Source organism: Erpetoichthys calabaricus, chromosome 11 (genome assembly GCF_900747795.2).
Source record: "Erpetoichthys calabaricus chromosome 11, fErpCal1.3, whole genome shotgun sequence".
NCBI classification, from domain to species: domain Eukaryota; kingdom Metazoa; phylum Chordata; class Cladistia; order Polypteriformes; family Polypteridae; genus Erpetoichthys; species Erpetoichthys calabaricus.
Window position 1 is genome coordinate 22,722,532 of NC_041404.2, and position 144,179 is coordinate 22,866,710.

A 144,179-nucleotide genomic window follows, 5' to 3' on the forward strand; every position below is an offset into this window, starting at 1 on the left:
TTCAAATCACTTGTACTATAATAAATGGGAAGAAAAAACTAAACAATTATGACCTCGCTGTGTCACAGCTCCCTGAGTCTACCAGTAGATAAACATTTAACTCGCAGTCGACTGCCGTTTCAGAGGTTATTACTGTTATTCAGTCACAATTTTAGGATCAGCAAGACAGGACTCAAAACTACATGAGACCCCACTCCTTCACAATTTGCACTTAAACTGTCTATAAAAGTATTCCCGTATTATTTTCATACAATTCTGAATCAGAGTGGAACTAATTTGGATTTTTGATACTATAGAAAGAAAATGATCTTTAATGTCAGATTGAAAACAGATCTCTGCAAAGCAGTCTAAAGTATTTTTAAATATAAAACACAGAATAACTGGTCACATAAGCATAATAAGATACATCTAAATTACCACTGGTGCAGCCAATTGGCTTTAGAAATCCAATAATTAGTTAATTTAAGATCACCTGTCCGTAGTCAAGTGGTTTCATTTGATTGCAGCATAAATTCATCTGCTTCTCCAAGGTTCAACTTGTAGGGAATCAGCAGGGTGTCTAACCTACATAATGAAGACAAAAAAGAAACACTCTGAGGGACTCTGTGATAAGGTGGTTGAAAAGCACATGTCAAGGAATGGAGACAAATGATGCAAAGGACACCACAAAAAGGTTTGGGGTAGCCACCCCGTGTACTTGGAGATTTGGTAGTGCAAAGAGAAAAAAACCCAACAATATCTCTTTACAGAGCCGAGTCCGCAGCTGAACTGATTTGAAAACACACAAAATGGTGTTTTTAAAGCCGGTTAGAGGAAGTGATGTAATTGGGACCAAAACCAAAAGTTATGTCGACAGCCCCGATGCCAGAAGTGACACCATTGGGTCCAGGCTGAATTTCCCATAGCTGGTATGCAGATGAAAGAGAGAAAGAATAAATGTACTCTGCCACCCCCTGGTCCGGCATGGTATTACCATCTTTTGAGCCCTTTAGCTCCCTCCCATGTGCACGTGTGTGACTATATATTGTAATAAAAGGCGCTATATAGGCGCATGACCCGACACAGATGGACATGGAGGCACATTTAAAATAAAAGACTTTTCTTTATTTTCTCTTCAATCGTGGGGCACGTCTTCCCCATGTCCCACAGCCCAACACAGTCCCAAAGCACAACAAAGACCCACAACACAGTTCTCTCTTCTTCTACCACCACTCCTCCTCAAGCTTAGTCCTCCTCCTCCCGACTCTAGCTTTTGAGTGGTGGTGGCTGGCCCCTTTTATAGCCCACCCAGAAGTGTTCCAGGTGTTTCACCACCTGGTCCCAATTGTACTTCCGGGTGGGGCTGAAGACTCGTCCAGCTGGGCTGTTGAATCCAGACAGCACCCCCCTAGCGGCCACCCCAGCTCCTAACCAGGCTGTGGAGGACTCCATCTCCCATGGAGCCCTGTGGGAGGTTGGGGAGTCACCGTCGGCCAGGGAGGCTGCCACCAAGTGTCCCGGGGGAGGTATTGAGTTGCCCCTGGTTGCTCCCCCGGAACATATGCAGCAGGGGTGTCCCGGCCGGGCATGGGACCCAGCCGCCCGTCACAATATATATATATATATATATATATATATATATATATATATATATATATATATATATATATATATATATATATATATATATATATATATATATATATATATAGGGCGGCACGGTGGCGCAGTGGGTAGCGCTGCTGCCTCGCAGTTGGGACATCTGGGGACCTGGGTTCGGTTCCCGGGTCCTCCCTGTGTGGAGTTTGCTTGTTCTCCCTGTGTCTGCGTGGGTTTCCTCTGGGTGCTCCGGTTTCCTCCCACAGTCCGAAGACATGCAGGTTAGGTGGATTGGCGATTCTAAATTGTTCCTAGTGTGTGCTTGGTGTGTGGGTGTGTTTGTGTGTGTCTTGCGTTGGGTTGGCACCCTGCCCAGGATTGGTTCCCTGCCTTGTGCCCTGTGTTGGCTGGGATTGGCTCCAGCAGACCCCCGTGACCCTGTGTTCGGATTCAGCGGGTTGGAAAATGGATGGATGGATGGATATATATATATATATATATATATATATATATATATACACATACTATACTATACTTTACTATACATATATAGAAAAGTGGAACAAGTGGTCAGTAGTGCAGTGATGGCTAGGCACTGTCTTTCTTGTTTGGATGCTAATAACAAAAAGGGCAGATTTTTCATGATGCCACAGTAGAAACTGTTAACAAAGACAGTTATGATGGGGGGCCTTTTGGAGGCACAGGACCTCCATAGTGTTTTACTAGTATGTATTCCTGATATGTAGGCTGGTAGTAACCTATCTTAATAGTCCTTTAAAAAAAAAGTACTAAATAAAGAGCTAAAGTTCTTGTGATATACTCTTGCTGACCTTTACAAAGAACAGCAAAGTCTACAATACCTACTGTATGCCGGTACTTGAAGCAAGGAAGTATTTAGTTTGCTACATTCATACAGTAAGGATGAAGTGTTTCATTTATTTTTTTTAAATGTAGTCAACAGTCAAAGCTTGCAGGGTAAGGAAAAACTCCAGATAGGGCCCCAGTTTATTGTGAAGCACACTCGTACATAATTGTAGAACTTACCTATCATGCATATCTCTAGACTTTAGGAAGAAATCAGTCCCGAAAATATGTAGATATTTGGAGAACGTACTAAAATTTCAATGGAACTGTATGCTTTGAAAAAAAAAAAAGTTTCCCACGAACACCACCAGCTCAGCTTCAGTCACCTCAAAACAAGGCGTGGATTCATCCTCCTCTGTGAATGACATGACTGAAAGAAACAGACGGCTCCTCTTTCAAGACTGCCACATTTCACATGTTTTATCCTTTATGTACTGACACACCCTAAAATGGGTAAATATGCTGATCTTCCGCTTACCTTTATTTTGTTTTCTTTTATAAGATTAACCACAGACAGTCATTTTTTTACTTGTCTAAAGCACATTTAATCAGAAGACTGGAAAAACCTGCTAATTTGTACTGATTTGTATGATTAACATGAAAATGAAGTAATTGCAAACAATAGTGGAGAAGTTTGATAAACTGAAGCAAAAGCAATGGCAAAAAATACAAATTACCTACCTAGAACCACATTCTTATCTTCACTAACAAAGATGTCTTATCAGTAAATTGTTACATAGTAGGTAAATAAGAAAGACCGCTTTATTTCACTTAATATTTAAAAGAAACTGCGGGAGACGGATTTCAAGGTCCAAGGGTGAACTATGTGACAATTGAAGCCACTTTGTAGTGACAGCCCATCTTCTACTAATATCATTTTCTTTGTTTCATATTTTCAGTGTTAGAGAGCTAACACTAAAACGGTAAAAAATGAAAAGGATATCTTCAAGGAAATGAAATCAATTGAAATGTAACCAGAGATGTTCCCAGTATTAGATGACAGATGACCTGGCATTATTTTACCACAGAATAACAAAGATAGAAAATGATTCCTCAAATTACACTTCAACTACTCATTCCTTGTTCTAGGTATATTTATGTTACTAATGCATTTTGTGTGAAGCCATATAAAAAAATTCTCAAAATATAGTAGTAGCATGGAGTAGCAAATGATTGATAATTATATAACAGAACAGTCAAATAATTGATAATTTATGACTAACATAATGCTATACTGCTTAACACCATCTTTATTTATTTTAATTGCAAATGACAAATGTCATAAATGTGACTGGTAGATGTGTACATGCTGGTAATCAGTTCCAGATGGAACGCCAGTCCGTTTGTAGGGAACATTCATATAAAAACATGCACATATATGTACATGCACACACTCACTCATAACAGGTTAACTCTCCCAATAACCCTAACATTCACATCTTTAAGAAGTGGCAAAACCAGACTACTACTTAGTGAAAACCCACAAAAAACAGAACAGCAGGCAAATACACATCACACAGTCAGTAGTGACTGGACTAGAGACTGAACCCAGGGCACTGCAGCTATGAAGTGAAGCTACTTAACCTTTCACCCCTCACTTCTACACTTCTCTGTCCTGCAGGGGTTCACAGAACTTTCTAAGTAAATCACACAAGTAAAGTAGGTAGGTAAACTAAGTTAAATACAAAGTGCCAGTGTTTAAAAAAGCAGGAATAAATCACCAATTCTAAGACCTACAGCCACAGTGCTTCCCTTGACCTGAGTTTGAGAAACACTTGACTATTTATTGGTGCTCACACCAGAGACTAACACATAACACCACATTTCAAATCCACTTAATTTAATTTAAGGTCATTCAGAGTCAGACTCTATTCTAACAATATCAGGTGCATGACAGGAAGAAATCCTGAAATGGGTGCCAGTCCTTCACAAGAACTACTCCTGAATACACTCTCACTCACACAGGGCCAGTTCAGAATTGCCAATTAGTTTAGCATGAATATCTTTGGGATGTAGAATTAATACTGAAATACACTTAGAAAATCCCACACATATGTATAAAGGACACATATAGAGACTGGGGCGGCATGGTGGCGCAGTGGGTAGCGCTGCTGCCTCACAGTTGGGAGACCTGGGGACCTGGGTTCTATTCCCAGGTCCTCCCTGCATGGAGTTTGCATGTTCTCCCCGTGTCTGCGTGGGTTTCCTCTGGGGTGCTCTGGTTTCCTCCCACATTCCAAAGACATGCAGGTTAGGTGGACTGGCGATTCTAAATTGGCCCTAGTGTGTGCTTGGTGTGTGGGTGTGTTTGTGTGTGTCCTGCGGTGGGTTGGCACCCTGCCCGGGATTGGTTCCTGCCTTGTGCCCTGGGATTGGCTCCAGCAGACCCCCGTGACCCTGTGTTTGGATTCAGCGGGTTGGAAAATGGATGGATATATAGACTGGGATTCAAACCCTGTATAGACACCTTGACTGCTCAATGCAAAGAACCATCATTTGCAAAGAAAAAATGTGACAAATGCATCTTATGAGGTCACATAACACAATGCAGCTTTAAATATTGTATCAGATAACATGATGGCAATTATATTTACATTTTCTTCTCCAGTCCACAATAAACCATGGACTGTTAGTCTAATGTTGAAATAAAAATGCAGAAGCATCAGCTCATTCAAATGAATTCTAAAGTGCAAGTGTAGCCACTACACCTATAATGTCAATCAGATCAGGCTCACTCAAGGGCATCATTCTTGACAAAATAATTTCAAGGCTTGCATTGCATTTGTATTCCAAAAAATGAAGCCCTCAACCATCACTATAACCTAATACAGAAAAATTAAATTAAATTAAATTAAATACTACCCACAATGAAGTTTTTGACTGCCACACAGAGGGAACTAACTGAGATATGATTGCAGGGATCTCAAACTGAAACTTGGGATCTGGGGAAGCCACAATGTCCTCATTTTGGTTGTTAATGACATTTGTTATTTGTTTACATTATTTATTCCCACTATCATTTGCTACAATAATGAGGGCAGATCACCAGCATGTTTAATGGACTCAATTGAGATCAGTATTCTCAACAATGCTCATTTTTGAAATGCACCATCTGTTGGAATGAAAAATAAAATGCATTTTATTACTGTATGTATTGCAAAATACATTCCAACAGATGATGTATTGCAAATGTTAATGCTCGTCTAAACTCGAAGTTTAACTCTTTGAGGGCTGAGTATTTTTTCCAGTTTTCTGAAAAGCACACAAAGCAATAATTTCATACATAGATCAATACAAAACATTTTTTGCTGCATGCCGTGACTGCTATCAGCACCCATTCAGCGACTTTAGCAGCAGCAGCTGCATGGGGGCAGCTCAATGACCAGCAGGAATACGCAATGCAGTAGCAGTCACAGTGTGACACAATCTGGTTTGTGCCTCTTGTCATCGGTAAGAGGCAGTCCTCCCAGGTGAGGTGAGTAGGTGCATTAGCTACATGGACATGTTCAGCACCACAATCAGCTGCCACTGGCCCCTCACTTTCGTTTTCGATCTCCAGATCACTTACATCAAAATCTGACAGCTCAGAGTCTGACTTGGCGATATTACATGCAAAACGTTGTCCACAGAGTATTTTGCTTTGCGCATTCGCTTTGGTCTTTCGCCAGATGTCGATGCCATTTGAAGGGTTGTTTGCTCTTCGCTACTCATGCATGAGCAGGAAATCTCGGTCAAATCAACAAAGCTAACTTTAAAGAGAGTCAAAATAAAACATAATGGTGAGTTTTGTCACAGTTTACAGCTGATTATAGTCCTCTACCCCTGAATTTTGACAAAAGTCGACATCCGCCCTGAAAGAGTTAAACCAAGTAATTTCTGCAAACTCACCAACATTTAAGTTTCAAAATTATGTTTGCACACTTTTAGTTCTACACTGTACTGAAAAAAAAACCTTAAGAGATGGCCAGCAGCCACTATGGTTCCTCATGGGCTGCCTGAGTTACCAGGTGTTATATACTGTAAATGCTTGCTCCTCAGTTACCACTCAATAGCTTTTACTCTTAAAACCACACAGAAATAAATGCAAAAATGGTAAAAAATGTAGAAAGATTATAGTTACGCTAACAGACAAGGATAGGATTTAAGCCTGCAATGTATTGATTGTCCACCTCCTTGTCTTCAAGGCCCCGCCAACTGCTGCACTTCATGTAACTGTAATAAAGTATTTGGTCTGGTGTTCTACAAGCTATGTATGAATGACAAATGTTTTTCATTCAGGGAGGTAAAGTGAATCCACACTGTAAATTGCTGAAGTCTGTTTCTTGTTATATGTGTGGGTCCAGCTGTTAAAATAAACCTTCTGAATACAACAAATACTATATACACACACATTGACACACACACAAACATGTACAGTCTAAAAAATGCATATAGTAATCTATCTATCTATCTATCTATCTATCTATCTATCTATCTATCTGTCTGTTGTGTGCTACACACAATTTATCTCATTAGGATTCAACGATCTCTATCTAGAGGGTTCAGGGGGAAGATTCATAGAATTAATATACTAAGGGATATTTCCATAGCAATCCCCAGACCCACTTCTGAGGTTGAGAATATTTTTTGAATGTGCTCTGGCAGCCCCTGGTATTCCTATACTCTTGAGATCCTGATATTTCTGGTGTTTTCCTAGTCATATGGTTATCAAAGTACACAGCACATTCCCACCATTATTTCCAGAGCACCATTAACACAAGGTCATCCTCCTCTTTACCACACACAACTCTTAAAAGAGGTAACTCTTTACTATTGGTATCCATTATTAGCAGCTATTAACAGTCTACATATTATTAAACATATTGTAATTTTTTAAATGATATAAAACAGAAAAAATAACATATTTTAAGGTTTTTATTTTTTAATAATTATTGTCCATTACTTTTAATAGTTTAGAATGGATAAATAAAGTGTGACCCCTTAATCTATCTATTGTAACTGCCACAGGGGTTTGATGGGCATCCCAACCAGAGGAAGAGATGGTTCCTTACCTGGATGGGAGGATCTGAACACACAAATGGACATCCCAACCAGGAGAGAGGAAGGAACCAGACCCGGAAGTGATGGCCAGAGAAGATGGACGGACAGCTCACCAGAAGAAGATGTCGTTGGGGACTCTTTATTCCCCCAGGACGCTAGATGGCAGTGACCCTAAATATCGGTGCCCAGTATGAAACCTATAGGGCATGCTGGGAAGTGTAGTCTGGCGACACAGCCCTGCTGGGGTCCCTGGGTGCCACAAGGGGGCATTCCCTACAATAGAACTTCCATATGACCAGGAAGTAATTCCATTGGACAGTTGCCCTGGCACCGGAAGTACTCCCGGGTCTTCAATTAAAGGGACAGCACTCCCTTGTCCAGGCGACTCGGAGCTGGGAGGAAGGAAGGCAACACTCAACTGGAGGAGGGCAGTGTGGTGGTAATTATTGTGCAGAGAGGAATTGTGATTTGAAGAGAGAGAGATCATTTTGGCTTTTGCTACTTGTGGAGCATTTGGTGAATAAACCATCCTTTATTTGAACCTGGGACTCTGTGTGTGTATGTGTTGTGGGTTTGTGGCTCGCTGACGCCCTGGTTTCCATCACACTATCTATCTATCTTTGACTTTATAAACCAGTTCATGTATCCTTTCTTACTAGTGGCAGTGTTATCCTTGCCCCAGAGCCAAGACACTGCTTTGTTACAAAACCCCCGATAGCTGGAGATGGTGAATGTGTTGCTTTACCAAGAAACTGGACCCAGTCAACTACCCTACAAAATATGAGGGCAAAGACACATGCCTAACAGGGACACTTATTCCCAAATAACTTTAACACAAAGTAAATTCATGTTCATGAGTTCAAGCCTAAAAGGTACCTGAATGTATATATGTGTAGCTTGTAGTGATTTTTCTTTCTTTTATGGCTTGATGGTCTTCATATTACAATATAACATACTTTGAAGTTACAGTGTAAATTAATTCTAGTGCCAGTTTTGATAGTATTCCATAGTTGTGAAATTAAATGATGGCGACCAATATTTCAGTATTGTCTTTTCTGAAAGCCTAAAAGGTGTCATTTTGCTTGGCTTTTCTCTACATTCATAATGGCTAACACGGTACAACACCCTAGTACTACTGAAAGCCTCCATAGCTTTTTTGAATTTTCTTCCAGGGTCATTTATTAATCTCAGTTGAAAGTTTTAATTAATCCTAAAAACTCATCTTTCCTCTCATTCATTCTAAAATGTATAACATTTTTTTTAAAACAACTTAATCCAGTTCACTGTTGAAACTGGGGCTGAAGCCTATCCTGGCCGGAATCAGCTGTAGACAGGCCGCCTCTAAACTGCACAGCTCACTCATGCACAGAGACAATGGGACAATTTAAAATCAAAAGTTCATCTAACCTGAACATCTTTGGGATGTGGGAGGGAAAACTAGAGTACCTGTGCAGACAAGCAAGAGATTACGTAAACTCCAAAACAAATAAGATCTTTTTAAAACTATTGTTCTTTTTATATTTTACAGTCCTTCTTGTGTTCATCCATTGTGGCTCTAGTTTGGGCCACGTGCTAAACAAAAAATAAAATTCACAGTTTTTGTTAATCAATATGTGCTGATCAGTGGTTGTCAAGGGAACACCTCTTCAAAATAGAAGTTAGAAGAATTCCTGGTTCAATGTTTCTCTTTTAAAAGTTTTTTTCATGGCCAGTGGGAAAGTCAATTTCTCAAAGACAGGCTATTGGATACACCTCAACAGAAAGGTGTAATGAAGCCCCATGCCATGACTGACTGCTAATCTTTACTGATGGTTGAGCATTGCTGTTACTGAAAGGACTCACATTCTCCCAGTGACCTCTGGTTTTGTACGCTAGAGCCTCACTAAACCAAACAATCAGCATACACACTAGATGCTTGTGATGGTTTAGAGCGGAGTGTTTTAAGATGGTAGGGGGTCACTGTCTGGTTTCTCTTGGGTCATGGGAAAGCCGTTTCAAAATAGGTATAGTCACACGTTAAAAATGCTACTAAGCTGCTGCTTAAATCTTATCTGTAATTAACTGAGTGACTTTGTTTTGAAGCTCCAGTGACCAGCTTTGCATTGCTGGAGTTGAAAAGACATGCTAACATTCAAGTGAAAATTACTTAAAAGGAACTAGTTATGCTATTGGCATACAAATACAAAAAGTAGAGACAGATGAAGATGTTGACTTAGAGATTAATTAGAGCTTTTCTGACAAAACAAGGCTAAATAAATAATCTTCCAATACAGGTTGGTCTATTTCCTAATCATATAATATCAGGTTGCATGTGGTTTGCTTCACCTGTATGAACAATGGGAGATTCTCAGACTGATAAGACCCTTGACTGAAATGTGATTTTTTTCTTGTGACATCATTTGTAAACCATTACCAAACACAGGCAGCACACAAATGTCCCTTAATGCTAGGTGTTAGATGGAACAACACCTAAGGAGTGTCAGCTATGCAGACAAACAATCACCTTGCCTTGCCCTTTTAAGGTACTTTGCAAACACTCTATATCATTACAAAAATCCATAGCAATGTCATGCTTGTGTTATTACTGTTTTATTCATTTTTATTCTACTGAAGGTGGCTTTAGGAAATGGTAGAATGACGCTGAATTTTTCTTATTTGTGTTGCTCTATTAAGTTTAATAATGAGAAGGTTCAATATTAATGGAAATTAATAATGAGAATCATTTTAATTAATCAGTGATCATTTCAAATATGCTGGTGATTTCTCTAATTAAATTAAGGTGTATGTTAAGGTTTCAGTATTAGTGTGTTGGACACTCAGCCACTAGACTTGTTGGTCCAGGTCATTAGAAGGGCTATACAGAACAGTACAGTACAGAGAAGAGTATTTCCGTATTGCAATGTCCTTGACAGTCTGTCTGGGATGTGGTCTCAAAAAATTCAGTCTGGCAGTAGTAAGCCATCACTGGTCCTCCAGTCAAGCAGGTAGAAGTTTCAGACTCACACAAGGTTGCCAGGGAGATGTAGTTTCAGCAGGGAACTGTGCTGGAAAGGAAATAGGTGACACTACAATGAGATGATGTCAGGGCGTTTGTGAGCTTACAGCTGACCCAGAAGTGCTTCTTGGATGTGGATATGGTACTGGTCCAGCTTTAAGTGGAACTCCAAAACTTCACCTAGAATGGAAAGGATAGAAGATCTCACTTGGCAGAATAGAGGAGGAAAAGAAGGTGTCAAGATGAGATTGGGGGTACAGTTAGGGTTGCCACCCATCCTTTAAAGTACGGAATCGTCCCGTATTTGAGAATGAAATTGCGCGTCCCGTTTTGAATCAATACGTATGCGTCCCTTATTTTTTTTGTATTAAAAGTGGTAACCCTAGGTACAGTATATACTGTAAGTGCTACTAAGGGCACCACTGTGTATAGTACAGGCCAGAGGGCCACAGTGTTTATTAGTTTTCCTTTGTGTTAGCAGTTTCTCTTAATCTCTCCATTATACAGTCCCTTGTAAACCTTATTTACTCCAATAGCTATTCTTTTTGTTAGAGCCTGAATTGACAGGATCTGTTGTGGGCACAGGTCTGTTCAGGTCTGCTGAAGGTCACAAGAGTAACTACGGATATGCCAGACATGCCCTAGTGCCTTATTGAAGAACACAACAGTAGGCACCACCTGTTTCTGGGGAATGATCTGGAAATATTTATAGTGTTTTAAAAATGTAGAAATAATATTCATATAATTCTGCTGACGGGTCCCTACTGGATTATTCAATGGCCTCATGGGTGGGCAGCAGTTTTCTGAACTGCCAGAATCATGCCACTTAGCATCTCAGACTGCTATTGTGAGGTCCTGTCCATGTCCACTCTGCTTTGCACTGGTGAAGGCTTCTGTTGTTGTTGGACATAATGTACTCACCAAAGTTGTGCTGTCACTCATCACTTGATTTGAATCTCCAGTCTCTAACATCTCTGTTCTACTTCACTCTCTCATGTTTTGACTTTTTATTTGGTTTTCCACTTTTTGTCTATTCTCATTTATTTACAGACCTCTTGCTCCTGATTTGTCTGTTACACATTTGAGATTGCCTTTATGTATCTGGTAGTATGTGTCCGGTAGCAGTTTCCGCTGTTCGTGGTATCCAGTTACAGTATATGTCTTGGTGCTTGCAAAGTAATCAAATGCCCAGCTTAAGGTAAAACACAAGTGTGTTAAAAGATGAAAACCCCATTAACTATCCCCTGAGATGATACAAATTAAATTCCCACAAGTCACAAAGTATATGAATGTTTTCTGTACACTTCATTAACATGCTATATTTCTGCTAAAGGAAATGTCAAGGAATCCTCATTGATTTCTCCAACTGTAAATGCTCAGACTCAGATTTACTTGCCTTCCAGTACAAGACTTGTGAGTCTCCTTCCAAACACGCAGAAGTGGAAGCAAGAAATGAACCATAAAAATCAAACACTTCAGATTACCAGAGCTAAACATTCACTGTCATGGCTGCTAAATAATTGAGAATGATTTTGTACTACATCACAACAAATAGTCTGGGCTTTCTTAGAAAGGCTTTGCAATTAAAAGACCATGTTTATTATAATTTCCCTGTGCCCAGTATTACCAGGGGGAGCTATAGCCTTAGTAAACTTGCATATTTAACGATTCAAAAATGAACAAATGTTTTCAATCAGTTGAGGTTAGGACTTCCTTATGCCAATGTCCCAAGTCATTTCCATTCCTGTCAGTGTGAGGCAAGAAGCCAGTTGGCTCAAGATTACAAACACTGAACACAGGAGGATGGGGCAGACATTGCCTCAGATGAATGCTTTGTGTGCTACTGAAAATAAACATATCATTTTAAGATATTTAAACTCCCAAGCTTTTTTTGGTTGTAGAGAGGTTGCTGGAAGGATGTTTCCTCCATTTCAGTTTATATTTGTATGGCACTCTTCACCGAGTGCAGGCCCAGATCATTGGGACAAGTTCTCAGGTAAAATGCAAGTATAAATTTTACAAAGTTCTCAATACAGAATTAGTACACATAAAGACACAGATTTGTTAAAACAGACAGAAAACAAAGTAGAAACTGATTAAGATAAATGAAAGCCAATTATTTCTGTTCAATAGTTAACTGCTTAACTGCAGCTAGTTGACAACAGAAAAGAGAAAAACAGTCAGGTACATCTCAGCAGAAAAGACTGATTTTTGGTTTTGGTCAGGAAGACATGGCCACTACAGAAGACAAAGGTTACAATAAAATCTCTACAGAGGGCAAAGCTCTCGAAAGTGTAGACAAAATTGAGCAAATCAAGACAGTGGGAAACTCCTGAAATGGCCTAATTATCAAGGACATGTTATAAAAAAAATATAAGATGTGGAACAAAGGCCAGTTGATTGGGTTCTTCAACTATGCTGTGACAAGCCAACTCCTGGTGGCCAAAAAAAACATGTTCAGGCACTTCTAGTGGCAATGGAGCTAACTTCCTGTTTTTCATGCTTTCTTTTTATTACATTACATGCCAAGTATGCATTTTTTATTAATTTATTTATTCATTCTTTCCTTGTATTGTATTTTTGTCAAATGTCAGAGGAGACATGCAGGTACAAATTTCACTGTACTATGTTCAAATGACAATAAACTTGACTTGACATGCTGCATATTCCACTGAACCACACCAATTTCTATCAACCTTATGGTTTTAGGAATTCAAAAATTGCAGTAAAACTTTCCTTCAAGTGACACTGTAATTGCATATGAAAAGCAGATAAAAACTTGAAATTTAGCTTCAGTAAGAAGTCATTTCATTAAAGACACTTCATTCCTATGACATACGACTCACTTCAGTTTAGTCTGCCCTAGTATGACAAACCAGCAACAGAAAATAAATGGATAGATGTAATTTATCGACTGATTGCACATTTTATTAGGGAGCACAAAGTGCAGATGAATCCTGAATGCGATGCTTGTGTATCTCATACCAATTTAACAATAACTTGTACTAATTTGAATTTACATAACAACAAACCAGGTAGCACAGTGGTTAATGTTACTCCATTAAAACTCCAGAAGCCTTGATTTAAATTATTAACTGGTCACACTATCTGTGAGTAGTTTTGGTTTTCTTAAATTCACACTGTATAATTTGAATATGCTAATCAATATTATAATATATTTAAAAGCTTTGAGGTTAATCCAGCAAAATACATTTATACATACGGAGAAAATTCTAATGTTAAGAGGGGCTTAAAATCAGGCACAATCTTAGCATTTATAATTTTTTGAATTTTTATAAAGCACTACTGATGAAGAATGGATATCTCCATTTCCAGAACATGACTAACAAAAAGCAACTGTGTTTTACAATAATACTTTCAGAAGCAATATTTTTTTAACTTTCTGCTGTTTTTCCACCATGCACTTTACTGCAATTTACCAACACACATCCCAGATCCCTATCAAGCTTAAAATCATTGTCTGTTCATGTGCACCTTGGAAATAGTTGTTAAAATCCCCTAAGAAGTTTGCTTGTCTAACGTATGTCTCAGCCCCCTTCCTTGTGAGAGTCTGTGCATGCCACCACTAGTTGATTACTTAGTCCAGGTAGGGTGAGTCATAGGCAAGATATGGCAGTAGTTACTTAGTGATGTAGGCTCTCTAGCCTCCCACACTTTATCTGTACAAGGAGACACAATAACATAAACTGTAAATTTGGTTTGGCTCCTTAGCCACAGTTTAAAACTCACTGATAAGAAGCATGAAGTAACTTTATATTGAAACTGAAATGAACGTTATATTGAAACTGCCTGTTTGAATCTAAACCAGTAACCTGATATTCACAGGAAATAGAAGAAAATTACCATTTTTCAAAGATGAATGGCATGTGGTAGTAATGTCTGAAGTGCACTTTTTAATATGCATGGCAACAGCCTACACTGTACTTACTGTACACTGATTATTTTTTGGAAAAGCAGCCTCCTGTTTTTCTCCTTCCAGCAATTCTTAAAAGTGGCCATCTGAAAAACATTATTCCTGACTTTATTATCTATTTACCAAATCTTTACAAACATAATATGTTTGTTATTTAGTACAGAAATTTTTTATTAGTTGACTGAGCATTTAAGTATTGCCTAATGGCCATTATCATTTTTCTGCATAGTGATATTACTGATTCATGTTTTAAATTTAAATTTCTGGGAAAGGTTGTTGAGACAGTTATTAAAAAATTACTTGTGATAGCTCTCTTATTATTGAAAGTTTGATACTACTGTAATGAATAAAAAACAAAGCAGTGATAGGAAGGTTAATACTAGTGAAGAAAAAAAACAACAATAGTCCTAGGCTGAATGGCCGTTTGAGAGCAAGATCGGTGTAAGTTAAACGTAGAGTTTGCCTTTTTCTGATGTACTAGTTATCAGTCGTTTATTTTCTTAAACTGCTCATTCCCATGCCGGTTTGTGCACCCCACTACACTGTGTCAGGTCTGAAAGAGTGACACAATGAATTTGTGTAGTGTGTCCTGCTTGGTTGCTAGATAGTGTTGTGAAAAAAAAACATTCTTCTAGATAGATAGATAGATAGATAGATAGATAGATAGATAGATAGATAGATAGATAGATAGATAGATAGATAGATAGATAGATAGATAGATAGATAGATAGATAGATAGATACTTTATTAATCCCAAGGGGAAATTCACAATTCTATTTTCAAAGATGTCAGTCACTTAGTCAGAGGAGAATGTAGAATGATTCTTTATTTGCACGTAGATATGCACAAATGTCTCGGTCCATGAAGTGAGCAATCAATAATACAATTTATTTGTCTTTATGCTTTTCTGCTACCATTACCTCATCTAATAATCACATAATTTGACCTATAATATGCCAAATTCTGTCATCTTAACCAATCAACTATAGCCACCAGTATTTTCAGACTCCTGCAGACTCTCCGATATACCTGAATGCCGCCTCACTGAAAGGGGAATCCTGCGCACTTTACTAATGACTTTTTGCTGCTTCCTGGGAGTGGTCTTTGGGCTTTCCCATCAGTTCATCCTCTCTTTTCAGAGTGGCACTCATTACTCATTTACCTCATTTTAACTTTGGGAAATCAAGCTGGTGGTCTTAAGAGGAGGGAGACTTCTCATGCTCAAGTTTTTAAGCCATGTTTAGTTAACACTTTAGTTACCTTCAGTACTTTTCCCTATGTTTACATTAATTCATTATCACAACTTCAAATAAGTATATACCTCTAATGATTTGTAAAGATTATATATTAAATAAAAATTTCAGAGTAGTTTTCATGTGTCTGTACTGACCACCATCAGTACAGGCATATACAGGAAATTTTTTTTTAATCATCACTGATGTGCCTCAGCCTCCTACTTTCAGCACTACATGCATACACGTATTCCTATATATGTAGTCACAATTTACTATATACTATAGTCAATTAATCAATATTTTTGAACAGGGAAATTACATCCTTTACCTCAACATAACATAGCGAATTAGAAATTAGACTTTTAATACAATAAAAGGGATTCAAACATAATCATTCAACACCTTGTCACAAAACATACTCAATGAAGTACAGTACCACTGCACAGTGAAATGACTGGTCATCGATAAAAGAGGGTGGGTTAAGATAGGATGGCATTAAAAAGGGGGTACAGTCAAGAAAGGCTCTAAGAAGAGCAGACAGACATGAGCTGTTAGAGACAATGCAGGTCAACAGAGGAAGGGTAACACCTGAGGGTGATATGCCGTGTAGCTGCACTGGATGCTGTGGTAGGGTTGCATGCAGGAGCACCAAGAAAGAAGAGAAAGTAAAGGACAACCCAAGTGGAAACAAACAAGAGGTATTAGAGGACAGAAAACATGTCAGACACCCAGGATGACTGGCCCCATTACAAAAGAGAGTAAAGCCACGAAGGGCTGGGAAAAGGTTAAAAGCAGATACAGAGCAGAACACGGCTCCACGGAGGGAAAGCAGAAACCTGGTTTGGTAGTGGAAGGCTGTCTGGAAGCAGTGATGGCTCAGGGGTACAGGGACACCAGGGGCAACTGGAGGAAGGGACAGCCTGGTGTTCTTTATGAAGATGTAGAGCTGGTCCCAGAATTAATTTCAAGGATTACTTGGAAGTGACCTCAGGATGAGATTTAAAGCTGCCTTGAGCCCATCATCTTACTGATTCTAATGCTGTTAGTTATTGGGTGGAAAAGATAGGACAGATTATAAAGAGAGTACTTTGTCCAAAATGAATGAGTGAGTGACTTTTAATAATTCACATGTATAATTACATGTTCTTTTTTATATTTTCAAATATTATATACTATAATATGAAGCATTAGAATGTATTAGACTGTACACCCATTTCTTTCACATGTTAACATTTATCATACATATATTAAAGTGAATCCAGCGCTGTTCTTTCTGCTAAATAGCAAAGCACTTACTTGAGGACGCCAATTCAAATTAAGGGGAAGTGTATTTAAGAATGTAGCCAAGAAGAATTTCTTCATGCAGAGAATTGTGGCAATCTGAAACTTACTGCCACATAGTGAAGTAGAAGCTGAAAACTCTTAAAACCTTTAAAAAGTATTTGAGATTTTGGAAACAACTTATCTATTTACTAACAAACAAACTTGATGGACTGAATGGTTTATTCTCATTTGTCAAACTGCTTATGCTCTGTGTGGCCATACATGTGGCATTTATTTATTTAGTCTTTGTTGAAGGTAACTTACAGCATTTGAGATATAATTGGTTAAATTTCTTTTCTTTTTCCTATTTGAACATGGGCAGATAAAGTGGTTACATGGATTCAGTAGCAGGATTTGAATCCACAACCTCAGGATTTGAAGTCCAAAGTCTTAATCACTACATTATACTGCCTGCCACTAGTACTATACACAATGTGATATGCACATCAAACAATGACAACAAAATAAAGGAAACAGAACACCTTCCTTGGACAAAAAGTACAAAACTCAAACTGTAAAACTTTCTATAAAAATCTATCAGCAATGCTACTGCACTGAAAACTATAATTTATAAAAACACAATTTAAATATTTTCTTAGCTGTAGGTTCTGATCCAACCACTTTCTCTTTGAGAGGTGTATTTGTGTGTCAAACTGATCTTTTTCAAGGTGTTAGCCTGGCATATATGCCAGGGTGTGAGCTTCACAGTCACAAAATATCTGACTGGTCAGATCATATTCCATTTTGAATAGAACCGATATGATTGGCAATTAAATTAATTGCACCGTTATACAACTAGAATGACGCTCTGTGTGTAACCATGTGCACAATGCATTTCTATACCAGCATATTTGCATTGGTTATGGCAAAAAAAATAAATACATACAGGACCACAATGTTTTGTTAAGAATAAGATAAGTTGAGACACCTAAATTGTGGCTGATATGTGGCACTGTTACACAGACCCAATATCACACTCAAATGGGCCAATTTGAAATAGCTTTTTAATACATTATTTTTTCTGTTTATTTAGTGCCTTCTTGATGGCGTGCAAGTGGGTTGACACTTCATCTGAAGTGCTATTAGGGCTGTAATGAATGTACACAAAATTAGCAAATTAATATGGATAAAAGCGGGGAGTATTTTTTGAAATAAAGTAGATAGCTGTATAAAGAAAAGACAAATAATTGGCCATAAAATTAATTTAAAGATTTTTCTTTGATTTTAATCACCATTAGGAAAATAATTAGGGAATGCAGTACAGTTCAGATACAATCCTTATGAATTTTGAATGATTTTAAAAAACATAATCAATTGGTGTGAGATCATTTACCATCAATCAGTAGACCATTGCTTTCTGTGCCTCTTATTGTGAAGATTTACATGCTAGTAACTGTCGTACACTTAGAAACACAAAGAACATATTTTCTTACTGACCTAGACTGCAGCTATTCAGTACTTGAAAGAATTAGTGTGAACATGATTTGGCTTCAATCACCGTTCAAGGTAAGCAGTCCATGTTACAGAAACAATTAGCAATTTAGTAGAAAAAGTATTACAGAGAAGATCACAGAGTCTGCAGCAAGTTGATATAAGCAACTATTATTCGATATAAAATTAATTTAGGAGGTTAAATAATGAGTCATTTATATATCCAAAAAATCATACAAACCACTAACAAAACCATCTATTAATTACATGGCCTCATATATTAAGGGTCACACAAGGTCATAGAACTAAGAAAAACACCATAGATGATCAGTAAAAGGTTCATAAAAGAAATGAGATGGTAAAACAAAGGACCTTCAGTTCTTGCATATCGCTGGCTTTGCATGTTCTTTCTGCTTAGTAAGCTTTTATTAGTAGCTCTTCACAAAAAATACTTAAAACAGTTCATTCATGAAAGAGAGAATGTTTTATGTGCAGTGTAACTAAGGGGGCCCTATAAGTATTGCTTTTTCCAACACTTTCTCTAAACATGAGCATGGCAGTGCTTAGTGTGGCTGCATCAAAGGTTCAGACACTGGTTCAATTTCTGCCTTTTTTGGAATCTGTATATTTTTCCTTTGTCCACATAAATTGTCCCTGGGTACTCTGGCAACTGTGAATTGGCCACTACTTGTGAGTAAGAGAGGGTATGTGTGTAAATGTGCCCTGTGATGGACTAGTGTTAGCTCCAGGGTTTGGTCTTTCTCATGCATGATGCTCATACGATGGGCCTTACTTTCAGAAAAACTGGTAATGGAAAAAGTGGACTCAGGGAAATAGATAGATGTATGAACATATCTAAATACTAACACATTTGTTCAAAAGCAAATGGTACAGACTGTGGCCAGATCCAGAATACAGACTCAAGTGGCAGCACTGGTAAACATCACAGGTGAGAAAGACACTGCTGGTCAGTATACAGATTAAAGCAGCTAATGAAGATAAGCATGTCTATGATATATATAATACTAGCCATGTGCGCCCAACGTGTTAAAGTTGTCTGTGAAGGGCTCCCTGTTTAAACGCAGCAGCCAGTCGTGAACTGGGCCCTTCGTCGCACAGCATTATGATTTTTTATAAGGGAAACACAATTACAAAACAAAACCCTTGGACATTGATTCGATAGGAACGGCCTACTAACGGCCTAGTAACTATGTGGTGGTGGAGGAGCATTTCTGCTTCTCTCCGTTCACAGTCTGTCTCGTTTTCATGACGCTGTCGTTTCCTCTCGCGATCTCTTCTCAACCTTTCTCCAATCTCGCAGGTTGCTTTGTGGCAATCCAAAGAGTAAGGAAGAACCAATGCTTCTTTCTTGAACTCCAAACACCAACTGATGGAAAATCACAGAAGTGTGTCCGACTTATATACTCTGACTGCCGACTCCAAGAAGTGGGTGAACATTCGATTTGGATGAAGTGCTGCCAACGACAGTCGATAGAAACACAAAAACCACAGTCTCGACAACGAAGCAGGTGTTGACGCCAGATCTAAACACAAAGAGTGCTATCGACAGTGTTTGTAAACAAAAGTAACAACCAAGGTGTTATGTATTCAGCCAGTACAAACAGCACGTAGTCTCCTTTAGTTCAATCCTCTTTAATCACCACACTCCAAACTCATCCAATGATCCTCCCCCTCACTTCCTCTCCCCCTCCATCACTACTGCCCTCTACTGAACACAGCAGGAACACCACACAAGGTAGTGAATTCGCGGACAAACAAAGATCAAGATCCAAATGAAGATTATATATAAAGATAATAAAAGTAAGAAGAAAACTTTCCCTGTGGTATACAGTTAGGTCCATAAATGTTTGGACAGAGACAATTTTTTTCTAATTTTGGTTCTGTACATTACCACAATGAATTTTAAATGAAACAACTCAGATGCATTTGAAGTGCAGACTTTCAGCTTTAATTCAGTGGGGTGAACAAAACGATTGCATAAAAATGTGAAGCAACTAAAGCATTTTTTTAACACAATCCCTTCATTTCAGGGGCTCAAAAGTAATTGGACAAATGAAATAACTGGAAATAAAATGTTCATTTCTAATACTTGGTTGAAAACCCTTTGCTGGCAATGACAGCCTGAAGTCTTGAACTCATGGACATCACCAGATGCTGGGTTTCCTCCTTTTTAATGCTCTGCCAGGCCTTTACTGCAGCGGCTTTCAGTTGCTGTTTGTTTGTGGGCCTTTATGTCCAAAGTTTAGTCTTCAACAAGTGAAATGCATGCTCAGTTGGGTTAAGATCAGGTGACTGACTTGGCCATTCAAGAATTTTCCACTTCTTTGCTTTAATAAACTGCTGGTTTGCTTTGGCTGTATGTTTTGGGTCATTGTCCATCTGTATCATGAAACGCCGCCCAATCAATTTGACTGCATTTAGCTGGATTTGAGCAGACAGTATGTCTCTGAACACCTCAGAATTCATTCGGCTGCTTCTGTCCTGTGTCACATCATCAATAAACACTAGTGTCCCAGTGCCACTGGCAGCCATGCACGCCCAAGCCATCACACTGCCTCCACCGTGTTTACAGATGATGTGGTATGCTTTGGATAATGAGCTGTTCCTCGCCTTCTCCATACTTTTTTCTTGCCATCATTCTGGTAGAGGTTGATCTTGGTTTCATCTGTCCAAAGAATGTTTTTCCAGAACTGTGCTGGCTTTTTTAGATGTTCTTTAGCAAAGTCCAATCTAGCCTTTCTATTCTTGAGGCTTATGAGTGGCTTGCACCTTGCAGTGCACCCTCTGTATTTACTTTCATGCAGTCTTCTCTGTATGGTAGACTTGGATATCGATATGCCTACCCCCTGGAGAGTGTTGTTCACTTGGTTGGCTGTTGTGAAGGGGTTTCTCTTCACCATGGAAATGATTCTGCGATCATCCACCACTGTTGTCTTCTGTGGACGTCCAGGTCTTTTTGCGTTGCTGAGTTCACCAGTGTGCTTGCTTTCTTTCTCAGGATGTACCAAACTGTAGATTTTGCCACTCATAATATTGTAGTAATTTCTCGGATGGGTTTTTTCTGTTTTTGCAGCTTAAGGATGGCTTCTTTCACCTGCATGGAGAGCTCCTTTGACCACATGTTGTCTGTTCACAGCAAAATCTTCCACATGCAAGCACCACACCTCAAATCAACTCCAGGCCTTTTATCTGCTTAATTGATAATGACATAAAGACAGACTTGCCCACACCTGCCCATGAAATAGCCTTTGAGTCAATTGTCCAATTACTTTTGAGCGCCTGAAATGAAGGGATTGTGTTAAAAAAATGCTTTAGTTGTCTCACATTTTTATGCAATCGTTTTGTTCACCCCACTGAATTAAAGCTGAAAGTCTGCACTTCAACTGCATCTGAGTTGTTTCATTTAAAATTCATTGTGGTAATGTACAGAACCAAAATTAGAAAAAAGTCGTCTCTGTCCAAATATTTATGGACCTAACTGTATGAGAATTACAAAGTGAAGAAATTGACAATGACTCACAAATTATGTAATATGTTTGCTTTTATGAAATAAAATCTAGACTCAGGTAGTATAGCTTCAGGAAGTTGCATTCAGACTTCAGCCTGGCTCTTGCCTTTGTAGAATTTGTACATTCTTCCTGTGTCTGCATCGTTTTTTTCCTTAAGTTCTCTTCCTGTGATTTTTCTCCTACATCCCAAAGATGTACATACTAGGTTAACTGTTGACTCTAACATGGGCCAGTGTGAGTTAGGCTGCCCCATTTAGGATTGGTTCTTGCCTTGAACTGGATGTTGTCAGGATACCTGCCTCAGTGTAACTAACCTGGAAAAAGCAGCAACAAAATATGAACGTATTGGTACACTGATCACCATTTCCAATCAAGAGTACTAAGTGAGAATTAATCCTAGGTGGAATGCCTGTGTACCACAGGATAATATTACTTTATCTTGTATTAATTTAACACTATATAATAACTAAACAAGTAGTATGGTGGTTGCTATTGCTTCAAAACTCCAGACTACTGGATTCAAAACCCAATCTGGTCATTACTTGTGAGAAGTTTGCATGTTGATCCAATGTGTGAACGTCCTCCTGGGTTACCCTGCGGTGGCTAATACAAATTGTAGGTGGTTATCCTAATCTTCCAGCTACAATAGCCTAATTGAGATTATTTCCAATATCAAATGATAATCAAGACGATATTTTGTTTACTGCTTTTTATGACAAGTTTAAACTCTAGAGCAGGATGATACAGCAGGATGAGATGATCTTTCTCTCTCTTTGTTTTCAAGATAATGATTATCTGTCAGTTGTTGTGGGTTACAATACCCTTATTATATATAAGCTCTTAACTACCTTTAAGCCTTTGATTTGCTGATGGGCTGATATACAGAGCACAGAAATGTGTGCTAATGTCATTGTGTTTGTTTTTGGATTAAATGACTGCTCCTGTCTGAATGACTTTACCTGTGACTATAAAGTTTTTTACTCATAAAATGTTGTTTAGATTGCTAACATGAAGCAATGCAGTACTTTGTACAGTCCCTCTTCCCTTATACTGCAAAAAGAGTCACGTAAGGAAGAGCTAATCAGGCAACTTCAGGTGGACACTTAGAAGTTTCTGAAAGTGCTATCATCAATAGATAAAAAGATATAATGTGCCTCACTAGTAAACCAGGGGAACTGGATAACAGGGCTTGTAAAGTTCAAATGAAAGTGGGAGGCATAAAATAGTAGACATGAATACCTCAAGAGAAAGAAGAAGGGTACAATTCACACTAAAACAGTTACTTCTAATTCTTTTAAAAAGTAATGAATATTAAATTATATACACAGTCCTCTGAATATTTCAATGCCTGGGACCCACTATATATATATATATATAAGAGATGCCAGGCTCTTCAGCACATTTGAGATCAAATTCACTTACCTGCAAGGACAGATCACTGGCCTGTATTCCACTTGAGAAATAAAAGAATTCATCCACATGTTAAAAGTTAAGCTGTCTGGTCAGTAAGGTACCAAAAAACAGAATGGATCACTGGCAGAACTGACACGTAATCTTCTTGGAAATTCTGCCTGTGCCTCATAATCTTTCTGATAAAATTGAGAAGATCAGAAGTTTAAATATACTGTATCATTCAAATCTTGACACATAAAATTAAAGGGCACATTATTTTGGTACATTGGGATGGCTTTTAGAACAGATGATACTGCACTGTGAAAATAAATGTGTGTAAACTGAAGGAGCACTGATGTGCTAAGATGTATGTGCAAATCATTTGAATATAGGGAATCAAAGAATTGAGTTTATGAGAAGTAATAATTAATAATCCGCATGAGGCAGTAATATTAGCGAATTAAAAATAAATAAATAAAATAAACAATGTTAGTGTCCATATTATAGCTCACCTATATAATTCAGGATCAAGAAAAGCCAATACCTATCATGGCACAACCAGGCAAAAGGCAGGAAGAAACACCTGGCCGGTCACACTAACACACACTATGCTCATTCAGAGTGGCCAGTTAACTTAACTTGCAAATCCTCAGGATGTCATAGGAAAACCCACACATACATAAGGAGAATGTACAAACTCCACACAAGTAGTGCTAGGCTGAGATGTGTTTAATTTTGGCACACATCAACTATGAGGTTACAGCACTAGCTACTTTGCCACTATGATGACATCATTAAATATAATAAGATACAAACTGCTAACCAGCCACAAAGAAAACACCACAGAAAAGTAATAATATAAAACTTGACTGTGTTAATGCTAAAAAAAAATTCTTTAATGATTACATGTATCTGCACATAAATATGGCATAATAGGAGTATCAAAAACTTGACTGATTCCTCAGAATGGGGATAACTATGACATAAATGGGCAAGTTTTATTTAGAAAAGACAGGCAAGTACTAAGAGGTGTAGGATCTATAAACTGAACAAAATAGAGAATTTAAGTTTACATCTACCTCTAAAGAGAGATGAGCAACATTTTAATAGGGATATCTGCATCAAAACAGAAAGCCACAAGGATAGAGGTGAAACATTAGGGATGTGTTATTGTACCCCATACACAGAGAACGTTGCTAACAAACAGCTTTATAGTAAAATAACAACACATTGGCAGGGAGGTCACTGTTATGGCTGAAATGTATTGCCAAAATATACTGTGGGGAACAGCCCGGACACAGACAGGTAGACACGATGGTTTCACCACACACACGTTTATTATACATTATTTACAGCTATCAGTGAGCACAAACCCAGTGCCACAGCACCAATCACCCCTTAAGTCCTTGGCCACACAACACAATGCCTTCAGTCTCTGGTCCGCCTCCACTCCTCTCCTCTGAGCTCCGTCCTCGTTCCACCCGACTCTTGCCATTGACTGGAGGGAGGCGGGCCCTTTTATACACCCCGGATGGGCTCCAGGTGCTTCCCGACACTCTTCCGTCGACACTCCCCTGTGTGGCGGAAGTGCCGGCTGCGCAACCGGAAGGACTCCGGGTGTCCCTGCTCCTCTTCCCCCCAGCACTTCCGGATGTGGCGGAAGTGCTGAGGTCCAGGGCTCCCAAGGCATTGGGGTGCCCCCTGGCGGTGGCCACGGGCCCCCACAGGGTAGAGCTTCCATACTCTGGCCCCCAAAGCAACCAGGGCGGTCGCCCCCTCGTGTTCTGGAGGAGGCACAAGCCCTCCTCCGGTCCTCCTGGGCATCCCGGCCGGGCATGAACCCCAGCCAGGTGCCACAATACAAAGAAAATATATGTACACTGATTATTCAAAGAATAATCTACAATATGAATAAGAATTCATAAAAACAACAAATGTTTTATAGGTATCTAAAAGTGATAACTAAAGGAGAAAATCTTTCTTAATTTGTTGCAATATTCAATAATTCAGAATACAGAGATTACTGAAACATTAAGATCAAGTAATCTTTATATATAAATGAGCATCTCAGTATTTTTTAGACCAAATTAGCCAAAAGCCAAAGCTATTAAATTTAATATTAAAAAGGCAAAATTTGAACCAATTCAGCAGAGCCTAAAAAAAAATTGGGGATAAACTTGTCTAATTGAAATAATGATCGAGTTTAAAAAGATTACTTTATAAAATGCAGATTGCAAACATTAGAAATCACATCATAATAATACATTTCTGAACTAAGTGAAAAAGGAGATTAAGAAAAACAAAACACAGAAGAAAAGCTCAATGAAAAACAATAATAGAGCTTACCTTAGGGCTTGAACACCAGATCAAAAACTAAATTGGAAATGAAAAATTCCAAAAGGTTGCTAGAAAAGAATATTGTTAATAATGCAAAAAAGACCCATAGATTCTTTCAGTATTTTGGCAATAAAGTAGCAGTTAAGGAGATGGTGAAGAGCACCAATAACAGAAAATGGGGAAGAAAATACAGCACTAAGGATAAAGCAAAAAAGTAATGTTACAATATCAAACCTACATAATCCAAATCTAAAAGAAACCCCACTCACACAAAGAGAGAACATGTTGATTACATGCAGACAACAACCAGGTGTGGGTTCTGAACCAAGGTTTTCTAAGTCCATGCAACAGCAGATGTAACCACAACATCACCCATAGCAAAACATTTACCTAAACGTTTTTTTTTAAATGCCAACAGTTAGTGAGAATTTTAGTCAATCTTAATTATTAAGAGACTAACAGAGAATGATGTTCTACTAACATAAGGTAGATGAAAACGATTAAATTGCCAAACTTTGTCCTAGAAGATTTATAGTGATTATGTATACAGCATATTCCATTAGAATGTATTTTTTAGGAATCTTTGAAAAACTGCTAAATTTTCTTAAATTACATTAAAAGGTTATAAAGCTGATCCTTTATAACTTGTAGTTACAGACAAGCTCAATTTACCTGTATCAAATGTAAATTAATAGAGGTGAATGTAAAAGAAAGCAAAGTGGTCATCCACTATATTAAAGTATACAAAATTAAGAGTGATGAGCATGCATTATTCATTAAGAGTCGGGTATGGTAAAACAATTAAACTTCAGCCTTGAATTAAATGTTGGGATGCTTCGGCTTCTTTAACATGGTGTGGCAGCTAAATCGCTACACAAAATTGCACAAATTAAGAGTCTGGAGGTAAGCAAAGACATGTGAGTCTTGGTAGACTCCTAACAATCCACAAGACACACATACATAGCATTAAATTATTTTCCGCATGCTGACTTTGGTTTCAATGTTTTCTTTAAGAGGGTGAAGACAGGTCTGTATCTTTATATATATATATATATATATTCACGGCATTCGAAGTCTGTGTCACAATCTGTTAGTGTGGGTGGTTACCTACCAGGTAACGCTTTGTGGTTGGCCAGCAATCTGCTAACATCCGCCACGGTGCCCTCAGTTTGTGAAGAGCAGATCATAGAATGGTTGCAATAGTTTACTGTCAAATAAATGCAAAGAGTACACGACACGTGTTTCGCCCTCATTCTGGGCTCATCAGGTGTACACACTCCACTGCACTCCCTCTCGGGAATCGAACCTCGGACGTCAGCGTCAGAGGCGATGCCCCTAACGTTGCGCCACGGCGTGTGGTTCGTTTATTTGACAGCATGTAGATCGGGGTAATTACATTCACGGCATTCGAAGTCTGTGTCACAATCTGTTAGTGTGGGTGGTTACCTACCAGGTAACGCTTATATATATATATATATATATATATATATATATATATATATATATATAAATTTACATACAATTGAAAGACAGTCTAAAACCAAACCTTCACTGAAAACTTAACTAATCTTTTCACATAGCTCATGACTGATCTGAAATTTGAGAACCTAGTTTGGCAGTCCTGAGTCTTGAGTCAGAAAGCAAAAGAGCAGGAAAAAACCTCAATGAATCACACCTTGTACTATTGTACAGAGCAATTTTCTGTAATTTGGTGAGGAGTAGTTGAAATCAATATTTGCAGCTGTCATAATACAGAAGATCCCATAAAATATTCTGACTAATATCAGTCTAGTCACACTGATATGATCAGTCTGTCTAAACCAGTTGTCCACAAAATTGATGTCTACTTAAGCTTCTGTTTTATTAACCTTATTTTTTTACTCAGAAGCTAATTCCTTATTTTAACATATACTTTTCCTTGTTGCTTAACGTGTATTTATATTCTGTTTAGAGAGTTTATAAACTGTTTGAGGAATCCTAAAAATTATTTCCTGACAATGTACTTATAGAATATTATTTCATAGAAAATGGTGGAAAAGAAATGTTTATTCAAGCACTTAGCAGTTATCACCAAGGCTCTGAGACTGATCAATTGACATCTCATGAAATGATCAAACACCTCTATGAAAATATCAATTGATTAGGGCTTGCTAAGGTAATATAACTGCATTTATTATTTAGCCATTTTTTAGAATTAAAAAACATCAGTTTAACATGAGCTATGAATAACCAGCATTCTGAAAAAAAAAAAAGTAAATGATGAATGAGATTGCGGTGGGTTGGCACCCTGCCCGGGATTGGTTCCTGCCTTGTGCCCTGTGTTGGCTGGGATTGGCTCCAGCAGACCCCCGTGACCCTGTGTTCGGATTCAGCGGGTTGGAAAATGGATGGATGGATGAATGAGAAACAGATCTTTCATTCAGTAAGTGCCATCATCGTCCATCACTAACCCCCCACATCCCAACCCTAGGAATTTAGTTTCCAAAAAACTGAAACCAGATTTAATTAATCAAGCTGACTTGCTTGGATCTAGAGCAACACAAAGATTCATCCATGCTAATTATAAACATTATCACTTGTGATAATTTAATGACCTTGTAAGACTGATAAACTTAAATTAATGGCAGGATTTTAGATCTGCTTCTCTTTAGTGAGTGAGTAAGTAATAATATTGTCAGAAAAGTATTAAGGAATAAAGCTGCTTGGCAGCCTTTTCTGGCTGTTACCTTCTTTACTGCGATTAGCTGTGGTGGTCACCAGCTGTGGCACAATCTGTTTGGAGCGCACATCAGATGAACGGAACATTTTTACAAACTAACTGGCACTTACAAATCTGCTAAATATGCTTCTGAGCAGAACAAAGGAATGAAATATTTTCTTAGATCATGGACCCATGCCGTTAATATATGTAGAATTTGGATACAATGACTTTAAGCATACTTGCCACAAAAAAGCGACAAAGACTGATATTGTTGAACTTAAAATTGAGAAAGTTTACTGTACAGTGCAATTAGAAACACATGTTAATGTTTTTGATTACTCTGCTTGTACATCTCATTTCTATTTGATATTTCAAGCAAGCAGGAAGCCAAAACCAACATCACAAACAATTATGTCAGACAAAAGATCAAGAAGATGGAAATTAATACACAACTGTGGATGTGGCAATTTGAAGGCAATTAAGGCTTCCATGAAAATTCAATCCATCCACTTTCCAAACCTACGTGATGGAGAATGTGCAAACCTCAAACAGTCATTGACCTGTTGCAGGATTTAAATCCAGGTACCTGCAATAATAAAGCAATAGCACTAACCCACCACTGGGTAATGTAATGCTTACATGACATAGTCTAGCGTAATTCTTAACTGCTAAAGCAAGACTAATCAAAAGGCTGAAAGCTTCTAGTGAATATGATTGTTACAGCAAACACTATCTGTATAACTTGTAACAAATACAGTTTTTGATCAGCGGCACTAAATAAAACAAGAATGTCTGAAACAAATTTAAGGTCCCACAATTCACACTGCATGTCAGGGCAAACACCAAGCCATGAAGTCCAAGGAACTCTCTGTAGACCTCTGTGATTGAATTGTGGTGAGGCAGTGTAAGGGTATAAAACCATTTCTAAAGCTTTGAGTGTTCCCAGGAGAAGAGTGGCCTTGATAATTATGAACTGCAAGAGCTTTAAAACCAAAAGGATTCTTCTTGGATTTGGATATATGGCCAAACTGAGTAACTGGGCAAGAAGGAACTTGACCGGGAGTTGACCAAGAACCCAATGGTCACTCTAACAGAACTTCAGAATTCCTCTGTTGAGATGGAAGAACCTGTCAGAAGAACGAGCATCTGAGCATCTCTCCATCCACCAGGCATTTATAGTTGAGTGACTAGACAGAATCCGCATTTGAGTAAAAGGCACATGACAGCCCACTTGGAGTTTGCCATATGGTATTTAAAGGACTCTGAGAGCATAAGGAAAAGGATCCTCTGGTCTGATGAGAGAAAAATTGAACTCTTGGTGCAGAACTCCAAGCATTATGTCTGGCGAAGAGCAGGCTCTGCTCATCCCCTGCTCTGATGATGTCTGCCTACAGTGAAGCATAGTGGTGGCAGCATCATGCTATGGGGGCATTTCTCTGGTCACAATTGAGGAAAGGATGAAAGCAGACAAATACAGAGTGGTGCTTGAAGAAAACCTGCTGTAGAGTGCACACCACCTCAGACTAGCGTGATGGTTCACCTTTCAGCACAACAATGGCCTGTAGTATACAGCCATGACAACGCTGGAGTGGCTTCCGGGAAAGTATATCTATCCTTGAGTGGCCCAGCCAAAGCCCAGACTTAAACCCTATAGAACGGGGGTTCTCAAACTCGGTCCTGGGGAACCACTATGGCTGCAGGTTTTTGTTTCAGCCAGCTTCTGTTTTTAATTGGATTTCTGGACCAATTAAGTGAACTGTTATTTCCCTGATTCTGTGTTTTGGGAACAATATAGAAATTAGAAAACTAAGCTTGGTAAGAAAACATTTTATTAAAATGTACTAAGCAGTTATACGGGAATAATGTATTTTTTTTTCTTTTTACCAATATTTTCATCTTGATTTTCATTCTACTTTTCAAGGTGTTCTAATTGTTTAATTAATCAATTTTTTACTAATTAGTGGGTCTGGCACTAAGTTAGTTGCAACCTTTCATGATTCAATGTTGTCTGCCTGGGTGTCGGCACTGCTTGTTTTTAATTGTCATTATTAAGATACAATGAAGGGAGGAAACTGCACAGAGAAAGGGCAAAATATAATGAAATCAACTAAATCTATAGCAAAAATAGAAATATTTCTAAATGTCTATAAAAAAAAATCTTGGGAGGGAGACGAGACGTGATCTTCTTGGAAGACAATCTGACATCCCGCGAGACAAGGCAGTGAGACACCATTTAAAAGAAGTTCACGGACATCTAACCTAGAAGTTGTTGGAATGCTTTTGGCAGAGACACTTGTTCTTAAAACAATGAGAAGCAACAAGCAGAACACGCAGCTTGCCAGCAGCAGCAAGCCAGCAGATGATCCGAGCACATCTCCTTAGCGTGCGTTCAGCCCTCCCCCCACCTTCACAATGTGAGTGGCAGAGACACAAGGTGGCAAAAGGACAGCTGCTGTACAGGCTTTTAAATGATCGACGCACAGCGTGACAAGCAGAACGCAACGCTTGCCAGCAGCAGCAAGCCAGCAAATGATCCAACTGCTTCTCCTTAGCGTGCGTTCAGCCAAAGCCCCCTTCACAACGTGAGCGGCAGAGACACGAAGTAGCAAAAGGACAGCTGCTGTACTAGCTTTTAAATGATAGACACGCAGTGCGACAAACATAACAGGCAGCTCGCCAGCAGCAGCAAGACAACATGATCCAATGGCATCTCTTTAGTGTGCGTTCAGCCCCCCCCCATTCACAACACGAGCAGTGTTATACATCCAGCGAGAAAGAGATTTAACCACGCCCGGGGCCGGAAATAAAGGATAAGTATTGTTTTTACAAAAGTTTTAAAGTAAAATTGAAAATAATGCATATGTAACAATTTCCATGAAAATAACAATCTCTTTAAATTGTATATCCGGTAAACCAAACCCGTGGTGTTGGGCATGCGAAGCGAGCAGGGGGCAGAGCCCCCTAGTATTATAAATGTAAAAGTCTGCTGCTATGTTTTTCTGAATATAGAATAAGATAAGAGAAAAAAAAACAGCTAATTAAATTAAATCAGTGTTATTCGTTGTTGTCAATGATTATGAATCTGGTAGGAACAAAAACCTGAAGCCACAGTGGGCCCCCAAGACCAACTTTGAGAACCTCTGCTATAGAACATCTACAGAGAGACCTGAAGATAGGAGTTTTGCAGACACTTCCTATTCAATCTTAAGGAGCTTAAGAGGATCTGCTCTAACTGCTTAAAAGAAAAAAAATAGGAAAAAAAAACAGAACCTCTTCTGAGGTTTTGTGCATTTGAACTGTCAAAATCAATCTTTTACTTTATCCTGTTTGAGATCAACAGCAGCATTTTACACCTTCAATCCACATAACACTAAGGTTCGCATTGAATTTGGTAGTAAATTACAGATTCCACACAAAAGCAGAATCCGTCTTTTTTGCATATGCTAGAGAAATTTGGCTTTACAAGTCAATATGACATCATGTCTTTGGATTGTGAAATGAATTGACATCCTTATTAGAAACTCACACAAACCCGAGAACATGATTTTCTCACAGCATTCATCCCAAACTGGATGTACGTCAGGGACCGGAATCTAAAAAGAAGGTCTGTAAAAAATAAATAGATTATTGTTGCTATCTGATCCAAACACAGTCAAAGAACAGGATTTTACTTAATATTTTCCAGCACACTAGAAAATTAACACATTAAAACAAAGGAATTACACATATGTGTTAGGTTAATTGGCAGCTTTAAACTGGCCTGTATAAGAAAGGGTGCATGAACAAGAAAATGTGCCTTGGTGATAAAGCTGCATTCCAGAACTGGATTAACCAAGTTTAATAAAGTACGGGGACAGTAAATTAAAAATATTAATTAAAATGAGCCATCCACAACCCTGTAATGCAAAAGATGAGTTCAGAAAATAAATGGAAGGATGAATGGCTAATTTGATTAATGCTTATCAGTATACAAAAAAAAAAAGATGTAGGCTTTACTGTTATTAACAACAAATATATCCTCTTCTGTTTTGTTCAGCAAAATACAATATAAGCTTTTAAAAGAATATTTACTGAAAAAACAGAAAGTGTTAAAAACCAAAGAAATCAGATTATTGCCACAATTGTCTATGCAGTATATGTATTGTGCTGCTGTCAATAAAACAAGGGCAAATGTTAAAAAGACAGAAAAAACAGATGTAAATAATCTATATCACTAAAGTCAAAATAATTATTTGAGACTACAGTGCAAATCTTCTCTAAAGTTTTAGTTTAAGATTTACAACACAAAGTCATAATACGTTTGTACTGACGTGCAAAAGCTAGGGGTTATAAGCAAATGACTCCATATTATTTGTAAATTTCCTACTCATTTAGCCCAGGGAAAAAACACATATTTAAACAATTAACATCTATCTTTGACATTTTATAAAAGCCACTTCAGGTAACATAAAAAAAATCACTACAATTAGGCAATTTACATCTGACATCTGGAAGTGCAAACAGGAAATCAACTAACTGTAGGTTGTGATGATAGATAATTGTACATTACTGAAAAGGTTTCTCAATGTAGAAAAAGCACAGATCACTGATTAAATAAAATTAGAATGTAGAAAAATAACTCCCCTTACAGCCAATATTTGCAGCCTTGCCAGAAAGGAAACCAATTAACTTTAATCTATGACTAAAGAAGTACAACACTATAGCATAGTAGTCACCACAGGTAACTCAAATATCCAGCATGTTGGGTTTAGCTCACCACAAAAATGAATTGGTGAAAGTGGGTATGAAAAATGTACGATACTAAGGAAAGTTTGTTTTTATGTGGTTAAATTAGAATTAGAATTGGTTGCATCATCAATGCACCTGCAAATTGAAAACTAGGTAAAAGTTACTTCTATGCTAAAAAAAACTAAAAGAAACTTTTAGACATAACGTTTTTAACATCCATCCATTTCAAGGCTTTATCCTTTAGAGCACTGTCTGAAACACTAATATCAATCATTAAAGCAGGGAATTGAGAAAAGAGGTAGAATAGGAACACATTTCATTAAAATTAAGCACAGAGATGCCCACAATCAACAGTACACAATACAGTACATAAAATCTTGCATTATTAAACTTGTTTCACCATCTTAAATAAAGTTATTTGAGTGTGCAAAAAAATAGATACTGAGGAGTAGCTCTTAGATTTGGTCTGGAGGATCACATTATTCTTCCTACAATTTGTTCTTTCAAATATTTCCTGCCTTTAACTGGATACTTAATTGTACATGTTGAAATTTCTCAAATTATATGTTTATTCTGTCATTCCCATAATTACCAATGATGATTCTTTACTTTTTAAAGATTAAAACAAGTGTATGATTTTGTATAATTAGCCACATGTTCTTTTTCCTTATGATTCTGATTACATATTTATTTAAGATGATACTTACTATTATTCTGTTATGCCCCGAAAACCTATTGACTGCTGTAATCCTTCTGCCAAAGTAAACCATCTTGATGTGAATCCATCTGATTCTACCTGGACCCTTTAACTGTTGTATCTGTAGGCCCAAGAGATTTAATTCCCACTCTAGAGGATCCCAACATTACAAAGCAACTGATACTGTTTAACATTCATTGTTACTTACAACTTTGTTTGATTCATTCTATGTTAGTTATAATTGTTTAAATAAAGTAAAAGAAAAAGCTAAGACATTGTGGCACAGTTATAAGTATAGCTGCCTTATACTGTAGTCCCAGAGTCCTGGGTATGAATCCTAGTCCGGACTTGTGCTGACTTTGCATCTTCTCCTTGTGTAGGTTTTTCTTTCAGTACTTGGGTTTACCTCCCGTATTCCATGTCCATGACTTTGTACTCCAGTATATGAGAACCCCATTAAGAGTTAGTTCCTGCCTTGCAATGGATGTTGCAGGTTCAGGCACCAGCTAATGAGACTCTGAACTCCATTGGGTGAGTTGGATAATGAATTGTTATTAAAGTAACTTGCACAGTAAAAAGTTCACAAAAAGAATAGATAAAATAAGACAAAATCCCGATAACGTATATGTTTATATAACAGTAAATGATTCACAGCCATACTTTCAGAAGCATCACCTTCCTGCTGTTATGTCCATGGGAAGTGCCTTGTAAAATAACAGTAACTGAAACTAGCCAGGGCTATAAATTGCGTTCACTCTTCCAGTGTACAGTGGTGTGCCATGCCACCCTCCGTGATGCTCTCTTACCTTTTGCAACGCTCTACATATCCAATGCCCTTCGGGTCTCCACCAGAATTACTAAACTTTCTCGGGCTTGTAAACTAACATGAATCCTCTGGGGTTTATAGAATGCAAAACGTAGTGTACCTGTGTCACATTTTGCTGTGAATTACCCATCCAACAACAACATTTATTTATATAGCACATTTTCATACAAAAAATGTAGCTCAAAGTGCTTTACATAATGAAGAAAATAAAAATAAAAGACAAGCTAAGAATTAAAATAAGACAACATTAATTAACATAGAATAAGAGTAAGGTCCGATGGCCAGGGATGACAGAAAAAAAAAAAAAAAAAACTCCAGACGGCTGGAGAAAAAAATAAAATCTGCAGGAGTTCTAGACCATGAGACCGCTCAGTCCCCTCTGGGCATTCTACCTCACATAAATGAAACAAACCTCTTTGTATTTAGGATTCTCACAGAAGGACTTGATGATGATGGTCATGCAGACTTCTGGCTTTTAATCCATCAATGTTGGAACATCATGATGCTTTGAGTAGATGGTGGTGGCGCAGGCCGCCACCACAAAGAAACCGGAAAAAGAAACAGAAGAGAGAGCAGGGGTTAGTACGGATTTTAGAGCCACCATGAATAGTTATTATAATTAATTGAATATACAGAGTATCAGGATTAAATTAAAGTGAAGTTATGAGAAGGCCATGTTAAAATAATGTGTTTTCAGCAGTTTTTTAAAGTGCTCCACTGTATTAGCCTGGCGAATTCCTATTGGCAGGCTATTCCAGATTTTAGGTGCATAACAGCAGAAGGCCGCCTCACCACTTCTTTTAACTTTTGCTCTTGGAATTCTAAGGAGACACTCATTTGAGGATCTAAGGTTACGATTTGGAATATAGGGTGTCAGACATTCCGATATATAAGATGGAGCGAGATTATTTAAGGCTTTATAAACCATAAGCAGAATTTTAAAGTCAATTCTGAATGACACAAGTAACCAGTGTAGTGACATCAAAACTGGAGAAATGTGCTCGGATTTTCTTTTCCTAGTTAGGATTCTAGCAGCTGCATTCTGCGCTAGTTGCAAACGATTTATGTCTTTTTTGGGTAGACCTGAGAGGAGTGCATTACAGTAATCTAGTCGACTGAAAACAAAAGCGTGAACTAATTTCTCAGCATCTTTCAATGATATAAGAGGTCTAACTTTTGCTATGTTTCTTAAGTGAAAAAATGCTGTCCTAGTGGTCTGATGAATATGCGATTTAAAATTGAGGTTACAGTCAACAGTTACCCCTAAGTTTTTTACCTCTGTCTTGACTTTTAATCCTAATGCATTTATTTCTGATAACCTCATTGTATCCATTATTGCCAATCACTAAAATTTCAGTTTTCTCTTTATTTAGCTTGAGAAATTTACTATTCATCCATTCAAAAATACAAGTAAGACATTGTGTTAGTGAATCAAGAGAATCTGGGTCCTCAGGTTCTACTGATAAATTTGGCTGTGTGTCATCAGCATAACTGTGGTAGCTCACGTTATGCCCCGAGATAATCAGACCTAATGGAAGCATGTAGATTGAGAAGAGCAGCGGACCCAGGATAGAGCCTTGTGGAACACCATATAGGATATCATGTGTCTTTGAGTTGTAATTACCACAACTAACAAAGAATTTTGTCCCTGCCAGGTAGCATTCAAACCAATTTAAGACACTGCCAGGGAGGCACACCCATTGACTAAGGCGATTTCTAAGAATATTGTGATCAATGGTGTCAAATGCGACACTCAGATCTAGGAGGATGAGAATAGATAAATGGCCTCTGTCTGCATTTACCCGCAAGTCATTTAGTACTTTAACGAGTGCAGTTTCTGTGCTGTGATTTGTTCTAAAACCTGACTGAAATTTATCAAGAATAGCATGTTTATTGAGGTGCTCATTTAACTGCATAATGACTGCCTTCTCTAGAATTTTACTTAAGAAGGGCAGGTTAGAGATGGGTCTAAAATTTTCAAAAGCAGAGGGGTCAAGATTATTTTTCTTGAGTAGGGGTTTAACTACCGCAGTCTTAAGACAGTCTGGGAAGACCCCCGTATCTAATGACGAATTTACTATGTCAAGAATATTATCAATTAGCACGCCCGATACTTCTTTGAAAAAACTTGTTGGTATTGGGTCAAGGACGCAGGTGGAGGGTTTCAGTTGAGAAATTATTCTATGTAAATCAGGTAAATCTATCCTGGTGAAAGAATTTAATTTGTTTATAATGGAATACTGGGGCTTAGGAGGATCCGCAGTGTTGGGGAGATATACTATGTTATTTCTAATATCATTAATTTTTTGATTGAAAAATACAGCAATAGCCTCACAGGTTTTACTGGAAGTATTTTGGGGGCATTCCCTTGCGTTACCTGGGTTTAGCAGATGATCAATCGTAGAAAATAAGACTCTGGGATTACTAGCAATGTTATTTATAATCTTAGGGAAATAACCGCCTCTCAAGACGGACTGTGTTATTGTATTCTGTTATTTTAACCTTCAATATTTCATAGTGGATAGTTTTCCTCCATTTACGCTCAGCTCTACGGCATGTTCTCTTTAACTCAGACACTCTTTGGGTCTTCCATGGTATAACAATGCTAGAAGATTTTTTAATCTTCCAGCCCCACTAATCTTCATAGTAATATGATACCTACTACAGTTCAGTTTGCACCCATGACCACCTATGTTGTTGATACTGTAATATCGCTTGAGATTCACATATTGTGCTCATCCACAATTGATCATTGGGCATTGATCAATGTACATGACGATTTGCATGAATGTAGCTTGCTTTAACATTACCTCACGTAAATGGGTGTGGAAATGTATGAATCTGCATGTTACCTCACGCATTGTAATGGTACTCAAAGTGTGGCGTAAAATTTGAGAAGTAGTTGGTTGTGACACACCCAAATCATTACTTTTGCAAAGCTACATTTTTCATTTGATGCGCTATCAACACTTTTATTTAAGCAAACAGTGCACAGGTTCTTCACGTAGATGGATCAATCACATAATATTATTCCATTGCTATCAGATCAATATCTTTTCACAAGTTCTTTGCTGTCTACTATTTCCAAAAATGCCACCTTTCCCCAGAATGTGTGTGAAGATTTCTGCCTGAATGCCATTTTCTGGCAGTTCCTAGCGAGATTGGACAGTTCACAAGTGAAAGTTATATTTCATTAAAAAAACAGTGACACTAAATTGGTTGCTGTTTCACAACAGTTGGATCTCAGTTAGATTTGTACTCTAGTTAACAAAGACTTTCATTTACAGCTTAAAGACATGAATAAGAACGAGAATAAATTAAGACTAGGGCGGCATGGTGGCGCAGTGGTAGCGCTGCTGCCTCGCAGTTAGGAGACCCAGGTTCGCTTCCCGGGTCCTCCCTGCGTGGAGTTTGCATGTTGTCTGTGTGGGTTTCCTCCCACAGTCCAAAGACATGCAGGTTAGGTGGATTGGCAATTCTAAATTGGCCCTAGTGTGTGCTGGGTGTTTGTGTGTGTCCTGCGGTGGGTTGGCACCCTGCCCGGGATTGGTTCCTGCCTTGTGCCCTGTGTTGGCTGGGATTGGCTCCAGCAGACCCCCGTGACCCTGTGTTCGGATTCAGCGGGTTGGAAAATGGATGGATAGATGAATTATGAATTAAGACTTCCAATGTAATAGTAACATAAAACTTAAATGTAAAAGTAACATAAACTTAAAATTTAGACTTGAAACTGCCTGTTAGGTTGAAGGACATCTCTAAACTTACTTTGAGCCTGTTTGTATATTCTGTAATGCCTGCATTCAAGGATGTTTCCTGCATTCCCCCAATTGTAGAATTAAACTATGTGGCTCTCCAAAACCCTGTACCTGGTAAAGTGGGTACAAAAAATGGTTAAATTTTAAACAAAAAAACCCTAAAACTGAAAACTAGCTAAATAAAACAAAACCTACTTTGGAAATTTGTAAAAAATACACTGGTCATAAGAACTGATCCATCCATCCATCATCCAACCCGCTATATCCTAACTACAGGGTCACGGGGGTCTGCTGGAGCCAATCCCATCCAATACAGGGCGCAAGGCAGGAAACAAACCCAGGGCAGGGTGCCAGCCCACCGCAGGGTGCACGCACACACACACACCCACACATACTAGAGCCAATTTGGAATCTCCAATCCACCTAACCTGCATGTCTTTGGACTGTGGGAGGAAACCGGTGTACCCGGAGAAAACCCACACAGACACAGGGAGAACATGCAAACTCCACGCAGGGAGGACCCGGGAAGCGGACCCGGGAAGCGAACCCGGGTCTCCTAACTATGAGGCAGCAGCGCTACCCACTTTTTTACATGGTATTTATGAAATTACATGGTATTATACAAAAATGCAAGGATTATTATGATCACTGTTTACAGTTGCAGTAGTTAGGGCTGTGGCGTCACAGCTCCAAGGTCATATGTTCTCTATGTTTTTTTTTCCCTTCAAGTAGTCTATTTTCCAGATCTCATCCCAAAGACATTAGTGTAAATTGAATGGATGGATTAGAAATGGATTTAGCATGAGTAAATGCAGATATGTCCTCTGATGAGGTGACATTCCATCTAGGGTTAGCTCCTGCTTTGCGTCCAATGTTGCCAGATTCTGCTCTGCATGATTTTAAAATGTAATTACACTGTTTCAATGAATTCACAAGTTCACATTGAAAAAATTGTTTTGATTATTTAATGTGATTTTTATTTACTCTGGGTGCTGAATCCAAAAACAAAAACAATTTTTATCCATCATATAACATTTTTTCACAAAACACATTTTTAGCTGTCAGTTATAAGTTTTTTTTTTTATTGTTTTTGCACTATAACTAATTAAATATCCATATTTTAAAAATAATTTGTTTGGATTTAATATTTTGTAAGATTAAAATCTATGTTTAAAGCAAAACAGTTACTTTATTTGACAATAAGAATCATATATGGGGAAAATTCTGTGTTTGTTACTGTGTCAGCAGTCAGAGCATACAAACTTCCCATGTTTCCTCTGTGAGTGGGACAGCAGAGCTAAAAGTGTACATTGGGTTCAAAAGTAATGGCCAGAAAAAAGGTACAACATGGTGCCAAAAGCATCATCAGACCTAGCTGGGTGGATCCAAATAAAGTTCTGCAACCAACACTTCATTTTAAGCTTGGTTTAATGAAGCAGTTTATTAAAGCCATATCAAAAGAGAGAGCCTGTTTCATGTATTTGTACCAAATGTTTCCAGATTGTCTGAGTCTAAATTGAAAGAGAGCATTTTTGCCAGACCTGATATTAGAAAACTGGTTTCTGATTAAATATTTAATGGTGCAACCTGGATCAAGAAGCTTGAGTATCATTCAGGTTTTTAGGTAACAATAATGATTTAAATTATAAACAAAATGTTAAAATGTATTAGTCAAGTTTCATCAAATTTGACTGCAACATGAGCCTCAAAATTCACTGTTTCAATTTGCAGTTGAATTTTTCCTTGAAAGTCTTGAAACAGTGAGTGAGATGCAGGGTAGCAAGAACATGAAACGAAGGTACCAGGGATGTTTGGATGTAAATATGATGGCAGACTACTGCTGGATGATTCATTGGGACACACCAGAAAAAGTGTGCACACATGAAGGGCCACCAGATAAAGTTTTGGATCAAAAAAGAAACGACACAATCTACATAGGTTATATGCAAGTCAATGAATATGTATTGATTTTTTTACATATGTTTAAAAATAAGACTGACTAAATATTTTCATGTTAGATTGATTCAGAACAATACTGTATACTTAAATTTTGATTTTTTAATTTTAATTAAATTTATTTTCAATTATGTACTTAAATGTGACATATTCTAATGATATTAGAAATGGAAATAAAAATAACGCTTCACAACTAAAATATTTTTATGTGTTTAATTTTGTAGATCTATGATTGGATATACATAACGTAACATTTTAAAGTCCGTTTATCGAATTTAAGGTCACTGGCTCAGTCAACATACACAAGGCAATAATCAGCCCTGGGTGGGGTACCATTCGCTCAATCTTTTTCACGCACACACCCACACGGCAAAAATTAACCTAACCCTTGCGTCTTTTGTTGTAAAGTAGGGCAGGTGAAATGCCAGAAGAATAACACAAGCACACGAGGAGAACATGCAAACTCAATGTACAGTAGGCTGCGAATGGTCCACGATTGATTTACAACTATTAAACGAGTTATATTATTATATTACATTAACACAAACTATTTAAAAAGTCGTCCACATCGCTTTTTGAACGACAAAGACGCGAAAGAATGTAAGACGACAAAACACGACTATAGTGGAAAGCTTTAGTCTTTTGTAAAGAATACTACAAGGTAGAAATACAGCACTGCCCTTTCTTAGCGTTTTTACTAGAGTACAAAAGTCTTAGCTGTTCATAAACCCATTTTTTCTTTACGTGTCGTTGTTTGTGAGACAGCTCTCCCAGGAATTTGTAATCGTGGAATCGGAGACGCCCAACACTTGCCTTAAAAGAGCGAGGACTCATTGGGAAGACAAACTGATTAATTCTTTTGACAGGAGAGCCCCAGCCGATGCAATGCATTCTGGGATACAGGTCCAAGCGCGATGTGTTCTCGGTCGACTCTGGAGCAGAGCTGTTGACGCCAGTGTATGAGTAGTGCCCACCCACTATCGTGGGACGGGGCGGGGCTTCTTACGTGAGGTTTCGTGTTGCACTTGATAGTGCCTTGCTGCTTGGGCTGAGAGCTACTGTTGCTTAGCAGCTTGGTCAGGAAGCAGCGGGAGACGTCGCCGTACTCGATAGAAACTTTTGCAAGCTACAATATGCCACAGAGCGTTCTTTTAAATGGACCTTCACCTTGGGGGTTCAGACTCGTAGGAGGAAAGGATTTTAGTACGCCTCTAACAATTTCAAGGGTGGGTAGTTTTTTAATTAATTATACTTTTTAATTTTGAAACGATACATTAATGGTACCTACATAACTATGAAGGATGTCACTGATAAATTCTGTATATGTAATAACTGTAATTATTGGAATTGATTTTAAAGGTGAATAAACCATTGATAATTAAGAATACATCACAATAACTGACTTCCTTTGTAATTTGTCTGTATATTTTACCCAGTCAGATACAGGCATATGAAACAACTCATTGTAGGTTTTCATCTTTTAGAATTACTGTAAAATTAAAAAACGATTTTTGGCATAAATGCGCATTTTTCGCTACACTTGTTTTGGCTTTCTCGAACAATTACCATTATAAAGTTTGTTTTTTTTAGCTGGATGGTGCTGGTGGAGTTGATCGGTAAAGATGTGCTGTGCTTTTTGCAGTATAGCCCTGCAAAGATTACAGCTTTCATGGTCTAATTGTTGGTTGTTTGGCTAGAAATGCAATTTTAGGATTTCCTTTCAAGTAACTGGCCATCGGTTTTACAACGTGGAACATTCTGTGACTGCTAATGGATCCTTTTGTGTATTGGAAATTCATTTCTGGGATAATGTTACAAAAAAAATTACAGTAGTAAAAGAACAACGTCAGAAGAAATCTACAGACACTTTCACTGTGTGGAAAATTGTAATTTAATAACTTTTTAAGTGAACATAAAAATGCAGAGTTATGACACATCGCTCTTGTGGTTGTATTTCTAAAAAAAGCATTTTTAGGTTCCACTGTAAAGATGAAAGCCATAACATTGTTAATATTTCCAAGTTATGGAAGATTATGCATTGAAGGCTTTATTTGATTTTAAATTATATTTTAGCATAGAATTTTGTAAATGTTTCTCTTTATTAGACGAGTGTATTCTTATTGCTGTTGTAGACTAACAAAGGATAAAAGGAAATATCTATTTTTCAGATAACTTTTTTTAATACTATACATAAAACTTTATATATAATAAAATGTAAAAGAGTGGTTTACTTATCATAAATAAATTAACTTTTAATCTAGAATTTGACAGAGCCTTGGAGGATCAGCAATAATAATCAGAGTTATTAACAAGTACATGTTCATAAATCAGGATTAAATAGTATATTTGAAAATCAAAATCATATCATGTATATGCAACAAACTGCTGACATGTAAAGGTGTATGGAGATCACCTGTCAATAATAGTACAGGTATATGTACATTTTAAAATTCATGATTATAATCAAAGCAATGTCATCTAAGGGACTTGTCTTACTTGATTTCACATTCATTTCATTTCAAAGTTTATTAAATGTCTCACTTAAATTAATAACAGCAGTATTACACAGACAGCAGACAGTGAATACCGCAATGTGCATTAAATACAACTCGAGATGATATATGTAAGAACTGTCTATCAACTATGCTTATACATTGTCATTTTGAGAGGCCTTTGAGTAGTCATATATCCTGAGGATAAAAACTGTCTCTAAATGAATTGTGCAAGTGTGAGTCCAATTCACTTTGCCACAACTGATGCGGGAGAAAAGTGACTGTGCAGAATGGCTAATGTCTTTAAAAAACAGTCCTTTCATTTCTAAAACACCATGTGATGTATGCATTCTAAACAGAAAGGTTCTGTGTACCAGTATTATTGCGAGACAACGTCATTATTCTCTGTAGTGTTTTGCAATGCAGAAAATACCATACCAGGCAGCTAGTAAAGATGGACTTCATTTTTCACCTGTAGAAAGTGGCATGAATGGATGAAGACATTTTGGCTTTCTGTAAACATCTGAGAAAGTAAAGGCTTTTGTAGACTTTCTTGATGCCAGAACTCTGTTGTGTGTACTTTATGTAATGAGGGATGGTGAACTGCTGACCTTCTCCACAGCATCCCAGTCTGTGGAGATGGAGTGTGATCTGCCTACTTCTTTCTGAATTCTATGACCAACAACTTACTTTTGATAATGTTAAGGGAGATATTTCTGTCCTGGCATTACTGTGTCAGAAGGCAAAGCTCTTGCATGTAAGCTGTCTCATCATTGTTAGTAATCAGGCCTATGGTGGTATTATCATCAACAAATTAATGGTGGAGTTAAAGCTCTGTCTGGCTACATAGTCATGGGTGAATAGGCAGTACAGCTGGTGGCGCAGACATTACCCTTTGGGATGTCAGAGTTGAGGATCATGAGGGATTATTTTTTTGTATATTTCATTATGTGTCTTTTTTCATTGTCATTTTTTGTTTTAATAATATGCTACCCTAAACTGGATTAATCTGGTTTGATGATGGGTAGGGGAATGGATATATTTAATTCTGTAAGTTATGAATTTGCTTTTATACAAGTAACTATTAAGTTTTGTAATTCTTTCAGAACTTTTGCATTACATAATTTACTGCTTCAATCAATTTCCTGAATTATCACAGCCTGCTACAAAGCTGAGGGGTGTTGAAATGACAACAACACTTAATTTAAAGCTGTGTCATTGTGTTTACAAAGGATAAAACTACTGCCTCACAGGTTCATTTCTCAAATGGGACATTTTCTGTGCAGGATAAATGTTTTGTGCATGTTTGGATGGGTTTCATATTATAAAAGAGTATGCTATCCAATCAGTTGGGTACTCTAAACTGCTGTCTTTTAGGGTTTTTGTTATTGCCATATATACAGGACTGTTTAATCATTTGCATATACAGTACCTCTTAAAAGGCAAAATCTGTTAGGTTCTACTTTTGTTTTAGATGGTATTGTAATTTAGGTAAATTTATATTTTTAAATCACTACTGCTGATGCTTAAATTACTACTAATAAGAATATTTTCACTTGTCCTGTGATCTTGTTAAAGATGGTGTGTGTGTGTATATGTATGTATAATATATATATATATATAAGAAATGACATTTCTATTCATGTACCAGCTGTATATTTATTGCAGACGGCTTATGCAATTATGTGTATTTTAAATATTTCCACTTTATTCCATGTGCATCATTGTACAGATATGCAGTATTTTACAGAAAGCAAATTAGTGTACCTGTGTAAATCATAATCAAGTAGAACAGAAGTGAAAAAGCATAGAGGGAAAGAAGAAAATAGATGTTCATAGTGTGCTTGTACAGGGTGTAAGCACACATTGTGCAAGTCTGTGAGTGACTTTTATGTTTATATCTGCAATATTCCAGCTTCTCAGTGTTTATGGAATCCAACCATTCCTAAACTAAATATTTACCCATAAGTACTGTACTGTCACTACAGAGTAAAGGAACTTTAATAAAAGGATTTTCTGAAGAAATTCTCAATCAAAATTACATAAACTGTTTTTTCTGAAAAGTAATTTAAGTAAAGAGCAAACACGTTTTTTCAACAGAATTCATTGAAGAGCCATGCTACTTCAAGATATACATGTATGATATTTCTTTAACCACAACTCCCAACCTGGTAACTAATTAAAGAATGAAAAAACATTATTTTATATTGGAGGATTCTCAATTCAATTTATGCCTGATCCCAGAGAGCTACAGGAGAATTAAATGTTCAAAGTGTCTATTGTTAATATGGCCCTATCTGTACTCTCATAAATTGTTACTTAGATTGGATTAGATTAGATAAACTTTATTAATACTCTGGGAAAATACAAAAAATACTCGGAAAATCTGTACATCTGTAAAACCGTAAAGGTAAATGTTTTTGCATCATATCCTATAACGGAATACAGATTCAGGTACTTAAAAAATTAAATTATATTTTAAATTTGGCATTACTGTTAAGTTAATAAAAACACGTATGCAAAAATGTGAAAGAACATTGTAAGCAACTTTGAAAGTCAACGATTTTTACTGATGTAATCAAATTCTTTGTCGGAGCTAAAGCCTAAACTAACAATGTAAGACACAAATCAGAAAACATCCCTGAATGCTTATGCACATACACCTAAAGTCCATTTAATTTATGTCTTTGGGATGTGGGCAGAAAACAAGAGTACCTGTAGAAAGAGAAAAAAAAAAACAAGTGGACAAGGGCTGAGCATACAAACTCCAGATAAAGATTTGTGAAGTTATATGTCAAACTCAGTCTTTTGCAGCTGTGTATATTATTTTCTAACAAAAATCCCACATTGTTCGGTTAATTTGTTTTCTCATTTTTTGCCTGGGCCTAGAGATAAAAAGAAAAATGATATATTTCTGTCACATATTATTTTGAGGCATTGATAGCCAAAATGGATTCCACATAAATAAACATTTACATTAATAGATTTGTTGGATGTGTATACTGTATTTTATTTTCATTTTCTCTTTGAGCCTGGTCAGTTTTTATGATTTTGGCAAATGTGATTTGCTTCATAAATATTATTAATTTGCCTTGCAACAAAATATTTTGTGGGAAGTGCTTAATTATTGCTTTAGCATGCAAATTAACTTTGATATATACATTTTCTTTTTAAAATGTCCTCAAATTTGTTTTTGACACATTAATATGATATTGCTTGTCAATAATTGTTTATTACTATTTTAACTATCAAAATAAGTACATTTAATTAAATACAATCAGAAAAAAGTGACAATGGCTTTAGGTAATGCCATGTCGTTCAGAAAAAAGCCATTTAGTCATATAATCAGTTTATTTACTTGTACATATATTTTTCTGGACTTTTTAAATCCGCTTTTTTAAAGCAAGTAAGACATTTGTTTTCTTTAGATTTCTCCTGCAGTGGTTCTTTTTACAGATTTATAATATGAAAGGTAGTAGAGTGTTGTACCATGTTAGCCATAGATTGCTTCAGGAGAAAGTAGGGTGAAATGACATCTTTTACTGGCTAACTAAATAATTACAAATGCAAGCTTTCGAAGCAGCTAATAAGGCTGATGAAGGCCTCGAAAGCTTGCATTTGTAATCTATTTAGTTAGCCAGTAAAAGGTGTCATTTCACCCTACTTTCTCCTGTAATATGAAAGGTGGCACTGCTAAAAAATTTAGCAATTTTATAGTTAAAATCATATAAAATGTAAAATAGCATTCCCAAAAAAAGGTAAGTACTACCACAAGGCACAGTTCCAATTTAAAAATGATATTTTTCTCTGGGTAGCCACATTACTTTTTTACCTTTTATGATTTTCACTTTTTGCTTTAAATATTTTAATAATAACTAGGTAGTCATAAATCATTTTTGCAAGTTTGTGTCTGGGAGTAAATGGAAGACTGTTTTACAAAGGTTTTCTTTATATTCATATCCATACCCTCAACATTTGCTCCTCTCTAATACTAGACATTTGTGTAAATGGCTTAAATAACAATTGAACAGGTCAAAAGACAAATCTTCAAACTTTGGGCCTCTAACATGACAGCTTTTAACTTTTCTGAATCATAAACGGTCATTCACCTTTACATATTTAGAGCTATTTACAAATAATTATTTAAGTCTAGACTATTTTAAACTTGTTTTAAAGATTTGTATGTTTGGTTAATTTGTGATTCTAAATCGAGACAGTATTTAGTAAGTATAGATGTTTGTTAATGTACCTAATTATTGATTCCTAATCTTACTTGCCATGTACTGTACTTAACACTGCCACCTGAAACTCTCTACAACTTTTCAGTGATTACTATGTTATTTTTAATTATAATTATTATTTAACAAATGCCTTTACCAAATATGATTTTCAAAATGTAGTGCACTTAGAATAAAAATGAGTGGTTACAACATTGATATAAGGATAACTATACTGATGAATTACTACTGTTTTATTACATGGTCTGACTATAAGTAATTACCACCTTTTGGGGTGATTTTTTTCTGTATTACTTACTGCTAAAACATGTTTAAATATACTAACACAAATGTATATATTAGGTCTTAATAATGTCTAAATTATTGTAGTTGCTTTCAATTTGTATTATTTTCAGCGGGCTTTCCCTAGTGAATTGTTTTACTATTTAAATCACATCTTTTTTAATTCAGTAATTATGTCTTGGCTGCAAGCATTACATGGTTTGAAAGACACAGATAATCAAAATCTCAGTAGGTGGCCAATTAGATCCTTGTTTAAGGTTCATTGTTTACATATAAACATAATTTGCTAGCACATGTAATTTGCTAAGTCATTAGATTTTTTTGAATGATAATTCCCAGTGGGTTCTATTATGCACTTTTTCATGTAGCTAGAAAATACAAAAAGGCCAGTGAGCACAGGTTTCTATATTTTAAGCCTGACATTTTACTGCATGCTAATCAAAGCAGATTTAAACTAAGATATGGATCACTGAATTGATGTATATAGGTTAACTGCTATTGTTAAAGTAATTGTTAAAAGTGTATATGAAAAGAGTTTGTATGCTTTAAGTGTTAGTTTAACAAAGACGATTTTGCTCTGTCTTTTGCACTAAGGTGTATGTCCAATGTTCATCTTCATTTAAAAAGTAATTTAATATTGGTAATTTGCTGGTATTTCATGAATTTTTGAGGTAGAAAGTGTGATAGTTTTGCTCTGTTATTGCTGATGTTCCTGTAACTTTGTTTCTCTTGGCTAGCTCTTTCTACTAAAGATAAATAACTATAATCTCAGCAGTCTTGTTTGAGACCCCATTGATAATTTAGCTGGATATTTAAGTAACTTATCACTTGCCACCATTGTTTTTTTAGGTGGGTAGACTTAATCTTTCACCATGGAATTTAATTATTTTGGGAAGCATTGTGCCACTGGCTCATTGCTTTGTTTCACATCTCACCTGTGTTCTTCTTGGTTGTGTAATGTCTCATTGTCTTTTACCCTGATAATTTAATGTTATTTCTGTATTTGTTGATCATGTAGTATTATTTACTTGATTACTACTATGTCTTTCATTGGTAAAAGTTAAACAGAGCCAGAGATGGCTATCATTGTCTAACCCCCTAAAGAAGTCCTTATTCTTGATTATAGATCATAATATTTTGATCTTTCTAGTGTATTGTTATTATCATTCTTTCATTGTTTTGACATCATGCAATGTGGTCCATAATCTCTTATATCCAGAGTTTTGCTTAGTATGCTGCTATGCATTGCAAGGGGATATGTGCACATATAATGTGTGTTGTCATGGTTGTTCATTCAGGAAAGAGCAGCATGCTAAGTTATTTGTCTGAAATTTTCTTTGATAAATTAACACCTTTTTCCTTAAAAAGATAAAACTGGTTTATCTGGCAATTTCTTTTTAAAAATGTTAATATTTTTTTTTGTTTTGACACTCATATGTACAACTTCAAGCCCATCATATTCTTTGTTTTGATATTTGAATTATAAGGACTTTTGTGTTCTAACCCATGCCTGCCTTTCCAATGCATCCTGTTTTGCCCACTAATCCAGTTTCCTAAAAACTGGTTAATACAGTTAACCTTTCTAATCTAACCTTTTCAGAAAGGTTAAAACAGTTATGACACTTATTCTGTCAAAGGTTATTTGAGACTCAAGTGGCTGGTAACATTGTGGGTGACATGGATAAAGAAATCCAGAGTAAGGTAAACTATGGAAACTGTATAGCAGAATTTACTTGGAAATTAAAGGCACATACTGTTGTAGAGTTTTTTTATTCATACATATATATATATATATATATATATATATATATATATATATATATATATATATAAACATTATATATTACATATATATATATTATACTAGAAACTATTGAAACTGAAATGTAGAGATGTCTGGTAATTGAAAGGAACTACTCTGGGAATTTCTCTCCTAAGAGGATTTGTTTTGCTGAAGTGCTCACATTGCTTGTGTATTAGCGGCAGGAGGAAAAGTAAAAGTGATACCATTTTGCTAATGTTAGCTGCTAAGGGACTTTGTCTTTCTTCTGAGGTTTCGTTTTTCTGACGTGCTGGCCCGCTTGTGTTATTAGCGGCTAAGCAAGTTTTCTGTTCCTTGGAGGTAGAGCCCTTACCTTGACTCCACCTCTCACTTCCGGGCCAGACAGACTGACACACTTCCACGCATAGACGTTTATATATAAGATAATAAATAAATATATATATAGTGACAGTTTAAGGGTCCCCGTGACCCCTTGAACCCTCAGACCAGACGTCAGACACCAGATAAAAGTCCAAAATGAATATTTATTATTATAAATAAGTGCACAAAGCACCCTACTCTCCACAATACTCAAACAATAAACAAATCACTAATCAATTACCAATCCTCCACTCCCAGACGCATTGCCACCCTTCCACCCAGCTCAGCTCAATGTCTGGGATTTCCCACAATCCTTTTATAGTCCTTGACCCAGAAGTGGTTCTGCCCCTCAGTCCATGTGACTTTCTATCACTTCCGGGTCAGGTAAAAACTTCTCCTTTTCTTCAGCCCGGAAGTATATCATTTCTTCCGTTCCCGTGACTTGGAAATACTTCCGGGCTATACGGAAAGCATAAATCCCTGGGCCTCCCGGGCTATACGGAAAGCATAAATCCCTGGGCCTCCCTGCAGTGACTCCTGGCGGCCCCCATGGTATCCAGCAGGGCTGTACATTAAAACTCCAAGGTCCATGAGGCCCTGCTGGAATTCGGGGCACCTCCATGTTGCAGGGAGGGCTCCATCTGGCAGCCTGGGGGTACTGGCCGGACTGTATGCCCGGCAATCCCTCACAATATATATATATATATATATATATATATATATATATACTGCTCAAAAAAATTAAGGAACACTTTTTAATCAGAGTATAGCATCAAGTCAATGAAACTTCTTGGATATTGATCTGGTCAGTAAAGTAACAGAGGGGATTGTTATTCGGTTTCAGCTGCTTTGGTGTTAATGAAATTAACAACCGGTGCGGTAGGGGGGCAACAATGAGACGACCTCCAAAGCAGGAATGGTTTAATAGGTGGTGGCCACCTATATTTTTCCCTCCTCATCTTTTCTGACTATTTTTTTCACTAATTTCGCATTTGGCTATGGTCAGAGTCACTACTGGTAGCATGAGGCAATACCTGGATCCTACAGAGGTTGCACATGTGCCATCCTGGAGAAGTTGTGGACTACATCAATACATGCCATTGCCAGAAGGTTTGCTGTGTCTCCCAGCACAGTCTCAAGGGCATGGAGGAGATTCCAAGAGATAGGCAGTTACTCTAGAAGAGCTGGACAGGGCCGTAGAAGGTCCTTAACCCATCAGCAGGACAGGTATCTTCTCCTTTGGGCAAGGAGGAGCAGGATGAGCACTGCCAGAGCCCTACAAAATTACCTCCAGCAGGCCACTGGTGTGAATGTCTCTGACCAGACAATCAGAAACAGACTTCATGAGGGTGGCCTGAGGGCCCAACGTCCTCTAGTGGGCCTTGTGCTCACAGCCCGGCACCGTGGAGCTCAATTGGCATTTGCCATAGAATATCAGAATTGGCAGCTCCTCCACTGGTGCCCTGTGCTATTCACAGATGAGAGCAGGTTCACCCTGAGCACATGTGTCAAACGTGAAAGGGTCTGGAAAAACTATGGAGAACGTTAGGCTGCTTGTAACATCGTTCAGTATGACCGGTTTGGTGGTGGATCAGTGATGGTCTGGGGAGGCATATCCATGGAGGGGCGCACAGACCTCTACAGCCTAGACAACAGCACATTGACTACCATTAGGATTTCAGGATGAAATCCTTGCACTCATTGTCAGACCCTATGCTAGTGCAGTGGGTTCTGGGTTCCTCCTGGTGCACGACAATGCCCAGCCTCATGTGGCAAGAGTATGTAGGCAGTTCTTGGAGGGTGAAGGAATTGATGCCATTGGCTGGCCCCCACACTCACCTGACCTGAATCCAATGGAACACATCTGGGACATTATGTTTCGGTCCACCCGACACCGCCAGGTTGCATCTCAGACTGTCCAGGAGCTCAGTGATGCCCTGGTCCAGATCTGGGAGGAGATCCCCCAGGACACCATCCGTCATCTCATTAGGAGCATGCCCCAATGTTGTGAGGCGTGCATATAAGCACGTGGGGGCCATACAAACTACTGAGTATGATTTGGAGATGCTGCAATGAAATTTCAGCAAAATGGACTGGCCTGCTGCACCATTTTTTCATTTTTTTTTCGGGGTGTCTGACTTCAGCCATCTGTACGTTGATAATTTTCATTTCCATCAAATGAGGTGGCATCCTTTCATTCCTAACACATTACCCAGTCCATATCAGTGTAGATATGTAGGATGATTTTGTTTCCCATTGAGATCTGCTGTGTTTTCAAAGTGTACCTTTAATTTTTTTGAGCATATTTTTTATATATACAGTGCCCTCCACTATTATTGGCACCTCTTGTAAAAGTTTGTAAGAAATGTTTGAAAAAATCACTGTTTGCTGAAGAACCATCATCTTGCACTGAAAAAATTAGAAACATCTGACTTTTAATTGAAACAAGTTAATTCAAAGAAAAACAAAGACCTCATCAAGAAATAAATATTTTTAACAAAAGCACGTGCCAAAATTGTTTGCACCAATGCATTTAATACTTTGTACAACCTCCCTTTGCCAATATATCAGCACGGAGTCTCCTCTTATAACCTTTTATAATCGTTGGAGAATACAGAGCATGGCATCCGTGAGACCATTCTTCTTTACATGATCTCTTCAGATCACTCAGGGTCCTAGGCCCTCTACTATGTACTCTCCTCTTCAGCTCACTCCACGGGTTTTCAATAGGGTTCAGGTTAGGGGACTAAAGTGGCATGCCATGGGTCATCATAACTCGACCTTCAGCTAACAAAATCACCTAAATACAAACATTGGTGTTATGAATCGATAATTTTTTTTAATAGTTTGTTCCTGTGAAAGGAAGTTTACTCAATCAAAAAATAAAACCACGACTTTCTTAATATTTTAGTTTATAATTTAAAAATTAAAAATCTGAAAATCTAACATCACATTAAAGATTGATAAATTCTGAAAAGAATTATACCAAACATATATGTGTAGGTTTTAAAATAAGGCCGATTTAAAGGGTGACAAAAAACATGACATAAAATCGTTGCACTTTTAGGCTAAGGATTTTATATATATAGAGTAGATATACAGTGGAACCTCGGTTCTCGAATGTCTCGGTACACGTACAAATCGGTTTACGACCAAAAAGTTCGCCAAACTTTTGCCTCGGTTCATGACCACACACTCGGTATACGAACAAGCCAGTTTCCCTTTCGGTTTGTGCGCGCCGATGATTTCCGCACGTGTTGCATTGTTCTCGGTCAGACGTGCGTGCTTGCACGTGTGTGCGTGCTTTCGCTGTGAACTCTTTGTACTCTATTTCATTTCCCTTTTGGTTCGTACGCGCCGATTACTGTATTTAAGCACGTGTTCAGCCTCTCCTTGTTCATTTTTCTCAGTCAGACGTGCGTGCTTTACCTGTGAACTCTTTGTGCTCTACAGTATTTTGTGTGCTTTTGCAGTTAACTATGGCTTCTAAGCAAGTGAAGAGTGGTGAGAAGAAAGTTTTGCAGAAAATTGAAATCGAAGTAAAGAAAGAAATTATTGAAAAGTGTGAGCGTGGCGTTCGTGTTACTGATCTTGCCGCCGAGTACAAGAAGTCAAAATCTGCGTATTCGACTATTCTAAAGGCAGAAAAAATCTATTAAAGCAGCTGATGTTGCAAAAGGAGTTACAGTGTTAATCAGGCAGATGCTTCAAGTGCTGGAAGAGGTGGAAAAACTGTTGCTAGTGTTACTGAACGAGAAGCAACTTGCAGGGGATAGCGTAAGCGAGGCGATGTTATGCAAGAAAGCCAGGAAGATTCATGGCGATTTGCTGCAAAACTATCCTTCTACAAGTGACAAAAGTGAGGAATTTAAAGCCAGTAGAGGATGGTTTGAAAAGTTTCACAAGAGAAGTGGCATTCATAGTTTGGTAAGGCATGGAGAGGCTGATAGTTCCGACGCTGAAGCTGCGAAAGAATTCGTGAAAAATTTCACAAAATTAGTGGAGGACGAAGGCTACATCCCGCAACAAGTCTTCAACTGCGACGAGACCGGATTGTTCTCCACCCAGTTCCTCCTCACTTCATGCCAGAACTCGACTCATGCAAGGTTAGTTTTCTTGGTGGTTTATGGTTAGTTTTTGTATTACGGATTTCTCAAATGTTCATTTTTCGGTTCGTAGCGTGAATTGTTGCAATGTTACTTTTCTCTTTTTTCAAATGTTCATTTTTTTCCCTGTGCTTAAAACTCATTAAAAAAAAGTTTACACAGCGATCGGGTTGTAAGGCTATTAGCGTGAACTCCTGCAATGTTACTTTCTTGGTTGCTTATGGTTGGCTTTTAAATAAAGTTCAGATTTGTTCAAATGTTCCTTTTTTTCCCTGTGCTTAAAACTCAAAAAAAAAAAAAAAAGTTTGCAGCGATCGGGTCATAAGGCTACAGTATAGCGCGAACTCTTGCAATGTTAGTTTTCTCTGTTGTTCAAGGTTTTCTCAGTGTTATTCAATGTTTTTACATTTAGTTTACTATTACGCTGTGCATTCTATGGTTTAATTAACTGTATTTGTGCTTAAAAACTTAAAAAAAATGTATATTTACATATAGTTCGTATGGTCTGGAATGGATTAATTGTATTTACATTCAGTCCTATGGGGGAAATTGCTTCGGTTAATGACCAAATCGGTTTACGACCAGAGTTTTGGAACGAATTATGTTCGTGAACCGAGGTTCCAGTGTATCTCTCTATTATAAAAAAAAAATCTTGGAAGGCTTGGAAGTAATTTTCTCTGAGACACTTTAACATCCCGTGAGACAAGGCAGTGAGACAAATGGCTTCTAAATGTTCAAGCCAGAAACTGATCAAGCAAAGAGGAGGTAAAAAAAAAATGTATTTGTTTCCCATTGTATTACCGTTTAAGAGGGGGTTTCGGAGGAGTGACCGCATCTCCTTAGCGTGCCTTCAGCCCCCCTCTTCACAACGCGAGCAGCAGAGACGCTGAAATGGCTGGCGCATAATGTGGTTGGTATGCAAGCGAAGTGTGTGTGTATATATATATATATATATATATATATATATATATATATATATATATATATACATGTATATAGGTGTGTGTGTATATATATATATATATATATATATATATATATATATATATATATATATATATATATATATATATATATATATATATAGGTGTGTGTATATATATATATATATACATATATATATATATATATATGTATGTATTATGGACCACCAGGGGGCATACCACCCACCCTACCCGACGCAGACAAGCACGGGCACAAGTGCAGGTGCAACAAACCTTTATTTGTTATGGTGAGAACAGCTCCCCCCTGCTTCCCATCCTTATAGCACAGCTCTTCAATTAAGAACCCCAGGTTCTTTTCTTCTTTTGCCTTTACACGCTGCCACTCCTCCTCCCGCTAGCTTTGTCCTCTTCCACCCGACTATAGTCTCTGGAGTAGTGGCTACTGACCCCTTTTATAAGGCACCCAGAAGTGCTCTAGGTGCTCATTGACTGGCTTCCGGCAGCACTTCCGAAGTCCAAGCTCCAAACCCGCGGTCGTACAGACAGGCTGCCCTCTAGTGTCCTGGGGAAGGTAATGCCCAGTCTCTCCTCCGGTCCTTCCAATACAGGGGCCGTCCTGGCCAGACAAGGGGTTCTGGCCATCCGTCACAGTATACATATAATGTTACTCTTTTACATATTGTGATTTTGTGATTTTTCTTTAAATTGTTAAACCATGAATCTTGAATGTCTGTAAAAATCAAGTGCCCACTATGCTGTCTTTTATATTCATATTTTTAGTAATGTAGAGCATTTATGAAAGTTTTAACTTCTGCTGTAAGACTCCGTGTTATTTCACCACAAGTTTGCTACTTGCCAGTTGAACCTGCTGTTTAAATAGTAACAGCAAAGAAGACATTTAAATGTGACAAGTTTATTTATGGTAAAGTATTATTCTTACCAAAGTAATGAGAAAATCAATCTTAAAATTCAATATACTGTAAATATAAATAAACAATACTGAATATTAATTTAATTTGTGTACCTTTGTTAATTTTTTACAAATTACTCTTTTCAAAAGATGCATTTTTGCCACTGTTCCCATAGTATGAATATTCTGTTGTGGGGAAACTCTACTCCAGTCATGTATAAATAGCAATTCAAAGCTGCCTCAAGATTTTTTTTCATTGGTAATTTGGCTTTCATTGTTTTTGATGAGCTCATCAATTTTTAGTGTGGAGAAGTTTGTAGGTGTCCACCACAACAGCAAAGGTTTATCAGCAAAGTTAGGATTCCTGTTTTTAAAGTGATTTACCCATCATCTGACACTGATGATGACAACCAAGTGTCAAGAAATGCCCCAGCCATTTTCGGAACTATGAGCATATAACTGGGGTAGTTGACCAAATTTTTTGTTCTTGTGTGACAGAATAGATGTAACTACAAGGGGGCTCCGCCCCCTGCTCGCTTCGCTCGCCTACCTCCGGCGTTTTGAACCCGTGCCCGTTGGGCAGCCACGTGTGAGGATGACGCACGTTTAATACGGAGCGTTTGCCCGTGTCACTCTGGGGCCCCCCACTGTTAATACGGAGCTCTGTCCATAGTATTATGCGGTGCATTGTGGACTACTGCGGACCCCGTAGTGTTTCCCGTTTCAGTTTGTATCTCGGTCAGTCGAGCTTTTGTTTTTGAAGCTTTTGAATTCCGGTCTTCATTATCAGTAACCTGCTGTCCATGTGTTTGGCCCCCTCGTTTAACCTGTTTATGACGTTTTACTTTGCTTTCTACTCTGTCTTTCATTTCTGATCTCGCTTTATTCTGCTTTTGTTTCAATGACACCTGGTCCGTGGTGAATATATTTTCCCTTTTTCGAGTAATAATTTTCATTTGTTTGCAATACTGTGATGTTTATCGTACTGTTAATAATGCATCACTGTAATGTGATTCACCTATGCTGTATAGTTTGGACGTGTGAGGATGACGTATGTTTAATACAGAGCGTTTGCCCGTGTCACTCTGGGTCTCCCCACTGTTACTACGAAGCTCTTTCCAAACTATTATGCGGTGCATTGTGGAGCACTGCGGACTCTGTAGTGTTTCCTGTTTCACTTCGTATTTCGTTTAGTCAAGCTCTTTCTTTTTGGAGCAGTGCCTGCCTGGTCTGTGGCATTTCAGACGCACGTTGTAGGCGCCTGCGTTCATTAATTATATCCAGGCAGGCGCGTGTTAGTATCTCGGTCACTCGAGCTGTGTCGTGTTGAATCCGTGCCTGCTTTGCCTACGCAGTTTGAGACGCGCGTTGTAGGCGTCCACGTTCATTAGATCTGTCCACGCGGGCTCGGTGTCGAAGCTGTGTTGTGTGGACGTTTAACTGTCGTTGTTTCTGCCTTTATATTCTGTATCTCGGTGTGCATGTGTTTCGTGCCTAGGTTTTTTTGAAGCTGTTGCATTCCAGTTTTCATCATCTGTAACCCACTCTCCATGTGTTCGTCCCCGTTCTTTAATCCCTTTATAAAGTTTTACTTTGTTTCCTACTTTGTGTTTTATTTCTGACCTCGCTTTATCCTGCTTGCGGCATGTCAGACGGTTCGTAGTCTCTCTTGTTTTACTCTGGGGAGGGGGACTTTGTTCTGTAACCTGCTCTCCATGTGTTTGTCCCTGTTCTTTAACCTTTTTATGACGTTTTACTTTGTTTCCTACTCTGACGGTTCGTAGTCTCTCCCGTTTCACTCTGGGGGGGGGGGGGGGGGGGGGGCTTTGTGTGGCACTTGCGCACTATGTCTTTTGTGTCCACGGGCAGGTCCCTGCGTCCATATCCGGTTTACCATTCTCGTTTAGTAATATGGATTAGTTTTACTACCTCACATTTCAATATTGTTATTCATTTCTTGGTAAGTAATTCATATACAGTAATCCCTCACTTATTGCGGGAGATAGGTTCCAAGGCCGACCGCGGTAACTGAATTTCCGCGAAGTAGGGACACCATATTTATTTAATTATTTAACGTGTATTTGGATGTTTTTAAACCCTCCTTGTATTGTTTAGAACCCACCCTTTACTCTATTAATAACAGGGACAACTGCTAAGCAATATGAAATCGGTAGATAAGTTTACACTTACTGTATAGCGAAGTACACGTAGCTATATATGACGTGATGATGGTGATGAATATGCTGCGCAGTAAAAATGATGACGATGAAGGTGATAATCCCCTGAATGCAGTAGCAAGAGCACGTTAATGCTGAACGAGTGAGATAAGACTTCCTGGTTAATGCAGTACTCCGTCGCTGAGCCAATCAGCAGCACACAGGAACTTAACTGCGTGCTCTGATTGGGTAGCTTCTCAGCCATCCGCCAATAGCATCTCTTGTATGAAATCAACTGGGCAAACCAACTGAGGAAGCAAATACCAGAAGTAAAAAGACCCATTGTCCGCAGAAACCCGCGAAGCAGCGAAAAATCTGCGTTATATATTTAGATATGCTTACATATAAAATCCGCGAAGCAGCGAGGGATTACTGTATTGTCATTGGTTTAGTAAGAGATGCAGTCAATTTTATTACATGCAAAGATACAATACATTATAATTCCTAAAAGTAACAAATTCATAGTCTGTTGTGAACGCTAGGTGGCACCTTTAAACCCAACAGTCAGACACTCAGGACACCAGGTAAAAGCACCAAAAATTATTTTAATTCTCTTCTTCTTAAACAGTGCCCTTGAAGCAGCACAGTCACCACTAATACAAGTAAATACAATAACAATAAACACAATTCTCTTTCTCTATCTCCTCCACACCTCCCAGCAAGCTTTGTCCACCTCCACCCGACTCTGACTTGCTGGCTGGGTTCCCAACATTCCTTTAAATAGTGCCCGACTCAGAAGTGCTTCTGTCCGTCCACATGACTTGGTAGTACTAAAGGGCTATGAGTGAGACATGACTCTCTTGCAGCGTTCCCTGGCAGCACCCACGGTACCCAGCGGAATCTGGGGCACCACTGCAGTCCAGGGAAGCTGTATCTAGCATCTTGGGGGAGGCAGCATCCTAAAAAAAGCTGCCTTTCCCCCATCTTCAGGGGCATCCTGGCCGGGTTGAGCTGCCAGCCATCTGTTACACTGTATAACTTTCATGGATGTTTATAATTACATTACATTGCATATAATTACATTGTTTCACTGTTATATGAGACATTTTTAACATTAATTAACACTTTATGTGATGTTGAACTGTGTGGCCTTTAAAAGATAATATACCTAACTAGAAACTTGTATGTAATATTATTATTATTACTAGGGGGCTCCGCCCCCTGCTCGCATTGCTCTCCCACCCCTAGGTTTGGTTTACCGGATATACAATTTAAAGAGACTGTTATTTTCATGGGAACTGTTACATATGCATTATTTTCACTTTTACTGTACAACTTTTGTAAAAACAATACTTGTCCTTTATTTCTGGCCCCGGGCGTGGTTAAAACTTTCTCACAGGACATATAACGCTGCTCGTGCTGTGAAGTGGGGAGGCTGAACATACGCTAAGGAGATGCCGTCAGATCATCTGCTGTCTTTCTGCTGCTGCTGCTGGCGAGCTGAGTGTTCTTTTTGTCTCGCTGCACGTCGATCATTTAAAAGCCTGTACACCTGTACAGCAGCTGTTCTTTTGCCACTTCCCGTCTCTGCCACTCGCGTTGTGAAGGGGGTTGGTAGAGGGGGGTCTGAACGCATGCTAAGGAGAAAAGGTCAGATCATCTGCTGGCTTCCTGCTGCTGGCAAGCTGTGTGTTCTGCTTATCGGTTTGTCGTTGTTTTAAGAGCTGGAAGCACATGATGTCTGTCTGCCAAAAGCGTTCCAATAACTGCTTGGTTAGATGTCCGTAAACTTGTTTTAAATGTTGTCCCACTGCCTTGTCTCGCGTGATGTTAAAGTGTCTCTCACGGGCTGTCAAATTGTCTTTGTGTGACGTTAAAGTGTCTCTCGCGGGACATCAAATTGTCTTCCGAGAAGATCACGTCTCGTCTCCCTAGTCTCCCTCCAAGGATTTTTTTTTATAATAGAGAGATTATTATTATCATCACAACTTTATTTTTCATCATATATTGTATTTGTGATATTGAGTTTATATGTAGTTTGTTCGGTTGTATTTTCACTTTATTCTGGGGACATAGGGTATTATTAGTGGCTTAGCTAATTCAGTAATGAAAAATTTAGTTTTCCCTCCAGTGTAAGCTGCTGTGCTCAAAAATGATTTCGTATTAGAAACCTCTACATTTATTTTATTTAGTTAAAGACAATTATTTTTTTTAAATAAATACTTTATGCTTGTGGGTTTTTTTTGATAAAAACATTTAATATTCATTTTATATGTATGTATTTGTAAGTTTTCAAGTATCTATGTTTATATTATATTAAAACCCTGACACATTCTTCATAAAAGTACCCATTTTAATATTTTGGATTAACCCAGTCATTAAAGCTAACATTGTGCATGATAAAAGAAACCAATTTCTTTTCAACTTTTGGGTCTTTTATTGTATGGAGTTTTATTGTAGTGGAATATCAGATGTGATTGGTTTAAGCTATGCTAGTAAATATTTTATTTTGATTAACATTGTTATTAACCTAACATCTTATTAACCTTCTAAATGGTTTCTGTACACTGTCAGGATATACATAGTGACGAGTCCAGTATGACTGCTAGAACCTTCTGATCACATGAAATTTCAAATTTTAAACCTCCCATTGTGCATTGAAATCTACATATGCCTTACATTTACCTAAGTTAAATTTAATTTGCTATCTGTGTAGGCTTTTATTTTGTCCCTCTGCAATGTTTGGGCTGCTTCTAAAGTGTTTGCCATTTTACTTGGTATGGCATCATCTGCAGACATAACCAGTTTGTTTTTTATATTCTTATCTAGATTGCTTATATTTATTATAAAAGAGAACTTGAAATTAGACTTGGCAAAAATAGTAATAAACACAAAGAGTAGTCTTTCGAGACTATGTCCAACACGGGAGTGTCAGGGAGAGGGATCTGCTGGGCTTTTATAAAGATGAGGGAGGAAGAGGTGTGTGTTAAGAGGTTGAAGTAAGTGATGTGAGAGGAGGAAGTGGAGTTTGTGGAAAAACCAAGATAAGGGTTAGAGCGGTTTGCCTTCTGGTGATCTGTAGGGGAAGGAGAAAGATTGGTGCATCCAGTCAACCCCCATGCGCATATGTGTTACTATAAAATATATATATACTATATACATGTACAGTATATTAGAGAACAGTGGCCTCATTACTGATCCTGGAGGGATACCGCTTTTAACATTACCAAATCCTGAAAATGCCTCTCTCACCATAACTTTTTATTCATAGTGTTTAAACCTAAGTTGCCCCATTTACATTCTTAAATTCCTTCTTGTTTTAGTGTTTTTTTTGAGAAAGTCATGTAAACATTTATTTAATCAGTCCTTAAATATGATGATTAGTTACATGTTTTATACAAATAAATATATTAGCTACTGTAGTTTTTAAAATTAATCACAATTACAGAGGTTTTACACTCAGTTTGGAAATGTCCATCCATCTATCTGTCTACTTTATTTTTTTTCCTTTTCCATTGCTAGGGAATGAGTAGTGGTTATTTAAGAAAACTGTGCCATTTCTTCCATATTTTGAATTTGATAAGCAATATTTTATATTAAAAGGGAATCCTCCCAGAGGAAAGATCACAGGGGAGTACATTTTAGTTGATTTTTTACCCAACTGCATTACTTACAGTAACCACAGTGTCAACAGTTAAACACGCACATATAAAAAAATAAATAATTGTGTAACTTGTCAGATCCCATCAGCTTATACCTTTTATAATCGGGTAATGCGATATTTGTCCTGCTACGCAGCATCTACTTCACATTGTCTTTGTTGACAGACCGCTGTGGAGACAGATTGTATAAGAAAGCAGTATTACTTTTTTTAATGCATGCAAATTTAGTGAACAACAAAATACAGTATGCAATTTATTTTTCTGTGAAATAGCAGTCTTTGCTAACTAAATTGTAGCTAAAGTTACAATTTAAAGGCTATTAGGAATAAAAAACAAATATAAGACAAGAAGTATGTACTAAAATTTCAATGCTTTCAGTTCTGTGAAAAAATATATATTCATGAATGTTTTTCATTGTAATATGAACATGTACACTGTAAAAATGTTCAAGCATAACTTGTTCTCCTGATGTCCAATGGGTTGCCATTCTATGTATAGCCCTTTATTTTATGTTATAACTTTTACAGTGAACACATCCTTCAATGTGCATAAAAGTGAACACTACTTTAAATCAGAATAACATAGTATGAAAATTAATAGCACTGAATGTCAGCAGTTCTTTGAAGAATTCAGTATAAATCTGACATTGCAAGATCAGGTTTAGGGGAGGATAAAAAGCTCACAACAAAGCATTCAAGAAAGGCAATATCACTGTGTATTTGAACTCTCACAAGGAATAAGCTGTATGGATAAAAACATAGTGAAAATTTTAAAGAAACCAACAAAATACAAGAGCAGTGAGTACAAAACCAATTTATCTAGCTGGAGCATCAAGAGGTCTCATGTGGTCATGTTTTTTGCTATGTGATTAAGTTTAGTAGCTACACTTTGTTTCAAGTATAGTTTATTTATACTCTTTGAGATAGCTCACTGCAGAATATTTTGAAATTATCCTACAATCCATCAGTGCATCCTTTATCGAAAATGCCTTTCCTGGTAGTATTGTGTGCGTACAAGGACCTACCATTGATTATATAAGACTTGTAATTTTTACCTGGAAAGTAATGTCAAATTGACAGATTATTTTAGTGTCCATACTGAAAGGAAGAAATTAATTAATGGTGTAATTCCAAGTTCAGTCTACTGTTAAAGCATGTCAAAAATGTAATCAGGAGATGATGGAAAAATTTGTCAGGATCTGAGGGAAGCTTTTTAAACAGCATTAAAGACAATATACATCAGTGATGCCTTTGTGTTTTGTTTACTGACGTACAAGCAAATGTCAGCACATTGGCACTTTGATTTGTCTGTGTTGTTGGTGCATCAAAGAGACACCTTCACAGGCTTGCTTTTAATGTTTTCCCATTTCCACCATTTGGTTAGGAAGTTTCAAGGAATTAGAAACTGGCATTATAGTTTTCTGTATTATGTAATTCTAATATATATTTACCAACAATCTAATAAATGTATCTAATGTTAATATCACATCTTTCTAATATCCGTCTGGAGCTATGCTATCCCCACTGTCACAAAAAACAGACATAAGAGTTGTGAAAAGGTTTGGGGCAGCCACCTGTGTAATTATTTCCTGGCTGCAGAGTTGAACAAATGAATTCAGCACTGATGTGCACAAAACCCGTGTCCAAAACAGAACTGAGGGAACAGGGAAAAGATGGAGGCTTTTAAAGGGGAAGACAGGAAGTGAAGTCAAAGGGGTCGTGCTCATACAGGTCTTTTGTCATTGGTGCAAGCCCGGACATCACAGGGGATGGAGCCGGCAAGGTCTCCTTCCATTGGCTCGTTCCCGGAAGTTACGTCAAGAGGACCCGGTGGGATCTCCCGTGAATGGTCTGCAGGCAAGGGAGAAAAAGAGTCCGTGCACTCTGCCACATCCTGGTATGTCTCGGAACTGCCCTTACTCAAGCCCTTTAGCTGCCTCCCATACGCACGTGTGTGACACCACTTTTGTCATATTCTGCATAATAAAAATGTTGTTTAAAGATAGCTGCATTGTGACATGTTTTTCTCAGTGTAATCCAGTGTTTCTCAACCACTGGGTCATGGCTTTTGGGTTGTGGGCTACCGCTGGTGGGTCATGAGTTGCTATTGTTTATAATGGTAGTGGGTTACGAAGGGTCGCTGCTCCAAAGACCATGCTCATTTTTCAAGGGGCACGTATCCCTATGTTTATTCATTCTCCTAACGTAGCATTTGAATATCTGGAAGAGTTATGATTACAGTGGTTAGATGACAGTCATTATTGGATACCAGTAACGGCACACTGTACGATAACGTGCAGTGAATACACTTGACTTGAGCATTTGTAGTTTTCATACTCTTTTGCTGTACGTTTAGCATTTGTTTGCTCAGAGTTTGATGCGCTTGCTGCTTCCTGAGCAGCTCTTCTTTTCTCCACCCTAGTGACTTGCTTCTTCTCTTCTTTCATCTGCATTTTATCACATTAAAACTGATTCAAGTTGCAATTACTTAGTACATTTTCTTTAATTTTTCACTTAAGCTGGCACTGAAGTATTCAATCTGTCTCAAGAATGATTTAAGATATGAAGAGGTAGGGGAAGTGACGGCGAAGGTGGTAGGAATGAGACTGGCACCATACGCTTGCACCTCATGGTCGCCCTGCTGGCCACTGCCGAGAGCTGATTCTACAATAAATTAATAAAAATAAAAAGAGGAATAACCTTGGAGGTCAATCAAGCGGATAGCAGACATCATGTAGTAAATGTGTACCAAATTTCAGGTCAATAGTTCAAACAGTTTGCGAGCAACAGTAAAATCCTGGACAGACAAACGAACAGCCACAGTAGCGTATTATACTAGGGAGCTTCGACCCCCTGCTCGCTTCGCTTGCCTACCCCTTACCGCCTGCTACACGCTGTTGTGAAGAGGGGTGCTGAACGCGCTCCTACGAAACCCCTCTTAAATGGTGATACAATGGGAAACAAATACAGTTTTTTTTTTTACCTCCTCTTTGCTCGATCAGCTGCTGGATTGCTGCTGCTGCCGTGCCACGTGATCTGCATCTCTTATGCCGCTTCGAACATTTAAAAGCCTGTATAGTAGCTGTCCTTTTGTCTCACTGCCTTGTCTCTCTTCTCCCCCAGACATCCTCAGACACTGTTCGATCTCTCTTCGCTGTTCCATTATTTCACTGAGTAATACAGTATTTTCAGTTTGTTTACGCTAATGCGATCTTTACTATCATTTTTTGAGACTTTCGAATTTTTCTACTTCCATTATCTCTAACCTGCTCTGCATGTGTATCACGCTAACATTTTTAAATTCTTTATGACGTTCTACTTTGTCTTTTTCCTGCCCCGGGCGTGGTTAAATCTCTTTAACCACGCACAAGGAGAGCACAGGAAGTGTGTCTGCCAAAAGCATTCCAACAACTGAGAGGTTAGATGACCGTAGTCTTGTTTGAAAATGGTTGTAAGTAGGGCGTGACTTGCAAAAGTCACCATCTGACAGGACTTGCTTCCAAAGGTTGTAAGTATGACGTGACTTGACCGTTTCGCGGGACGTGAAAGTGTCTCTCTGTCTCTCTTCAAAAGATCATGTTTCGTCACAGGAAAAAAAGTCTCGTCTTGTCCCAAGATTTTTTTTATAATAGAGAGATATATTTTGTATTACTGGATATCACCTTGTGCTTCGGTTGTATTACTTAGGCTGCTCACACTGTCTTATAGCCATGTCTAAGCATTCCATATTTTTAGAATTTATTTATCTTCACTACAGTTTACCCTTTTAGTCTATAATTCAGACTAGATTACTAACCTTGCCTGTATTGTTCAGTAAACCTGTCTCACTTCACTAATGTCCAACTTTAAAGAATGTTTCTAGAAGCTTTAGGTGACAATATTATGCTATGATCATAAATATAACCCTTTTTCCATTCATATGGGGCTGTTATGAATGCAACAGAGTGGTGGAAATGTGTCATGGGCTGACCTGAGCAAGCTGTAGCATGGCATCATGGTGGTGTAATTGTAAAGCAGTAATAGACATTATGTAAATTATGTACCACCTGAGTATTAGATTAGAAAATATGAAATAAAATAAAGCATTATGTAAATTTATTTTGATTAACTAAAAATATTTAACAATATACATCTGCTGATACATTTAGACATATCACTACTGATGTCACCTGGGGTCATATGGTGTTTCATATCTTTCACTGTCAGACACCCACACCCAGGTAACCTAGCTGGGGCTGATCAGATCCAAGCTTCTGTCTAAGTAGTGATTGCCAGCGGAATTGCTCCTAAACCACCTAGCCACCTAAAGGCCTGCTATGCTACCACTGTTATAATTCACTTAATTTTCTTTAATAGAAAGACCTTACAAAAAAGCAGAAGTTGCCATTTCTAAATCAGAAGTTAAGTACAAAAGAAACAAAACAACCTCTGTAATCATGTGCCATGTGTATGGCATGAAAAAGCACTAGCTGCATCATAAATCTTAATGTTTTTCGTGTTTTTATTAGCTACCTATTTCTAATGTTAAAATCTGAGCATCTTTCTACCTTCTGTATACAAATTCAACATCATAAGGAAAGATACTAAAATTAATAAACATTATTATAAGTAGTAGTAGGAGTAGGTTATTTAAAAGTGATATAAAATTTAGGAGGACAGTTTGTCATAAATGACGAGTGAAATGTAAAACAGTGTTAGTGCAAATGTTTCAAATCCCTATTTGTAATAGTGGTAATAAAAGTATTAGGGAAGTACTGTGAGCCATAAACAAATGCAGAAAAGTCACATATTATTATGAAGTTCCCTGTATGGCAGAAAAGACATGTGTATCTATCTATCTATCTATCTATCTATCTATCTATCTATCTATCTATCTATCTATCTATCTATCTATCTATCTATCTATCTATCTATCTATCTATCTATCTATCTAATAGACTGGCAAAAAGCCTATTCCTGACCTTTGGAATCAATCCCACTATAAATCTAAAGCAAAAAGACGTGCCATGAGCTTAAGCTTACAGTTGCCCAGCTCCAGGTCTCAGGCCTTTAATCTAAGCAGAAAGTATAAATCTGATTACCTGCAGTATTTGCACATACATTATATATAATGTATAATCCATAAAAGTATAAATATTTAAACAGAGATTCATAATTTACTGGTTGATCAGTGTTAGCATCACGTGTGCAGACAATGTTATTTAGAACAGTTAAGTAGGTATCAGCTAATTTTGTGAGTAAGTGCATCCAAGAAGAGAGTGGGAAGTATTAGGTATTAAACTACAGTAGCTTCAAACGAAGCACACATATTCATACACCACCACATTCATTCGCATCAGTTTAATTTGTAGGTAACAACCTGATTTACACATCTTTAGGACATGGAAAATAACATAGTACCCTGTGTAGCAATTGTATCAGGAACAACAGATCTGCTAGGGATGTTAAATATCACATTCTGCAATATATCAAGAATGAGCCACAACCAAAAAATATTCAGCCACTTGTGGTCTTTTAGTCAGAATCAGACCACTGATTATATTCATCTCTATCAAACAGTTAATCTGTGAAAAGTATCAGACACACTAGACTCGGTGAACAAAGAGACATTTCAGAAGACATATCACAGAGTGGTTTGTTATGGTTGTAAATAAAATAAATATTGCTTTGAAACTTCCGTTTCACATCTCAAACATGATGTCATAATGTAAAAAAAGCAGACTCCTCATTGTATTTGAACTCAATGTTTATCAAATAAAAACAGTTATTTATATTTTTTATTTTTTTGCTAGTAAGCAAAATTTGCATGTCCTACTATAAAGTTGATTTTAGTCAATGTACTGTGATTATAAAGCAATTTAACTTTGGGTGCAGACAGTGGCACACCATTGCAACAGGCTGTCCAGTTGTAGAAATCTTTAACATTCCAATGTCTGGCTTAGTGGAGTGGAATGGAAGAATCATATCATGTTAGTCACTGGGATTCAATTTCCTGTTTTCATAAATAGTCATCTGTTTTTTTTATATCTGCACTTCAGATTTAAACTCTTCGCACTTGAAGAATTTTGTGTGCAAATTTCATGCTGTGTGCTTTTTTACATCTTATTATGTGTGGTCCTGTACTTTACAGCTGAAGAGTTCCACTTGAAAACACATTATGCTATCAAAGCTATCATCAAGAACTGGACAGTTAAAGTGTTTATATACGTATTGTTCATCCGTCTATCCATCCATCCTATTGCCTGCTTAAACCATTTCAAGATCAGTGAATTTGAGCCTGTCATAGCAACATGGAGTGAAAGGCTGTAACCAAACCTGGCTAAGGCAACAATGAGAGCACACATTCATCCACACCCACATTAATTCACATCAGGCTAATTTATAGTTGACAATTAAACTAATTTGCACATTTTTATAATGCAGGAATTCCAAAGTTTCCAGAGAATAACCCTAGGAAGAGAAAAGCACACCGGCAGTGAAGGTTTTATCCATTATCCATTATATGTTGGTTCGTTCCTTGTAGCTGATGCTCCTGAGATAGGCTTAGGACCAAGCAGAGCCTGAATTGGTTTAAGCAGATTGGGAGAATGTTGTTGGTATTTGGTATACTATATTAATTCCTGTGGGGAAATTGACTTTTCACATGACCTTTGGAGGTCAGACGCACAATTAGCAATTGTACAGCTCTTCTGGAGCAATTTTCAGGCTAAGTGCCTTGCTCAAGGGCACAACGGAGTAGAATCTCTTCCAGTAGTAATGGGATTTGAACTGGCAACCTTCAAGATACCAGCACAGATCCTTAGCCTCAGAGTCATTCAATGATTAATCTTAATTATATAAGTTCATATTTCTGTGCAAACAGAGATATGCAATATATTGTCCAAAGTAAAAGGCTGCTACCAGATGTATTTGTGAGTTTGATGTTTACTCCCTTTCTTCTACCTGTATGATGTTTCTTGATTAAATAATTCTAACTACCCAGAGATGTGGTAATTATATCCACAATAAACTACCTTGCCCACTAGGCCACTCATAATAAAGGAAAACTGTCTACCCAGAAAACTTACACAGCATTTATTTTTTGGTGCAGACTGATACATGCACAGCCATTTTTATAATTGCATAACAATTTGCACAGTGACAACAAGGACATCAGCAGCAGAAAACCCAACTATCAGATTAAGGGTTACTCTTATTTAAAGCCTCAGTAAGCCACTTCATATTAATGTCCCTAAAACAAAAAGAAAAGTGATTGCTATACATGTCACTTATAAGAATCACCAAACTAGTCTACAGTCCGTGGTGGGGGGTTGGGTTTGAGCCATTTTGCCATTCCACAATTTCTCCCCATACTCAAAGGCATTTACATGACAGTTACAACTGAAAATGCTGGTTGGAAAATGACTGACTGACTGACAACTGAAAATTCATAGACGAAATTATGATTCATGTACTCTTCTTATCCTCCCTGAAATTAAGTTCTGGCATAACCCTGACTATAAGGAATTGCATTTAACACAAAATATGACATAGTATACTATGTATTTCAAATCTCCAGTAAATAAAAATACAACATACTGTAAAAGTTAACTAGGAACAACATTTTTTAAATGTTATTACTTATTAGCCACTTGACCTGACAAAGACAGAAGATAGAATAAATTTAAGTATTTGATATTTCTTGCCCTACATGTACCTTCAGCACCTTTTCTTGGTATCAACATTTGCCTGAACCTCTCTTGACTAGCCACTTTATGTGTTTCCATAAAGCATGCTTCTCCAACTCTGGCATTTGATGTGCCTTCTTTGCTTCCTATCTGATTTTTTGGTCCCCATCTTTGACTCTCAGCCTGCCTATCACTACCCGATTTCCTCTACCTGGTACTGATATGTGTTTCCTAAGCCTTTACTGGTCCATGTATGTCTCACACTTGCACTTCTTCTTTTGATTGCATCAACAAAGCCAAACTGACCAAATCAGATTGCTTACAGGGACAGGACACATACACAAACCTTAGTGTTTTATTATACAGTAGATTCCCAAATATTTGCATTTGTTTTTAGGAAGGTGAACACCATTATAGAAATATAGAAAGAAGTGACTGGAGAAGACACCAAGATGTTTTACTATTAACTTTATAGATTAACACAAATATTTGGTCAGTTATTTTTGTTGAAGTTAATTTTATTGTTATGGATAGCATCTGGTGCAGCTTGTTCAGGTCAAATGTATAATTTATGTATAATTTATTGTTACTGCAGCAAGACAGACGGAAGTCTGACTCATTTTGGTCTATTCATACAAGCCCTGACCTCAGTTTTATCTTTGTTTCTGTACAAAAGTCCTCCATGACACATATTATGCTTTAGGCAGACTGCCTATAGTGGAAGAAGTCTTGTATGTCCTTACTGGATGAATTCCAAAAAACACTCATTATTAAAATTAGAAATTTCAGTAGTTTTTAATCGTTCCATATTATTGTTCTTTTTTACCTCGGGGGGTAAAACTGTTGTCTGGATTTAATTTTTTTCCCAAAAAATGAAAATAGTTTGGTATTTATACAAAAAAAAACTATAAGTTCATGGAAATTCAGAGCAGCTGAAATTACCGAAAGGAAAAACACTTTTTGAGAAAAGTAACTTGATTGAGTGACTGTGCTATTCTTGATCAAAAGCCTGTGGTTTTTCAGCAACAATTCTAGGCAATAAATTTAAAATAAATGTTAAAAAATATGCAGTTGTTTAAATGAAGTTTATAAACATTAGATACAAATTGAAAGTGGTTTCCTGAAAAAAATGTTTTGACAAGAAAACTAGAAATCTAGTAATTTGTTATTCGCTGTTTGCTTTTGCTTAATGCAGTGCACGGAGTGTCAGATTTGGAATTATCGTGAGTTCCAGTAGCCATTTGTATGTAAAAAATAATCAAAACAGTAAAATTGGTGACTGAAAATTATCTCATCTCAAAAATCTTAATGTAATAATTGTACAGTAGATTTTTCTTGAAATTAACATGTTCCCCCTATGTTCAGGATGTGTGAGTATTCTTACCACAGTCCAAAGTTAAATTGATTGTCAATGTAATAGAGTTAATGTGTGTCTGTGTGTAAATGTGCCTTTCTGCAGACAGTTGTTTCATATAGGACTGATAACCTGCTTTTTGCCCATTACTGTGAGGATAGGTTCCATGCTCATTTTACCTTGCACTGGATAAAGGACATTAACGAAATGGATAAAGTGGTACAAAATAAATAAATTGAAATTCTGTCTTTACAACACATGAAAAAGCAGCATAGTGTCCTTTCTCTGCCCAGCTACTGTTTGCTTTAAGAATTAGGTTTCATTGAACTTACTGTAAGTCTCCATTTTAAAAAAAATGCTGAACAAATGGTTTTTGTACTGTACTGCTTTGAATTTTAAAAAGCCAGCAAAACTGTGGAATTTGACTTTGTGCTATATCAATAGAGTTAACTATGTATGTTTGTGTTTTATGTAACTATAGTTAGTTCACACCATCTAATACACTGATATTGCATCTACACGCATGGATGGTAATGCTGCACAACTTGGCAGCTTTTTCAAATGATCATATATCAAAATAGCACATATAGTATCTTGAGTGACTGAAAAACCTTACATTGGTGACTTTCCAGTTTTATTGTAGTGTAAAAGAAATGTTTCAGAAATTTTAAAATTTAGAACATATCAATTAAGAAATCATAATGCTAGTAAATTAGGTATTACTGTAGAGATTTAGTTAAAATACAATTATAACTTTTTATAATTTTATCATATGTGTCAATACATGCTAATTTACAGTGTTTTAGAAGAAAGTGAAATTACATTTATCATAATGCCTTCAGAATTTATATACATAAATTGATTAATTATTGCTATTGTTTTTATTTTATAGTGCTTTAAATAAAATCAGGCTGAGATAAATGAAAAATATTTATAAGGTTTCCTTGTTTTCTTTGTAAAATTTTTTCAAACATAAAACAATATCACATTAATAAAACGTTACAGAGATAACAAATTTCAGAGTAGAATTTATTATTCAGTAAAATTAGAGAATCAGTTAAGGGACTTAATACTTTTCCAAGGCATTGCAATCTTGAAAATGAGTTTCATGAGCAATGGTTTAATATAAAGTTCCTTTTTAAAAAAATATATTTTAAATAATGTTTTCATTTTTTAGGATTTTTGTTTAATTCATAGGAAATTATTTTGGTATAATTTTTTTAATAAGCCACAACATTGGTTAGTGGAAATTACATCTGTCCATTGTCTGAACTAAATCTAGTTGTAGGATTGGGGGAGCCAGGGATATTCTGACAGCATTGGATGCAATACAGGAGTCAGCCCTGAGTGGGTTGCTGATCTACAGCAGACATCATTTACACACCCATTGAAACCAATTTGAAGTTGCCATTCACACTAGTGTGCATATTATTGATCTATAGGAGGAAAGCCTATTGTAAACTGGTGAAAACTACACACAAACATTGTCTGTATTGGGATTCAAACCTAGTCTTCTGGTGCAGGAAAGCAGCAGTTAACAACTAAGCCATCATGATGTAAATGCTGTAATCCATCTCTGTTCATGGTATGACTAGCCAACAAAGAATAATATTAATATGTAAAAAATATACACTGGTAAAAATCTATAACTTGATGAATTTTTACCTGCACCAAGACTGCATGATTATATGTTAGTGTCCAATTGTGTCATGTAAAAAGTTGTGTTTGAAAGACAATGCTCATTTACCATTATCATAATATCAACAATAACATTTTATTACATGTACAGCAAATGATTCTTTATCAGGTAGTAATGCTGCCAGGGTTATTACCTAACCAAGCAAGATTGATGGTCAGAGTGCTCTCCTCTTGTTTGTATAATTTCTGCTGTTGTAATCTGAGTTGCATTGTTTACATTGTTATAATTTGACTGTGTTGTTAGCAAAATGTTTGCTTTTATCAGGAAGTTTCAGATTCAGGATTAATTGTAGAAACTTTGTTTTATGTTGTAGGGCTAGAATCGGCTTCCAGAACGAATACTTTTGGTCTTTATATGGCTCTTTTATGTGGCTTGCTATCCTTAAAAGGACTGCATGCATCTGCCACACTAGATAGAATTCTGTTTGCAATTTTGCGCTTGCCGTTTTTATAGGCGCACGTGCTGCTGTCATTGAAACTGCTCATTAGCATAATGGAATGCCAGTTTATGTTGGTGGTGACTCATCCCTGGCTGATGCAAACTTGCCAGTGCCATAGTAATATGTTTATAAAGGGATAGGTTGAAGTTGTTGAGCTTTTGCATCTCAGCTTTCTAATGAAATAGTTTTTGTTTTTTGTTATTCAGAATTAAAAATGAATATACTGGTACCTCTTTGGTTATCATTAAATTAATTTTTTTTATGTCAAATATGACATTGTGCATCACAGAAAAAAAAATTAACCAGGCCTGCATTGAAAATTCTGTTATTCTTTAATTTGGACTCTTTTTTGAAATTTGTTGCTTCTACCAATACAAGTTCTGCTAATATTTTTGTATGCTTAAAATGATAAATGTTAATTTCATAATGGATCGCTACTACTCATATTGTTTATATAAATGTTCAACTGTTAGAAAAAAAGGTGTTAAGTATGCAACATTCTTACCTTTTGTGACAGAATAAAAAATAGAGATTTTAACAGTTTGCTTTAAGAAAACCTGCGGTGGGTTGGCACCCTGCCCGGGATTGGTTCCTGCCTTGTGCCCTGTGTTGGCTGGGATTGGCACCAGCAGACCCCCGTGACCCTGTGTTCAGGATTCAGCGGGTTGGAAAATGGATGGATGGATGGATGCTTTAAGAAAACTGTTATTTGCCTTTGTCAATTATGTTGTTGTCAGTCATCATCCAACCCACTATTTCCTAACACAGGGTCATGGGGGTCTGCTGGAGGCAATCCCAGCCAACACAGGGTGCAGGGCAAGAACAGATCCCCGGACAGGGTACCAGCCCACCTCAGGGCACACTCGCACATACACCCAGCACACACTAGGGACAATTTAGGATTGCCAATGCACCTAACCAGCGTGTCTTTGGACTGTGGGAGGAAACTGGAGCACCCGGAGGAAACCCATGCAGACACGGGGAGAATATGCAAACTCTATGCAGGGAGGACTTGGGAAGCAAACCAAGGTCTCCTTACTACAAGGCAGCAGCGCTACCACTGCGCTGTTTTGTGAACAGATTTAAGAAGACACATCTTTACTAGCTCTTGCTAGCCTTGTGGGCTGTTTATTGAAAATGTGAAACAAAATACATGTTGTTTTAGCACTAGTATACTGTGTATGCTATACATTATGTGACATTCTGCATGGCAATAGTAAATTTTAAAAACTAAGGGATTAACGTTAGGCTATTAAGGTAAAAGTCAAACTTGTCTTTGTTTTTACAGATAACTCCAGGAAGCAAAGCCGCTCAAGCTGACCTATGTCCTGGTGATATCATCCTTGCAATTAATGGTGTTAATACAGAAAGCATGACACATATGGATGCCCAGAACAAGATTAAAGCATGCACAGACCAACTGTTGCTGTCTGTTAACAGGTGAATCATATTTTTAGATTCTGTGTAAATATGTGAAAAATCAGTATGCACAATTAATGTTTTTCAATCACACATGGAAATAGTTGCTAGTTTTATTAATTTATAATTCTTAGTTTGTTCACTTAACCAATACGTTTATCAATCATTAAGAGTTCATAGTATAAGTAAATATAGTTCAAAGTATAAGTAAATTCTTATTTTACACAGTAATACCATTGTTCTGTTAAATATAAATTATTTGTAGCTCACTTGTACATTTTTACACGTAAGCTTTATTATTTTTATATGGAATAGCACAAGTTTCAGGTCTATGCACACTGTACATAAATTTATCCATTGTAATCTTAATGAAGACATTATTTCTAAAAGTTCATGCATGGATTGTTTTTAGAATTCGTTTGATCATGTTTTTTCTGTTTTTTGGAAATGGGTTATTTTCACATTTTAAAGTTATTTTAAAAGAGTCTATAAAAAGGTTTTGTGTATAATATGCTAAAAGAAAACAATATAGATGTTCAGAAAATAATTGAAAGCTTTAGTCTTTTTGAAACACGTTGTGTCTTCACCTATTGTACTGTGATAAACTGTATTCCCACACTGAAGTTAAGGCACCTTTGTTACTGTGTTTACATCGCAAAAATCTTAAGAATCTGTTTTAAGAACTCACAGAACTGTAGACCATTCTCCTGTTTAATGTACAAAGTGGCAAAAAATATAATACCAAATGCAGAACATTTGCAAAAGTGCCATATTATTTAATTCAGTCCTATTTCTTGATAGAACAAGAGAGAGTTAATGCTTTAAAAAAGAATCTTATCCTTGGTAAAAGGGAAAAAGATTTTACTGCAAATTTTGCATTTTAGGTACATTCCTCAAAAGGCTACTAAAGTCTAGTGCATAATTCTTTTTCTGACAAGAGTCTTGCTTATGCAACAGCATGAACTTAGAGAGGCCCAGCTAAACTGTTTCCTCAGGGAATCTATTGTCTAGCTATCAAGTCTCTTTAACCTTGGCAAGTTTTTAAAATATATTTTCTGCAACATTTTAAGATCTTTTTCTGAAATTAAATTTAGTAAGCAAGATATGTATAGTATTGTAAATGTAGATTTAATGATGAAACATAATGTTTGCAAACTATTTTATATAGTACATGGACAGTTTATTGGCAGCAGCATTTTAATTCTGTTTTTGGCTATTAGAATGAATTATAATGAGTAACAGAGAAGAAAAGCCAGTACTTCCTGACCTTCAAATCTAAAATATATTTTATAGATATATTTTCATGAATATTGTAACAAATTACAAGTAGTTGAGGAAATGAATAGAAGGCTGATATTTGAGATGCACAAAAAGATCTTATTTTAGAAAGTGGTTTCATTGGTACAATAAGAAAATCAGAAGAGAGTATCCATCAGCATTAACATGGAAAGTGACAAAATTGAGTTTAGAATACAGATTTCTGCATATTTGAAATACCAATACAAATCACTACACCACTGATAAACTTTAAATTTATTGAAGAAAACAAATTACACTAAAAGTTATGGCAGCAGTAAACATCCATCTGTATTTCAAAGAGAAGTACAGCTAGACAGAACCAGATTAACAATCTAATTAAGTAAGGTGTTCAGTAACCCCAAGGATTGACTTTATATTAAGAAACTGTTTGGGCTGTAACCAATGTGGGTTAGTCATCCCTGATCTATGGAAATAAATAATTGGTATAAGTGGTATCTTCTTTATGAACAATTAGAATGCAATTACTGGAGTTTTCAAGGGCACTGTTGTTTCCATTCAGATACAGTGGAGACTGTCAGGTTGAATTTCTCATGGCACGACTGACCTAACTCGGATAAATTCAGTAAAGGTTCCTCTCTACTAGGAATTACTTGTTCTTAATTTAGCTGAGCATTCCAGAAAACATTATGAACTTTAAAGAAAATACAGTGTTTGTGTATGTATGCATGTGTGTGTGTATTTGTGTTTTAGCTCTAAGGTGAAACATTTCAGATACATACACTGACCAACTATATCAAGTGGAATTCCTAAATGCTTTGTTAGTTTTTATCATCCCAAATTATCTGAATTATATTTAAAAAGCAGAGAAGAGCTAAAAATTGTAGTTAAATTCCTAATATTTTAGGTGCCAACTTGTGCACACTAACGAACAGAACCAATCTTGGCAGTTTTTTTTGTATATTAAAAGAAAATAAATAGTTTTTAGCCGTAATGTAATATATTACTCACTAACTGGTCAGGTCGAAGGCTGGGCTATGTATACACTAATATAGACCCAAAATGGTACATTGATGAGGAAAGAGAAAATGTAATATTTTACATTGTTTTTGAATGTTACTGTATCATCTTTGATACAAATTGGCATTATATTGATTAGCTAATGCAAATATCAAAATGTCTAAAAATATTAAAAGTATTCTAAAACTTATAATGTTTGCTCTGCTGCACTAGTGCATCATTAATGGCTTCTGATATATTTTCTTTGGCGTAAATGAGGTGTTAATCTTTCATTTTTTAGAAGCTACTGACATTTTTGCTTCCGGTGGAATGTTGTCATTCAGTTTTTATACTAATACGAAGTATTTTTGATTTTTTAAATAAATTACACAAAACAAGTACAAAAATATTTTTCAGCTCAGCTTCATAATTTAGCCTGGCAAACCTACTGAATTGAAAAAGCTGTTGTAGTAGCTGTATTAAATTTTGATGCAATTTAACAAAATGATACCCTGTAGCTGCATTCTAGGTAAAAGGAGCCAAGAAATTGGAAGGTATAGTTTTTTTACAAGTTCTTGAAAAATTATTCTTGTAATAAACAGCAAGTCATATTTCTTTGTCTACAAAATATAAAAAAAGACTGTGATCATGGTGCGTGGAGACATCACTGAGAAGACCATCTAAACTGATTGCTATTCACAAATTCTGTGTTGATTTAAATGTTAATAACAGTTCCTGCTCTTGCATAATGAGCTGAATTAGCCTTTATTTATAGTGTGATTGTATTAGGATGTTTCCATTATTATGCTAGAAAGTAACTGACTCTTGAATAATTTGTTCCAAGCAATTCTATTGTATTTTTGTAAGACTAATTGCTCTTACTGACTACATGAATGAACACTGTCTACCTTTAAAAAGTGAGTTATATTTTAAATTAATAGTATAGAAACTGCTTTTAGTACTGTAGTACTGTTTTGATGATTTATTACAGAGCAGAAAGGCACAGTGTGTTGCCACTGTGCCACTTAAAGGATGCAGCTTGCTGAGTTTAAATCCAGTGATTGAATGTTGTCTATGCTGAGTTTACATTTTCTTCCTATGTCTGCATTGTTTTTTCTCCCGTGTCCCTAAAGACATGTAGATTAGGTTATCTGGCAATTCTAAAGTGTGAATATGTGTGTGAGTGGGCCCTGCAGTATACTGGTGCCTTGTTCAGTGCTGTTTCCCAGTTTGTGCCTAGAGCTGCACAGATAGGCCCTTACCTCCTGATTACCAGAATCAGATTAAACCAGATTGAGAATGTTATGTTTTATTGATTTATTGCCATATTGAATTGCACTGAATAACACACTTAAATTTTACCTTTTCATTTGATTGTTTAGAATAGTTGTAGTTAAAAACAATGTTTGAGAAGAACCGATAATTTATTTCAGCATAGCCACAGAATTCCCTTATAACTAATATGTCAAAAAAAATGTGGAGCATGTATTTCAAGGTTCCAAGACACTATTGTGACAGATAGGGGGTGCTGTCTTCCCCTTGAACCCTCTGACCACACGTCAGACACCAGATAAAAGTCCAAATTTTTTTTTTATTATAATAACAATGTGCACAAAGCACCCTCCCCTCCACAATACTTCAATAATTATCAATAATAACTACAATTCACTAATCAATACACAATCCTCCACTCCCAACAGCTCAGTCACCCTTCCTCCCAACTCGGGTCACTGCTGGGATCTCCCACAGTCCTTTTAAAGTCTTTAATCCGGAAGTGTTTCTGTCCCTCAGTCCATGTGACTTTATAACAATTCCGGGTCAGGTGAAAACTTCTTTTCTTCAGCCCGGAAGTACATCATTCTTGCCATCCCCTCGACTGGGAAGTACTTCTGGGCTATAAGGAAAATACTCGTCCCTGAGCCTCCCTGCAGCGGCCCCCACATTATCCTTCAGGGCTGTGACGAAAGACTCCTAAGTTCCATGATGCCCTACTGGAATTCAAGGCCCCTCTATGTTGCAGGGATGGCTCCATCTGGCAGCTTGGGGGTGTTGGCCGGGATATACTGCCGGCAATCCCTCACACTATTTACAATTATATTTTTAATAATTGTTTCTCTTATATGTAGGTTTTGTGTCTGAAAGGATATTTTGTGACATTTTGGCATTTTTTTCTTAACCAGCTTCTATGTTGTATATGGCAGGGAATCACTACTTTTAAAATGAAAATTAAAAAAAAAAAATTATTTTTAAAAGCAGATAGCATCATTGACAGTTTGTTTTAAGGTTTACTTCTGTCTCATTACCCTTCACTAAATTGTTTCCTGGTTGTACTTCATATTTCTTAACATATCTCATGTATGTTCTTTTAATACTTGCAAGAATGGGCTGCACTCTGAAAATATAATGATCAATGATTGTGTATATATACATTTGAAACGCCTCTTTACTAAATTCTAAACCATTACCTCACTCAACCACAATTATGACAGATGAAATAGGTGACCTCATTTGGAACAAGCTGTGATTTTTTTTCCACCAGGAAGATCATTACAGAAGTCTCTTTGTTAGATTAATTGCACAGGCAAGCTACTGTGTAGGTAAAGGGATTGGCCTTTAACAGATGTTGTGCTGTGGAGTACTTCTGGGTTTTAATATAGTACCCACACTTACTGCATGTAAAGGGAATTGAAAAACTAAACTGATCATATCATTATCACTGGCTTTATTTGTTCTTTTAAGTAAGCATTAATTTTATCCACATTAGGGGGGAAATATTCTTTGAATACAAGACTTAATATGGTTAGCATTGATGTTCCCTAAGGAAAATTTCAAGAAGGTCAGTCAAGAGTCATACATGCAATTGTTGTTGTAAGCATTTGTAGAAAATTGTATAAAAGTTTGACTTATAGGACTAGGATGCCAACATTAATTTATTTTGATGTATACTTAAGAGGTTTGGATTTGAGATGAAGAGAATATGTAAAGTAAAAGGGCAGAATTTCATCTTTTATCTCAGGTTATTTAATATAATAATAATAATTCTTTGCATTTATATAGCGCTTTTCTCACATATGTGCATTAACATTTCAGTATTGAGATGCCAGATTTCGTCTGAGAAAATAATTTATTAAATTTATATTAAGAAACTTGGTTGTAATAAATTTACAATACTGGTTTACAAACACCACACCTTTATCAGAGGCAAAATATAAATACAATGTATTATTTTATTATTTTACAACATATCACTTCATATAATATTATTAACTAAGAAAGCTGAGTAAACAAGCTGTATCAAAATAGGACTAAATCTGAAATAAGACTAAACTTCAGTATATGCTGAAAAATATTTACATCACCATTTGATATTTAAGAAATATGGATGGTATTACTAAATCAAAATGTCAACTTTCCAAGCATATTTTTAAGAATTAACAATTTTAAATAACAAGTAGGCATTTTCTTATATTTAAAAGCACCAGTTATCTCTTCCTTATACAGTCAGACACTGCTTGAAGCAATTTTGAACTAACAGTTTAGTGATATATTGCTCTATTTATGACATCGCTCACCAAAAACTCACCTTGCTTAGTATTTCCATGAGCTTGCAGGTACTGACTTGTTAAAACATGTGTAAGTTTGGTGATTTTAATTTGATAAACTGATGAATTATTCATTGTCTGTCCCATCATGTTGTTTTATTCAAAATGTGATGAGCCAATCAGAGAAATATGAGACAGCCAGGACTATTGTTCTTTCTTGACCCAGTATTCCTATTGATAAAACTCATAGTGTATTGAAAGGAAAGCAGAGAAGAAAAGCACGCCTATATTATTTGAATGAACAGAAAATATTTTATAACAGTCCAGAGCATCCAAATAGTGTCTCATCACACTTGGAATAATAATAAAGTTCCAAATGCAAACGTGGTGAGGTAAATATATAATAAACTAGCTGAAATACTTAGCATTGCCTGGGAGGAAAATAACGTGTTTTTTTTTTTTAATTGTTTGAGAAAAAAATATATAATTAAAAAAAAACAACTTAAATTAACAAACAATGAAGACTCACTAATGTGCTTGTCCTGCGGTCTTGTATGTATGTTATTATCCAGTTGATGTTTGGAACCGGCCAACTCTATTTAATTTCAAAAGCAACAGGGGTGCGGTGGTGCTCAAACATACAGAATGCTGGCAGTCACCTCCAGTTCGCCCTCTGGTGATCGTTGTGAGTGTCAACTGGATGATAATATGCATACAAGACAACAAGATCACCCCCCACCCTACCCAGAAGGGGGTGGGTTAGGGTTGATTTCACTACAGTATTTTTAGACGACCAATGAGAAACATGTATACCAAGTTTCATGAAAATCGTTCCAGCCGTTCAGAAGTGATGCTGGAACATACATACACACACACACACACACGTACATTAAATTTTATATATATAGAAAAATTAAAGAGAAGTCATATGAAGCCATACTGTCTTGTCAGGGGTGCAGGGTTATCAAATTTACTTTTGCTTTACACACCAAACAAAAGTATTCCTATTTTTACCTACATAGACCATCTTTGCATCTTTCTCTGTTTGAATCCTGTTATCTTCAATCCCAACAATGAGACTTCAGTTCAGCTCTCCTCTGGCTGTAAGGTGTCAGGATAGGGCTGCCTTTAGCAGCCTAGGATTTGCTACAACCTTGAGCCCTTTAGCTCTTAAAGGGATAGGTCTGTAAAGTAGCTCTTTGGCCTTCATTCCCTTAGAACATGAACATGGTTCGATTAGGTACTGTGTGGTACACCTAGAAGTTATCTTTGACTTATTTCTAATTGAGTAACATGGCTCCACTTTCCCTGCATAAGGTATACTATGCTGTTATCTGTCAACTAGGTCTTTTAGCCCATCACTAGCCCTCCATAGCTTTTCTCCCCACTTGATGTTACCTGCCTTCTGTCACACTGGTGAGATTATAGGATGTTTCTACCTAGGCCACTATTCCATCTTCCCCTAGTGCCCCTGACTGTTCATTTCCAGAAAGGGGCAGGTACATGACAGAGTCTGTCACCCTCTAGCAATCCCTGCCTTCTCTCACTGGTATACCAATTTTGCTCTCTTCCTGACAATGTGAGTCTATCTTGCCTGGGGAGAATTTGGATTGGATTTTACCTTGCTTTGTGCCAACATGATTCAATAACTATATTCACTTGTGAGTGATGATGTTAATGAGTTTATTATGGATGTTAATGTGTTTATTGTTTGGGAAAGGTTTTTTAGTAATTTTTTATTACCATTGTAGTTAAATGTAAATTTCTAAATAAGGAATAGTTTGCTGATGCTTAAATTAATAGCCTTTTTAGTTTTAATTTCAAGCTACTTTAAAGTTAACTGTAGAAGTCAAGGAACTCTTAACATTTATTTTGTGGAGTAAAAAATAGACTAGACAGATTTGTGCTGGGGCTGAAAGATACATAATGTAGTTAGGGGGAAGCAGAATAGGTGTTGCTTAGCTAGTGCTTGTTTAAAACGTTTGTGTGCATGCCAGTGTTTGTTGCTTTTATTTGTATTTTTTTTGTCTCCCTGTGAAGCTTATTTTTCTGTCTCCCCGTGAAGCTTATTTTTGTGTTTAATACAAAGCTCTTATCTCATTATGATATTTTCTCGGACCATTTCTTTTGAATATCGGTATGCTAAGAAAGTGGCACTTTTCCAGCAACAACGTTTTAAACACATTAATTCTTTAAAAAGCAATAATTAAATATTTTTGACCAAAATATCCAATAGGCTGAATTACAATAGTGTAGAATATTACTATATTGTCTTTTTTGTGTAGGGGTGAAGGAAAGAGTTGGTCTCCAACTGTAATAGAAGATGGAAAAAGAAATCAATTAAAAGATAACGTGGAGCCTGAACTTCAGGTATGAAGCATTCTTGTTGGTTTAAATGTTCCTTTTTTATTTTTTTTATAAGTAATGTATATTTACAAAGAAGAGAGGGGGATCCCCCATAGTGATCCTAACCATCCAGCATCAAACCTGGGAGGTCAACTATATCATAAGGATGTGTTTGTTAACAACTAAGGTGCACAGACAGAAATAAGCAAAGGGACATCACTAAAGTACCAATAACTTCCTGCTTCTTTCCCTCTTCCATACACATGACTTCTTCCTCGTTCCAATTTTTGTTTGACCCAGCACTTTACTTGTTCTCTGCTATGAGGTGGTTTTAAACCCCACTCCAATGGGGACCCCTTCTGACTAACTCACTGAACAAATTATGGGTTTAGGGCTGTTCAATAGAAATACCAGGATAAGATTCCTTTTAGTTGTTGCTGGGGTGAATGCATCACCCCTCAGATTTTCAGTAGCCTTTAGAGGGCCAGGCCTTAACTTTTGACTTAATAAAAAGAGATTGTAGTCTTATATGTTCCCACCTGGGCCTGTGTGCCAACCTGGATGTCAAGTAACTTCTTGTCAGTGCTTTCTGAACCCTCCCCCTCAACTGTCTCTCTTTCTGTCTGTCTCTCTCTCTCTAGCTCCAAGTACTGCATGCTGGGTTGCCTGCATTTTATTGTCCTAGAAAACACCACCTGTTTCTCTTAACTCTGTCATGCACCAAATTCTATGCTTATTGCCCTTCAATGCATACACAGGGATTACCTTATTCAAATGATTCTGCATTCTGATATACTTACACCTGACAACCTCATGGTAGCTATAGTTCCTCCTATTTGTTTACTCATTAAGCTAAATAAAAATACCGTAGTGTTTAGTGGTTGATTAGCAAACAAAACACAGAAATCCGGGGATTAGTGACATCTTTTTTTACTTTTTTGTAAGTTAAAATAATTTAATTGAAATAATGCTTTTTGAAGTTTGAACTTGTATCTTGATTTATTTCACTGTTTCCTCTTCAAAGATACTATTTTAATATGCTAGATTAGTTATGGTTTGGTGTACCTTTCATGGTGATCACCTTGGGGACATGACTGTGAATTACATAGACTTGCTGGCCAAAAAAAAACCAATAATTGTATGGTATGTCTAAGATAGGCTTACATCAGCTCTTATAGTAATGAGTAGGCTATCATATGACAGATATTTATAGTCTAGAATCATTTATTTTGCTCTGTCACTGCTACATTTCCTAAATCTGCATTACCTTCAATAGAACAGATATTGAAATTGATTACAAAGTTTACCATTTTTGGTACCAGTTTTGGAACTCAAACAAAAGACACCCTTTCAGCAATAGAGATTGAACTTGAACATAGTTTACTAGTGTTATCCTCAAAAATGATGATGTTAAAGATATTCACAGTTTTAGTCATTAAATGCAAATCATCTTGTTAATAATAGCATGATGTTCTTATAAGTTGGGAAAAATAAGACTTCTGAAGGCCCAAAAAGTACTCTTAAAGTGACAATGTATTAAATTCATGTTAAACTACACTGCTCAAAAAAATTAAAGGAACACTTAAATCATCAGATCTCGATAAACAAAATATTCAAGTGAAAAATCTTTACTGAGTAATACTGTGTAATTTGTTGAGAACAAAATTATGTAACAACAGTCAATGGAAACCAAAATCACCAACCCATTGAGGGCTGGATTCAACATCACACCGAAAATCAAAGTCAAAAACTGAAATCACAGGCTGATACAAGTTGTATGAATTTAATCTTGGCAACTCATAATGTGACTCAGTAGTGTGTATGGCCTTCACTTGCCTGTATGCACTACTGACAACATCTGGGCATGCTTCTGAAGAGACAGCGGATGGTGTCCTGGGGGATCTCCTCCCAGACCTAGATCAGGGCATCATTGAGCTCCTGGACAGTCTACTTGATGGTGGTACATAACATCCCAGAGGTTCTCAATTGGATTCAGGTCTGGGGAACGTGCAAGCCAGTCAATGACATCATTGCCTTTGTCATCCTGAGATTGCCTACACACTCTGGCCACGTGAGGCCAGACATTGTCCTGCACCAGTGTAAAGTATAACAGTGGCCCTGAGGATTTCATCCTGGTACCTAACAGCAGTCAGGGTACTCTTGCCTAGCACATGGAGGTCTGTGCGACCTTCTAGGGATATGGCTCCGCAGACCATCACTGACAGTGTTCCTCCGCACACAAAGGAGCAGATACCGGTCTTTCTGCTGGGTTGATGCTTTTCTATAGCCCTGACCCATTTCCTAGTATCTTCTCCATGCCCATGAGACTGTGCTTTGAGACACAGCAAACCTTCTTGAGACTGCATGTATGGATGTGCCATCCTGGAGGAGCTGGACTACCTGTGCAACCTGAACCGGCTGCAGCTACCAACTTATGCCACCAGTAGTGGCAAGGACACTAGTAAAATGCAAAACTAAAAAATCAGGAAGGATAAGGAGAGATCAATTGTGTCCGTGTCCACCTACAAAACCATTCCCTTTTTGGGGATTGTCTTACTGTTGCCTTCTCAGGGCACCTGTTGTTCATTTGCACCAAAGCAGGTGACATTGATTCACATTCGCTTATGCTTCCTACCTCGACAGATTGGTATCCCTGAAGCTTAACTGACTTGGTGTTACATTGTGATGATTAAGTGTTGCCTTAATTTTTTGAACATTGTAGAATGCAAGGTAAGATTATTGTGTGCAAAAAAGCAGTGCCAAAATTCCTGGAAACCTTGACCCTCCTATGTCCCAGGTCAAGGTTTAGTATAATTACATGGAATATTCCTGGCCTGTGTATGTGTGAAAATTTCCAGATAAAGCACTCAACATATCATGATGGCTTTATACGTAATACACTGATGTTGATTTGACTGAACCAAATGTAAGGCAGGTGCATGAATGACAGTTCACAAATATCTCAATCATTTTTTAAGGTTAGCTTTTAAATGTCTACAGAAATTAAACATTACAAAGTAAAAAAAAAATATTTAAAGCAATGTTTAAATTGTTGAATCCAATTGTCACACAACCTTTGCACTATTCATTTCACAGACACTCCCACTTCAAGTGTTTCCACTGGTTTTTATTATTGAAGTGAATAGATTATTTGAGCATAAATGAAGCTTAAAGTAATTTTTGTGAATGCTAAAAATCCAGATTCTTGTTGCTTATTTTGGATCTGCTGCTTTACAGTTTCCATTTCCTAATACTGGGTGTTTCATCCATTTTCTTTCCTTCTTATGCAGTTTGAGATTATATGGAGTTGGTTCTTAGGCACAAGACAGGAGCCAATCTACTCTTACTCACCCTAGCCAATTTATAGCTGCCATTAACCAGATACACTAATTTTTGGAATGTGGAGTAAAAAATACAGTACCCAGAGGAAGATCCTCCCTTGCATTGGTAGAATGCCTTAGTATTGTTCATGTATGAAATTCTTATTTACTTATTTGTGTTTCATGTACACAACAAACACTAGATAAAAAACTGTGTCTTCATTAGATGTGAATTTTTTACATTTTTTTCAGGATCTTTTTGTAACTATATGTCTAAAACACTATTGACTAAGAGTATGAGAGGACTGTCAGACTTGTGTCAATGAGCAAATCCCAGGATATCCCAGGATGGCTAACCAGGGAATATCTAAGAATTTGTCAAATGTTGTTTCATATTAAAACAAAAGATACTGTTATTCTAGATTTTACTGAACGCACCATACTTAAGAAAATTGTAATTAATTAAGCTGTTTATTTTTCAAATACCAATAATTAGCTACCACTCTTCAAACCTTTGATTATATTGTAAATGATAATAATATGGGCAAAATTCTGATATATTTTAGTTAAAAGAAATGTCATTATCTTAGAAGAACTTAAAGCAAATTGTGTTTGAGTTTGTAAAACACATGGTTTGTGTTAAATGTCTGAATAAGGACCACACATGTAGCTGAATTTTGCACACTGTTGAAGGTAATGAAAAACAATATTTTCACTACTGCATTTAATGAAGCATTTTGCTTTTTCTTAAAATATTACTAGGATATATATGTTTTAAGGAAGCCTGTTTCATAATCATTATGGTTCAATTTTTTTACCTTGGTCCATGTTAAACATGGTATCTTTATTGCTTCTTTTTGAAATTAAAAACATATGTTAAACTCCCAGACAGAATCCTTGAAGATTCATTACCATTATAAATCTAAACCATCATTTCTAGGCATCGCTATGTAGGTACTACATGTTGTTTATATCTATAAAGTCTGACATTAATAACATGATTTACAAATATCTGAATGCATAGTTATGTAAGATACATTTAAAAAGATTAAAGGGAGAGTAGGTTTCAAAGGTTGTAAGTATGTATTAACACTGCATTTCATGTTCTGTGTAATTTATTTTTGCACAGTTTTTGATAAACGTTTCTTCTTTTAAAATCTATAGCAATGATGATTGACTTGTGATAATAATAGGTAGCTTCTTTTGCTGTCATGTTTGCCTGATAAATGTTTAGCAATATTTCTGTAGTTGAGTATTGTATTATGTCTTCAAAAGTCATGCATTTTATTTTGAAAATGAATCGATATATTAGTTTTGGACATTGCAAAGGGATGATACCACTATATTCTTTCATGGTTACATGTTATTAGAAAACACAGCTGAAATCTAAACATTGTGATGACAATGGAAGGATTTTTCCTGGAACCTGTTACCTCTTTTAATTTTTCACCATTATAATTCTCTTTCCTATATCAAAAGTACTTTTGTAAAATTACAAGAGGTTATTACAAGTACTGCCACACTACCTCTTTTTTATTTTACTGTACTGTTGCTTATGTTTACAAAAATTAGTAATATTTTTTATTACATTTGAATAATGCAAAGACTTGTTTTCAGGGTCAAAGTTTTAATCATGTCTTAGTGAAAGACAGGTGTTTTGAGCTTTTTCAATTGTTTAATAACCATATTATTAGCAATTAAATTAATAATTTTGCTGTACCACTTGCTTAAGCTTTTACCATTATGACATTCTTTATTATCAGTGCTTTTTTATAAGATTATGAAGAAAATGGGCACCAGTATTTTGAGTATTTGTTTTTATTGGACATAGAGTTAAAGTATTGTCAGAATTTTTTTTTGTGAAGAGAGGGAAAGAAGACTTTGTCCTTGATCAAATTGTTTCCTAGTTATAACTTAGTTTTGCTTAGTGACTATGATTTAGCTAGCTCAGTTACACATAAATAAGTGATCTCTGACCTTTTTGTAAGTGGCCTTGGTCGTGCCAGACGATTTGTTTTTGCTTAACCCTTAAGCACACCTCTTCTACTTGACTTCTGTACATTTGATGGGCAAGACAGTTATTAATTAGGAGTGCTAATGAACATGGTTTAGCATTACAGGGTGGTCCAGATCTAATTATGCAATCATTGCATTGCATTAAAAGTTGCATAGTTACCTGTAGATCTGGACCATGCTATATAACCTGTTAACTCTTAAGTCTAGCATTACCACAGAATAAGGCTACCTAATCCCTTACCACACATTGCCAACATGTACAAGTTGATGCTGCTAAGGTAGGGTTGGGTTGAGGCCTAATGAAAGAGGCAGTAATATCATGCTAATGAAAGGAGGTTCAGCAGTGATTATGCTGTAGTAAGTGTTTAACCTTTTCAATTTTACTTTTAAAGCAAGAGGTGTTCTGAATAGCATGACTATGTTATGTCTTTTTTGCACGATTATTTGCCAAATATAATCCACCTTATTGAGGCAGCTAAGTTGGCAGTTACCAAACTATGTTGAAAAGCTGAATGCTAATCAGGCCCTGATTATGTGGCCACATGGTGTAAAGTACTTTGTTCAACTATTTGTTGTTTTAAAAGTGCTACATAAATTTGACTCGACTGGACTTGACTCATTCAAATGGCAGCAAAAGCAAAAATGGATACATTAAAGGCAGTTCATCAGAAAACTGCTATCTTCCCTGACTATAACATTTAACTATATTTTTTGGAAAGACATAAGATTCTCTAGTCTCTAGCAGTGTCTTGTATAGTTTTTAGATATCATCAGTATACACAAGGCCACATACATAGTAAGCAATCAGCCCCTTAACTCAGTGTAAACCCAATACCATCTGGCATAATCCATAATAACTCAACTAAATCAGCTGGTTTATACATGGCCAATTTAAGGAAGCACAATGGAGCAGTCTTGTGTGTAGCCTGGCATTCTGCTGGAGCTTGGATGTGTGGAGAAAAAAAAACCAAAATATATGGAGCTTGGTGTCATGTATGACAGGGTAGATGTGTAAGTGTTCAGCATTATTTCCAATTTGAGTAAATGGCAAAATCTGTTTATCAGCAATAAATTGTTACAATGTAAATTAGATTTTCTTTACATTACTTTGATAGAGCTTACATAACAGTTAAAAAATATCAGTTCGGTGCTTTATTTGACTTGTCATTGATTGTATTAAAAATGCACTTCATTGTGTACCTGCCTGTATCAAAAAAGATAATATTACTGTGTATTGGAGGACAATGATAATTGTACTTAAGCATATCACTAACATACATATACTACATTAATAATATTAATGACAGAGGAATCCAGTTTGCATTTTCATGTTTCATGTGTTTGTACTAGATATGAGATGTTCTTTGTAAAGTAAAGATTAAAGGCCTACTTCTTCAGAATGCACTGTATTCTTCCTAGTGTAACAACAGTCCTGAGAGTTGCATTCACAATTAGGATAAAATGGTTTTGAAAATGAATGAAAATTCCATTTTGCTTGGGGCAGATTGAATGATCCAGCTGAATAAACATAATAACATTTAATAAAATAATAGCGATATTTGTATGTTTTTGACAGATCAGTGGAGACTGTAAATGCTTTCCTCTGATTCCATTTCAGCTTACTAGCCTGTGTTGTGTCAAATACAAAAATCAAATAATTTGTCGGGGCATATGGTTTCCATTACCATCTATAAACATCAAAACCTAGTACACACTTTCATTTTACTTTCTGTACAAAGTATATGATTTTTCTAGCATATTAATACCTGATCAATCTAACATAAATATGTATAAATTTCAGATTAAGGTTTGTTGTTATGTGTCTTTATCTGGTTTTCTTTTTTTTTTTTTTACTGTAGCATTGTGAATTGTTTTATGGTTGAATTTAAAAACATGACAGATATTATTACCTGTCTCAAGGCTTGATGAATGGTAACATTAATGTCTTTCATAAGCTAATAGTGAAAATCAATAAAAATCAATATTTTTTTTTAACTTTTTTGTGTATTTATGTCACAGCCATACCATATTTACAGTATACTAAGATTGTATTTGTATTTATCCATGCATTTAACCCACCCTTTTCCAAGGCTTACAGTCAATCATGGCTGTATTTCCTAATCCCTAGTACTTTTCGATATCTCATTTGTTCATATCCTGCTATTTTTACCTTACCTAACATCATAGCTATTAAAAATAGAAGGATATGTCTACCATCATGGCTTTTGACAATATGTGTGACAAAATGTTCATTGCCTACATTGAATTTTGCAAAAAGAGCAGATAAAATCTAAGTTTAAAACTTTCCTTTGAACAGAATATGTTAGAAAACTCTGTATTCTGTGAACTTGATATTTTAACCCATGGTGTTAATATACAGTATAACCCAATTATTGACAAACAGCAGACCTGACATGTATACTGAAGAAGTTATACTACATGGTCAAAAGTTTGTGGGCACCTGACCATTTCGCCAGATGAGCTCTTTGGATATCCTATTCCAAAATCATGGGCATTAATATAATAATAATAATAATAATTCATTACATTTATATGAAGTTGACAAAACTCCAAACCCCCCACCCCACTGCTTTTGAGGCTGTAACAGTCTCCACTCTTCTCCAAAGTCTTTCCACATGATTTTGGAATATGTATGTGGGAAGTTGTGCCCATTCAGCTACAAGAGCATTTGTGAAATCAGGGACTTCTGTCCCAGAGGTGTTCAATACGGTTGTAGTCGATGCTTTGTGCAGGCCACTCATGTTCTTCAATGCCAAACTTGTCAAATCATGTCTTTATGGACCTGGTTTGTGCACAGGTTCACAGTCATGCTGAAACTGAAAAGAGCCTTACCCAAACCCACAAAATTATCTATATAAACAAGAAAATTCATTCTTTTTCATACATTCTTATTGCAATATCTAATCAAAATATTTGTTATTTGTTCTGTTTTAAAATGTTATTAAATGAATTACCATGTTTATTTTATTTGAGACATTTTTTCTGCATGCAACATCTAAAAACTCTTAGAGCTAGAAAGGCTCATACCAGTGTTGGATTAATTATTTTTAAAAGCTGTACTTTTATTTTTTCTCTGCAGAATTACACATACTGTAGCTTTAAAGTAGTGGCTGATCTTTTTATAATGGATATCTGGCATATTTTTAGAATGCTTCCAGTCAAACTCCACCTATTCGAAGATACCTTAAGTAAAGTGCTGTGTAATTAAACAAAAAATTAAACTCGTACAACAGATAAAGTACAACACAGTAATCAGGTTTTCTGTATTCTCAGAGGATAGGATGGAGAGGGAAACTTCATGCTGCTAATCTCCATCCTTAATCCTTTCTCTCTCTTTCATAAAATCACTTGAATTTTCAAATATCTCCCAGCTATCATGTACAGACAGTGGAAGTCATTTTTCAAGTTTCCCTAAGAGTCTTGTCATGGTTTCCCTTTGTTCTTGTTTAGCAGGACAAGTATAAAAAGTGTACAAAGACAGAGTAAAGAAGCAAACACATTAGAAAGGTAAAGGTTGTATATGTATAATACTGAAGAGCAAGGATAACCACAACATGAATAACTGTTTTATTTTTAGTAATTGTATGCAGCTGTAGCCTTTAAGACTAAATGAACACCATATGCCTGTGTCTTGTGTATTCTCCTGGGGAAGGGAGCGACCATAAGTACATACACATAGGAAATTTGGAGGGATTTCCCTCTATTGGCCAGCAACTAAAAAGTGAAGTTTAGTTGTGAAGGCTTTGTTCAGTAAGCCACAAGGTTCCTGGTTCAATTGTGATTAGTAACTCACTGTGTGAACCTAAGAAAGTATTGTGTGTTGCTGTTGTTTCCGTTGTAAAAGTATAAATAAATTATACTATAATCAAATGTGTAAGTACCCTTGCATTATTTACAGTATATTATGAGAAAATACCAAGTAAAGAAAAGTTTAAATATCAAAAACAAATTTTGCCTTTTTGATTGTGTTGTATTTTAATATTGTAAATTTGGGTATCTGCTCACAGTAAGGTATATCATTAAGTAAAAATGAAAAAATTAAATGGTTCCAGAACCTTAATCTAATATCATACGAGGGCACTTAAGAGTACACGTGAAATGCTGATATCCTGATAATTAAAGCTTAACTGTTAAGGGGAACTATTCTTTGCTTGCCGTTTTTCAAAAAAAAGAAAGGTAGCACCTTAGTGTTGCAGCTTAGTTCCTTCATTTTGTCAGAAGTTATTCTTAATGTGTTAGACCGGGGACATTCAATGGCCACTATACAATAGCTATAGATAGTACATGTCATTATTCAGCAAATAGTAAATGCCATTGTGTAATATAGCTAAACTAAATTCATGTTTTTACGCATTTGAAAACTGAAAGATATTTCCTTAGAAAGGAAGTCTGTATCATAGTACATTACATCAGCTTTTCCCATCATACTGTATAATTTTTGTATAGCAGTGACATTTACTGTACACAGTATTCTAGGTGTGGTCTTACTAGCCCATATTTGCATTTAAGTTTATTTACAATATAACCCCAAATTTTATTTGCTTTTTATAATTTTTTGACACATTGCGTAGAGAATATGAATGCTGCATAATTAAAAACCTCTACATATTTTATCATATGAAGGTTGCTTATTGTTGGCTAATGTGCCCATCTTGTTATTATAATGAATTCTCCTTTTGCCAAAGTGAAGCACTTGCATTTTTGTTTATTAAAATGCAATTTCAAATGGTTAACACAGTTTGATGTGTATCCATATCTTTTTTAATTATTCATATTGTTTTGTTAATGTGTTTATTATTTTTGTTTTATTCAGATGGTGCTTGCTTTTAATAATACTGTATAAAGTGGAAAACGTCAGCACAGAAGTGAAACAAGATACTGCCAAGTGCTAATGGTACAACTCATTGCATTCTGTTCTGAGCAAAGAATAGTAAAGCTATTAGCACCCAGTAACTGAAATGGGGCACAGACTTAGGGAAGTTGTTGGGCTTAATTAATGTAATTCAAAAAGTATCAATTAAAGGAGATAAGTCCACAATAGATGAGATTCATCCATTAACCATGTTCATGTAAATACAGCTATCATCATAATGTGCTTTAACCTATAATGACTAAGAAGACGTCAAAGAGGAGCAAGTCGACTTTCACACTTTCCAAGACTGCACATAATAGAGGTCATTGAGAAATGCATAAAATAAGGAGCAGGAACACATCACAGAATAGTAATTTCTAGTCAATTTAGTATTCTTAAACCTGCTTAAATATGAAGTTCTTCTTAAAGTTATCATTATAATGCTGTATGATCCAATGGCATTTTACAAGTAGAGTTAATTTATGTTATAGAAGAAAAGTTTCAGTTCTGTAGTGAAGTCAGAAACCAGAGTGGAAAAACTCAAACAGATAGTTATAATTTTGATGCTGAAATACATATACTCAAGTTTTTTGGCAGAAAATGTACATATGAACACAAATGTTGAGGCAAGTGATGATGTTTTCAGTATACAGATAATTCTAAAAAACTTGATGACGTCAGTAGAGCTAGGGTGAAGGGACAGATTTAGAGTGAAGATATGGAAATTAAAATCTTGCTGTATACGGGCAGTGCAATATACAGATTTGTATTATTCTTCAACCCTTTTTCTGAAATAACCTAACTTTTTAGGTTATTTATACATTGTTGGAATGGAGCTGGACAGTTTGACATCTGTGGCAGAGCGACGGGCGCTCAGCAGGCTCCTATCAATTATGGAAAATCCACTGCATCCACTAAACAGTGTCATCACTAGACAGAGGAGCAGATTCAGCGACAGACTGCTGTCACTGTCCTGCTCCACTGACAGATTGAGGAGATCGTTCCTCCCCCAAACTATGCGACTCTTCAGTTCCACCCGGGGGGGTAAACGTTAACATTATATAAAGTTATTGTCTGTTTTTACCTGCATTATTATCAATCTTTAATTTAATATTGTTTATTTGTATCAGTAAGGTGCTGCTGGAGTATGTGAATTTCCCCTTGGGATTAATAAAGTATCTATCTATCTATCTATCTATCTATCTATCTATCTATCTATCTATCTATCTATCTATCTATCTATCTATCTATCTATCTATCTAAATCAAGATTCAATCTTATGATAATTTTGGCAAATAATTTTGCATTCATAATTATGAACATGTTTTTTCTTTTTTTCTTTAAAGAATTCAAACTGTTCTGAAGGTAAAATTAGTCTTATCTAGTATTTATCTCATATTTTGACATTTGTATAAAATAAAAAGGCACGTGGGTATATGTGTAGTACACAGTGAGTTTCACATTTATGATATGGTTGCACACAAAAGTATCATAAGAAAGCTAACAGCTTTTAAGAAATATGCTTTTGCTGTCCGGCATTATTCCCTGTATGCCATGAATTAAAGCCAACTACTATGAATTCAGAAATAACAGGTTTAGTTTTTATGTTACACCATGCTGGCATACCCTAATTAACTTTGTTCTTTATTGCTATTTTACATTGCACTCAAAATGTCACACTATTGAATTTTATTTGTGCACAATTTGTAAGACTCTAAGAAACATTAAGTCTCTTTCATTAGTTACAATATACTTTACAGTGTATGTGCATTTATGTGTACAGTAATATGTTGTCAAGTAATTTTTACTTAATTGTAGAATGAACACATTGTCTTTATGATAAAATGAAATTCTTCTGGGGGAACATTTTATTGTACATTTCATATGCTGTTGAATTCCCCATGCATGCATTTTATTTGTTTGTGAGTACAGATATTTTAAAGCACATTAGGTGGTGCAAGACTAAACTCATCACTCATTACTCATTGAAAACTAAGTGTGCAAAAAATGATACAGTATTCTTCATATAAAACAAAATGGTTTGATATGAAAGGCATTCACTCTATAGATGCCCATACTGTATAGAGAATAATAAATATTGGCACTATTAAAAACAAAAGATATAATAATTGATTTCAAATAAACAAATAGGACAGAGAAAATATCCCTCAGAATAAACAATGTGCAAGTAGAAAGAGTAACTCACTTCATATTTTTCAGGATCCACATATAGAGTACCTCTTCTGGTCTCTAAACACCATACACCTTGTGAAGAAGGTCCAACAATGCCTATTCTTACTAAGGAGACTGAAAAGAGCCAATATACTGCAGCAGCTTATGATCAGTTTTTATCTTACTAAGAAGACTGAAAAGAGCCAATATACTGCAGCAGCTTATAATCAGTTTTTATCTTAGCGCTATAGAGGAGTATTAACAGATGCATAAAATCAAGCACACAGCCATGCAAGTTATATTGGCAATAAAGTGGGTTGTATTGAAAAACTCAATGACTTAAAATGTAGCACTGTCATAATATGCCACCTTTGCCACATGTGGGTACATAAAATGTCTGCTCTGCAAAATCTGTGCCAGCCAATTCTAAGTGCTCTTATTGTAAAGTGGAAACGTTGAGGAGCAACAAAAGCTAAGCCACGAAGTGGTAGACCACGCAAACTCACCGAGCTAGGCCACCAAGTGTTGAAGTGCAAAGTGCATTAAAATCAACAAAGAGTTCCAAACTGCCTCTGGAAGCAACATCAGGACAACTGTGTGTGTCAGGAGCTTCATAAAATGTGTTTCCATGGCTGAGCAGCTGCACATAAACCGAAGATCAACTTGCACAATGCTAAGCTTTTGCTGGAGTGGTGTAAAGTATGACACCTTTGGACTTTGGAGCAGTGGAAACATGATCTCTGAAGTAACAAATCAAGTCTCACTATCTGGCAGTCAGATAGACAAATTTGGGTTTGGCAGATGCCAGGAGAATACTATCTTCTGGACTATGTAGTGCCTACTGTAAAGTTTTTTAGAGTAGGGATAATGGCCTGGGGCAGTTTAAAAGATTTGGGCTTGGACCCCTTGTTCAAATTAATGGTACTGTTAATGTTACAGCATAAAATGACATTGTAGACAATTGTGTGCTTCCAACTTTGTGACAGCAGTTTGGGGAAGGTACTGTATTGTCCCAGCATGACTGTGCCCATGTGTACAAAGCCAGGTCTATAAATTTGGTGTGGAGGAAAATGAGTGACCTTCACAGAGTCTTGACCTCAACCCTATTGAACATCTTTGGGATGGATCCCTGACTACAAGCCAGGTCTTCTCATCCAGTACCAGTCCCTGACCTTACAAATGCTCATTTGTCTGAATGGGCACTGATTCCTATAAACACACTCCAGAATCTTTGGGAACACCTTACCAGAACAGTGGAGGCTAATATAGCAGTAAAGAGGGCTCAATTCACAATTAATGTCCATGGTTTTGGAATGGAATGGCCAACAAGCTGATATGGGTGTAATGGTGAGGTGTCCACAAATGTTTGGCCATACAGTGTAACTAGGGAATACAATTCCACATATAAATGTAAAGAAAAATAAAAAGAAATGAAAAAGTATGGAGAAAAAACTAAAATTTTTCCAAATGTAAATCTACAGAATGAGAATAATTGCACAACAAATACATAAATACCGAAAAGTTAAGCACTGACAAATAGCAGGAGCAATTTGGAAATATTCTTACATTTTTAAACAGTAGATATCAAGCAGAGATACAGAAATCAGTCATAGTTACTGCATATGTAACTATGAAACTGAATATTAAGTAAATGAAAACAGTTAATTGATTACAGGTGGAGGCTTCAAAGTCAGAAGGCTACTTATTGTGTATTCTACTAACTAATATACAACTTTTCTGTCACTTGCTCTTTCTGAGAAACATAACATGCCTACAGGGCCGGATTAAAAGCTTTGGGGGCCCGTAGCACATTTCAAATTTGGGGGCCCTTTTGGTCTGCATCATCTGAAGTTTAGATTCTGAACAGTTCAAACCGGACTAAATAATTATTTTATTCTCGATTATAATAAGAATCTTATAATATTTATGTGAATTTTATGTGTTAGGCCCCTAAAGTTTTGTTGTGTAAGAAATTTACAGTTTAAAAACGTAAAGATAATATTTTTAAAGACCAGTTTTTCAATGCTACACTTTTTCATTAAATATTGGGTCCACCATTTGGAGGCCCCCGAAATTGCGGGGCCCCTTGCATATGCTACATGTGCCTATTGGTTAATCTGGCACTGCATGCCTATATTAATGTCTATGCCATTACAATGATAAAAAATAAATTGTGATTAAAACGTATCAAATAGTTCTAGGATTTAATTAAGAATTTTAGAATTCAGTGTGTACACATGTAACAGTTCCATCTGGGTCCTGAAGCTTTATTTATTTCCAGTTTCTTTTTTAGTTTTTGCATTTAAATAGGGCACTGTTTCAAAGTGTTTTATATTGGCTTTCTCCATATTCATATTTTTCTTTTAATTGTGAAGCAACTGTATTATCAATCTTGTTATAGATCAGATGGGGGCACACTCAATGCTTCTGGGGCACTGTGGCTACAGAGATTTGTGGCTGCCCATGTACCATTCAGCAGCATATGATGGAACCTCTTTCATTTAAAAGAACATGGCAAAGTGAAATTTGTCTTGGTGAGTTTTGGCTAGGTCACTTTTTCACTAAAAAGCAAGCCAGATTAATGGTTTGTCATTTGCATTAATCTTAATCAAAACCTTTTACCAGGTAATTGTCCAGCTGGAATTTATAAATTTAGAACTTTAATGTCAACATCAAGCTTATTATTAATCTATACATATTAATAAAAGGCAAAGCCCTCACTGACTGACTGACTGACTGACTGACTGACTCATCACTAATTCTCGAACTTCCCGTGTAGGTGGAAGGATGAAATTTAGCAGGCTCATTCCTTACAGCTTACTTACAAAAGTTAGGCAGGTTTCATTTCGAAATTCTGCGCGTAATGGTCATAACTGGAACATGTTTTTTGTCCATATACTCTAATGGAGGAGGCGGAGTCACGTATCGCGTCATCACGCCTCCTACGTAATCACGTGAACTAAAAACAAGGAAGAGATTTACAGCACGAGTCAAACGTGGGAACGAAGGTAAATGACGTTAATTTTTGAGTGTCTTTTAATACTGTGTAAGCATTCATATTAACACATGTGCAATTAAACGTGCATTTACGGGGTGATTTCTCAGGCTTAAAAGCTCGCCTTTTATCAAACGCGGGAACAAAGGTAAATGACTTTGTTCACTGTCTTTTAATACTGTGTAACCATACATATTAACACATGTGCAATTAAACGTGTGCATTTACGGGGTGATTTCTCAGGCTTAAAAGCTCGCCTTTTACTAAAAAGGTAAATGCAAAACTATTTTCAATCATTCTATGATCTGCTTCTCACAACTGAAGGCACCATGGCTGATGGTAAATGACGTTAATTTTTGAGTGTCTTTTAATACTGTGTAAGCATACATATTAACACATGTGCAATTAAACGTGTGCATTTACGGGGTGATTTCTCAGGCATAAAAGCTCGCCTTTTACTAAAAAGGTAAATGCAAAACTATTTTCAATCATTCTATGATCTGCTTCTCACAACTGAAGGCACCGTGGCTGATGTTACGTCACTTGCTGTCCAACCATAAGCGTTACCTGGTAGGTAACCGGCCACTCACTTCACTCCCTTACGGGAATCGAACCTCTGAGGTTTTCTTTTGTTCTTAATTAAAATTTAAAAGCAATACTTCACCGCTGCTAAGCCCCTCTAGCGCTGACGTCCGAGGTTCGATTACCGTAAGCAAGTGCAGTGAGTGTGTAATTACATTCACGGCATTCGTAGTCTGATTCACAATCTGATTGTGTGGGTGGTTACCTACCAGGTAACGCTTATAGTTGGCCACCAAGTCAGGTCGAAGTGATCACTCGAGTGAAGGCAGCTTCACAAAAAAACGGATCCTTAACAAACTGTTATTAGTATATTTTCCCTCAATTTAAAAAGGTTTTATTTTCTTCTTAATAAAAATTTAAAAGCGGTACTTCGCGGGCGGCACGGTGGCGCAGTGGTAGCGCTGCTGCCTCGCAGTTAGGAGACCCGGGTTCAGTTCCCGGGTCTACCCTGCATGGAGTTTGCATGTTCTCCCCGTGTCTGCGTGGGTTTCCTCCGGGCGCTCTGGTTTCCTCCCACAGTCCAAAGACATGCAGGTTAGGTGGATTGGCGATTCTAAATTGGCCCTAGTGTGTGCTTGGTGTGTGGGTGTGTTTGTGTGTGTCCTGCGGTGGGTTGGCACCCTGCCCGGGATTGGTTCCCTGCCTTGTGCCCTGTGTTGGCTGGGATTGGCTCCAGCAGACCCCCGTGACCCTGTGTTCGGATTCAGCGGGTTGGAAAATGGATGGATGGATGGTACCTCGCCGGTGCGAAGCGCGTGGATTTGACCGACTGACACATACAGACATATTCATGAGTGCAGGTACTTCGGAAAGAAAGCACCGTGTAAACCTAAAGTTTAAATTAACTTCATAGACCTACAAAAGGTTGCCATTCATTTGAGGCAAGATTGCTTTTCTTCTGTACAACTATACGTTGCATTCTCAAGAGTGTGCTTGCACAGCTTCGGATATAGATTATATATATATATATATATATATATGTGTGTGTATGTATGTATGTATGTCTATATATAAATATGTAAGCTTATAAGTACTGCCTTACTTCTCTTTAAGAAAGGAAGATGTAATGATACTTGATTTAAACGATTCCATGTCTTGCTGGGTTTGCGTAGCTTATTGTCAATATCTTTACACGGTTTTTTAAGACTTATTGACTGAAACGGGCTTTCACGAAAAAAGTTAGGGCTTTGCTACAGGATACACCCTCCACAAGTTAAGCAAGTAAAAATAAAATATATATTTCTGTTTTATTTAAACCTTTTAAGTTCGTATGCATAGCCCCATTTGGCTGTTTAATTTTTTTTTCTTTCTTCAGTAATATTTAATCTCCTTAAAGAAAAACAACATATCCATTTTACTTTTTTTGTATCTCTTTAGTAATATTTTAGTGTAAAAGGATAACCAGTATTTAAACCTTTTATGTTACTTTATTCATTTATTTTACACAATGTTGAAAAATTAATAAGAAAGCTACATATTTTGGCAGCTGCTGCTTTCATTTTCAATGAAATGAAAAAAGCTCTCCAAGAGAAAACGTCAATGAAGAAGAAACAGTTTGCACTATCTAAAAAGGAGAAACCCTCATTTATAAAAGTTTGCTGCAGATGACTTAACTGAAAATAAATTAATACTTCCTATGTGTATAATACATATTTATCTATTTTACATATGCCTTTATTCCAGCAACTTACAACATCTGAGGTACAATTTGTTACATTACTTTTGTTTTTTGCAGCACAGGCAGGTGAAGTGACTTCCTCAGGGTCACACAGTGGTGTCAGTACCACGATTTGAACTGACAAGCTCCGGGTTTACTGAAATATTACTGAAGAAAGAAAAAAAACGAAAATGATCAAATAGGGCTATGCATACAAATGTCCATCCATCCATTATCCAACCCGCTATATCCTAAATACAGGAGCCAATAAGTTGATATGTATATATATATATATATATATATATATATATATATATATATATATGTGAATGTATGTATGTATATATGTATGTCTATATTTATATATATATATATATGTAGATATGTAAATTTGTATATGTATATATATATGTATATCTGGATGTGTATATGTATATATACGTATGTATATGTAGATATGTGTATATGTAGATATGTATATATATGTATATATGTTTATGTATATATATAGTTACATAACCTCTTTAACACACTACTTCTCCGCTGCAAAGCGCGGGTATTTTGCTATATATATATATATATATGACAGCAACACTCATAACAATGACAACACAATTACATATATATATATATATGTACATATGTATATATGTATGTGTCAATCTATCTATGTATGTATGTCTAGATATATATATATATATATATATATATATATATATATATTATGTACATATGTATATATATGTGTATATATATCTAGATGTGTATATGTGTAGATATGTAAATATTTATATATATATATATATATGTGTCTGTGTGTGTGTGTGTGTGTATATATATATATATATATATATATATATATATATATATATATATATATATATGTATGTGTGTGTGTATGTATGTGTGTATATATATGTTGATATGTGTATATATATATATATATATATGTATATATATGTGGATGTGTATATGTATATATATATATATGTAGATATGTGTATATGTAGATATGTATATATATGTATATGTATATATATGTTTATGTGTGTGCGTGTGTGTATATTATATATATAAAAGACAGCAACACTCATAACAATGACAACACAATTACATTGACAATCATGTTACGTTATTTTTAAAATGTTTCCTTTTTTTTTTCATAACCTCTTTAACACACTACTTCTCTGCTGCGAAGCACGGGTATTTTGCTAGTTACTAGATAAAAACTAAAATGCATAAAGACGAATTCCAAGTAAGTATTATATTCATTTACAGAATATTTAAGATTTAAACCCATTCCATTTAATCCATTTCAATTTATAGTTACTATGGTGCTCCACGATTAAGTTTGCCTATCCCTGTTATAGTTAGCCTTTTTTAAAAGTATAGTATCAGTGTCAATAAAGGACATGAAAAAATGTAAAATTGTATTTTAAGCATTTTTTTCAAGGTTAACTTCCTGTCTTTTCCTGGAATTTATTTCCATATTTTATTTGCAGTTTATAATGTAGGGCTTCATACAGACTCATGTGGTATCTTTGAGCAGTGGATCTGTTTCCTTAGGGATCACAGTGGTTTTAGACCTTCTTTCCAAACAGTACCTTTTTATTTGCTCTGTTATCCTATTTCTTCATGCAGTTGTAATCCTCAATGTCATGAGCTGGACAACCAATTTCAACATTCAAACTTGTAATCAAGCAATACATCTTTTTATAATGTGTCACAAACTCGAACAAGAGCCATAGCAAGGTTTGGGGCAGCCACCCGTATATTGTTTTCCTGGCTGCAAAATTGCAAACAAGTGTTTAGCACTGATGTGCACAAACTGGAGTCCAAAACAGAACTGAGGGGATAGGGGAAAGGTGGAGGCTTTTAAAGGCCAGTATAGGAAGTGATGTCAAAGGGGCCGGGATAGGAAGGGTCTTCAACCATAGGCTCGGGCCCGGAAATGACATCAAAGGGGCTGGAACCAGAAAGGTCTTCATCCATAGGTTTGGACCCGAAAGTGATGTCAACAGGGCCAGACGGAATTTCCAATGAATGGTTTGCAGAAAAGCGAGAAAAGGAATCTGTGCACTCTGCCACATCCCAGTCTGATTTGGAATTGCCCTCATTTAAGCCCTTTAGCTGCCTCCCATGTGCACATGTGTGAAAAGTGCTATTAGCAGTAGGTTATACAGTAGCACGTGTATAATACACTATCAAACTTTTATTATAATAGTTAAATGACTGAATGGTGTGACAGTTAAAGACACTATAAACTTAATATGTCCCAGTGTCTTCCTTTACAATTTTAATCTGGACATTTTTAACAGTTATTGCTCACTTTGTAGGAATTTAATTGGCATTTTTGTGTTTGTTAGGATTTTTTTACATTTGTTTTAAATATGCTATTTAGTCACGCTGATACAACAAACACTGAAATATCTTCTCCTGTTTTGCAATCATTATGTGTTTTTCCCTCGGTAGCATTTCTGATCTTTGTTAATTACTACATGAATATACACTATATGGCCAAAATAATGTGGACACCCTTTCAAATTATTGAGTTTAGGTGTTTCAGCCATACCTATTGATAACACATGCATAAAATCAAGCACACAACCATGCAAGCTACATTGGCAATAAAGTGGGATGTGCTGAAAAGTTCAATGACTTTAAATGTGGCACTGTCATAGCATGCCACCTTTGCCACATGTCGGTACATAAAATGCCTGCTCTGCAAGATCTGCCCCAGTCAATTCTAAGTGATATTATTATAAAGTGGAAAAGTTGAGGAGCAACAAAAGCTCAGCCACAAGGTGGTAGACCACGCAAACTCACCGAACCAGGCCACCAAATGTTGAAGTGCCAAGTGCGTTAAAATCAACAATTCCCTGTCACATCACTCACAGGAGAGTTCCAAACTGCCAATGGAAACAACATCAGGACAAGTGTGTGTGTCAGAAGCTTCATGAAATGTGTTTCCTTGGCTGAGTAGCTGCACACAAGCGTAAGATCAACTTGCACAATGCCAAGCTTTCATTGGAGTGGTGTAAAGCATGACACCTTTGGACTTTGGAGCAGTGGAAACATGATCTCTGAAGTAACAAATCAAGTCTCACTATCTGGCAGTCAGATAGACAAATTTGGGTTTGGCAGATGCCAGGAGAATGCTATCTTCTAGACTATGTAGTGCCTACTGTAAAGTTTGTTAGAGTAGGGATAATGGCCCTGGGGCAGTTTAAAAGATTTAGGCTAGAAACCCTGGTTACAATTAAGAGTACAATTAAGAGTATTGTTAATGTTACAGCATAAAATGACATTGTAGACAATTGTGTGCTTCCAACTTTGTGGCAACAGTTTGGGGAAGGTACTGTACTGTTCTAGCATGACTGTGCCCATGTGTAGAAAGCCAGGTCCATAAAGTCATGACTTTATAAATTTGGTATGGAGGAGAATGAGTCACCTTCACAGAGTCTTGACCTCAACCCTATTGAACATCTTTGGAATGGATCCCTGACAACAAGCCAGGTCTTCTCATCCAGTATCAGTCCCTGACCCTACAAATGCTCATTTGTCTGAATGGGCACTGATTCCTACAAACACACTCCAGAATCTTTGGGAATGCCTTACCAGAACAGTGGAGGCTAATATAGCAGTAAAGAGGGCCCAATTCACAATTAATGTCCATGGTTTTATAATGGAGTGGCCAACAAGCTGATATGGGTGTAATGGTGAGGTGTCCATAAATGTTTGGCCATACAGTGTAGCTACGGGATACAATTCCCCATATAAAGGTAAAGAAAAATAAAAACAATTAAAAAGTATGGAGCAAAAAAAATCCAAATGTACATCTACAGTACAGAATGAGAACCAAAATTGCCCACCATATTCAAGTTATAATAGTATATTATAATGTATTAGATTCAAATGTTTTGCGCCATTGGGCCATTATGTCAAATGTTTTGTACAAACAAATGATGTGGATTTCCTGAAAATATTTTTTCTTTTGACTTTACCATCTTCTTAAAATGGGATAGCTTGGTTTTTCCTCTTAAGTGCAAATAAATTCTACAATGCACACAATCAGTCCTCTTTCCTTTGAAGATACAAAGATATGGTTGCTTTTAATTTAGCCATCTGTAGTCACAGAATCAGTTGTGTCTCTCCATCTTTAACCTTTCAGTGCTTTGATGTTTGTCAAAGACTGTGTCAAGTTTTGGCTCAACAGTGTCCTACATTTTTATTAGAAGTATGTTTCAAACATTAATCATTTTAATGCATACTGTATCTTGAAATATTTGAGGAAATTTAGAATTTTTTTTAGCTGTTTAAAATATAAATGATAAAATGTCCTGGGAGAATCCCTGGAGTATATCCAGCTCTACTATTGACTAAGTTTGAAAAGAATATTTATTTTTCAAGTTCCTTCATGTTAATATATGAAACACCCCTAGTGTGAATTACTGCTTTCTTTAGAATGTCTTTGTCTTTTTCTGGTATAAAATCCATTACATTTGAATCTTTTCTGTTTTAGTTTGAAGAGGCTCCTTCTGTTTGTATATTATTTTATTTTGGTAATAATTTCCTATTTACTTAGATTTATATATATGATGGTAAATTGAGCTCTATGAATTGTCAAAAATGTGAAAATGAATAAAAATTTACTTGAAGACCAAGCTACAATGTAACCTGGTTACATATTATGTCAATATTGAAGTTTTAAATTAAATACCATTTAAAATTTGAAGGGACAAAAGTTACCAGCCCAGAAGAATTTTTAGCCATAAATGACTATACAAATTTTAGTCAGGACATTCTGAAATTATGAAAATTCTGAATCTGTAATGAAGATTTATACAAGTAAGAGTAAACAAGCTGTTTTAGAGTTTTCTTGGAATTCTGTAGAAATGAGAAAAACATCTATAAGCTTTTGAAACACTATGTCTTGAGTCTTGTAAAATATATAGCCTGCCAGAAAAAGGTGTAATATAAACGAAACCAGTAAACAAAATTGATTTTCAATTAACTTTATCATCGATAGTATCAGAATAAATATATAGGGATTTCATATAGTTATTCAGTAAGTGTTAAACCTACTAATGTAAAAATTTACAAAAGAAATGTAAAATCTCACTAAAACAGTATACTACTAAAGTACTAAGTTCCAAAATACTACATTGCTACTAAAATACTACTAAACTACTAAAATACGGATGACTACTAAATGTAAAACTGCTAACAGGAGCAGCTCTAACCATTTTTGCTGTCTTAAATGAAACTGTAAACACACACAAACACTTGCACACACACATACACACAGCCAGCCAGTCATACAACACTTTTATGAAGCTCTTATACCGTTTTACCCTTTAACATAAAATTACCTACTGTACATAAAATTTGTATTCTAGTACTGAAGTTTAAACGAATTATCAACTGACTTATATATTCACATTCATTTTATTTTAGTAATATAGTTAAAACTGATTGTATGTCTTTAGGGTGTGGCTTTTCACAATATTGAAGCAAGAATTTAGATAAAGCAGGTTAAGGAAATGGATGGACAGATATACCGTGTGACAGTTTCTGTAAACACACACATGCGTATGTGTAATTTGTTATAAAAATAAATGTATCTTTTTCTCTTTGTTTTAGGAGTTTACAGACATTCCAAGTGGACAAAACAGAAGACCACCCCCATTTTCACCTGAGAGATTCTTGAGTAATGGCAGTTCTAAAGTGAATCTACAATACAATAATCCTAAAGGACTGTACTCTGATAGCAACACAGACAACAGCTTGCCTAGGCAAATTGGGAGCCTTAGTATTGGTTCACCTCACAGGTGAATTAGATTTACTTTCTTCTGAAAGTATTTGCATCAGTTTTGTTGCAATACATGCTGATTTAAAAAAGTGAACATTAAGCTCTTTTTTGTTTCCAGTAGTTTATTTCAAACTGTTATCGTTCCACTATGTTGTCTTGCCCTAAAATATAAAACTATTAAGTAATAATTTTCCATAAACTTTAATTTAAATGTGTCATATAGTACAATAGTTTCAGGCAACCTTTAAAGATTTATTGGATATTAGGAACTAGATATTTTAAACTTAAAGAAGAAAGGTGTGCAAGAACACTGGTTCTGATTCTTCTTCTAACAAACGATGAGGCTTCAGCAGAGGTGAGATTTGAGCTAGAGGATGCTGGAATATGTATAGTATAAACAGAGATCTTGTGATTATCCTTTCACCTGGCCTGCTTGATATGATTTCAGTTGTATTTATGATGGAAATTCAGTACCTAACTTCAGCTTTTCTCCTCTTAACATGCACATTTGCATCATTCTTTTCACCCCTTTTTTAAGAAAATACAAATTCTTGTGTGCAGTAATTTATCATTTCATATTTGTTTTTTCTTTCAGTCCGGAGCCATCACTATTTTCTCCAAGTTACAGAAATGGTGTTGACACTGAATCAGATGTCTACAAGATGCTTCAGGATCATGAAGTACCAGTTTCAGAGCCAAAGCAATCTGGGTCCTTCAGATACCTGCAGGGTATCCTTGAGGCTGAAGATGGTGGTAAGTACTAGTACAGTTTATATGTTTGCTGAACTAAGCACCTAGTAATCTGTAGGTATTAAAACAAAATAATTTAGAAATTACCATTAGGTTATTAGGTCTTTTAAAAAATCATAATAAAGCTCATTATGTGCTCTGTATGTGCTCAATATTTCTAGCAGTTAATCCAAAACCATTTCACATCTTTGTTGTATTATTTTAGCTGAAACATTTTATGGAGTAAAAAGTCTTAAGTCATTTCCATATATAATTGATTTTGGGCCATAGTGTCAAAGAAACTAATGTTATAAATTAATGGGATTTTACAACAGAACATTCAGGTCTCTTTGCAATATTTGGGTATTTATAGCTCTTTACATTTTCAGCTGCAAAACTTTTCACACATGAAAGAATCAGTAGTGTCCATCTTTCTGCTGACGTTTAAGTTGGGCTTGCTAGGCCCAATTACTATTTAAAAAATACTGTTATTTATCATTAGCATAATAGCTATGTTTTTTTCTTGTTAAATTCAGTGACTCACTAAAAATATATATATATAAAACCAAACATTTTTGCAACAGAGAAGCACTAATTTGTATTTGGTTGAAATAAATATTATTTTGGGTCTTTTGTAGGATACACTCAAAAACACAAAAACTCTTACTAATGCAGGACAGATTTCCAGTATCCAGTTAGACTAACCTGTATTTCTTTTGTGTGTAGAAGGAAACCAAAAAGCCATGCATACCGTGCCTGGGCCAGTATTTGAACAGGAAAGTCACCGTTCCTCCTTGTGACACATTTACTTTATTGCCATAGCAATGCTAGCTTCATGTAATTTTATTTGGTTAAGTTCATACCAAATAAACCAGATAATGACTACAGAAGCACACTTTCTGAAAAGTTTGCATACAATAACAAAAGCAACTAGCAGAGTAAACACTGAGTTGGTGTTTTATGAATGTTGACAGACTAAATTGAGGAATTTGTATAAATGCAAGCACTAAAATGTGAAATATTATCTACAGTATTTCATTTTCCAAAGAAGATTATTTCATCTTCACAAAGTTGTAATTTGTTTTTCAAACATTGACAGGTATGAGAAGCTTTTATGTTGTTTTACATTAAATTAACAGTTCAGTAAATACAATCTAACTTTATTTTATATAGCATCTTTTATAAGACATACCATTAGGCAATTTATAAAAAACACAAGGTGATTTATAAAATACACATGTATATAATTTACAGCAACATGATAACAAAGTACATGGTACATTTTGACTGAATTTTGAAGTAAACAACAACACTTTGAAATTAGTAATATTTTAAAATGCTATCTAAATATGATCCTTTCTCATAAAGTCTTTTGTGATAAAAAGTTTACAGAATAAAATGTTTTCAGAATTTTAAAAATATTTTTTTTCTTAATTGTAGTAGGCCATGAATATGTAAATGTTAAATGAATAAAAGCACAAATTTTGTGATACTACCTAAAGAAAACAAATATTTTACCTGCTTAAACTACATAGTACTGCAGTGTAACCTGTGTTAATTTGTAACCCACCTGACTACTGCCATAATCTTTTAAAATGTTTAACCTTTTTAATCATTGCTTTGTAAAATAACATGTTGAATCACTGAACAAATTGCTCAGCGCAGGCATAATGGCAGCTTCTGTGCTGAGATAAAGCTCAGCCATACTTTAACAAATTTTTGTTCATATCAGTTCCTTTAATGTGGAATATTTTAATTGCTAGCAGCTGCCTTTCCCTTTAATTACTTTGTTCAGTGTGGCACCTTCAAAAATATTTGACTCTTAAATTAGGAATGCTTATAAATTCTTAGAAACTACAGTGGATTCAGAAAGTATTCAGACCCATTCACTTTCTACACACTTTACTGTGCTATAGTCAGTACTGGTGCTATGTTATTTTGCACCCAAGTTCAAGCTTTATTAGTGCACCAACTGACTGTTCAGTAGCTAGGCTAGGTCTCCCCATTGATGATCTGCACCCTAGGTGAATGCCTAATTTGCCTTAATGGTGGCGCTGGCCCTGGCTGTAGGTGTAATTTTAAATTTATAAAATTGCCATTTTTGCCCATCAGTCTACATTCAATAACTCCATGATGACAAAATTTAACACAGTTTTAATTCTTGTGACAGAAATTAACAGTTTAAGAACAAAATGTATTCTAATGATTTGAAAACTCTTAAAAGAGATATTTTATATTGCAGTATCTCTTTATTTTCAGCATCCCAATGCATCATGATTCATTTTAATTTTCATTTATTAGTCATCTTTACTTGTATGGTTCATGTACAGTATATGTCTAGCATTGTTCATTCTATTCTTTTAAGTCTGCTGTTTTCGATATGCCTCTAGTATAAGAAATAGCTCTCTGAATTATAATAGCTCCTACGTATGGATCATTACCTTCCACCATATTGATTTACTGGATGTGACCCCAGGAAACAGATATAGATTTTTACCCAGCAGTTTATTTACCTATCAGTAATATTTGCCACCATGTTGTTTTTGTAACACAAAACAAATCTTTCAGAAACATTTTTACTTGATAACAACATTATTTTCAATTTAACATTTTTTTAACTAATAAAATTGTTTCAGTTGTGTTTTAATGCTAGACCTCCTTTTTCTTTCTATAATTCATTTCCCATTCTGCTAATGTTAGTTAGTGTGGCTTTTCTTCCTAAGATATTTATATTAACATATTTGACAAATTAGCTTTCTTGAGGGATTCTGCATTTGACTGGCATCTTGTTTAGAGTTGTTTTTTGCCTTGTATCAGCCACTGCTGGGATGATCTGTGTCTCCAAAGACCTCTGTAGTGGGAAAGGTACATTTGGAAAATGAATTAACTTTTTAAACTGAAGATTCCATAATGTATTTTTTTAATTATGTGACAGGTGAAAGACCAGAGAGACCTTCTGGCCCTAAGAATATAAAATCTCCAGTGTCAAAACTTGGCAGCATGGTGCCTGGTTTACAGAAGCTCCCACAGTGTACCAGGTGTGGGAATGGAATTGTGTAAGTACCTGATTTAGCTTAGCCTTTTTCCCCATTGCCAGTCTGTTTTATAATTATACTTGTAGAGTGGATTTCTGACCTTGGAATTGTTTTCTGTAACAATATGAAATTGCTCATATACATGCAGTACAATTTACAGCATGTGTACTTCCCAGATACACTTTCCTTTCACAGTGATTATAGCTTCATTTACTAATATATAAATATAAAAAGTCGATCCTTAACGTTTGACTCATTTGTAAAATTGTTTTCTAAGCATATACCTAAAGAATCACCTTATAAAAGTAAAATAGGTATATTTTATGGATCATAAAAAGTTGCTTTTGATAAGTATCAAAATGACAGAAAATGGGAGTCAAGTGAAATTGCGGAATACCTGTATTTGATTTTTCTTGTAACAATGAGATCCATATTATACAGATTAAAAACTGACAAATGATTGTGTTCTCTCTAGTAACTTGCTACATGTCCACCAGTGTTTTCTTTTATGAATAGATTAAGATAGAATGTTATTTTAGTGTAAGAAACCTGGAAGGCTGAACATAAAGTAAAAAGAAAAGCAAAGCAAATGATTAATTTTAATATCAGGCTGTTTCTGCCACATTTATTAGAAAAAAACAAGTGAAATAAAAGTTTTCATTATAAAGATTTATATTAAACATTTTTTCCATTGTATGTTTTTGTGTCCCTAAGCTTTAATTTTAAATGTTTTATGCTACTTCTCAGTTCCAAACAAACAGGCTTCAGAAATAAAATAAGCTTTTTTATCACTATCAGTCAAGCAATGTCAGGTGTGTTCTAGAAGCAAAATAGTAAATATTTGTTCTCCAAGGTTAGTTAGGCTGAGTTTCATATGTTCCTTTTGAATCCACAGTGGCACCATTGTAAAAGCAAGAGACAAGCTTTATCACCCTGAGTGTTTCATGTGCAGTGATTGTGGACTGAATCTTAAGCAGCGAGGCTATTTCTTCATTGAAGAAGAGCTGTACTGTGAGACACATGCAAAGGAGAGAGTTAAGCCTCCAGAAGGATATGATGTTGTGGCAGTGTACCCCAACTCCAAAGTGGAACTTGTTTAAACAAATGTATTTTCCCCATCATCGTTGTTTCCTTTTTAATATTACTTTTTGATTTTTTTTCTACATAAAATATTTGTTAATTTCAACAAAGAAAAAAAGACTTTCCTGCTCTAGATTTTTACTCTTTTAAGCTACAGTATACAGTTTTGTTGGTAAATTATCTTCAGTGCTTTTTTGTTTAATATTTAAATCCAGTCAGAGCACCATGTGTAATTGTTATTAACAAAACATGCATAAAATGTCTGGTAATATCTTGTGATCGCTATTTTGTATCAGAATTAGCTAATTTACTTTACTTTTACACATTACCAACTATTTTCATACAAATAACATGTACCCTTGTCAGTCCTGGTTAAAAAAATCATGGTTTGTTTTTTTTTCAGTTTAATGTCTTTGTAAATCTGTGAGCAGTGGTTAGCGATAAGAGTTTCTACACTAAATGTCAACACAATATCACAACTTCTTTATAATAAACACTGGTGTTTAGAACTGCTGTCTGTACTAATTCCATTCAGATTAAACAAATAGTGTATGCATAAAATATTGTATGTTTTGCCAATGAAAATAAGTGTTGTTGTGCCAGGTTTAATAAAGTATAGGATTACAGTCAATGGAGAGCCTTTTGTAATTCTGAAATCTAGTAATTATTATTTGTACAGATCAGATACAGTTTAGCAGTATTACACATTTCACTTTATATCCCTAGAAAGTGGATATTTTTACTGGTAATAAAATTCTGTTAATTGGTGAGAAATTGTTATTGAAGATCTGATTCTGTGTAATTTTGGTAACACCTATTACTTATTTACTCTTTTTGTAACAAGGCTTTAACACAGGCTTCTTTTCATCTTAATAACACTTATAAAGCATCAGTAGATCGGTTATTTATCTCTGTGTAGTGTGGCATATGGACATGATGGTAAAATTACTTTTTATTATGAAGGATTCATAGTCTTATACTAAATGTTTAATATCAAAAGAAGTGTGTCTCAGTTAAGCCACCTCAGACCACTCCAAAGAGAGGATTTGTTAGTCGGTCACATTGCAGAGATGAATAAACAGTTTACTTATGCTTTGTAAGTATTATGAAGACCCAAAGAAGTATTTGTTAAGGTTTTGTTACATAATAGTAAATGAGTAATAAATGCATTTTGCAGCATCTAAAGTGTTAACCTAATTTTTATTGTATATTTATTCATTGATCAAACTCTTAAATGTTGCAGGTTTTGTCTAAGAAGTGGTATGTTTTGTGCTAAACAACAATGTATCTTCATTACAAATAAGAAAAGTACATGATGTAGGAAAATGTATACAATTAAGTGAATCTTCAAAAGTGCACTATCATTCCATGACTCTTACAGTAATCTACTTTCTTCCTTCGTTAGTGTTAAGAACATTATTGAGATTATTGCTGTAATAGTATGATACTAGTATTAATGTTTATATTTGCACAACAAGGTGAAGTCTGTTTTACGACCACTTTCTCTCTTTTCATAGTTTAAAAACATAATAGAATAATCTGACAAACCACATGACAGGAATGAGGCAGAAACAGCATATTCAATACTTCTTCATGTTAAAACATTCAGTCCGAATTAAAACATTTTTGGAAAATCATGACCTTCAGATAACTCAAAACGTCCAAGTTAAACCATTTGCTTTCACTGCTTAACCAGAAGATGGTTGTGCAAATTTACATAGTTGTTGCATATTTTAACATTTTCATACAGAAGGGAGAATTTACCTTTTGGGAGATAGTTACTGAATACTTAAAGTTGGGTTCAAAGAATATTTTCTGAATTACTTTCATTTGAACATTTGGTTATTAATAATCAGTTAAATCATAAGTCATGGAAAGTTGTAACTTATCACAATGTTTGAATTCAATTATTATTTTTTATATTTGTGCTCTTTATCGTTATCTTTTTTCCTATTTAGTAATTTTTCTGCTTTTATGATGACAATTAGGTTTTTCTGCTTTTAGGTATAATAAAAAAAAACTATGTAAATTAATCAATAACTACAGTATGTTTTAGTAATCTAAGCAGGACCTCATAGAAGCCTTTCAAAGCCTTAAAACGTAATTTAGCCCTTTGATTTGCTCAGTGGTGTTACTATTTTTGAGTAGTTTTTGATCTACATCTCAGTAAATATCACAGTGTTCTCTACATATTGAATATGAGAGTTAATTTATAAAACACTTAATTTTTCAATAGACACTTCACCAGTTCTTCTAAGTGATTTCATCTGATTGGCGACCAATAGACTTTTTAGATGAGCACGCTTATGCAGAAAAAATGATAATATCCTCTTTTTTCAAAGTTGGCAAAATTCTACTTCCTAATTCATTTTGACATTTTTATATCGGAAGAAAAGCAGCTGGATAAAGTGATCTCAGGCATCACGTCAGCCTCATGTAAGCAGTGCATTGTGAGACTTGCATTAGCTTGGCTTGCCAGTGAGCTTCTGGAACTTTCATCTGCAAAGCCTCTGTAATCAAGTTTTAGAATTTTTTGCATCTTTAGTGATCTCCATGAGTGATGACATTTCACCAGTGAGATTTTTCCCAAATGAGCTAGCCATACTTGCAGTACACATTATAAGAGGTAGTTAAAAAACAGTATTGTTGCTGAAATTCTGTCTTGGCAAGAACTGTGAGATGTCATTCAGTCTAAGGACTGTGAGTGATACTGCATTCCATACTGCTTATAATATGTCAATGGGGCATAATAATTAGAATTAGAAAGGAGAAATGAATGGTACCTTATATTCACATCAAACTCAAACAATTTCTGTGCTTATATTAATATATATGAATAGTGTCTACTTTGTATCATTGTATTTTGTAACACACAGGTTACTAAATATTCATCAGAGTTTTATAGCTTGAAGGCTGATTTTTAAAACACACAACACACGTAAATTAATTGACAAAAGCAATTTTATAATATAAACAGTTGTAATTTGGGTGCTAATTATTACACTAGTGCATTTTCTTTTCCCCCTTTCTCTATATTTACTTTCGGTTTGTGTTGAAAGGGTTGAGGTAGACTCTTTTCAACTGTCTTTAATAACCTTCACAAAGATGTGAAAGCTAGGATAGCTGACATGCACTAGATATTTGGTGTTTCGAAAGCAAGGATGATATTTATTATCTTGTTTCTAATAACCATAAATACAGTAGGTGAACTTTTTTTTGACATATAATGCAACTTGGTCCTTAAAGGGCTCTATTGTTGACAGTCCTGTGATGGCACACCTTATCTTATAGTCTTTTTAAGATGTTTCTGCAAGGCACTCTATTGTTTGTGATTTCACACAACTGTATAAGCTCTGTGTGTTTTCAACCAGCTGTATTGTTTTCTGAAAAGCAGGTTACCTCAAATGAGTGAACACCGGTATGAGTAACAGGTACCAATTATTCCTTTACTATGCATGTTACTCTCCTCTCATCACATAAATACCATTACAGAAGCATTTAAAGAAAGAGGGCAACTATATATTTTCTATCAATTTTTTTTATTTTCCAAGCCAGGGTGAAATAGACCCATACCATAGTAACAGCAGCATTTTAAGAAGGATAAAAACCAATCATGAACAGGATGCCCATCAGTTGTAAGGCATACAAATACACCTACACAGCTACTTTAGAGTCGCCTGTCAGCCTAGTCTATATGGCTTTGGATATGGTACAAAGAAATCTACATAGTCATGAAAAAGAAGAGTTTATATTCCTTGTTACCTAATGTTAATGTACTGTAATTTGACATGGCAATGCACTGAGAATATGATGTTTTGTTTTTCTGCAACTATATAAATACAGTTGCAGAACACTAGAAGGTAGCTCATTCAAAAAGAGAATCATCCCATCAGCAGCAATTCTACACAAGATGTGAATTTACAGGACACTGGTTTGATATTTGCCAAGTCAGAAATGACCCTGTCTCTGAGAGTTATTAAGCTTTGGCTATAAAAACAATTTTTTTTTGGTTTATTTAAACACAGAAATGTATATTTTGTATTTTAATGGATTATAATCTTTTGAAATTAATGTTTTATTATATATGTACCTATAATATATAACGACAAATATTTATATTTTTATATATGTTTAGTCACCGACTGCCTTACCTCAGGTGGCTGACCAGAGAGTTCAGTGTGAATATTCAGCTTCAGAGATAAAACAGACAGTATTTTGCCAGAAACAGAACATATTCTGACCTAAGGCAGTGGTCCAAGTTCTCTCTTGCTATTTAGCTACAAAACAACTGATACATTTTCTTTCTTTTGTAGTTGGGGACCCTAGTGACTTTTTTCACTTTTCTTCTGGCATTTTTGATCTTTAAATTTTTCTCTCACAGTCCAGTTTTGGTTGCTTTGGTATTTTGATTCTCTGCTAACAGACATCTGCCTGTTCTCTGGTTATTCTTTTGGCTCTCATTATACTCTTTACTCCTTTCTCTGGTCTGTTTTTTCAGTTGTCCTAGTTAGCATGACTTCCTGCTAATACATCTTGTGCTTATAATAGTGTCAAGGTTCTTCAGAATGTTTCCATGCTATTTCAAATTAATTCTTTCTTAATATATAGCCTTTTGGTGCCCAGTAGACTTGTACCAACAGTTAACAAGCTTCTGAATGCCTTCAGAAGAACATTTTTGTTCGAGTGTAAAACAGGTTACGCTGCTTCTTTCAAGCCACCATCACCTACAAATCAAGATCCTTTCCTATTTGCAATGTGGCTTTCTATGTCATTTCTATCTGTTGGTGAGAATAAAGGTGCTAGCTTACTGTCACTTCCCAGCAATAGTTGAAGTTAGTGGCCAGCCCAAGCACACTTCTCTTGACAATTTTTGAATATCACTGTCTGCTCATGTTAGCGTCAATGAGACATTGTCCCCATAGTGAGGGCATAAATGGGTATGTATTTCAGCTCCATTTGTCCAAAAACAGTTTACAGTTTGTTTTTGTAGTGCAAATTGATAAATGTGCAACCATGTGTGCAACACAATAGTAGCTTGACAACAAATTCAATGGCAGCAGGATAAAGAACAAGCAGACTAAGGCTTACAGCTTTACAAAATGTCTGAAGCTACCTCAGAAAAATGGCTTAGAAACACAAAAGTGCAGAAACTTTTCAAGAGCCCATTGAATTGCCAGACACTTTCTACAAGAAACACAATACAGTAGATAAAGAATTTACCTTAGAATTGCATTACAGTGTGAAGCGTGAACCTACATTTGTAACCTGACTGGCATGTACTGTATTAATATTAAACAAATAGGGTGAGGCACATTGTTTCTCCAACCAGCATTATTGTAATAATTTCAGTGCACCCACCACATGTGGATCAACGTAAATTAGTGAGCTTATACGTCAGAACTCAGAAGGCCTGGGTGCATGCAGTTTAGAAATAATGTAATAGAATATAGAAGAACTAAAAACAAAACTAGTAAATTGCAATCAATTTGCTGTTCTGGTTTACTAGTCCTTGCTTTGCACCGAATGTTTCAAAAGTAGGCTTCACAGCAAACCAAAAATTTGTTAAAAAGGGTTTATAAGTATATTTGTGAGAGAATGACATGAGGTGATGTTTGCTAATGATCACACAAGTACAAATGTTTACAATTTTCAGTATTATTTGTCTTTGGCACTGGAGCCTTAATGGATGGCCAGTATCGGAACATAAGGGTGATATACAAGAAACACTGCAACAACAGCCATTTATTTGCCAAGTGTAGCTTCCAGAATAAAAACACACTGCCATTCAGGACTGTGGCTGTTCACCTTGTGCAATTTTAGACAATAGTTTTTGTTTTGTCACTTTTTATTTCTTAGGAAGCTTCTGTGATTTATTTTTATCATTGTTTATATTTTTTGGATGCCGTTTTGTGATACTGTACTTCCTGGACACCGCCATATTGTTTTGACTTTCAAAGCTATCTCTATACTTGTTTTGTGCTGTTGGGCTTCTGCCATGAATTGATGCTACCCAATGTCTGAACTAAATACACAAAGCAGAATGTCATTGATTAATGGTGAGTTAACGTTCTTTTGTTTTAAAGTCACCAAAATTAGCACATAGAGTTTTGTGGTATAAATGTGCCTAGTTTCTGAGCTGGTCATAACTGACCCTGGCAATGTGGAGTGACTCCATCAGTTGCTGGTTGGGCTGCAAGTGGTGGGTCACGCAAGGCTTTACAGCTCAATTAGTCTGTTGAGGTCTGTGGAGAAACATTGGGCTGCTGTGTAGCTCTCCGTTCATCGTCAGCTGCCAGAAGACAGAGACTATGTTGACATACGTCAACCGTGCAGACTGAAGAATGAATCTCTAGAGTAGTTAGAGGAGGTTAAGCCCAAGCTTATGCAGGTTTTCTTTTGGATTTTGAATCGTGTTATTTTTTTGGTTAGGAGTTTGGTCTACTCTTTGGTTTCATCATCTGAATATTTCTCCTGACTACTGCTCTGACCCTAGCCTGTACCCTGACCATGATTATGCCTTGTCTTACAAACTTTTACATCTTCTGGTAATTTCCTCACAGTAACTGAGGACACCGCTAAGTTATTCCAAGCTTACGTAATATCTTGGAAGACAAAATGGACATAAAAATCCTTGGCTGGATAGTATTTCAGGCTGTAAGGTGTCCAACAGTTGTACTGGAAAATGTTATTTTGTAATGGTTCCTGATGACTAATAATGTGTGGGGTTGCTGGTGTTATGACTCACAGGTAGAAATGATCTTTACATTCCATCAGAGGGGCAGGACATGGCTGCCAAGAATACATCAGTGAGCCCCACAGCATTCTTATTGTTTACTCTCTCTGATATGTCTGTTCATTGTTTTATGGAAGCCTTTCCAGTGCATGTACTGTATCTTGCCTTGGCGTGATTTACCCCTTTGATACTCGTACGCTCACTCCATTTCAACTGCAAAGAGTGGTTTTAAATCACTTAGATGCAGCGTTGTAACTTGACATTGAAGCGTTGCCAAGTCCAATGCTCTTTGAAAATCAACGTGATTTAACACTTCCCAGAATTAATGGCTTAAAACACTCCTCATTTATCACTATTTTTCTTGGGTTTTCAAGTATTAACTGAATATTATAAGAGCCCAGCATCCAAAAAGTGACTTAAGACTATAAGAGAATAATATTATTTCAGGATTTGCCGCTTGTTCTTTCCACATTTACCACAGCCGTCTTCTTTTTCTCATTATCTTTAAGCTTTTAAAGTAAGCTATGAAAAATTCCACTACAATTAAGTGTAACATTATCCCTAAAAGCATTCACAAAAGGTCAACAAAGCAGATGTTTCAGCTGTGGTCATCACCATTCTGTGTAATAGAACAAAAGAGGCAAGAGAAAAAATACAGTACATGTGGCAACTTGGAAAACGTCCACAGAAGTAATGCTGAAATTAGAGCTTTTTTATGAACTGAAACGGAGAGCAACAAGTTTTTGTTTTACTTATTGCATACAGGTACAGGATGCAATTTTCTGATAGATTTGTTTCTTAAATGAATCATACACGAAATAAGAAACACATTCTAATATCCCGTGAAAGGAAAGCATACGTCTTACCCAATGAAAACCAACGGAAATAAAACGCTTGACAGTCAAATACTGTCCTGCAGATGTCTTCTAAAAGTTCAGGCCGAACCTACACAAGTGAAACAGAGAGACTTCGAGCAAGGTCAATGCACCTTGACGAATGTGAAGCTCCTGGCTTCCTGTCCTGAGTTATAGGATGTTTGTTGTTACTTCATTTATTTATTCAACTTCTTCATTCCTTCTCTCAATAGGTGTATTCCGATATAGGGATGGCAATCATTTATAACTGGGCACACTCACTTGCACACCCTGACATATTGTTGCTGTCAGTTTTCATTGATTTGTTTCACTGTAACTACCTTTTCTTTTTCTTTTATTTATTTTTACAATGATCAGTTATTCAGTCTTATGCCTTTTCTGAACTCTCTCGACTCACAATGAGTTATCACTTCCTTCGCACTCACTGCTGTGTAGGTCCTCACATAGCTCCTCGGAGTGTGTAGGTGTTTTAGTGTTTAGTACCTTGTCTTTGAATCAATAGGACCGCTTGGCCTAAGAAAAGCTGTCAAGACTTCATCATTTGTACAGCTGCTTACTCCGTCGTGTTAGTGGGGGCTTCTGACTCGTAACTTGGCTCTGGTGTTCATTTTGTTGATTGCTGCTCTTGGTGTCGTACAGGTGTACTGCGACATGTTAGAGGATTTTTGTGAGAAACTAAAGGTTAACTAAGAGATGGTTAATGAAGACAGTCACGTAGTTGTGGCCTTTCAGCCAGGGTTCTCCCCTGCCTGGGTGTCCAGTGTTATTTGTTTAATTGCGATTCATTTGTTGATGTTAATATTGCTTTTATTTATGGTTTACATTATTCTTTGTTTTTTGTGCATTCTTTTTCTTGCTTTTGTTTTGTATTTTATGGGGGGTCCACCAAGTGGCGGTGGTACCCTACCCATCACTGCAAGTGACTGCACTCAGCCCTATAAAGGTGGGGACAACCCACAATTCCTTGTGGTTCATTTGAATGTTCCTGAGAGTGGTGAGCTCTTGAATTTGTGATTACTTCTTGTGCTTTGTGGGCATTTTTGGAAGTTTTTTGGGACTTTGTGCTTTAGCGGTTCTCAACTTCACAACAAAATGAACCAACAATACGGTAAAAAAAACATCTGCTTTGCAGTGGCTCAGTGCAAAATGAATTACAGTTTTTGAAAAATAATCCCTCAGCTCAGTGGAAGGCGATTTCCTAGAACAGTATGATGCTGTGAATGTGGGCCTATCTCCAATTTTGCACCTACAGACGTAAAACCATTTAAAGGGAATTGAGGATAAGCTGTTTGAGGCCTCGTGTTTTTGAGCCAGAATACACAGCAATGATCATTTTTATGACGTGGATGGTGAGGTTGAAATAGCTGGGTGTAATATTGAATACCTTTTTCTGAAGATAAACCCCTAGAGGCATCTGGACCCTCCAGAAATTTAAACCAGCTGCCACTGTTACACCCAGAGCAGCCACCTGTGCAATGTACCAACTCCTGGTGTATACCAACGTCAAGTCTGCGGCCAGCACAGCGGCCTTACTCCACTCAGCACTACGATCAACTTCCCTTTCTTTGCTAGGGAGTCATTTGAAACGCCTATTCCAGCTTATTTTGCAGATTTTTTTGATTCAATAAACCCAAGATATGCTGTTTCTGCCATTCAGCCACCAGTAATTTTTACTATCACTATGTCACTTAAAGCGTCCACTCCACATTTTTGTGTAGTTTCACTTAACCCTCCAGTACCTGTTTGCACAGCTGTCATGTTTAGGTCATCCACCTCAATACAAGCTGTCACACCGATTTCTGCCTTTTGTTTTGTGCTGTTTCTATTAAGAATCCAAAGCTTCCTGATGTTAAAATTAAAAAGGAGCCTTTGAGAACTGTCAAGAGCATGAGCTTAAACAGACCTCCAAAAAAAGACAAAAGCACAAAGCAGGCTGCCTTGACAGAAACCAAAAGCATGAAGCATGCAAGACGGTACTGAGAAGTACAGACGCTACCGAGTCGCTGCCAGAAGATGCTGTAGAAGTTTCAGAAGAAGCTGAGTTTGGAGCTGGAGGAGAATGTTCTGCATGAGCTTTGTGCCTGCTTACCTGCTGAAGTGTGCTGATCCAACTGAGCCAGGAAGCCTGTGACTGACCCCAGGAGGGGGCACACCCGGGTTAAAGTCAAGGACTTCAAAGACACCAGAGGTGAGTATGAGACGTTAAAGCTCACCTTTTAGCTTATGTGTTTTAGCCCTGTCACCTCTGCCTGGAGGTCCTGCCTGTCTCGTCTGTTCTGTAGGGTCCACCTGTCTTGTCTGTCCACCATGAGGAGGCCTGTCATTTTCATCCTCCATGCCAGACTCAAGTCTCCTCACCTTGTCTGCCATGCCTGGTTCAAGTTTCTTCTTCTTCATGTCCCCACAGGGGGATGGTGTGATTTTTGTATTTTATAGAAGGTTATGTTGTATTTCAGACAGGGTTCCCCAACTAACCCGCTGGTGTTCAAATGCAATTTTTTAATCTTTCTTGTTTTATTGTGATTCCTGTGTTAATATTAATTTTGTTTGTGTTTGCCATTATTCTTTGTTTTTTTATGTATCCACATTCATGGCTTTGTTATGTGCCTTGTGTTTTGTGGGTGGTCCATCACTACAGCCCTCTAAAGGTGGGGGTAACCCATAGTTTCTTGTGGTTCATTCGAATGTGTTTGGGAGTGGCAAGTTCTTGGACTTGTGATCATTTCTTATGCTTTGTCTATTGCTGGATTTTTGGCCCCTTTGCTTTGTATTTTTTACCATTCTTTACGCTTATTTGTGCTTATTTGCCTTGGATTACCTTTCCTTTTCATGCTTTTCCATTTTGTCTTTTGGGCTCCACAGAGCTTCTGGTGTTACAGAGCATTTTTGTGAAGAATAAATATTTTTATCTACAGTAGTGGCCAAAAGCTTTGGCAGTGACAGTATTTTCAGATTGTTTTTTACATGTTTCTATGGTATACTGAAGAACAATTATAAACATTTCATAAGTTTCATAAGGTTTTATTGGCAAATACTTCAAATTTATGTAAACAGTCAATATTTACAGTGTTGACCTTCTTCTTCATAATGTCTGCAATTCACTCTGGCATGCTGGATATCAGCTTCTGAGACAAATCCTGACTGATGCTGATCCATTCTTGCCTTTTTAGTGCTTAGAGTTCTGCCTGTCCACCCGCTTTTTGAGAATTGATCACAGGTTCTCAATGGGATTAAGATCTCTGGAGTTTCCTGGCCACGAGTCCAAACTTTTAGTGTTATGATCTCTGAGCCATTTTGCCTTGTGACATGGTAGCTCCATCATGCTGGAAAATACACAGGTCATCGCCAAAATGCACCTGGATTGTTGGGAGAAGTTGCTCTCAGAGGAAATTTGGATGCCATTCTGTATCGATGGCTATGTTCTTGGGCAGAATTGTGAGTGGACCCACTCCTTTGGATGAGAAGCAACCCCACACACAGATTGTCTCAGGATGCTTCACTGGTATGACACAGAACTCATGGTAGCATTCACCTTTTCCTTCTCTGGACAATTGATCTTCCAAATGTCCCAAACAGTCGGAAGGAGGATTCATCCAAAGAAATTGCTTTGCACCAGTCTTTTTCTGTCCAATTCTTGTACTTCCTGCAGAATTTCAGTCTGTCCCTGAGGTTTTTCTTGGAAAGAAGTGGCTTGACAAAAGGCTGTTGTCCAAAAGTCTTCATCCTTACTGTGCCTGCAGAGCCACTCACACCCTCCTGCTGCCAATACTGAGCGAGCTCTGCCCGGGTGCCAACACGATTCTGTGGCTGACTCCTCAGGAGAAGATGGGCCTGGTGCTTCCTGGACACTTTTAGCTGATCATTTTGTGCCAGGGCCAAAATAAGTGAAAATGGGTCTTTGTGCTAAAGTTAACTTTTTCTGGTAATAAAGCTCTTTGCTATGAAGTAATATGCATCTGATCACTCTGCTCAATGATATAAAAACAATGTGAATTGCCACCACAAAAACCGAAGCTGCAAATTTTGCAAAACACAACGTTTGCGTCACTGCCAAAACTTTTCTCCAGTACTGTATAAAGATTCTGTGTTTGCCCTTGTCACTAGATGGGTTTGACGGTTTTCCCCTCTAGTGGAAGAGTTTTGGGACGTTGTGCTACAGCAACTTTTGAGTTCATAATAATAATCATAATAATAATTCATAATAATAGTCAAGCAAAAAAAGAGAACTGGACAGGACCAAAAAGATGAGACACTGATAGGAAATTGAAATGGATTTCAAACTGGCACTAGGGCCTACTTAGAAGCGAAACAAGCTACTCTTACCAGCATATTTATCACGTAGTGAATCCACAGAGGGCATAACACATGGTGTGACCATCACCCTTGTGACAACATCATCTGTGCAACGAACGCCGTCATATGAGGCTTCTAAGTTGTGTTCCATAAACAAAAAGATGTAAGACATGAATCAAATCAAAACTAAATCAAAATTTAAAATAAAAAATAAAGTTCAACTTCAATTCAAAAATTGAATTCTCACATTAACAAAAACACAAAATACACACAAACATATGTTTCAAAATGTGTTACTGTAACAACAGGAGCTAGTTCCCTCAGGCAGGTGCCTATTTTCAGAGCTATGTAGAGATGGTTGTTGTGGGCTCATTTATAGGCTGGAGACTCGGCCCCCATGCATTGGTAGGAATGAGTACTGTTCTGATTAAAGTATCAGTCAGATCAGAAAGAACAAAGTCAAAAAGGCAATCAAATGTCAAGTGCAGAAGTCAAAACGAAGAGTCGTCAATACCAAATTGAGAACCAACAGTCAAAGTCAAAATGCAGGGCTTTGTTTCAATAAACAGTTTTCAGAACATCAAGGACGTTTTCTGATGGGCCTCACTGCTGATCCTCTCTGTCACTTATGTTCCCCACTTGGTTTACCTGGCACTTTTCTCCACATGTTCTGGCACTGTCCCCCTGTCTTTTCTTTTGGGACACGTGTTTGTCACCTACTGTCTTCCTTTTTTTCCTGCAGTATCCCTCTGTTACCTCAGATCTTTCTTCTTTTAAACCTTTCTAGACATTCACTCAAATTCTCTGAAGGCAAGTTATTTTGTCTGGGTACCCTGGCAGCCAAACTAATTATTGCCTCCTCCTGAAAGACCCCTGAATGCAGTCCTGGCAACTGGCGAGTCCTCCTTCTACAGTTTAATACATTTGGAGTTGTCTGCAGTGTGGACTAATGGTGCTTCCAGTAATGCAATTGAATCCTGTTCTGCTGCGGCTCAATTGTTTAAATCTCAACTTGCAACTCCATGATTTTTTTTTTACATAATCTCTTGGCTCAGGCTGGGTGGGAGTGGGTGGGTTGGGTTACTTTGTATGTTATGTCCGTTTATTCCTGTCAATTTGTTTTTGCTCAATAAAAAGTTGATACTGTATGTGCTTAGGCCCAGCCCAATGGCAGATACAAGTGATAATCCGATAACATCGCAGCTTGAGCAGGCCTGGTGCATCATGGGAAAATCCCCATGGAAATGGGTGATGCAAAAGCCACAAAATAGCGGCTCCCATCATCAAACCGAAATGCTGTTGAAAAAGACAGTAACACATAATCAGCTTCAAAACTGAAGCTCTAAGTAGTATTCAAACTATAAAATTAGATTCCTTTAGTATTAAGACCCCTGAAGCGACACCAAGATGAATTTTCTAGCATCAGGAAAACCCAAGAAAATTAAAAAAGCCCCTTAAATCATAACAAGCAGGAACTTGCTAGAGTTTGACAGCACTGTTTTCTCAGTACCATTTGTTAAGATGTTTTCCCGTCTTGCCTCTTCTTTATCTTCCGTCTGTTTGGAAAGAATGAAGCAACTACATGTGTAAAGGAGTAATGGGATTGAGCGGTGTGAGGGGGTCTTAGAGACGCATCGTCATATTCAGCTAGAATTTTGTTTTCCTGTGAAATGGAGATTTCCTATTTCAGCTGAAACTACAGTAAGTCTGGTTTCAGCTACTGTATAAGTCAAATTTGATTAAAGGGAAAAGTTGAAATCCATGCAGCTGATATAATCGAGCCATTTATTCATCTTGCAATGCTAACGTCCTTCTATGTTTTGGAGGAGAGTCATGTCAGGCCTGGCTGGCCTTTCTGTTCCTGCTTCCTGTCTGCATTTGGAAGAGAATTTGTGTAACAAGTCAGTCCACCTGAAGTGGTGTGTATGAGAAGTAAGACCATGCGTAGTGTTTTGTATACACTCAGCCATAAGATCAGCTTTATACCAATAAATCAAGGTGATGTGACTGATGTACATTGGTATGGGTACAGAGTGTGGAGAATACATTTCATTTATTACTATCTGCTAATTGCTGATGTTAATGTCGCACGATTTCTGCAAATAAATTGAAAAATCTAGTTAACAACACCTGATGAAGGCTCACCAGCCAGAATATAGTTTCCTTGTTTTTTTTCCCCCAATATCTAATCAAAAATGTCCCTATTTTGAATAGTTTCTAGATGGGTTGTCCATTTTGCAACCTTTCATCCTGCAGATATTTGTGTATAGAGTTAATTTTAAAAAGGATATTTAAACCTAACTTATGAAATCCTTTCTTTTTGCATGCAGAACAATGTAAATAAGAAACAGTGTCAAGAAAAACACTAATACACCGTTTTTTTTTTTTTTTTTGCTAAAGTCCAACAATATGGTGTTCTGGGCGTCCATCTTGACCTCTTCTTCCATCCTTAAAAGAAGGATCAGATTCTGTGGGGGTCTCATTTTTAAGGTATTGTTATACTTTTTTTCTCTTATTTTCTGATGATTTTGTAAACTTTTCTGCAATTAGAAAATTTTGTGAATTTTGGACAGTGAAGAATCCAAATTTGTCATTAGAGTTTTGGTAAATAGCCCCTAGTAATGATCCTTTTTGATTTCATTATTTATTGTATTTACCAGAACACCCATTTTATTTTTCTGTGCTTAAACTGTTGCCATGTCCCATCACTAGGGGATACAACATTGAAAGTCACATTATGGGACATCGACAGCGTTCTCATATAAAGGTTGGCATCATAGAAAACAGGTGTCCAAGTTTGCGGATAATTTCCTACATGTCACATGCAGTGAAAAGAAAAATTAAAAAAGAGAGATACGCAAAAGGTGATGTTTAGCTGAAAACTATCCCTGTCATTTTTAAAAATATATTAAATTAATGATTTGAACACATAGAGTAAACTTGTATGAGAATGACCTTAATGGAGGCAAATGTCATGGCTTCCAGCTGCCTCAACAGCAACATGCAGTGCAGTTCTGTCGAGTCCCATAACACCAACATGGATGTTGCTGACAACAAGGTCACTGCATGAGTTTCAACGCCCCAAACAACACCAAACCTGAAGAAAGGATTCAGATTCTGGTACTTTATTTGGTGCAAATATGTGACTCCAAAATGCTCAGTTACTGTAAATATCACCTTTTTCCACAAAGTGACATCAAACTTTTAAAAATTTGTGATTGATATTCATTAAACCCTCTTCTGGTAGTGCAGTTATTTTCCGCAGATGTGACCTTGCAGTACACTAATAAACAAAAAAAGAGGATGAAGTTGACCTGATATCAAGTTTTGGATTTTTCTCTACTGCAGTCCCTTTAGTTAATACAGTGCATCCAGAAAGTATTCACAGCGCATCACTTTTTCCACATTTAGTTATGTTACAGCCTTATTCCAAAATGGATTAAATTCATTTTTTTCCTCAGAATTCTACACACAACACCCCATAATGACAATGTGAAAAAAGTTTTCTTGAGGTTTTTGCAAATTTATTAAAAATAAAAAAACTGAGAAATCACATGTACATAAGTATTCTTAGCCTTTGCTCAATACTTTGTCGATGCACCTTTGGCAGCAATTACAGCCTCAAGTCTTTTTGAATATGATGCCACAAGCTTGGCACACCTGTCCTTGGCCAGTTTCGCCCATTCCTCTTTGCAGCACCTCTCAAGCTCCATCAGGTTGGATGGGAAGTGTCGGTGCACAGCCATTTTAAGATCTCTCCAGAGATGTTCAATCGGATTCAAGTCTGGGCTCTGGCTGGGCCACTCAAAGACATTCACAGAGTTGTCCTGAAGCCACTACTTTGATATCTTGGCTGTGTGCTTAGGGTCGTTGTCCTGCTGAAAGATGAACCATCGCCCCAGTCTGAGGTCAAGAGCGCTCTGGAGCAGGTTTTCATCCAGGATGTCTCTGTACATTGCTGCAGTCATCTTTCCCTTTACCCTGACTAGTCTCCCAGTCCCTGCCGCTGAAAAACATCCCCACAGCATGATGCTGCCACCACCATACTTCACTGTAGGGATGGTATTGGCCTGGTGATGAGCGGTGCCTGGTTTCCTCCAAACGTGACGCCTGGCATTCACAACAAAGAGTTCAATCTTTGTCTCATCAGACCAGAGAATTTTCTTTCTCATGGTCTGAGAGTCCTTCAGGTGCCTTTTGGCAAACTCCAGGCGGGCTGCCATGTGTCTTTTACTAAGGAGTGGCTTCCGTCTGGCCACTCTACCATACAGGCCTGATTGGTGGATTGCTGCAGAGATGGTTGCCCTTCTGGAAGGTTCTCCTCTCTCCACAGAGGACCTCTGGAGCTCTGACAGAGTGACCATCGGGTTCTTGGTCACCTCCCTGACTAAGGCCCTTCTCTTCTCCCCCGATAGTTCAGTTTAGATGGCCGGCCAGCTCTAGGAAGAGTCCTGGTGGTTTCGAACTTCTTCCACTTACAGATGATGGAGGCCACTGTGCTCATTGGGACCTTCAAAGCAGCAGAAATTTTTCTGTAACCTTCCCCAGATTTGTGCCTCAAGACAATCCTGTCTCAGAGGTCTACAGACAATTCCTTTGACTTCATGCTTGGTTTGTGCTCTGACATGAACTGTCAACTGTGGGACCTTATATAGACAGGTGTGTGCCTTTCCAAATCATGTCCAATCAACTGAATTTACCACAGTTGGACTTCAATTAAGCTGCAGAAACATCTCAAGGATGATCAGGGGAAACAGGATGCACCTGAGCTCAATTTTGAGCTTCATGGCAAAGGCTGTGAATACTTATGTACATGTGCTTTCTCAGTTTTTTTATTTTTAATAAATTTGCAAAAACCTCAAGTAAACTTTTTTCACGTTGTCATTATGGGGTGTTGTGTGTAGAATTCTGAGGGAAAAAATGAATTTCATCCATTTTGGAATAAGGCTGTAACATAACAAAATGTGGAAAAAGTGATGCGCTGTGAATACTTTCCGGATGCACTGTATATTATTGACATAAGTGATGTTCATAATGTGTGAGAGTAAGTGTGTGTGTGTGTGCCTGTGACGGGATGGTGAGTTCAGGTGAGGTGAAATGGAGAGAGGGGGCTGCTTTTGAGCTTTGACACACTGGGGCCCATGGGGGGGTCTTAATCTGGCCTTAGCTTAAAGAGAGATTTGACTCTTATGGTGTCCCTCCAGTTACGTTTTGGTTCATCGGCCTACAGACCATTCCTGCCTCACACTGGACTAAATAACTGAAGAGTGTGTGCTTCAGCATGGAGTTCCTGCTTTTACCGCGATGCCTGTAGCCAGCTGTGACTGTGTGCGGTTATCCAACGTCAAACACACATTTTTCTAATATAACATAAACGCTTCAGATTAATGTTAAGCAGACGTTTCTTACAGAACTAATTAAAAAACACTTTTGCACAGTTGCTGCCACATTCAGTTTCAATCATGTTATCAATAAGCGTACAGATGGGTATTGTATTCCATTATTGTGGCTCAGCTACCCATTATCTAAACTTTGAGCTTGGCACGGCTGTGGGCATCATCAGGTCCGCTGATTCACAATGTAGGGACTCGTGTGTGAGAAGAAACACACATGATAATGGGAGAATGTGCAGAGTGAGTACAGGTACTGACAGTTAAAAGAATAAACTAATACAAATAAAAATAATACATTAATACAGTAAGGAAGAGAAAGGAAAATTACATTGGAATGAATAAGCAAGCAAACAAAACAGTAAATATGAAATTGAAAATTAACAACTCAAATGTATTTGTCTCATACAGCTGTGCACACAGTGCAATATGTAATGAAATGCTTAGCAGTAATACTTCAAAGAATCATTACCTTTACAATTGAGAGGCACAGCGTCGCCAAGCTCACTACTGCTGCCTCCCAGGCCTGAATGCCACATCGGCTCACTGTCTGTGTGCAGCCCTCCCAGTGTCTGCGTGTTTTTTTATCTCCGGGTACTCAGGTTTTCCACCCATATTCATAGCACATGTGTGTTAAATTATTTGGTGATTTTTATCTGGATATTTGAATGGGTGGGCTGGCACCCCGACAGGGGCTGATTCACCATAATGTACCATGCTGATACACAGTATTTGGGTTTTCCCAGCATTCATAGTCAAAAGACAGAAGATCCAGTGTCTCTATGTATTTCGTGTCATTTAATGTACGCTGGTGCACACTCAGCCTTCAACAGTCTAAACTTGAAGAAGAGGGCCCTACTGAGATGACACAAAAGGGGACATAATTACAGGTTCATAAATTGGACTAAATAAACTGTGCTGCACTGAAAAAATGGCACTGTTACAAGAGAAGGAATAAATATTGTATTAAATATAAATGTGCCCTGTGGGTATGATAACACAGAGCTAATTTTAAACCAATATATTTACCTGCTTCTGATAATTACACTCTTGTGCTTTCCCGAAGACATTTGGCTGCACTTCTGGAGTTATAATTTTCTAATTTGAAAGTTATGGTAGTGATGTCATTTTAGTATCAATCTGTATTCTGTTTTTGAACGTTTGCTGTGTGAGGGACACCTCGACACCTCAGCCAGTGTGGACCCCCCGTTCCCTTACCTGGCCAGGAGGCCTTGATAACTAAAGGTCAGGGAGAGAATAACAATATCTCCTTTCCATGTCAGGACTCAGATGTGGAAGGACATTACAGTGGCTGTGGTGGGGCTGGTGTCCTAAAAACCACTGAGCATCACCCAGGATGGAATTAGGAACAGGGAAGGACAGCATAGTGGGTGACTGCCTGCTTTGGGCAGAGTGTCCCCCTGTACACCGAGTGGCAGCATCTCATCTGGCAAGCCCCATTATGGGCACCTGCAATGGAAATTGTGGTCGCATGGGCCTACCTGTGAGGTTCAGTAACAATACAAGGACCACTGTAGTCCTGCCTGACCCAGAAGTGCTTCCTGGAGACAACTGATTAGGCACCACAAGTATGCCCGGGTCTGGAGTTCAAAGAGAGCCCTCCACTCAGCTCAGGGAGTCGGGAGAGGAGCTGGACAACACCCCCTGGGAGAAGTAGAGGAAAATGGAAGGAGCAAAGAGAGCGACTGGTGGTATTATCAGGCTGTACTATGTTGTGTGACAGCTGCTACGACACTGAAGGAAGGAAGCCTGTAAAAGGTACACGTTATTGAAAATAAAAGTGCTGGATTTGAACCTGTGTCTCTGCGTGTACAGTTGTGTCTGAGGTTTGGGATGCCAGAAAACCCCCTGGTGGCCACGGCTGCCATGTTGTTACCATTTTGCATGGTTGTGGCCATATTGTTTGTGGTTGTTAATCCCATTGCTGGTCAGATAACCATAACGGATGTGACAAGTTTCTGTGTCTGAGTGTTGGAGGTGATTAAAAGAAATAATCTTAGTGATGGAACAGACGGGGGAATTCCCAGTTATCCATCCATCCATTTTCCAACCCGCTGAATCCGAACACAGGGGTCAGCTGGAGCCAATCCCAGCCAACACAGGGCACAAGGCAGGAACCAATCCTGGGCAGGGTGCCAACCCACCGCAGGACACACACAAACCAAGCACACACTAGGGCCAATTTAGAATCGCCAATGTACCTAACCAGCATGTCTTTGGACGGAGCGCCCGGAGGAAACCCATGCAGACACGGGGAGAACATGCAAACTCCACGCAGGGAGGACCCGGGAAGTGAACCCAGGTCCCCAGATCTCCCAACTGCAAGGCAGCAGCGCTACCCACTGCGCCACCGTGCCGCCCGAATTCCCAGTTAGCTTTGCTTTCTTTTTTCAGCTTCAGTTGTCTTTATTTAAGACCTTCTTTGCAGGTTAGTGTTTTGTTTTTTGTGTCTTTTTTTTTTCCTGGTATTCAAACTTGTAGCCTATCTTCTGACCAAGTCCTTGTAATTTCCTTAAAGGACTTTTCCATTCCCTGGTACAAATTAAAAATATTCCAGTTTTCTTCCAGTCTCAGGCATATGGAGCCAAAAATAAATCTTTTTATCCTGCTTTAATGAATGGATTAGTTTTGCTCTGTCTGAAGAGAACTTACATCACACCTTCTTGTTCAAACAATCTATTGAATTTTTTGTGTTTTGAAAACAGTTTTAGGCAGACACAGTGGTGTGGTGGATAAGGCCTTGAACCTTAAATCAGAAGGTTTCTCATTCCTTCTCCACTACTCTCTCTCCGTGTAACCCCAGCACAAGGTATTTAAATCTAACTGCCTGGGCTAACAGTTACCAAAAAACGTCTGTAAATGATTAAACAATAGTCTGAATAAAGGTGTCAGCTAAACAGTTAGTTATCGTATATGGGCCAGTTATTCAGATATTGTTAGAGTGCATGGCTCAAAGCTAAAGTTGCTGGAAAGTTTGTACTTATTACGACTGTACTAAGAATCCTTGAAAATGCACCTTCAGTATCCTATACAGTACTGTGCCTCTTGTGATTCTGGTATTTGAGTGCTTGCTGCCATAAATCAGAATAGAATAGACAGTAACTCCGCAGGATGACTGCTTTGCATTGCATTATAGGTAGATGGCAGATACTGACAGCACAGGGGAGGCATATTTATGCAGGTGAGCCAACAAAACAAAAATAGAGCGTTTTGCACAATTGCAGTAAATCTAGTCTGATAATTTGATGTTTTGCAGTTCTAGTGAAGAGTGAACTATAGACATCTAACAAATAGACAACAGAGGACATATGCAGCCATCAGGCCTGTTCAGACTGAATGCAGAATTGAAGCTGGTAGCATGTAAGGCAGTAGCATTTAATTCAAGCCCAGCACAGTGTAAATATCCATGATTAGGACTATAAATGTGTTTAGTAAGTATTATATCCTGCTGTGCGCCCTAAGCTAGTGTGACAGTAGGGGGTGCTGTCGCACCTCCAAACCCGCAGACAACACGCCAAAACACCAGGTAAAAGTCTCAATAATAATTTTAATAATTATATTAATGTGCACAAAGCACCTCCACAATACTCAATAATAATACAATAATTCACCAACAATCAATCCTCCACTCCACTCAGCAGCTCTGTCGCACTTCCTTCCAACTCCGGCTCCCTCTGCTGGGTTTCCCACAGTCCTTTTTATAGTCATCGACCCGGAAGTGCTTCTGTCCTTCAGTCCATGTGATTCCATAGCACTTCCGGGTCAGATGAACACTCTTCTTTTTCTTCAGCCCAGAAGTACTTCATTTCTTCTGTCCCCATGATGAGGTAGTACTTCCGGGCTATAACAGAAACACTCGTGCCTCCCTGCACCGTCCCCTGGCGGCCCCCACAGTATCCAGCAGGGCTGTGAAGCCAAACTACATTGTCCATGATGCCCTGCGGGAATTTGGGGGGGACCTCCATGTTGCAGGGAGGACTCCATCTAGCGGCCTGGGAGTGCTGGCCGGGATAAACTGCTGGCCATCCCTCACACTAGCTAGGATGGTCTCTGGCACCCACTGTGACCCTGTTCAGACCGAGCGGGTTAGAAAATAACTGACTGACTGTTTTCTGCCACAAGCCTGGTACTGCCAGGATGAACTGATGGCAGGTGGAAAGCAAGACATTATAGAATTGAAAGCATCAAGGGTGTAAAGACTAGCAAGTGTCACTTCATCAAAGTGCTGTAAACATTTATTTAACACTTTTTAACACTGTGTATGAGGCTAATTCAGATTGATTGCTTATAAATATTTGATATTGTGACGTGTGAGTCCCTGTCTTGCAACCCAAAACACAAGGTTTAGTCTCATTACTTTAGCAAAACCAGCTTTATTCAGCTTCCAAACAGGAACAGTATGGTTATATATTGTAGCGGGATCTACCGCTCTCTTATACACAGACACAGTAATCAGGCAGGGTCGTGGCCATGTCATACTGATCCCTGCATTTATAATGTTTCTTGCATCACCCATCGACAGCAGGCACTTATAGCGCAAACGCGATCGGCTCCAACTTGCTTTTGCTGTGAGCCACTACAGCTACATTGTTTAAACCGCTAAAATTTGCTCCATGTTTAACCTTCACAATGTCTTCAAGTGATGACTCAACGCTGCGCCTTCTGGGTCTTTTTTGACCCGATTCTGATGTCCCCATTTGGGTTCCCTGGATGTCATATTTTTCATCTTCCAAACTTATTTTATATTGATTAACTATTGTAACCTTTAGTACCAATGATCCAAACTTTTACAACAAATGATCGTTATAATATTTGTATGGGTTGTGAACATACAAAGCACCTTAAATGCAAAGGAAAATTGACTAAAGTCATTGTTGAGTCTAAACTGACCCAAACAACATGGCAGTGTTGAAAAAGTGTGGCAGCTGTACAAGAATGTGACATTTGGAGGAATAAAAAGACTCCACTTCACTTAGTGTTCCCTAATTTTAATTCTTATTTATTTTGTCTTTTTTCTCTTTCTTCATCATGTAAAGCACTTTGAGCTACATTGTTTGTATGAAAATGTGCTATAGAAATAAATGTTGTTGTTGTTCACTAGAAGTCTTTGCATACATGAAAGATGTTTTTATGGATTGTAAACAAAGGCACGACCCGAAGTATGGTGGAAAATCCATTAAGTTCAAAAGTGGGACAAAGCTGACCTGAAAGGCATGGCAAGGTAAAGCATTTTAGAAACTGTATAAATTATGGGATGTTGAAACTTAATTTTACTGTTTGTCAATTGGAAAGGCACCAAAGTTTCATCCTGAGCAGAAGACATTTGTGCTGCTACATCTACATGCTACATCGATCCCTCTCCCACTTGGACAGAGGCAGTGGTGCTGTAAGAATTATGTTTCTGGACTTCTCTAGCACCTTCAACACCATCCAACCTCTGCTCCTTAGGGACAAGCTGGCAGAGATGGGAGTAGTTACATACCTGGTGGCATGGATCGTGGACTATCTTACAGACAGACCTCAGTATGTGCGTCTCAGGAACTGCAGGTCTGACATTGTGGTCAGCAACACAGGAGCGCCGCAGGAGACTGTACTTTCTCTGGTCATGTTCAGCCTATATACATCGGACTTCCAATACAACTCGGAGTCCTGCCACGTGCATATGTTCGCTGAAGACACTGCTATCATGGGCTGCATCAGGAGTGTGTAGGAGGAGGAGTATAGGGACTTAATCAAGGACTTTGTTAAATGGTGCGACTCAAACCACCTACAACTGAACACCAGCAAAACCAAAGAGCTGGTGGTGGATTTTAGGAGGCCCAGACCCCTCATGGACCCCGTGATCATCAGAGGTGACTGTGTGCAGGGGGTACAGACCTATAAATACCTGGGAGTGCAGCTGGATGATAAATTGGACTGGACTGCCAATACTGATTCTCTGTGCAAGAGAGGACAGAGCCGACTATACTTCCTTAGAAGGCTAGTGTCCTTCAACATCTGCAATAAGATGCTGCAGATGTTCTATCAGACGGTTGTGGTGAGCGCCTTCTTCTATGCAGTGGTGTGCTGGGGAGGCAGCATTAAGAAGAAGGACACCTCACGCCTGGACAAACTGGTGAGAAAGGCAGGCTCTATTGTTGGCATGGAGCTGGACAGTTTGACACCTGTGGCAGAGCGATGGGTGCTCAGCAGACTCCTGTCAATCATGGAGAATCTACTGCATCCACTAAACAGTGTCATCTCCAGACAGAGGAGCAGCTTCAGCGACAGACTGCTGTCACTGTCCTGCTCCACTGACAGACTGAGAAGATCATTCCTCCCACACACTACGAGACTCTACAATTCCACCCGGGTGGGGGGGGGGGGGTAAACGTTAACATTATACAAAGTTACTGTCTGTCTGTATACCTGCATTGTTATTACTCTTTAATTTAATATTTTCTTTATCAGTATGCTGCTGCTGGAGTATGTGAATTTCACCTTAGATAGATACTTTATTAATCCCATCTATCTATCTATCTATCTATCTATCTATCTATCTATCTATCTATCTATCTATCTATCTATCTATCTATCTATCTATCTATCTATCTGCTTACAAGCACAAAATGGGTCAAATTTGACCCAAAGATGCTATAAGGGTTAAACATAAAGCATCTCACCTTATATCTGCTGCACTCTTTGATGCATTTCCTAGAGTGAAGCAATCTGCGAAGCACCCTGTACATTTTTTTAGTGCTGTGCAATATTTACTTGTCTTTAATTAATCTAAGGCAGTACCTAACATGCCTGAACTGGGTGGCTCTAGATTGTTGAATAGCTCTAACTCGGTCTCGGCTGTTGGTGCCTTGTGATGTATGTATAAAATGCATAAAATAAGGGGTGAATCAAATGGGATTTGGGTTTAATCTCCGCTATGCTACTTAGTTAGTATTATCACTGTTTTATTTTGATTTGATGTTTATAAAGCCAGATGATGACCCTGCCTTATTAAATGATTTTCCCATATGACAGGTTTTTCAGGTAAGGAAAACAGAAATTTTGAGGTACGGTTGTTACATTTACTAATCATGGCATCATGTGATTAACACACGCCAGTAGGAATTTCACTGTACTCTGTAGTCGTAGGGTGTTGTACCGTGTTAGCCATTATGGATGAAATGAGAAGTCAAGCAAAACGACACTTTTTATTGGCTAATTGAAAAGATTACAATATGCAACCTTTCAAGGCAACTCGGGCAAGATCTTGGGGCCTAAGTTGCCTCAAAAGCTTGCATATTGTAATCCTTTCAATTAGCCAATAAAAGGTATCATTTTACTTGACTGTACACTGTACAAATAGCAATAACGATCCTGTAAACCTCTTCCAATTCCAATCATTCATGTCACAGTTTATAACACTTTATTACACTGAAAGGTCACCAGGAGTTAGCGTGCACCAACACTGGTCCCAAACCAGGAACCAGCTCTTCATGAGATGCCAGTCTACCTCACATAGGAGTACCCAGAGGAAATTCATGCAGACATGAGAAGAACATGCACACTCCAGAGAGTCCACAGCAGGGCTTTCGAGGCGTTCGGCTGCACCATTATCCAACCCGCTATATCCCGACCACAGGGTCATGGGGGTCCGCTGGAGCCAATCCCAGCCAACACAAGGCAGGAAACAAACCCCAGCCAGGGCACACACACACACACACACACACACACGCACACCAAGCACACACTAGGGACAATTTAGAATGGCCAATGCACCTAACCTGCATGTCTTTGGGCTGTGGGAGGAAACCCACGCAGACACTGAGAGAACATGCAAACTCCACGCAGGGAGGACCTGGGAAGTGAACCCGGGTCTCCTAACTGCGAGGCAGCAGCGCTACCCACTGCGCCACCGTGCCGCCCACCACTAACAACAGTGTAATCAATTTTGTTTTTACATGTAAGAGCTTACTGTTTTAGCAAAAGTGTTGAAGAGTCCTCACAGTGCATGAAGCACCCAGCTGCCAATGTATAACGTGTGAATTAAAATGCTTTAGGGGACGCAGTGTGAATAATAACACTAATAATAATAATAATTTTTATTTCTATAGCACCTTTTCCATGCTCAAGGCACTTCACAGAGTCTCAGAAAAAGACAACAAGTACATGTAACATTGGATACAAATGTTTCCTAAATAGAACACTAAAACAGATACAAAGGATATACAAAGCATTAAATAGAATAAAAGACAATAAATCAGAGTAAAATGCTAAATTTAATACTAAAGGAAAAGTGTAACAAATAACATCATTTGTGATATAACACACACACACACACACAAATTATCCTGAGCATCTGGACAGAGAGGAAGACTGAAAGAGGAGTCCGAATGTCAGGGTAAGTGAAACGCCTTCCTGAACAGATGAGTTTTAAATTATTTTATAAGAGAATGAATGGAGTCAGCTGATCTAATTAATTTTGGGGGGTCATTAAAAGTCTGGGTGCTATAAAGGTGAAGACCCAGTCACCCATAGAGTGCAGGTTTGTACGGAACACAACGAGATTACCAGAATCAGAGGACCTTAGTGGGTGAGCAGGAGCAGAGTGATGGAGAAGGTCACTGATGTAGTCCGGTGCGAGGCCATTTAAAGCTTTGCAGGTTAATAATAGAATTTTATATTCAATTCTGTAAGACACAGGGAGCCAGTGGAGGCGAAGCAGGATGGATGTTATGTGCTCGCTGTTGCTGTCACCCCATTTAGAGGCGGCACATAATCCACAGTTATTTTAATACTTTGTTCCCATTGTTGCTGAGATAGGCACTGGCCCCACCATGACTCTGAAATGGATAAGTAAGTTAGAAAATAAATGGATGAATGGATGGATTAATTCATCCATGCGTTTTATTATCCTGCCTGATCTAGCAAAGTATCATAAAGATCTTGTGCCTGTCCTACCAGCAGCGAGTATAAAACTGGAGATATCAAAGTCTGGATGATCTGTGTAAGGTTTCCAATCTAAAAATGAAAAACATGCCAGATAAGTTAAACTGCATCCGCAATCCCGCCGTGAGAAAAATGTTAGGGAGTGGAGGAGGGCAGCAAAGCAGGACTTCGTGTTTTTCTTTCACACTTCCTAAAGCAATTAGCTGCCCATCTGAGATAACAATGCTGTTTTTCAGCTACAAGATCCAATCGGAATTCTTATCAGCATATTTTGTGTATTGAATGGCTTTGTCTGATTGGCCGACTGCCAGTCATCACAGGGAGGTCAGGGCTAAGAGAAACGAGCACATTTCACCTTTCTGCAGAGAGCTCGAGTACAGGCTGTCATTCCCTTTTGTGAAAATGATCATGTGGGGAATTGCAAACTGTTCATTATTGTGTTCGTGGGTCTACACCTTGGTCTCGATTCTTTTTTTTTAATCTTGTAATGCTGGTCCTCTTTGTGTTCACCCGTTACGTGATTTTTAATTGCACTGCTTTCTCTGGAGTTGGTGCTGCTATTTATTTCATTCACTAGCCTGATGGAGCCGGACAAGTGGGCCATAATTCATTGATGCTGCTTCAGATCTTTACATTTTGGCCCAAACAGTGTCTGTGAGGAGTTTGAAAACAAACTAATGCACAAAAGCTCTATAATGCTAGACAGATGGAAGTGATTCACATGCTGTCAGACTGGTCAATAATCCCAGAAGATCTATAATGGTCTCCACACAACATTTGAGGACAGTGAGTCAGCACAACGACAGCACTTATTAATAATATCTATCCTTCCACCCATTTTCAAGCCCAGATCAGGGCCATGGGGCCAGAGCCTATGCCAATGTCATCAGGCACAATAAAGCAACCAACCCTGGATTGACTGAGAGAAGGACGTGCTCACCAGGATGGCATTGAAGCTTTCACCCCAGTGCCTGTGGGCTCTTTCTGCAGCCTACTATGGCATTTTTAATCCAGATCAGTATCATGGGGCCACAGCTCCTGTTAGCATCATCAACCTTAATGAAAGAACTAACCCAGTCCATCACTCACAATCACACACACCATGACTTGCTTAAACACGACCAATTAAGAGTCACTAGTTCAGTTATGGGATGTGACAAAACCCACTCAGACACGAGGACAGCTTGCTAACTCCATGCAGACAGTGCCACCACCGCCCACCACTGTGCTTCCATGTCAAACATAAAGTGTGCGAGGACTAGGAAGATGACAAATGTGGACAAAAATGTACCAACTAGTTAAATAAAATGAAGAAACGAAACGCTGCCAGTAAACAAGTCACGAGGGCTTCAAACTGGGTAAAGCCAAAAACCTTCCTTTTTCTGTTCCTCTGCCAGTCTCTTTCAAAGACTTTTTTGTCCCAAGACATTCAAACTGGGTTAAAACAAGTAAATCACAGTGAGGGCCCCTCACACACAATAATGATGGTCTCCATGAATTCCTAAAATGCAAATGCTCCTTTCCATCCCCTTAGGCACTGCCCTTATAAACATCAGTGTGCTTATAAATGAGACACGACTGTTTACTCGATCCTCGTCTGGTCATCTAATGGACACCACATGACTTTCAGTCACATGGAAAGTCATCCTATAGGAGCGGTCACTTGGACTGAGACCTTCAAGGGCTTCACATCCCAGAATTTTCCATAAAAATATAATCAGGACCCCCCTGCTACTGTGAATGGAGGGATAGAAAAGCATCTGTCAGTGAGGAGGAGGAGGAGGATGAGTGCACCTTCAGCAATTGGGAGCCCAAACTATCAAGAGATGCTCTTCTGAAACTCGCACCTGATTTCTTTTCTGTGCTAAAACGAAACATCAATAACAGATTTATCATTCATATTTTATTTCTGCTGCTTAATATTTGGCATTTGACAAAATCCTTTCTCCTGGCACAAAGCACAAAAGCATCTAAGAACCTGGCACTGATGTCAAAGATCAGTTGAGAAAGAATGGATTAATGCCATTTCCATGTTTACGGCCATCTTACTTGCATTAACGTGCCTTAAGAATAACCTTAAAAAATGCAAACAAGAATGTACAAGGCGCTGGAAATTTGAAAGTAATATAATGAATGTGGCATACCGAGCATTCCTAGGAAAGTGGTACTCTGCAAAAACTGAGTTTTGTCACGGTGCGGGTGTTAGCCACGAAAGATTGGACAGGGTCCTGTGCAAAGCCGATAAATGTGTTCTGAATTTGCTTTTGAGGGTGTGTGGGTGTTTGTCTGCTTATCTTTGTTTGTCTATTCAAGCAAAAATGTGAGCGACTTACCCGCTTCATTCCAATTTTTGTAAAGCAAGAGCAAATAATAAAGAGTTACAGAGTGACCAGTGAATTCCAGATAGTGAATATCATGAAACAGAAAGTGAACTTTGTACAATGCAAGTTCATTTGTTAGTTTTTCCAAACCACAGACTTGCACACTGAAAGAAACCAAACTCTGCCAATAAGAGACCCTGTGGAAAATGTATTCTGTACGTTGGCTGGAACAAAATTCCTTTTCTAAAATCAATCAAGCAATCAATGAATTAATGGGTTGTTCTACCACCCGGGAAAGAGTTCAGCAGCTAACTGTCTTCATGTGATAAAAGCTGACTTGTCAATGACCAAGTGGGATCAGAAAGGACAGAATCACAGAATTTCCAAGGTCAGCTAGGCCTGCGTCCATCCCACTTTTATCTGACCCCTGACTGGCATTGCACCTTACCCACTCCCTTTCAGGCGACCCAGTAGTCAGTGGCAAAGTACAAGCAGCTAAAATGAGGCTCCTGCACGGGATTGTGGGGCTCACGCTTCAGTTCAAGGTGAGGAGCTCGGCAATATTAGTGAATTTCCCCTTGGCATTAATAAAGTATCTATCTATCTATCTATCTATCTATCTATCTATCTATCTATCTATCTATCTATCTATCTATCTATCTATCTATCTATCTATCTATCTATCTATATGGGAAGACCCACCTCAGAGTAGAACTGCGGTTTGCCTGGGCTGAGTTCAGTCATTTCAGCTGGAGCGAGCATACAGTTAGGATACCACCTGGGTGCCTCCAGTGGTGGTGCACACAGAACAGCCCACTGAGAAAAGACCAAGGGGCAAACTCAGAGATTGAATCTGAGAAATCTTTGAACCACACCTGCAGCATTTCTTCCGACTGCTGTAACAGTTTCATTGCCTCACATTGCCTTACAGTTTTTGTCTCAATGAGGGCTGTGTTTAGCTAATTGTATTTCCCAAAGACACAGTTCTGCCACTTATTGTCATCCGAGAAATTTGCAGGTCCAAAAGGTGTGTATGAAGCTGCCAGATTTTTAGGGAGCAATGTTCCCTTCTTGGGCGGCACGGTGGCGCAGTGGTAGAGCTGCTGCCTCGCAGTTAGGAGACCTGGGTTCACCTCCTGGGTCTTCCCTGCGTGGAGTTTGCATGTTCTCCCCATGTCTGCGTGGGTTTCCTCCGGGCGCTCTGGTTTCCTCCCACAGTCCAAAGACATGCAGGTTAGGTGGATTGGCCCTAGTGTGTGCTTGGTGTGTTTGTGTGTGTCCTGTGATGGGTTGGCACCATGCCCGGGATTGGTTCCTGCCCTGTGTTGGCTGGGATTGGCTCCAGCAGACCCCCGTGACCCTGTGTTTGGATTCAGCAGGTTGGAAAATGGATGGATGGATGTTCCCTTCTTTCTACCACGTCCAATAAACCCTTTTTGCTGAGTTTCGAAATTGCAAAGTTTCATGTGAAATGAACTTCAGCATCAATTTTGCCAAACTGTATGTGATATTCGGCTGTTTCACTCTTCACTGCTTATTATATTTTGTGGTGTTATATTTTACATAACCTATGGAGTGAGATTCGGTCTCCAGACAATTGCAATGGCAGCAGGGTGTTTCTTGGTCAAATTTGCAAATGGGTGTTGGGCAGGGTTGTGGGGTCCAGTGGCTACGGGGCATCTGTTGGAGAAGAAAGATTAACTGATCTTGAGTTTGCCAACAATGCTGTAATCTTCACAGAGTCACTGGAGGCTCTGGTCAAGCTTGAGAGAGACTGAGTGAGAAGTCTCGAGTGTCTGGGCTTGTGAGTGTCCTGGATTAAAACCAAGATCAAGGCCTTTAGTGACCTCTTGAGCACAGCCATCAGCAGAGTGTCTGTCATCGGAGAGAATGTCGACCTCATTGAAAGGATTACTAACCTCGGCAGCAACATTCATGTCTCTGGTGACTGTATCTATGAAGTCAGTAGACGGATTGGGAGAGGATGGGAAGTCATGAGGTCGCTGAGAAGAGGTGTGTGGCGCTCCCAATATCTATGCAAAAGGGTGAAGGTCCAAGTCTTTAGAGTCCTGGTGCTTCCTGTCTTGCTATATAGTAAAGAGACATGGATGCTATCCAGAGACCTGAGATGAATATTGGACTCCTTCTGTACTGCGTCTCTTCGGAGAATCCTCATGTACTGCTGGTTTGACTTTGTGTCGAATGAACGGTTGCTCATGGAGTCCCAAATGAGGCACATCACCTGCATTGTGAGGGAGCGTCAGTTACGGCACTACAGCCATGTGGCGCGATTCTCCGAGGGTGATCCGGCTCACAGGATCCTTATTATTGAGGACCCGAGTGACTAGACCAGGCCAAGGGGACGCCCACATAACACCTGGCTGTGGCAGATAGAGGGTCATTTCTGGAGGGAGTCTGCCTGGGGGGTTGCCAATCAGGATCCTGAGATGTTTTGTCATGTGGTGGGTGCGGCAATACTCTGTACCAGTGCATGCTCCCCAACCTGACCTGACCTGAGCTGTGCAAATGCTACTGTGTGCTACTGTGTACACATGACAGTCAAAACTGAAATAAGCCTATTATACTACATTTTTTCATCAAAGCAAAGTGTGTATTTTAAAAACGCCAGCACTGTTGTCCTCGGTGTTACTTTATGCAGGATGTCAGGGTAAGCACATTCACACAAAAAAGAAAAATACTGAGGAAGTAGGAAAACAAAATGCAAATTATGTGATAGAGCTCAGACATGATGAAACAGAATGATCGGAGGCCTGCCACAATCTCTGTGAAACACCCGCAAAGCCCCGAGGAAGCCCACCCTACTGCAGACACTTTCTGTTGTTTGTGGTGTAAATGATTACCTTTATCTGCCTGTCAATGGCCACCACTTCAGAAAATAGCTTTAAATGCAAGTTCACGTTGAACTGACTTGAGTGTTATCCTGTTCTTTAGTTTTATTACTTTGCTTTGACATCGCTTCATATCAAGGAAAGTGACCAACCTAGACATATATGAAAAATGGCACTTTATAGCACAGGTGTCGAACTCCAGTCCTGGAGGGCCGCAGTGGCTGCAGGTTTTCATTCTAACCATCTTCTTCATTAGTGACCAGTATTTTGCTGCTAATTAACTTCTTTTGCCTTAATTTTAATTAACTTGACTCAGCCCCTTTGTTGTTTCTTTTTCCTTAATTAGCAGCAAAACAATAATGAGACACAAAATGAGCTGCCCACACGACCAGCTATCCACAATATCTGAAAATAAAGAAAGGTGAAGGTCTCAGTAAGACTGATCTCTCAGATCACCCAAACATTTTGACGGCGTTCTTAGAAAAAATAGAAAATCAACCATTTTGGAAATGTCTGCTTTGGCAGAATGAGAGCCGCAACAAGCCATGGAATTAAAGAACGAGTTTAATTAACAGCAAGAATTTGCTTCTCATTAAGAAACTGGTTGGAGTGAAATTGGTTGGAGTTTGAAGACCCAATTTAGCTGGTCATCTGTTGGCTCGTTTCACGCCTCATTTCTGTTTGGCTGCCATTTAATGAATAAGTGAATCAAGTCAGAGCACTGAATCCTTAATAACAGGACTATTAAAACAAAGGGCAAATCAGTTAATTAGCAGTGAAAACTGGTCACTGAATAGGAAAAGGGTTAGAATGAAAACCTGCAGCCACTGCGGCCCTCCAGGCCCGGAGTTCGGCACCCCTGCTTTATAGTGTTTATGTCACAAACCAGAACGAATAAACGAGCGGCAGTGGACAGTACACTGAGGCAACCGGAGATTGAGGGCCGTGCTTTATTTTTTAGGCCCAGCACTTTCCATTCCGGGTAGCATGGTAGAGCAGTAGACAGGAGGTGTTCTGGGTTCAAATCCCACACTTCAACACTGTGCAGAGTTTGCATGCTCTCCCTGTCCTCTAGGTACTCTGGTTGTCCTCCCACAGATGGGCAGCTTAGTTAAATCCTTAATTCCGAATTGGCCCTGGTATGGGTGTGTGTGTGTGTGAGTGTGTGTGAGTGGGCCCCGTGATGTACTCGTGGCAGGAAAGGCTCCAACCCCCTGTGATCCTGAGTTGGATTTAACAATGTAATGCAGTTTACGTTTATTGAGCTGCAGCACCATGAATTTAAAAGAAAAGTCAGTCTGAATTATTTTATTTGATTTTTTTGGTACTCACCCCACTCACTCTCTCTTTTGTTCACCTAAGTGCCTCTCTTCCTTAACACCTTTTATTTTTCGCCCCCATACACTTCTATGTACAGCTGCCACACATCCATGCATAGACCTTACAGCTGTTCCTTGGCTGTTTAAAATTTATACTCCTCCCTTTGTACCGATCAGTATCCATCCATGTTGTATCAGGCATTGGTATGGTGCCCTTTTATGGGCAGTGATAATTCAGTAGGCACCAGAAATCATCAACTGGAAGTACTTGAAAGGACAGATGATATACTCATAGAAAATAACAGCCTACGAGGGAGATGCTTATGCAACAGTCGGTCAAAAAAAAAAAGAACAGTGTGAGAAAAGGCCCGAGAGGTGACCTGAGCTTAGCGGCAAGCCAAGGCCTTTTTGTTTTATACGTTTCATCCCACAGAGAGGTGGAGAAGCATGGAAGGCCACATGAGCCCCTCTTCACACCCTCCAATGTGCTTTTGTTCCAGAATGCTGTCCTTTTTTACTTTTGCCAAAGCACAACAATCACCTTTTAATCTTTTTTCCAAGTCGTCAGAGGGGAAGGCCACACTGTTGAAATCCCCGTTATAATTTGCCCTGAACTCCTGGCCTTCAACGTCATTTAAATGACTTAGCACATCAGACATACAAGTGAGCTTGAGTAATAGAACAAAAATAACTCAAACTGACTGCGGTGGGTTGGCACCCTGCCCGGGATTGGTTCCTGCCTTGTGCCCTGTGTTGGCTGGGATTGGCTCCAGCAGACCCCCGTGACCCTGTGTTTGGATTCAGCGGGTTGGAAAATGGATGGATGGATAACTCAAACTGGACTTAAGAAGGGAATATTCAAGGCAAACTGCCTTATATTAGTGTATTTCTACAGAATACTGAAGAAATGTGCAACAAAGATACACATTTGTAAGGACTGAGATGACTTCATAACGGATTTTAAGACCTAAACAGTTGCTGTGCACATGCATATTTATAGTCATAAATTTATAAAACTGTTACAGTCCGTTTCAGGGTCCCAGAGGCTATGGCCTATCTCAAATCAGCTGAGGTGCAAGGCAGGGGCCGTCCCTGGACAAGGGTGCCAGTCAAGAACAGAGTCTACTCACGCACTCCCCTACAAGGGTGCCAACTCAGAGAGACCAGAGAGCCCAATAGTCACATTTTAGTAGCTGTGTCTAAGAT

At 37.4% G+C, this 144,179-nt stretch overlaps 1 protein-coding gene and 1 long non-coding RNA gene across 2 annotated transcripts; one reads left to right on the plus strand and one right to left on the minus strand.

The window, feature by feature from the left end:
* Window positions 1–22,108: 22,108 nt before the first annotated feature.
* On the minus strand, window positions 22,109–41,235 carry LOC114660242 (uncharacterized). The gene is made up of 4 exons (XR_003717692.2): window positions 41,130–41,235; window positions 38,377–38,471; window positions 31,893–31,966; window positions 22,109–22,244 (listed from the first exon to the last, which is right to left on the minus strand). It is a non-coding gene; the product is annotated as an uncharacterized LOC114660242 (long non-coding RNA).
* A 129-nt stretch (window positions 41,236–41,364) lies between these two features.
* Window positions 41,365–110,878, plus strand: pdlim4 (PDZ and LIM domain 4). The gene is made up of 7 exons (XM_028812800.2): window positions 41,365–41,548; window positions 73,702–73,853; window positions 81,916–82,000; window positions 105,235–105,422; window positions 105,999–106,156; window positions 109,068–109,188; window positions 110,063–110,878. Exons 1-7 carry the CDS (start codon window positions 41,456–41,458, stop codon window positions 110,265–110,267), a joined length of 1,002 nt encoding a protein of 333 aa, XP_028668633.1. The 5' UTR covers window positions 41,365–41,455; the 3' UTR covers window positions 110,268–110,878.
* Window positions 110,879–144,179: the final 33,301 nt, after the last annotated feature.

Coding starts and splice junctions, on each gene's coding strand:
- pdlim4 (XM_028812800.2), top strand. CDS start 41,456: ATGCCACAGAGCGTTCTTTTAAATGGACCTTCACCTTGGGGGTTCAGA. Junction 82,001..105,234: donor ACGTGGAGCCTGAACTTCAG/GTATGAAGCATT, acceptor TCTTTGTTTTAG/GAGTTTACAGACATTCCAAG. Junction 109,189..110,062: donor AGGTGTGGGAATGGAATTGT/GTAAGTACCTGA, acceptor TTGAATCCACAG/TGGCACCATTGTAAAAGCAA.